Genomic DNA, 143,285 nt, shown 5'->3' with positions numbered 1-143,285 from the left:
TCGGTTTGTTCGGCGTCGTTGCTTTTCCTCCTCCGATAGCGGCCCACGACGACGTGTAGTGTCAATTTCCATTGGAGTTGGAGTACTTACTGGAGGCGCATTATGTGACTCCCTTTGAAAAGGTTTTGCTACCACTGAGGCATAGGTAGGCTCGGATCTTGCCCTCGGCATCTGAAATTGTCGTTCCGAACGTCGCTCGAAGAGGCGGTTGTCACATCTGACCGCTCGACTGATTGCTTCTGTTAATGATTTTGGCTCTTCAGGGAAAGTCAAGAGTAAATCCTTGACATCGTTGCGTAGACCATAGCGGAACTGCTCCATCAATGCTTGATCATCCCAGGGGATATCGGCGGCGAGTAGGCGGAAATCTGCAGCATATGCGGAGGCTGGACGGTCACCTTGGCGTAATCGCCGGATTTTGTTGATTGCAGTCCTTATGCTGTCAGTATCTCCAAAACATGCTTTAAACTCATTTATGAATTCTTCAAAATTATTTAGTACTGGAGATTCCTTTTCTAGTAGCGGAGCGAACCATGCTAATGCTGAGCCATTTAACAACGTGCCTACTAAACCCACTCGTGATGCATCGGTGGGATATCGGGACGGATGCATTTGAATAACTAACCGTACCTGGTTAAGAAACCCTCTAAACTGCGATCGCGTTCCATCAAACTTCGTGGGAAGGCCAATCTTGGGTTCTTTATGAATCCCTTGTGCTCCGTGCCCTTGTTGTTGCATTGCTACGATGGTTGCTTCGAGTTGTTGCACGCGTAACGCAAGTTCCCCATGCTGTTGTTGCGTTTGCTGCTTTTCTAAGGAAATTTGCTGAAGATCCCCCAACAAGCGTTGATTTTCTTGTTCCAAAGCATGAAACTTCTCTTTCAAGCATTGAAATTCCGAGAAAACGGATTGATACTCTTCAGCGCTAACGGTGGCCATGGGATGAAGGAAAAGGAAAATAAGAGACTAATAGGAAAGGAGGGAGACAGAAGGAAGAGGGAGAGAAAAGACCAGACAGGCACCGAGAAATCGGTTCAAACTGTCAGGAACTCTATTAAGGCAGAGAAGGAATTAGTACTAAAAGAAGGATTAGTACTATTGTCGGGGAATAGTACTAAGACAGAGAAGGATTAGTACTATGAGAGGTGTCGAACTTTGAGAGAAGGAATGGGTGAGTGAGAGAGAGAGAGAGAGAGAGAGAGAGAGAGAGAATGATGATGCGAAAGGTATATGTATTATATGAAGGAAGATATACAACAGTAGTTAGAAGGCTTAAGACTGGCGTTGAACCGATTTGGTTCGAACTAATGCCTTGCGCCTCCTTTTATAGTGTCTTCAGGAATACTCCTGAAGTTTCTAGAATGTTCCAGAGAAATCTGGAATATACATCAATTTCCCAATAAAACCTAAATGAAAATAATATCCTTCAAATTACAATTTATAACCTAATGGTAAAGTCTCGACCCGTGTAACAAAAGGTTATGGGTTCGAGTCTAGTTATGACACGCTTCGGTTGGTACCCGGTTCGGACAGTAACTAGTTCTCTCTTGTACTCCCCCTCAAGCTTGGCAAGTCAAGGATAGTCAATCCAAGGTCTAACATGAATTGCCAAAGCTTGTCGGCTCCTAAGGCTTTGGTGAAGATGTCGGTTGCCTGAAGATGCATGCTGATGTGTTGAAGATCGATATGTCTTGCCTAAACGCGCTCTCAAATGAAGTGATAGTGCACTTTGATATGCTTCGTGCATGCGTGGAACATTGGGTTCTGAGCCAGATAAATACTACTCATGTTGTCGCAGTAGAGGGGAGTCAGATCCTTGATGGGAACACCCAGATCCTTCAAAATCCTCTTGAGCCATACGACTTCACATGCAGCCATGATTGCACCCTTGTATTTGGCCTCTGGGCTTGAAAGTGCAATAGTCGGTTGCTTCTTGCTACTCCACGAAATCACTCAGCTACCGAGGGAGAAAACAAATACGGAGGTCGATGGTCTATCGGCTCTGTAGCTGGCCCAGTTGAAATGGTGTGGATAATTTGTAGAGAAGACCACAATCCATTGTGTCGCTCATGTATCGTAATACTCGCTTAGCGCAATCCAAGCGAATGTCTCGTTGGTTTTTGTATGAATTGTCTGAGGAGATCAATCGGGTAGCTAAGGTCGGGTCAAGTGATCGTGAGATGGATTAGGCTCCCGATCAGTTGTCGATATTGAGTTGGCTCGCACTCTTGTGTGCCAGAATCGGCATCAAGTTTGAGATTTCAATTGAGAGGGGTTGCAACCAATTTACACGCAATTATCCCGAACTTGTATAACAAGTTAAGGATGTAGTGTCGTTGGGAGATCATAATGCTGGTTGGGGTCCGAATTACCTCGATGCCAAGGAAGTAATGGAGCTCCTTCATGTTTGCCATCTCGAATTTGTCGGAGAGGAGGGACTTGACCTTGTTGATGTCGACTAGATTTTCACCTCCAATGAACAAATCATCCACATATAGAATGGTGACAATCAGACTTCCCGAATCACTTCTTATGTAGAGGGAGTTGTCAGATTTCGACATTCGGAAGCCGATTCGTTGAAGATATTGTGTTATCATCGAATGCCAAGCACGTGGTGCTTGCTTAAGGCCATAGAGAGGCTTCTTGAGTCGTCAGACGACTTTCGAATGAATGTTGGATTCAAAGTCGGGTGACTATACCATATACACCTCCCTCTTCTAATTCTCCTTGAAGAAAGGCGTTCTTGATGTCCATCTGAAGGAGGTGCCACCCTTTCCCCACAACAAGTGCAATCATGGTCTACATAGTTGTCACCTTTGCCATCAGGGCAAAGGTCTCTTCATAATTGACTCCATGTGTTTCTGCGTATCCTTTTGCTAAAAGTCGAGCTTTGTAGCGGTTTACAGAGTTTTCGGCATTATACTTAACTTTGTAAATCCATTTGCAGCTGATTGCCTTCTTGTGCGGTGAGTGGGGGATGAGATCCCATGCCTCATTCTTGCATAGTGATTGCATCTCTTCGTTCATTGCTTCGACCCAACATGGATCCTTGGCTGCTTCGGAAAAACTTTCCGGTTCTCGAACTGTTGCCACCTTCATCATAAAGGCATAGGGGTATGCCATATAATCGTTGTAGCCGGATCGACTAATAGGATTCTTCTTACGGGTGGAGCGAGGGAGTTTTTCGTTTGCCGTGGCAATGGTTTTCTTTACACTAGGTGTCCTCATGATAGGTACATCGAAACCATCAAACTCATTGTCACGAGAGTGAGTCGATTCGTTGTCGTCGAATTGATCGTCTTCATATTCCGTCATTTTCGCCTTGCCTTTGTCCATCATCGGACTAGGCCGAGATGTGCTTTGGTCGCACGGGGCCTCTTGTGGACCACTAAGCCTTGTCGTAATTGGGGCTTTCTTCGAACATGTGTTCGATTCGATCTCCATCTTCTGTCTCTTGTTCGGTCTGATTCTGGGTCGACTGGGTCGGAGTCGGAATCATCTCTGGTTTGTACTAGGATGCCAATTCGTCGAAAATGATGTCCCGACTCACTCGAACCCTTCGAGTAGAGGAGTTGAAGCATTTGTACCCCTTTTGCTCCAATGAGTATCCTACGAGGATACATTTCCTCGACTTGGGATCTAGCTTTTGCCACTTCTTTCGGGGATGTACACGTATGCAAGTGAGCTGAATATCCTAAAATGGGACAGATCTGGCTTCTTTCCATAGTACTTTTCGTGCGGGGTAACCTCGTGCACACTAGATGTTGTGCATCGGTTCATGAGGTAGATGACAGTATTTGTTGCTTTGACCCAATATGACTTTGTCATATTCTTTTCGTTCATCATGGCCCGTGATACTTCGAGGATGTGTTGATTTTGCGTTCAACTACTCTGTTTTGTTGCAGTGTATGTCAACATGAAAACTCTCACCGAATTCCTTCTTTCCAGAGAAATGCCGAAAATTCGTCGGAGAAGTACTCTTTTCCTCTGTCCGACCAAAGACATCGTACATGTCGACCTGTTTCCTTTTCAACTCCACTCTTGAATTTTTGGAAGTGTGAGAACACTTCACTCTTCTGTCGCATGGGGAAGATCTGTGTATGCCTGGAGAAGTCATCGATAAAGGTGACATAGTATCGCCATCATTCGAATGTTTCCATCTGAGCTAGTCCCCATACAACGGAATGAATTACGTCGAGTATACCTTTGCTCACGTTCCTCTCTTTCGGGAACGGGTGTAGGTGTTGCTTGCCAAATTGGCAGGCTGCACATACGCCTTCAATCTCCTTCTCTTTGAAGGTCGGGAGCTCGATGACGACTCCTTTCGATTGCATTGCCTTGATTTTATTGAGATTGATGTGGCCAATCCTCTTGTACCACAACTCTATGTTTGTGTCGGCTTTGGTGCCTTTTGCAAACATAACCAATTTCATCTCATGCGAATCGAGAATGAACATTCGACCTTCCCTTCGACCGCATGCGATGAGTTGATCATCTTTTTCGATGAAGCAACTAGTTGGTTAAATCGAACTTGCATGCCTTGCTCCACAATTTGGCTGACTGAGACCAAATTCTTCGTGATGGTCGGTACATGCAATAAATTCTTCATGTAAGTTTGGTTACCTTCTGTTAAGAGTCTATTACTAATCAATAGACCAAATCAAGTAAAAAGGAAGAAAATAGATTGGATAGAAGAACCCGTTCCACCCGACCACCCCCAAGCTATGATCTAGACATAGCCAACCTACCACCGACGTCCCATACCGCCGGATATTAGGATGACTAATACCTTGGAAGAGATAAACACGATCGTCGAGACGAAAGCCTAGCCCGCACCACCGGTGTCTACGACAGCAGCCTTCCGACGTGATGATCCTTATGAGGGTAGCTAAGCCTCATATTTATACCTTTTCCTAGGCCCCTTGAATAGATGTGCCTTTCTAAAAGGCTCTCTATTCATTGGTTGTCTAAATCATGATAGTGCTTGCACATATCATTCATTCTATCCAATCATTAGTCCCCTTTTTAATAATAGTGAACATACCCTTCACTAATGTAAATATTAGTGACCTACCCTCACCAACGTTATGTGTACATAACATACTCCCCTACTTCAAAAGATTGCACTCTTGCAATATAAAGTGAGGAAATTGTGCCTTAAGCGAATGCTCGCGTTCCCATGTGGCATCATCAATAGGTTTATCCATCCATTTGATCTTGAATAGCCGAATCTCTTTAGAACGTAAACGTTTAGTACGAGAATCAAGAATTCGTTCAGGAACATGAGGTTTGTAAGAAAAATCCTCTAATGTTACAAGATCTTGGATTGTGATGGTGTTATCACCAGAGCCTAAAAATGGTTTTAGACGACTGACGTGAAAAACAGGATGAATACCAACGTTACGAGGTAAGGCAAGGTGATAAGCAGATGACCCAACTCGCTTAAGGATTTCAAATGGGCCACAATATCGTGGGGCTAACTTAGCGCACTTGCCCGTAGATAATGACGTAGAATCAGTCGGGACACGCAAAAAAACTTTTTGACCAATAGTAAATGCACGAGGACGTCTATCCTGATCAGCATAAAATCGAGCACGATCTTGAGCTGTCTTGACATTTTCTTTGGCAATATGCAACATTTGGTTCATGTCTTGCAAAAAATTGCGTGTACTGTCTAATGTATCACGATGAATCGTGACATCAACTGGGGCACGTGGCTGAAAACCATACATCAACATAAAAGGACTATATCCAGTGGATGTATGTTTAGAGCTATTATAGGCAAATTCTAAGATAGGAAGGTATTGCTCCCACTTAGAAGGGGTTTTTGCTACATAAGCTCGAAGCATGTCCTCAATAATTTGATTAACTCGTTCAGTTTGTCCATCAGACTGAGGATGATCTGCGGAACTCATGTTCAACGTAGTTTCTAGTTTCTTAAAGACCTGAGTCCAAAAGTCACTAGTAAACTTGGAATCTCGATCACTAACAATATCCCTCGGTAATCCATAAAAACGAAATAACTCATCAACAAATTGATAAGCCAACTGTTGAGCGGTTACCGTGGTTTTTGTAGGAATAAATCTAGCTAATTTTGTTAGCCTGTCAACGACAACCCATATGGCATCATGACCCCTCTGTGTACGAGGTAAACTAACAATAAAATCCATCGAGATACGTTCCCATTTATTGTTGGGAATATCTAAGGGATGTAAAAGACCAGCAGCTTTAAGTCGTTCCGACTTATTAATCTGACATTGTAAGCATTGAGTTACGTATTTATGCACGTCAGAGCACATCTTAGGCCAGAAAAAAGTACACGAGATGAGAACGAGTGTGCGTTGTATTCCAGGATGACCAGCAGATGGTGCATCATGACATTCATGAAAAATTTTCTGTTTAACATTTGGTAAATCTGGAACACAGACCTTTCCACTACGGTAGAGCAAACCGTTTGTAATGTGAAAGGTCGCCTTCGAGGGTAGGGTGCTAGTATCGGCATCTAAACCAGATTCGGCTTTCGTCCAGTATTTTGAGAAATAACTGTCATCAAGGTATTTCCCTCGAAGGTGATCTAAAAGATCAGATTTTATTTCCGTGAAGCTAAGCATGTTAACTTCTTTAATGCGACTAAGAGCATCAACAACGGTGTTCATAGAACCCTTGCGATATCGTATGGAAAAATCAAAATCTTGCATAAGGTCAGCCCAACGGCCTTTACGACCCACAAGATCGGGCTGGTCACAAAAATACTTTAATGATTGATGGTCTGTTGTAACCACAAATTTATTTCCATAGAGATAGTGCCTCCATGTTTTAAGTGCGTGTATCACCGCAAACAACTCTTTCTCTTGAACCGAATACCGAGATTGAGCAGCATCAAGCTTCTTACTTTCAAAAGCAATCGGGTGACCACCTTGATAAAGAACGGCACCAATAGCATAATCACTAGCATCGGTTTCAATTGAGAAAGGCTTAGAAGGGTCTGGTAATAGAAGAGTGGGAGCCTGACACACATGCTCCTTGAGTGTCTCAAATGATTTGTCAAGTTGTTCATTCCATGAAATTGGTTTGACAGACTTACGTGGATGACCTTTTAAAAGGTCAGGTAATGGCGTAGTCAATTTGGAATAGTTACGAATTGATTTTCGTAAAAATCCAACAAACCCTAAGAATGATCTAAGTTCACGAATATTACGAGGAATGGGCCAAAGTTTAACCTTTTCAATACGAGAAGGTTCAATTTCAACGCCATTTTCTGTAATTAAATGACCTAGGTACACAATAGATTTTTGGAAGAAGTCACATTTTGAATGTTTTGCATAGAAAGAGTTGTCACGCAACTTTCGCAAAACAAATCGAACATGTTGAACATGATCTTGCAAGGTACGGCTATATATCAAAATATCATCCAAGAAGACGACAACAAAATCACCGAGTTGATCTCGGAAAACATCATTCATCGCTTGTTGGAATGTGGCTGGAGCATTAGTCAACCCAAACGGCATGACTAAAAACTCATAATGGCCATAGCGCGTACGAAAAGCGGTTTTAGGAATATCATCCTCGGCGATGCGAATCTGATGATAACCAGTTCGTAAGTCAATTTTCGTAAAATATCGAGCCCCGTGCAAATGATCAATCAAATCATCGGCACGAGGTAATGGATATGCATTCTTAATTGTCATTTTATTCAAACGGCGATAATTGATACACATTCGCCACAAACCTTCCTTCTTCTTGACTAATAGAACTGGCGCACCCCAAGGTGATTTACTATACCTAATGTGGCCCATACTCAAGTATTCCTTAAGTTGTTTAGCGATCTCATCCTCTTCTAATCGACTAAGTCGGTAAGGTGGAATGCTCACAGGAGCAGCCCCAGGGATGAGTTCAATTTGATGGTCCACATTACGTTTAGGTGGTAAAGTAAGCGGTAATTCAGTAGGAAACACATCTTGAAAATCCTCTAAAATAGAGTCGAGTAATCGTTGCTCAAAATGTGGTAATTGTGTGGCGTCAATATTAAAATAATAAAATTGAACCGCAGGATCAATTACACACGAATAAATTAATGAACTAGAATACTCACTTAAAGATTTAGAAGACACAAGTGAATGAGAAGGAAGTTTGGAACATTGAATAAAATGTTTACAATTATTAAGTTCAAATGTGATTGAGTGATTAACCCAATCAATGGACAAAGAAGGGTTTTTATTAAAAAACCAAGGATATCCTAAAATGACATCTGCGGATTGTAATTTCATAACATGAAAGTCAAGCTTCTCCAAATAAGTATCTATTTGAATTGGCAGTTGACAAACAATGCCACTGATGTATTGAACGTTTCCATTTGCCATGTGAGCTTGATAGATATGATCACTTGCGTTTATGTGGAGCTCCATTTGCTGCACAAAGTGATCATTAAGAAAATTGTGAGAACTACCGGAATCAAACAAGAAATGTGCTTGTGTTCCATTGATATATCCGACTGCTCGGAGTAAATCATTAGGTCCAAGTAAATGTGAAGGAAAAGTGCATTCACATAAACTTAAGTGATTGGTATGAACTTCAACAATATCAAAAGACTCACCTGTGTGACTCGTAGATTTGTCTTGAGGAGGGGTGTTCATTGACTTCCTCTCAAGACGACGACAGGTATCCTTTGTGTGGCCCCACTTCTTGCAATATGCACAGAAGAGGTTCGGTTTCTTTGAGTTGCGGTCAAGAGTGTCACTGGATTGCTTACGTTTCCCAATGAACTTGACATTCGGAGTTTTGGCGAACTTAGGTTTATTGTGGTCTTTCTTGGAAGTCTTATGGTATCGCAGCACAATGTTGACGGCTTCCTCGAAAGTTGTGGGGTCCTTGTCATGGACAATCCAATGATAATCCCCATTGGGAATACCATTCAAAAAACAAGCGACAAACCATTTCTCACCCGTAAGTCCCGATTTTTGGATCTGGGTCCGAGCGTGATGCACATAATCCTCGAGAGAGGTAAATGGCTTACTAGACAATGTGAGCAAGTGTTGCGCTTGTTCGGTTTGAGAAGGTGGCTGCAAGAATTGTTTCTTAAAAACATCAACGAAACCTTCCCAAGTTGTGGGTAAGTTTTTTGCGGTCCTTAGGCCACGCCACCAAGCAGCAGCTCGGCCACCTAACTCACGACCAACATAACCAATTTTTACTGCATCGGGCTTGGGATGAAGCTCAAAGTGAGACTCCCCACGACCAAGCCAAGTGCTAATGGCCTCCTCGGTTCTTTCTTTCTTATCTCCCTTGAAAGGCGTGACTACGAAGGAAGGTTCACCTTCTTTCTTGGACTCAATAGTTAATTCTTGGAATTTCTTTTCCAATGCCATATTGGCCTGTCTCATTTCGGCCAATTGATTCAAGGTAGTAGTGAGCAATTGCTCAATAGTGATCTCAGCTTGTGTGCGAGATGCGGATTGGGGTTGAGAGGTCTCATTTGGAGAGATCGTTCCAACTGCGTTCAAAACTTGTTACATGATGCACGCTGTGGGTATGCAATAAAATAAGGAGGTTCAGAAAATACACAAGCAAAATGAATGCTTGAAATTTTGATTGAAAGAACTTTATCCAAGAAAGTATCTCATGTCTTTACCCCTCTAGACATATGAGATGTGATTTGAGATCCGATAACTATGGTAACACTATGGTGTTTTAAAAACCATGGGGGAAAACATAGCTAAGATGTATTTCTCGGATCTCTATCTTGAGTAATCATGGCGGCTCCCCGAGGCTCAACCATGGTTCTTACATCAATGAAATTTCCTAGATAGCCTTATATTAATGCCAACCCATCATGTATTATATGGTCGAGAAAGTGTATTACGTGAAAAAACAAGTGCACTCACAAGTAATATTCTAGTCTTGCGAGCAATAAGCAAACGTGATGATAAAATGATAAAATAAGGCACTACTCATAAGAGTTAAGTAGTGACGAAAACAAGGGTAAAAAAAAAAAGAACCCATGTGTTACCTACGAAAAAAAACAATGTCACAAATAAATGGGAAGTGCAAGGTATGCACATATACATCCCAATATGATTGTTATAACTTGCACAATTGTGACATAAGCCACAAATTGATACAAGTGATGACGGTGTTGTGCGCAAAGATGTAATACTCAAATCCATGAGTAAAACATCAATAAGGGAACTCATATGGTTTTACTCGTTTTCTAAGGCTTGATGATAAGAGTTAAACCTAGATGACCCGTTGAAAAAAAATCGTTCAACAAGCCACTCCATACGAAAAAATAGTCTACACGTAAAGGTTACATTAAAAATAAACGATGTAAATACTTTATACATGAAAAGGAAGTGGAAAAAGGAGAGTTAATTGTGGGCGGGTAAATAATAATTACTAGAAAATCATATAAGTGAAACAATACTTATGAAATTAAAATTTAATTAGAATAACCAACAATTAGGTGTATGGAATCAAACATGCCCTAAGATACGAAACCCTAGGGTAGTTGACATGCACCTCCTCAAGACCACCACATATCCCTAGAATCGGCCAAGTAATGGCTAATTAAAGAGGAAAGTGGCATAGGTAAGTGACATATACCTCGTCAAGGCCACATCATCCCTTAGAATCGGCCAATTGATGGCTAATTAAAAAGGAAAGTGGCATATGTAAGCTACATATACGTTGTCAAGGCCACAACATCCCATAGAATCGGCCAATTGATGGCTTAATAGAGAGTAGAGTGGCATAGGTAGGCAACATACACCTCGTCAAGGCCACATCATCCCTTAGAATCGGCCAAGTGATGGCTCAATAGAGGGGAAGAGTGGTATACTCAACATCATATGCAAAACGGCCATGAGATAAGCGTGTGCGATTAGAGCAAACACGCTCGACCCAATGCACAAGAATAATTATTATCGTAAGAGTTCAAGAGAGGAGAGAGTGGGATATATATCGCAATATGCAAAAGGCCATGAGTTGAGCGTGTGCGATTAGTGCAAACACGCTCGGCCCGATGCATAATAATAAGTAAAATCGTAGCGTAGTAGGAGGTAGAAAGAAAGAGAATAAAACGTAATACCAATTTGATTCGACCATAAAGAACGCATAATAGAAAAAGAGAAGAGATCAAAAAAGAAGAATACCGGGTTTAGAGTGTTGTTTTGATCCTGAGAAGAGCATGACGAGCCTTGTTAGATCCCCCTCGCTCACACGCAAAAAACATCAAAACAACAAAAAAATTGTTAGTAAAAGCTCTGATACCACTGTTAAGAGTCTATTACTAATCAATAGACCAAATCAAGTAAAAAGGAAGAAAATAGATTGGATAGAAGAACCCGTTCCACCCGACCACCCCCGAGCTATGATCTAGACATAGCCAACCTACCACCGACGTCCCATACCGCCGGATATTAGGATGACTAATACCTTGGAAGAGATAAACACGATCGTCGAGACGAAAGCCTAGCCCGCACCACCGGTGTCTACGACAGCAACCTTCCGACGTGATGATCCTTATGAGGGTAGCTAAGCCTCATATTTATACCTTTTCCTAGGCCCCTTGAATAGATGTGCCTTTCTAAAAGGCTCTCTATTCATTGGTTGTCTAAATCATGATAGTGCTTGCACATATCATTCATTCTATCCAATCATTAGTCCCCTTTTTAATAATAGTGAACATACCCTTCACTAATGTAAATATTAGTGACCTACCCTCACCAACGTTATGTGTACATAACACCTTCTTTGCTGAATGAAACATTACCGATGTGCCAAATCAGATGAGTAGTGTCGTCTCCGGTTTCGACATAGCCGGGTCGATCTAGCTCTTAAAGTTCTCGGAACCATTCTTGATGTGATGTCATATGGTTCGAGGCATCGGAGTCGACGAACCATACAACTTCTGGACCGGAGGCACTAGTTGAAGTAGAAGCTAACATAGAATTTGCTCTATGTCTCATCACAAACATTCCTTCATGGTCGACATAGTCGGAATTGGTGGCGTAATCGGTTAGTTGTCAGCTAGTTGAAGCCGACTCGCGCATCTTCTTTCGGCACTCTTCTTAGTGGTGCCCAAGTTTGCCTCAGTATCCGCATTCGATCGAGTTTTGTTGGTTTGGACTGGCATGGTGGATCCCCCTTCTTTCGAAGGTTCCTCGATGGCTTCCGTCTTGTTGCCGAAATTGGGAGTTGTTTTCGTGAGTCGGACCTCGTCGGCCTCGTCCTTGGCCGAATCGGCCTCTTCTAGCTTGGTCACATCCTCTTCCTCCGTCCGAATGTGCGTAGAGCATTTGACCTTCCGAGATGTTCCTCTTGGTTCGAACATGGTTTTCTTCAACCAATAACATTGATTGAAGATCTAAGAAAGAGGGAGGATTCTCCCTAGCTAGGATGACAAATCTCATTGCGTCGAACTGTGGTGCGAGGCCGCCGAGGCATATTTGCACCATCTCATCATCCTCCACATTGACGCTTATTGAGTTGAGCGAGTCACAAATTTTCTTGATCTTCAAGGTGTAGCTCGTGATGGACATGTCCCGTTGTTGGATGTTGTTCAACTCTTGGTGGAGTTGAAGCTTTCGTGTTGTTGTATTGGCGACGAATATCTTCTTGAGATTCTCCCAAGCTTCCTTTGGCGTCGTGGCTTCTCGAATGTAGCCAAGCATGTGGTGATGAACACATGTTGCCAAACAATACATCACTCGGCTTGCGGCTTACTCCCATGTTGAGTATTCAAGAGTCGTTGGGTCAGGTCGATTTTCTTGTGCTCGTTTGATGTAGCTCCAATAGCCTTGGCTGACAAGGTATTGGTGCATCTTGTACTCCCAAGATGCAAAGTTGTTTCTGTTTAACTTTTCGCTCCCCATTTGAGTATTCATTATGTCCATGAATATTTCTTCCTTCTTTTCCTTCTCTCTTGAACATGAGCTATGTAGTTGCACTGCGATAGCGATGAGCCGGTTCTTCTTGAATGTCGGCGTAGAACACGACACACACGAATGGGCTAGATCAAGCTACCAAATCACTCTGATACCATGTAAAGAATCGGATATGATTATGTGCAGCGGAAGAGATGTGTGTGTTGTGTGTGTGTGTATGTGTGTGTGTGTGTGTGTGTGTGTGTGTGTGTGTGTGTGTGTGTGTGTGTGTGTGTGTGTGTGTAAGAGAGAGGAGAGGAGAGAAACACAAGTTAGATTAGATAGAATGGAAAAAATAAAATACTCAAGAAGAAGATGTATATTAATAGGGAATATGAGATACAAAAATGTAGCATTACAAGGAAGGACAACCGACACTCTATGAAGTAAGAGGAGGGTGCTTTATATAAGGTCACCCTCTCTCTTCATTAACTCACTACAAGAGGATGATGATAAAAAGTTATTTACCTTGTATACGTTGTAGTTTTTGCACAAGTTAATATATAGCTTAATGTACATAATTTTGTGTAACTATCAATTGATCAAGGAGCATTAGTCAATGAGTGAGTGAGAGAAGAAAACTTGTCATTAATTGAGTGAGAGAAGGAAATGGGTTGCGGGTTGATGGTGGAATGGGAGAGTGAGAGAGTGAGAGAGTTTGAGCACAAGAGATCAAAATGAGCACCTTAACCCAACCTTTGGCCAATTGTCAAATGTGAACTTGTTTCATCCAATAATCTACTTTGTGTTATTTCTCTCAAGTGGTGATTGGGGGATGTTCATAATGCACATGCCAAATTGAGATTGGTGTTTGATCCCTTGCCTTCATAGTGGAACAATAGTGATGAAGACAAAATGATGGTTGTTCCTTTCCTTACAACAATTGAAGTAGTACAAGAGAAGGGAACAAGTTTGAGCTTTTTTTGTGTTTCCTACAAGATCCAACAATAACCATATGAATAATCATTGGTAACATATTTCATCGAACTAGGGAATATGCATCACTACATAGGAACATAGTATTTTCCATAACATTTTGATAATTACATGAACTCAACATTGAAATGCATTGTTTGAAACTGATTGGCTTTGTATTGATGAAAACCAAGTTAATTAATCTTTGAAGTTACAATTAGTGAGTATGTTTATGAACCATTATGTATACAAATTCCCAACAAGGGTTGCTTATTGAGTACATGTATAGCACTTGGAAGATGATATTGCAAATTTCCTTCTTAAGACAACTTAAGCACAAAATGGTCTTCAAGGAATGTACGATAATCAAACTTTGTTAGCTTGCACACAAATTATGACTAGTTGCTTTGTTGTTGTAGAAAATGTTTCTCGCTAAGTATGTTTGCTTTCATCCATGAAAACATACGGAATAAAGTTTAATTCATTCTCGAGGGCCAATTCCTTCTTGTAAAGAGTTCAATAAGAGCATGATGGAATCAAGAATATATTGTCACATAATGAAGGGCAAAGTTAGTCGTTGTGAAGAGTAGCGTAGTCTTGTGACGTTGATGTTTGATCTTTCATTGCCATGTTTTCAAGCCCTTGCTCATGATCATGACTACACCCACAAACATCTTTCTCCCTACTCGGTTGCCCACTTAGCATTCTCTTGATGGCCATTCGGATTCTGGGGGATCGAATAGGGGACCGAATGGGGTGGGGTGAGGCTCCTTGCTCCGAGCGAGGAGATTGGCAACTTGAAACGGAGATTGATTGGGGACTTGACGGGACATCGATCCTAATGTGAGATAAAGATCTCCTAGCTATGGGTGGAGGCCGAGAAGATTGGAATGATCGTGATGTTGCAACACCATATGATAACCCCGATGGGATTACACCATGTGAAAACGACGATGACCATGCCGTGGTAGTACTCGGTGATAACGAAGATGGGCATGATGTGGTGACCCTAGGCGATAACTGTGATGGCCATGGTGTGGTGGTACTCAAAGGGGATACAAGAGATGGAAGTGTCCGAGGTGGGGCAAGGCGATCGGGAACAAGGGGAGGGGCCCAGAAGGCGAAATTCGTGGGCATATCGATACCATGTGATTCTTCCTCTGGATGGACTCCGTGTTCATGGACAACCAAGACTTGTGCCGGAGGAGTGGGCGAGACCACAGTTACCAACGTGCGGCAGAGCGGACATGTGGAGTGAGAGTAAAGCCACATATCGATACACTCGGTGTGAAAGCTATGGCCACAAGGAGGCAACATCCTTCCTTGCTCATTCTCCTGGAACTCAGAGATACAAACTGCACATTCATTAACCACATCTAAGCCCTCACTTTCTTCATCATTTCCTTTCTCTTCTTGTTGGCCTAACCAAACCTTGTTCTTATGTTTGGTGTATGTAAAAGTAGGAAGGTTTTCTATAGTCTCCTTCTCAAGCCCACCTGTGTTGTCACATGGTGACCCACCATGGTTCAAATCCTCATCCAAGCTCCTCCTCCCATAGTAATACTGCCTATGCGAAACAGGGATCCTCCACCATAGCCACCTCACATAGAGATGGAGCAGTAAAATGAAGCAGATCACACTGAACAGTGTGATTATGGCCGCGATCATGATCTTATTGCCCAGAATTACAGAAGTAGGGGCATCCTCAGAGATTGCTGGAGGAGAAAATGGAAACGAAGAAGCCATTTGTGGTATATCTCTTAATTGGATAATAAAGGGGGGTTCCCTTTCTTCTAAAACAGTATCCTGAATCGGAAATTAGGGCTTCTTGTAAGGTTTTTACTGAATATTTATCGCAGTTTTGACGTGATGGCTTGCCTGAGAAATGGAAGGATTTGAAATTTAGGGTTTCGATGGAAGGTCGCTCCGGAAATCGGAAACCAGGGTTCTAATTGAAACTGAATGAAGAATTTGGAAGGAAGCAAAATTAGGGTTGATTTCTTCTACGGAAGCTGACTCCGTGGAATTTGGGGAAAGAATTTGAGGGTGTGTTATAGAAGATTGTGAAATCTTGGAGCTTCCATGGAGCCTGTGTTTAGAACAGGGGAATTCTCTCCTCTGTTTTCCTCTGTTTTTACTCTGTTCTCCCCTGTTTTCTTTGTTAGAAAGTGAGTGAGTGATTTAAAAGGTCAAAAAGAGAAGAAGAAGAAGAAGAAGAAGAAGAAGATGATGATGATGAAGAAGAGAAGACTTGTCTCTTTGACTCATTAATCTCTTTGCTTTGCTTTTTGTTGGTGTGAGAAATTCTTTTTCTTCTTGTCCAACTAGAGAGCCCTTCAATTCCAAAGGAAACCACAGAACTGCACTTCACAAAGATGCACGCGGAACACCTTTATCTATATATGTATTTTTTTCGATTCGCCTTTTATCATCATCGCATAAAACCGATACTTTTAGTTGTGCGAAACAAATCGTACAAGGCACTTACGCAGGTCGGGTCGGGTAGGGTGAATCACAGACTACAATTGTATTGCTTTTGGCATCTTCGAATCTATTAGATTACAAAACCTATCCGTGCGATGTGTTTCTTTTTTCTCTATTGTCACTTGTGGCACCTCGGTCCTCCCATTCTACCAAATTACTAGATGAAGTTTCGGTAGAACAAATTCTACGGAGGTGCTTGCGATGAAGTTTCCACTAAATCTTTGTAGTCCCTCCGTAGAATTTGGGAACTACAAAGATTTGTTTGTTCCTTTTGTCCATGGTTCGCTTCCTTATGTCTTAGCTCACACCCTCTTCGATACGAGATGGAGTGTTTGACACAAAGAAGGCGACTGATTGACAATGCATGTTTTATCTTGCAGAAGTTTGTTAAATATAACTATCGCGCTCTATTGTCAATCCCCACCTTTGATCACTTTTGATTAAGCTTTACCCACTTTTTCAATTTTAACCTTATTTTTACATACACTTCTCTCTTCTTTTTCCAACTCTTGAGTTCCAATTCCAACATTTATTAATAAAATTCTAGAGCATCAAGAGTCACTTCTTTTTCTTCTTTTTTCACAAAACAACCCTACTTCACATTAGTTAGCGAACAAAATACAACAAAGTTCAACACGAAGTTCCACAAAGACTAACCTTAGTGGGATCAATATATACAACACGGAGGAACAACTCAAAAACCAACAAAAAAATCAGCAAAACTCATGTTGCCTTCCGCAATCAATGAGTCATGAGTCATCAATCAATGCTCTATCAGAAATATGTGGCATCTTGATGTCATTATCTTCTTTGTTGGAGGATTTAGCATGAGGTGCATGGTAATATATCGCTACTGCAGTTAGTATACAAAAATATAAATCGTCTCTTGTGGGAGGAAAGGTTCATTGTAAGTGTGCTTATAATGGCACGTGACAAGACCATGAGCATTCCTAGAATATTTGTCAACCCTATAATAATGAACCATTCATACATTAGTATGCCAATTATAATGTTATAAAGGATTGCCAATGCTATTGTCTAATTTTTCCTCCAATTTCAGACCATAAGAATATTGTGGTTTTAAGTTCCAACACCATGCCTTGTAATACCAATATGATTGATTACTAGAAGTCAACAATGACTGCAATTTCTATGGACCCTTTCCAAATGAATGATAACGATGGGCAATAAAAGAAAGGCACACAATAGGCTTTCCCAATGCCCATTGGACTTTCTTCATTATGCTAGAACGGCATATGTCAAAAATATCAAATAAGAAAAATGCCACACCTTAAATGTGTTTGTAATGGACTGACCATTGTAGTCTATCGAGCACTCAAATTTATGATGATGAAATAGAGCATTGTGTTAAATGCCTACTATATGCACAATTACATGTAGTGGAAATATCAATATTATTCCTCATACATACCAAGGGTAATATTGGTTCTATCCTAGTGTGGATTGATCGTTTTTCCAAACTCACATAATTCTCTTATAACATCCAAAGGTTTAGGTTCTAAACCTCAACATAAATATAATTAGTTTCTTTGTTGCCTTGAGATAGATAACATAAGTCATCACATGATTAACTTTGATATTTATCTTGTATGAGTTTGTATTGCATGTGTTTATGATTGCATCATGCTTTCATATGTCATGACAAACAACCAATGTCTTTATTAAAGCAACTTTAATATTCAGTTATTGATGTACTTTTATGAAATTACATTCCGTTTGAAATGTTCAAGCTTAGAAAACGAGTGGATTCATCAACGCTTTAAGAAATGATGGTAAAAGGAAAAGAGGATGATATTCTTACCCAACATGAATTATTGTCATACACATACACATAAAATAAAGTCATTGGAAGTTTAGGTGGCTAGCACATGGTCAAGCGAGTTAATATTTAGATTCTCCATTAAAACAATGAGATATCTCTATCATGGAAATAAAACATGCAAGTATGTTATGGTCATCAATGGAAAGACCAACTATCATGAAATTTGGAAACTAAACCCAAAATTTAAAATATGCCCTTTTTCATATGAAACGATAAATACCGCTAGAAATGTACACGCTTGTTTTAGAATATTTCGTTTGTGATTTCTTAATGTTGCCTTGATACTTTTTATTTTCAAGGGCTTTCTATTTAAAGTGTTAAGTCTATAAGCATAATATTATCTTAAGTGATTTCACGAAGGGGTAAGATTAAGAGTCATTAAGGGAGTCCGCTAGTAGGAACTTGGTAGTTCGTTGGTACATTTAAAGGAGAATTGGTTGGCACCCTCCCGTCACCAACCTTGCCCTAAAAAGGGTACACATCTATCTAATCTTAATAAAGGTCTAGCATGAACAAAACCATTTGTTAGTCATGAGACTACATAATAAGTTCACTTCTCAAGTCTCTCTATTGTTCTCTCTCTCTCTAAAAAGAATGAAAAAGGTAAAACTGTACAACTAGAAAAGGAACTCAAAATGCATAGCAAGTGATGACCTATGGAACTGCCTCAAAATTCAAAATCATGTTTTGGAATTGTAGAGGATATCCATGGAATAAATATGAGTGATGTAGCTTATGATATGTAGATATTATTATTTTTATCAAAACTTGGGAACATGAAACCAAGTGTATACCTAATATTGATGGCTACATTCTTATATATAAGAATATTGGAAAAGTGTTGTTTGTGGGAGATTTTAATGTTAGAGTTGGAACTTAATCAAAATGTGGAATTTGTTGATAAGGTAATGGTGTTAGTTTTCTCGACCCACTTTGTCCACCTTTCACGTGGTCGGTAAGTGAGTTAGTCGAACCCTTTTCTTTGAAGCCACCAACACCTAATGACGCTCGGTAGAGAATTGGTCTCAAGGTACACTTGAGAAGAGGAGGAAGAAGAAGAGGAACTAAGAAGTTAGAACCCTAATACTCACGAAGAAGAGAGAAAATAAAACCCAAACTCTCAGTGTATGTTCAAAAGAAGAAGAAAACCTTTAAATCCAAAGTAAGTGGAGGAGCTAAAAAAAATAGGAAGAAGAAGAACATAGGCAAAACTATGAGCACATCCTTGAAACCCAAAAACTTGAGCGGCTAGAATGGTACCCTTAAAAAATGGGTGCCCCAAAGAAGCCATGTTCTCCTCTTTTTGCATTAAATTCTTTTATTCCCTTTTTGCTTCGAAAATGCAAAAGGGCAATCACTCCTTAATACGATGTCGTGAAGATTTCCAACAACAATGAGAAATTTCACCAGAGGCGGGAAAAATGGGTACATGCACATGTGCACACACATAAAAGGGATTTATGTACAAACATTAGGAAAGATAAGGTAACCCAAGTTTAAATATAAAGGTAAGTAGCAAGTGCAAGTAGGAAATTCCATAATGTTGTAATGATGTTCCCTTCCCTTGAAAACTATAAAACGGGAGGACTGAGATCGGCAAGGAGGGGACTTTAGGGTTTTGGGGGGGTTCAACAGGTTCTTTATTCTGAGGGTTTTTCACGAGCTCGTACGCTGTCGCAGATATCCGCGAGTACATGTCTGATCAGCGGGACCATGGGGGTCTTATAATAGGGAGCGGAGAGAGAGAGAGAGAGAGAGAGAGTCTGCTAAGCTTATAGTGGTTGTTCAGCTTGGTCACTAGAGGTCGGATAATGATTGCACGGGCTTAGGGAACCGTGTCCGATCCAACAATAGCAGTGGATATCGGAGGTTGAGCACACGGGCTCCGAATCACAAAAGATAACGCAGAGCGACACGCTCCTGGACACCACAATCAAGATGTGAATACTGACCCAACTCAGAGAGCATGAAACAGAGATCACAAGAGGAGTATCCGGGTACAACAACACCAAATAATCATTAAAATAGAAAAAAATACAAAGAATGGCCTAAGGGTCGTGAAACCGAGGTTCGAGCTCAACAAAACACACCGACTGGTGAGCCTCTGGTTGGGCGCACATGGGCTTCCTACGCGAACAGAGGCCTCACACCTATCTATTCGAACCAGCACAGATAAAAAAACTGACAACGTTGTTGTGAAGATTTTCAGCATCTGTGTGAAAATTGCGAGGAACATACAAAATCAAGTGTGGTTCTTCACAAACGATATGAAACAATAGTCAGAAGGTATTATTTTAGATTAGTTTTTAATATCTTGGTACGAAAAGATAGATGCCTTCAAGAGCTTCTGAGCGCATTTTACTACATATGAAACAGACAACTAAATATCAAGTTATGTGAGTGTGAAGTTTAAGAAGAAGAGGAAAAAAAAATTGTGAGATATCCCACATAGATAGGACATATCTGGATCCTATATTATATAACCAGATCCAAAACTTTTTGTTTTATATCTTTATGTATAGAGCATAGAATGGTTAAATTGATTCAAACCACATTGTTTGGATAGATAGATGTGGATGAATTGCTTGGAATGGTTGCGGTTCGCACGGCTCTCTGTTGCGCTTGGTCGCGACGGACGCACGACTCTGTCACGGTTCGGTCGCAACGTACGTTGTTGTGAAGATTTTCGGTTAAACATTTGTAAATACAAGACTAAAGCTTAGTAAAACTTTGTATAAAAAGGGGTGCAACTAAGAATTTGAGCCTTGCACCTCAAAGATAAGAGCCAATAGGCTTACCACTAAGCCAAGTCATGTATTTAAAAGTTATGTTTTCATCATTGCACTTTTACATGTAAATTCTTATACGGTTGTCATGTGTCACATGTAATGCATGAGCACCGAATGGCAAACATGCATTGTATGCATGTCTTGTACCCTCACATGCATCATATGCATGGGGGAATCTATAAAAGAGGGGAGGAAAAACAAAAGGGTATCAAGCAAGCTATATACTAATCAAGAAATTAATAAAGAGAAAATTCGTTATCCAATTGGTGATGTATCTTGTCTCTCAAATCTAAAGTCAAGGGTTCAATATCTATCTCAATCTATCTTAAATACTTTCTCGCTAAAGCTAGTACAAACTTCGATTCCTTCTGATCGAGGACCCCGGCGGTTCCACCTCACGATCCGCACATAGTGATGAAGTTTTACGACAACACTCAAGATCCTGAAATGACAACAACATCCCCTCCAAAATGATGGCTCCCCTCTGAGTCTTCTTCCCCCCTTTTTATATCATCTTAAATACTTTCTCGCTAAAGCTAGTACAAACTTCGATTCCTTCCGATCGAGGACCCCGGCGGTTCCGCCTCACGATCCGCACATAGTGATGAATTTTTACAACAATGCTCAAGATCCTGAAACGACAACACCTTCCCCTCCAAAACGATGGCTCCCCTCTGAGTCTTCTTCCCCCCTTTTTATATCACAAGGAGAGGTCGTTACATCGGTATGACAACCGTTTCTGTCAAGGATTTTCCCATGATTTCCTTCCATCATGTCCTATTATTCCCCTCATTTCATGAGATCACAAAAGTACCTAATTACTATGTTGTATTGTACTTGTTTAATACTTTCTTTATTTACATGTTTTTACACAAAGGACCTTTCATGTGCAAATGTGCACATCCTCGTTCACACGTGGTCGACAAGATTTCTCCCTATGGCCGAAATCCTCCCTGACAATGCTCTTAGGGTTTCTAGTGTCATGAGGCCAAGAGCTCCCCGATTGGAGGGTTGCTTTTGGATATTCATTGTGTATTGATTGATGTTCGCCGGCTCGATGCCACGATTGTAATAAGTTGTGTTTAGGTTCTGTCTTTACTCTAGTCAAAGCGTGTTGTGATTGAATTTGCGTCATCTGTTTTTGTCATCCTCTCTCTCTTTATTGGATTGTATCTGCATGAATGTGTTCCCCTTTTCTCCCTCTATCTAATTGCATCTGGCACGATTACAAAGTGTTGATAGGGGTTGTGGGAGGGACCGGCCTGGCCCACCACACAAGGAACCCAAGGTTAGCCTCATGTTTCCTTCCTCCCTAGTTCGTGACCCCAATGGTCCCTCCCAAGCCGAGCTGCAAACCATAAAGATGAACATCGGACGAAGTGGCATGAAGAGGATAATTGAGGAAGCGGAGGCACGACATGTCGAGGTCGTCCACTACTCGGCATTGGCCAACATACGGGTAGGTGGCAATAAAAATGTAGGAGCGAGGAACAACGTTGGATTCTAGCTAGTCGTACTAGAAGGCTTCTCTGAGAAGAAGTCCTTTGTGTGTAGCAGCAAGTCCGGGAGGTTACCGGATGGGACGATCCGGTGGAAGAGAGGACCGACTTCGTGGATGAACTATGCTAGAACTACGAGGTTCTACTCGACAAGAGACAAGTCGGAAAAGGGCAGAGGGGCAAGCCCCTCAGGAAGCTATGATACTCAGAACAGGAAGAAAATAGGCGAGGGCGATCCGGCCGACCCGGAAGGAGAAAGGGGAAAGGCAAAGCTCCCGAGCTTTTGGCTAAACTCATAGATTAATCAATCGACAGACTTGCAAAAAGTCCTGGAGGAGAGAATCCTCGACAGCTACGTGGAGTTAACCTTCAGGGAAGTTCTAGGGATAGCTAAGAAAGAATTCCACGATATGTTTATCGACCTCGTGAAGAGGAAGCGACTCTTGATAGAGGGAGAGAGCGTGAAACCCATTGATGTAAGCGCAGTGGCAATAGATGATGTAGTGGTAGAAGAGAGCACTCAGATAGCTAGTACATGAGGCCACATTGGGCAAGAGCATCGACGGAGACGCCGGTCCTGATTGGAGACGTGAAGGATTCGTTCATAGCATTGATCAACCACGGATCAAAGATTAATCTGATGTCGATGGACTTCTACAAAAAGGGAACGTGGTCGATCAATACCAAGCACGGGTAGAAGAAACGCACGATGTCGCGAAAATACGACAAGGATACGTGAACTTGAGGTAGGACCTCGAGGCCTCCGACCAGAGGATATCAAATTCGTATGTTACGTATTAAGAATTAACGAAAATCAGAAATTTTAATATTTTTCATTACCAAAGGAAAAGAAAGATTACAACCAATCCCAAGATTGGGATTATAAAAGTTAAGGAATTATGAGGCTTCGATAAGAAAGAAAAATAGGGTTAGGGTTTTCCAAGATATGGCTTAGATAAGAAATTTAGGGCTTTTGAAAGATATAGCTTCCGTATGGAAAATTAGGGTTATATGAGAGATATGGCTTTGATCCGAAAATTAGGGTCTTTGGATTCGATAGGAAATTTAGGGTTTTTGGATTCGATAGGAAATTTAGGGTTTTTGAATTCAATAGGAAATTTAGGGTTTTTGGATTCTATAGGAAATTTTGGGTTTTTGGATCATATCTTTGATTGATGGATGGTCCCCCTAAGAAAATTAGGATTCATAGTTTTGTTCCCGCAAATACACTTCCATGAAGGAACTTCAGTTTGCATCTCCAGTTCCATTGCATGCGTCCCACGTGGCGTTTACTTTAGTTGCATGGCCTCCACCTTTCTTTTGCATGCCTTCCACATGACCTTTACTTTATGCATGCCCTCTAACTTCAGTTACATGCGTCCACATCACCTTCACTTTACTTTACTTTACTTTAATTCGCTGCATGATCCTATCATCCGTCCATCTCGATCGTCGCCCATCCAATCCGCCCAGTCTCCGCCTGATTGGTTGCGTCGTTGGTCCCGTCGCCGGTTCCATCCTGTTGGGATTATGGTCCCTTTCGGATGGGATGGTCGGATGTCCGAAGATGAATGCCAACGAGCCCGTTTTCGGTTGCGGAACCGGATGATGAAGACCCCGGTTTCGGTACCGGATGACGAATGTACCCGGAGAGAGATCCGGATGCGGGAACATATCTGCGAATATGTTTGCCAAGGGCCCTCGAGGCTATAGTTGTAAATAGCCCTAAAGTCATATGTGTATAAATATGACTTAGGGCAAACAGTTTTGATGTGGCTATTCACTTTTCTGTTTTTCCACTCTAGAGGAGTGAAGAGAGAGATATAGATCGCGCGAGAGAGAGAGAGAGAGGAAGAGGTCGACGCCTCTGTGTATTTCCGCCGCCTGTGGCGAGGACAGCGAGCTCAAGGTCGTTGCCTTGCAGCTCGCCTCTGTATACTTCTCTTTGTATAGTGTTGGTTTGGAGTCTTGGACTCCCGTGGTTTTTCCCATCTAGGGTTTTCCACGTTAATCCTTGTGTTCGCGTTTTGTTTCTCCGTTTGGTTCCTATTTTCTGCTGCATTGATCCGCGATTACTCGGTTCTGGCCGAGAGGCGAAGGTGAATCGAAGGGTCGATTCCTTGCAAACTGGTATCAGAGCGAACTGCAGCAGAAAATGGAAGGCGGCGGCAGCGGGCAGCCGGGGATGATGGTGCTGAATGCACAGAATTACGCCGACTGGAAGATCAAGATGGAGGATCTTCTGATTGTTCGGGACCTGTACGAACCGATTGACAGGTCGGAAATACCGAAAGGGGTACTTGAGTCGGAGTGGAAGCTCCTGAACCGGAAAGCCGTAGCGACGATCCGACAATATGTCGATGTAAGCGTCCTACAACATGTGGCGAACGACACCAACGCATATGAGATGTGGAAGAAGCTGTCGGGCCTCTACGAGAGGAAGAATGCGTTGAACCGGACCTCCCTGATGAGGAAGATAGTGAACCTCAAGTATCGAGACGGCGAGAGTATGGTGGAACACGTAAGCACGTTCATGGGATTCGTGAATCAGCTTGCGGCGATCAAGTTCCCGTTGGAGGATGCAATGCAAGCCATCATCCTGATGTGTACATTGCCGGAAAGCTGGGAGAACTTGGTGGTGACTCTCAGCACCTCCTGCACAGAAGATAACTTGTCCTTGCAAACGGTAAAGACGAGTATTCTGAATGAAGAAGCGCGTCGGAGAGATAAAGAACCGGCCTCCGACCCGAAGGCGCTGCTTACCGAATCGGATCGGGGAAGACAATGGAACCGGAGTCCGCAAAGACGGGAGAAGTCGGGGACCCGGTCGCAGTCAAGAGGAAGGCCCACATGCTTCCACTGTGGGAAGCCGGGGCACTTCCGAAAGAATTGTCGGCATTACCGAAAAGACAACGGAGCCGACGACACCGATTCGAAGAAGTCACCGGAGAGAAACGGTGCATACCGGGGAGCCACGGACCGGAGAGGTTCGGATCGGCGAGGGCAGGACAGGAAAGGAACGACGGCACTCGCGGCAAGTGAGGAAGAAATCATGGTCATCACCGAAGAAGGTGAACTAAACATTGCCGGCGATGAGACGACCTGGGTGGTCGATTCCGGAGCATCGTTCCACCTGACCCCGGAGAGAAGATACTTCTCATCCTACACAGCCGGTGAGCATGGCTGTGTTCGGATGGGAAATGAAGGTACGTGCCGGATTGCCGGCATAGGAGACGTGTGGTTGACAACCCCGACCGGATGCAAAATGCTGCTGAAGGATGTCCGACACGTTCCGGAGGTTCGATTGAACCTGATTTCGGCCGGGAGGCTAGACGATGAAGGCTACACAGGTAGCATCCGGAACGGCGTGATGAAGTTCAGCAAGGGGAGCCTGATAGTGGCTCGGGCCCGGAAAGACAACACACTGTACCTGATGAATGCCCGGTTATGTCCGGAAGAGCTGAATGTGGCAGCCGACACTGCCGGTGAGCTGTGGCACAAAAGACTGTGTCACATGAGTGAGAAGGGGATGAAGAGGCTTGCAGAAGACAACCTTATTCCAGTGAAGCATGTGCACCTGGAGAAGTGCACCGATTGCCTGGCTGGTAAGCAGAACCGAACCTCCTTCCACTCAAGGCCACCAACGAGACGTGGAGCACCATTGGAGTTGGTGCACACCGATGTGTGTCAGGTAGAAACGAAGTCACATGGCGGAGCCCAGTACTTCGTAACATTCATAGATGATCATAGCCGAAGACTGTGGACGGCACCGATGAAGACAAAGGACCAAGTGTTGTCCGTCTTCAAAGAACTCCACGCGAGAGTGGAAAGGGAATCCGGCAAGAAGCTGAAAGCGATACGAGCGGATAACGGAGGGGAATACCGGGGACAGTTCCAGGAGTACTGTCGCTCGAAGGGAATCCGGCTCGAGTTTACTGTGCCGAAGACGCCGGAACTGAACGGGCTGGCCGAGAGGATGAACCGGACCATAATGGAGAGGGTCCGGAGTATGCTGGCGCATGCGAAATTACCCAAGGGGTTTTGGGCTGAGGCAATGTCGACAGCGACATATGTGATAAACCGATCACCCTCAGCACCTTTGGACGGAGACACGCCGCAGAGAGTGTGGACCGGTAAGGAAGTATCCTACCGGCATCTGAAGGTGTTCGGGTGTCTCGCATACGTGCATGTGGCAAAGGATCAGAGAGGAAAGCTAGATCCAAAGACCCGGCCATGCATATTCCTCGGTTACGGCGACGACGAGTTCGGCTACCGAGTATGGGACCCGGTCGACAAGAAGATATTCAGGAGTCGAGACATCATCTTCATGGAGAACGAGACACTCGCCGACTGGGAGTCGGAGAAGAAGATGAAGAGCTCCAAGTCGACCGGTGAGGATCAACTCTACGAGGAGCAGTCCCGACCGGCAAGGGACCGGTCAGCACTCGAGGATCCGGCCGAAGACGGTGAAGAAACAGAACCGGCCGAAGAAGATGAAAATGATACCGGAACCGGCCCCGATCCCGAAATGGATTCGGATGAAGAAGAAGAATCGGAAGAACCGGTTACCGAAGCTCCCGAACGGAGATATCCTCTAAGAGAGAGGAGGGCCCCCCGGAGATTTCCGGATCCAGAGCACGTGCTGCTAACCGACGAAGGGGAGCCGGAGAGCTTTGAAGAGGCAAAGCATGACACCCAGAGCCGCAGGTGGTTGAGTGCCATGCAGGACGAGATGGATTCCCTGCATGAGAACCACACATATGAACTTGTGGAGCTGCCGAAAGGAAAACGGGCACTGCGTAACAAGTGGGTGTTCAAGCTGAAACCGGGAGATGCCGGAAACCCCCCGAGATACAAAGCCAGGATCGTGGTGAAGGGGTTTCAGCAGAAGAAGGGCGTCGACTTCGACGAGATATTTGCCCCGGTAGTGAAGATGACCTCCATCCGGACGGTGCTGAGCATAGCGGCAAGCATGGACCTCGAGGTAGAACAGATGGACGTGAAGACGGCATTCCTTCACGGTGACCTCGATGAAGAGATCTACATGCAGCAACCGGAAGGATTCGAGAAGAAAGGGAAGGAGCACCTGGTATGCCGATTGAAGAAGAGCCTTTACGGACTGAAGCAGGCTCCCCGGCAATGGTACCGGAAGTTCGACTCCTTCATGACCGACGAAGGGTACCTCAAAACGCAGTCCGACCACTGCGTGTTTGTGAAGAAGTTCGAAGGAGGAGACTTCCTAATACTCCTCCTGTACGTGGACGACATGTTGATCGTCGGACGGGACCAGGTCAAGATACGGATGCTGAAGAAGGCTCTTCACCGAACCTTCTCAATGAAGGACCTGGGTTCGGCGAGACAAATACTAGGGATGCACATCATCCGGGACCGGAAGAAGAAGCTGTTGTGGCTGTCACAGGAGAAGTACGTGACGAAGGTGCTTCACCGGTTCAACATGTCGGAAGCAAGACCGGTCGGATCGACCCTCCCGGCAAACTGCAAGCTGTCCAGCAAGCAAAGTCCCAGGACAAAGGCTGAAAAGGAGGATATGATGAAAGTGTCGTATGCCTCAGCCGTCGGGAGCTTGATGTACGCCATGGTGTGTACGAGACCGGACATCGGATATGCAGTCGGAGTGGTGAGCCGGTACATGAGCAATCCCGGCAAAGAGCATTGGAACGCGGCCAAGTGGATACTCCGATACCTGAAGGGCACGGCAAACGTGTGCCTCCGATTCGGCTCCGGTAAGCCCGAACTCGACGGCTTCACCGATTCGGATATGTCGGCTGATGCAGATACCAGCCGGTCCACATCAGGGTATGTGATGACGTATGCAGGTGGAGCTGTTTCATGGCAGTCGAGGCTGCAGAAGACGGTTGCGCTGTCAACCACGGAGGCGGAGTACATGGCGGCTGTTGAAGCCGGCAAGGAAATGATATGGATGAAGGACTTCATTAGAGAGCTCGGTATCCAACAGGAGGAGTACCGACTCTACTGCGACAGTCAGAGCGCAATCCACCTTGCGAAGAACGCGGCCTATCACTCCCGGACGAAGCACATCCAGCGAAGATATCACTGGATCCGGGAAAGGATAGAAGACAAGGAGTTCGTGCTGACGAAGATCCACACGGACGAGAACGGGTCGGATATGCTGACCAAGGTGCTTACACCCGACAAGCTGGAAGCATGCCGGAAGAGGATAGGATTGGAGAGACATCCCATACCGAAGTGAAGGGGGAGTTTGTTGGGATTATGGTCCCTTTCGGATGGGATGGTCGGATGTCCGAAGATGAATGCCAACGAGCCCGTTTTCGGTTGCGGAACCGGATGATGAAGACCCCGGTTTCGGTACCGGATGACGAATGTACCCGGAGAGAGATCCGGATGCGGGGACATATCTGCGAATATGTTTGCCAAGGGCCCTCGAGGCTATAGTTGTAAATAGCCCTAAAGTCATATGTGTATAAATATGACTTAGGGCAAACAGTTTTGATGTGGCTATTCACTTTTCTGTTTTTCCACTCTAGAGGAGTGAAGAGAGAGATATAGATCGCGCGAGAGAGAGAGAGAGGAAGAGGTCGACGCCTCTGTGTATTTCCGCCGCCTGTGGCGAGGACAGCGAGCTCAAGGTCGTTGCCTTGCAGCTCGCCTCTGTATACTTCTCTTTGTATAGTGTTGGTTTGGAGTCTTGGACTCCCGTGGTTTTTCCCATCTAGGGTTTTCCACGTTAATCCTTGTGTTCGCGTTTTGTTTCTCCGTTTGGTTCCTATTTTCTGCTGCATTGATCCGCGATTACTCGGTTCTGGCCGAGAGGCGAAGGTGAATCGAAGGGTCGATTCCTTGCAAAAGAGACCAACACATTTTTGTGCAGGTAACGTCCTCACACCCAGTTATCTTTGGAGAGCCATACATTACGGCAGCTCGTATGGAGACCAAGGTGCTAAACAACGGTTCAGCGTACACGCGAGTGAAAAGCCAAGATGGGCGTCACTCCGTCCAATTCTTGACAATACGACCGAACCACGAGCGCAATCGTGAGACTCTCGGTAGTGATGGCCGAGAGGATTTTTAGAGAGGGCTATCAAGGTGTGGGGCCGCGATAGTCCGGACACCCTGGAAGAACCCCACACGTGTACCATAGGTAGGAAGTTTTGGTTCTCCGATAGCGGAGGTTGTATGATAACCGGCGTCAGCAACCGGGAAAGGAAGCGAGCAGAGAAGCGCCTCAGGGCGTGCGGAGCCCTCAGCCCCGACAAAGAGATTGGTAGCACCGTGGAGGCGGTCTCTTTCAACGACACCTTGGAAGAGATAATGAAGGTGTTCGAAGGAGGCCCAAGTGAAGACCGGGTGATTCCGGTTAGGTCCATAGAAATGTATGAGGTCATTGCCGACTTTGGGGAAAAAGTCGAGTCGAATTGAACGGCCTACGTAGGTACGAAGTACAAGACTGTGGACCGGAAGGTGAGGCCAGTCGCGGCTCCCTTGCTGGAGGGCAACAAGGAGCGGATGAAGGTGGTCGCGTCGGACCCAAGTTTACGAAATCCGACTGGCATAGGAAACCAATTCACCGACGAAACACTACGGGAGCTCAAGATCGGTGGGGGTGGCTTCCTACTACCGGCGGAGGAGGACCAGTTTCGGAGAATGCTTGGGAGGCACAAGAAGGCCTTCGTATTCTCATTGGAGGAGATCAGGTGCATGGACTCGACGATTGTGGAACCAATGGTTATATTTACGGTACTGCATGTTCCATGGAACCTCAAACCGATTCCGGTACCCATAGCTCACATCCCGAAGTTGATGGAGCTGCTAAAGCAAAAGGTAGAGATGGGCATTCTCGAGCCATCGAGTGCCCCATATTCGAATTGGTGGTTCACCATGCCAAAGAAGAATGGCGCACTACGCTTCATTCAGGACCTGCAGCTAGTCAATAAAGTGACTTTTCGGAACGCAGGAATCAGGCTGACTATTGACGAGTTTGCGGAGGCCTTCGCCTGAAGGTCAATCTATTCGGTTGGCGATCTGTATTCAGGGTACGATTAGTTCCAGCTAGCCGTAGAGAGTAGGGACATTATGACGATGCGAACTCCTCTCGATTTAGTTCGGATGTGTACCCTACCGCAAGGAGGGACCAACTCGGTGGCGCACATGGTGAACGCAATGAATAAGGTGCTAAGGGACTGCATCCTGGACATCACCATGCCGTTTTTGGACAACATTCCAATCAAAGGATGTCCGGTGAAGGATAAGGACGAGTCGGTTGTGCCGGACGGGTGCCAGAAGTTCGTGGCAGACCACATCGAAGACTGCGAGAAGGTGTTGCAGAGGCTCGAGAGCGCGCGGCTCACCTTCTCCGGAGAGAAATCAGCTTTCGGGCAATCTAAAATCATGGTGGTCGGACACTTGTGCGGGCCTTACGGCCGAAAACCGTCTCCAACGAAACTGGAAGCCATCTCCGCAATGAAGGAAGAGTGCAAGTCGGTTACGGAGGTTCAGAGGTTCTTGGACGCATGCGCGTTCTACCACATCTGGGTCCCGCACTACGCACACATCGTAGAGCCACTCTATAGATTGCTGAAGAAAGGGCATAAGTTCAGGTGGACCAAGGGGCATACGAAGTCAATCCAAAGGATGAAGGAAGCGCTAACCGCGGCACCGGCACTTCGGAAAGCGGTTTACGGCAAGGAGGTCCCGATCTACGTGACCATAGACACGAGCCCGACCAGAATGGGATGGGTGGTCAATCAGGAGGGTGAGAGCGGCACGAGGTTCCCCATCTGGTTTGAAGCGAAGGTACTAAGCAAGCAGCAGCGAGGGTATGCCCAAGTTAAGCGCGAACTCTGGGGTATCGTTTTGGTAGTCAAGGCGGACAAAGACTATCTTATCGGGACGGAGGTAATAATCGAGACAGACTGCCTACCGATTCTCGGTATGGTTTCCAGATGCGCGACACCGGACCTGGCAATGCTCAGGTGGATCAAGTACATTAAGTCCCTGAATCCGGAGATACGGCACATCTCCGGGAAGGACAACGACATGGCCGACATGCTTTCAACAGCACGGTTCGATGACGAGGACGGCATGGTTTCTGAAGACGAAGACGTCGACATGGACATCTTCGAGTTGGCTCACATAACAACAAGGCAAGGGAGCACTCCGGCACTTAATGAATTTGACAAGGACAAGTACGACGGGGAGTGGCTCCAGATCAGCAGGTACTTGATGAAGTTGACACCGGACGTGGCATGGACGAAGGACGAGGCAAACCGGATCCGGAAGAAGGCATACCAATTCTTCCTACAAGACGGGAGCTTATGGAGCATCCGAAGAAGCGAAACGGTGTCCCGCTCCACGTAGCGGCAAGAGTAGAGGAACAAACGACATTGCTATTGGCGTACCACGAGAGTCCTTGGGCCGGACATCTTGGAACGTGGGCCACATTCGAGAAGCTGAAGGACATGTATTAGTGGTCGGGAATGTATCGAGACATGCACCAATTCGTGACGACCTGTGATAGCTGCCAAATGCATTCCACAATCCAACACCGAGACGAGTTGCACCCGACCTACCCGCCAACCATCCATTTCAAGTGGATGGTGGACTTAGTGATGATGCCAATGGGGGTAGGGCAGATGTGGTACCTGGTGCTTGCTCGAGAGGACCTAACAAACCAAGTGGAGGGTTGTGCACTGCAAAACAAGACGACCGCGGTCGTGTGCCCGTTCTTGATCGAGGAGGTGATATGCCGGTATGGGTGTGTGGGGAAGATTGTGGCTGACCGGGGAGAGCTGGACACGTAGGAAGTCGAGGAGTTGTTCGGCCGGTTAGGGGTCAAGCTTTCTCTCACTACGGCGTACAATCCGGAGGCAAACGGAAAGGTGGAGCGTGGACACGGGCCAATCGTGAAGGCGTTAGTACGAGCGTGCAAAGGACAAGTCGGTAACTGGTCGCAACTCCTACCTTACGCGTTATAGGTGGACCGAACTACGCACAGTTCGGTAACCAGGTTCATGCCGACAGAGCTAATGTACGGGCAAAAGCCGATCATGTTGGTAGAGAGGACGATTTCCTCGTGGGCAGCAATGGACTGGAGAGACGAGATGAGCCGGGAAGAGTTGTTGGCGGTGCGGATTCGCTAGCTCGAGCGGAGACTGGAAGATGTGGACCAAGCGAAGGCGAAGCTACACGCAGCAAGGGTAAAGAATAAAGGCCGGTTCGACCGGACACACCGGCTACGACTGAAGAAAATCGAGGAAGGCAGTCCAGTCTCGACAATCAACACAAGGCAATGTGTAAGTTCGCGAGGAGGTGGTTCGGGTCCTATGACGTAACGAGCGCGAACAACAACGGCACCTATCATCTCGCGGAGCTTGATGGAACGCGGATAGCAATACCAGTGGCCGGGAAGAGGGTCAAGGCATTCAAGAAGCGGCACGAGGACGAGCCGGACCCGGGGAGCGCAGATGACGGTGATGACCAGGCCAAAGTCGACGATGATTCGGAGAGCGACGATTGACCATGGGTCGGCTTTCTCCCAGTACCTATCTCTTTTTGGCGCATGCCGGTGGATGCGCGGTTTGATGGGGGTGGATGGCGTGGAGAAAACCATCCATAGGAGGAAATAGGAGTCCTAGCGCGTGAACAGTTCTTACACGGATATTCACCAATTTAAGTTAGTGTACCTTACTCAAGAATAGGTCGACGTGATGTAAATATAAACATATTAATAGGATTAGCAAATCAAGGCGTATCTCTGTCCGAAGCAATAGAGAATAAAAGGTGATGTAACTAGGATGTAACGGCCCACCCTCAGCGGCCTATAAAAAGGGGAAAGAAAGACTGAGAGGGGTATCACGTTTTGGGAGAAAAGGGAGAGGTGTTGTCGGACTAGGAACCGAGCACTATTTCATCTTTGTTGTAATCTCTGCGGGCTTCTTGGTTGGTCGCCTCCGCTTGCGTGGGAAGCTCGTGTGCTTTCGGCAGGGCCCCACTGTGTATCCCTAGGTGTGTGTGTGTGTGTGTGTGTGTTTGGTTGGTCGTCGGCACGCCAGTTGTAATCTCAGCAAGGTTGTAGTCACTGACTAGTAGTAATTGGTTCTTCTTGAGTTGCATTTCCCCAGTTCCTGCCGTTCCATCTCCTTTCTTCTCTTCTCCCTCTTCTTTCGCTCACTCCTCGGTTCAGGGCCCCCGCGGTCCCGCGGTCCCGCCTTAGTTTCCTACGCGCACACGTAACAACATGACAACATGTCGAAAAGGGACGGGACCACGGGGGTCTTGGACTAGGGAGTAGGAGAAGGGAGAGAAGATTATGGAAAGCACCACACCAATTACAACCATGGCCGTGTAGGCCGAACATAAGCACCACTCGACGAAACCCTAAACCTCGATAGGGGAAAACGAGATCCTAAATCCCAAAACCCTAAAATGAAATGGGGATAATTAAAACCCTAATGGTCTACCTCGAAATGACAAAATGGTGAACCCCTCAAAAGTGACCCCTCACTCCCTTTTATTGTAGTAAGGGGTGAGGCACATTACAGAAAGATGAGTCAAATCCCCTTCCTTTAATGGGGAATATCTCCCTTGGTCTTAGATTGATATGCCTTTAACTCTCTCCCCTCACACATTCAATGCCACTACCCACTACGTACTCCCCTTTTCTACGTGCGCATGTGCACATAAGTGCACATCACATTTACACTTAACAAATTTTCATAGAGCACTTTAACACCTTACACTTTACATTTGTTTATTTACTCCTATGTTACAAATTCCCTAAGTATATGTGCAATGTTGCACATCTCGTTTTATTCATCCCACTCGGGTTTTCTCACCATGGCCGAAAATCCTCACGACAACGGGCAGGGCCACAATCCAATGCCGCCCAAGACCCAAAACACATGTAGCTTCATCAGTAAATAAAGGATTCCATAACAATGGTTGACGTATGAATTGAGAATAAGTTTTTGGTGGCAAGAAAACAAGTGCTTGATGAATACTTTCCCATGTATGACTAATTCCATTAAAGAAACGTAAAGACCCAACAGTCGACTTAAGTAATGGAAAATCCAAATTAAAGAACCATCTAAGACTATCCCTCCATTAACCACCTGCCAATGGCTTAAACTTATGTAAACAAAGAATCCATAACTTTTTTCATAATTCCTCTATAGACAATAAACTCCTAAGAACATGTTTAGCAAGTAATGCCTTACTTTGCATTAAGGGATCAATCAAACCTAAACCTCCTTTCTGTTTAGACTGTATAAGAACTAACCAAGCGACCTTTGCTACAAGAGTGTCTGAACTAGCATTCCCCCAAATAAAATTTCGTACTAGACGTTGAACTTTAAGCATTACTGACCTAGAAAACAACCATGTAGATACTATATACCAAATCGAGGACAAAAGCACCAAATTTGCAACAACTACACGTCCTGCTAAGGACAACTTTTCCTTATTCCAGTATATTAACTTATTTCTTAATCTTACCAACAAGGGCATTATCATATCTTTGCGTTTAATCCCAAACCCACTCTGCATCCTAAATACCTAATAGAATGACATGTATGTATCCATGTAAATCCTGAACTAAATACATTAATTGGCGGATCTCCCTCAACCACCCAAAAACCTGATGATTTATCTCAATTAATCAATGCATCTGATGCCTCTAAGAAGTCATCCACAACTTTTTGAACCTGCAACAAATTAACTTGTGAGGCTTGAACATAGAGAGTTGTATCATCAGCAAACTCACTATCAACGCCAACATCTGCAAATGGTAGTGCTAAACCTTTGATATTTGCATTATGAGAATTTAAATGTACAGAAAACGCTTCAGAAACTAGTAGAAACAGAAAAGGAGCAAGTGGACATCCCTGTCTTACAAATCTTGAAATAGAGAAACGCCTACCAACATCCCCTGCAAATAAAAGAGAACTATGTACATTACGATATAGTGTTGAAACTCCTCGGATCCATCTATTTGGAAAACCCATCCTGAGCAAAGTACCCTCCATAAAATCCCAATCCACTCTGTCATAAGCTTTCTAAAAATCAAGAAATAACACTGCCAAATCTTGCTTATGTAATTCAGGGAAAGCAACCATTTCCCAAAAAAGAATAATATTATCAAAAATACTACATTCTTGCATAAAATCAGTTTGGGAAACATGAATCAGCTCGGAAAGATAAGCTTGTAAACGTCTAGCTATCGTTTTTGCTAATATCTTATAGATAACATTCAACAAAGTAATTGGTCTCCAATGTTGAAGCTCCTCTAACTAACCACTTGATTTGGGAATCATATATATTAACCCCTCATTCCAATCGTGTGGCATATTTCCATAATCTAAAACCTGTTTATAAGCTTTGGTCAATCCCTCACCTATTGTAAAGAATCAAGAGATGGATTCTATGCAGAGGAATAGATATGAACTATGTGTGTGTATGAGAGAGAGAGAGTGAGTGAGTGAGTGAGTGAGTGAGTGAGTGAGAGAGAGAGAGAGATACAAGGAGTAGGACACAAAGAATGTGCAAGGTAAAGTATATTAACAAAGGAGAAAGACTCAACGTAATAGGTGGGAGGAGGGTGCTTTATATAGTCGCCCTCTCTCTTCATTAACTACAAGACTCATGGAGCATGGGGAATGTGAAAGCTCATAAGTTATGTGTCATAGAATATGATTCTATGACTCACACTAAATGCTAGAATACAAAGTGATGACATAATGGTGACTCTTGACCGTTGGAGTGTCTATTCACTCTCAAGGTGAGTTCACACACTAGACCAAGTTGAGCTTGATTCTCAACACCTATCATATCCCAATGCTTTATATACCATTGAAACCCCCAACCCATCCAATCCAGGACAAACATCCTTTGTTAGGGTCTTTGCGCTTTCAGAGTCTCTTGAGGGCTTAATGGTTTCAAAAGACATTCTGAAAGTTGTATAGATACTCTACTTTGAATGCTTGACCATACAATATCCCATTTAAACAAATCATCTCTAGAAAAGGATCTAGGCTTCAACAAATTTTCATAATAATTCGAGGCTATTTGACGCATCTGGCTAGGATCAGTGGTATAAGAGCCATCATGACATTTTAAACAAGAAATCCTAATAGTTGATTGATCATGATTATGCTTTGCAAAGAACAGTTTATTGACTTTATCTCCTGACTCTGCCCATTCAGAAAGTATATTATGGTAAGTAAAATCAGTTGAAACCTTTTGTAATTCCAATATCTGATTCCCTACTTGTATTGCTCTAGAGCTTATATAAGTCGAATATGGCCTTCTCTCTTGCAAATGTATCAAGGACCGCAATCCCCTACGAAGTCTTCCTATTTTAGTAAAAGATGCATGAAATACTTGTTTAGCCTTACAATGGAAGAATTATTGCATTTCAATAATAGCCTTTTGAACACTAGATAAAGCATAATCATAAGAATAGTAATTATACAGATTAGGAGCCCAATCTTGGTTAATAACCACATGATTCGGAATTCTAAATCTCGAAGCTTTACACTAGTCTTGCAAGAAAAGGAAAATGAAGGAAGGATACCAATGAAACCTCCTTTGTCCCATAAAAACTTATCAGCATAGAATTTATCTAGCCTAGACAAATTGGTATGTGACTCTCATCTATCTGATCTTGAATAAGATAAAGAATCTTGCATCTTTACAAAAGAAGACACTTGCCACAAGTCCATTAATCCTAAGGAAAAAATCAAACATTCCCATTCATGTAGTTCTGAACCAAATATTGTATGTCGTATGTCGCCTAACCTATCACTCACATCCTCCAACATATTAAAATCACCCGCAATCGCCCAATGGTCCACAATAGGTACCTGTGAAAGTATGCTTTTCCATATTATCGCTCGATCTCTTGCATGATTATGTGCATAAATATTCATCAGACCCCACTTTTTCAATCCTATTTGAAAAATGACATATTGACCTCGACCACATGTCAAGACTCCATAATGTAAGAAAGAACCCAACCAAGTATCATTTAATGCAATGCAAAGTCCCGCTTTCAAACAATTATCACCAGCTGCAAGTACCCAGAACTGTCTCCACTTGCTTGGCATCATATTTCCATATTTTTTAATCCTTTGCTCATTTAAATTATGCTCTTGAATAAGAAGAACATCCATCCTACCTACCAAAGACTTCCTCAATTGCCGACGGAAAACACTCCTTACTTTACTACTATTTTTGCCTCCTAAGCCCCGTACATTCCGTGAAATAATATTTAACCTATCCATCAATCATAGTTTTTCCCCCTATTCTCCTTTCAGCAAGTGCAACATCTCTACCCTTCCTTCCATCCTTTGAGGCTCGTAATTGTCTCTTATTAGCCCAAAGGTCTTTCCCAATCACCTTATGTGAACGCACTGGCATGTGTTTATCTACTATAGAAACCCTATCTGAAGACCTAGCAACGGAAGTGAAATCAACTATATTCTCACCATCCATGTCAACATTTACAAGATCTACCTTGATCCCTTCATTTTGTTTCACATCATTCACAACTAAGGACATATCAATTTGTTGTACTTGATCGAAAACAATTTGTTTACCCTTATTAGATTGCTTACTAACCGTTGTAACATGTTCTGACGATTGTACATGTAAAAGGATGTCCTGCGAATTCTGTTCCACCTGTTGTTCCTTTGTAACATCCACTTTCTTACTATTGACATCCTTTTCCACTTCCTGCAAAGAATGATAAGGGTTAGCTTCGAGTAATAACAATGGGTTAACCAATGTATTCGTCGGCTTGAAAACATGTTTTGTAGAAACTGTAGACCAGCCATCATTATTAACAGTTGATCAAGGAGGTGGATGGGATTCAACATTTGGGTGTCACTTCTGACACTCTCAACCGAAATGACCAAACTGACGACACACAAAACATTGATTAGGAAAACCTTGATAATACACATTTTGCATAACCGGAGGTTTATTGGTAAAGAAATTAGGTAAAGAAATTGTTGTTGGCAAACAAACACTTCTTGGGGTGATCAACCAAACAGCTGGAACCCCACCCACTCTATTTGACCCAGAAGCTTGTCCATCACACGTAGCAATGACTTTTCCTAACAAAGTCCCAATGCGAGGAAGAACATTCCTCCACTCTTTCCTCAAACCGGGGAATATCTCCATAAAAAACATACTAGACTCGTGATCCTGCAAATCTCATCCACCTTAACATTATGTGACCATTTATGAAAAGAAATCCACGCATGCCTCCTTAATTGCTAATAGTTTGCTAACCGAATCCCCATCTGCAAATTCCCCATTATAACATCTTCTAAACATAAATTGAATGTCGAGGATGTTAGCCATTTCCTCCGAAAAAGTGGCATATAAGATATGTCAGAGTTCCAATCTATTTGGTCGCGATCCTGGACTTGCACTACCAAGGAAACCATCTCCAGCCTATGTACTTCTCTCAGTATAGTGTATTTATCCTCCTCTAACAACAGAAGGTCGATTGTCTCATCACTCAGATGAGGCGACTTTTGGGGGGGTGCACCGGACTCCCCTGCTCGTGTGTACAGGCCAGCCACAAATGGTGTATGGAGTTGTTCTGTAGCCGACCTGTTGTTCGTGTTGTTCGCTCCCTTCGTGGTGGTAGCGTTGTTTGCTCCATCTGCAACCTGTTCGACAATCGTCACTGCGCTCTTCATTATCATCGTTTCCAAAATATTAAAATACTTAACTCACTCTTCGACAATTACTTATTATGCTAAACTCAATATACTTACAAGTGCACATGCAAACCTTTGAACACACCTAGACACAAACTTTGCACACATCCAAACAAGTGTGCACACTTTGACACTCAAGCATTGTACCCACGAAGGTTTGCTAACCCTTCCTCTCTGATTCAAGTTCCCAATGGTCGCACACTAATTCACACACACGGGTGTAACTTCACGACGGCTTATAGGTGATTAAATTTCAAATTTTTCTAAAAGCATTATTGGTGTTAAGCAGATACCTACACTAACCAACTCTATTTGATCCATGCATTGATAAATTAGAACACATGATTGCCAAGTTTATTAAGGAAAAAACCATTTTAAGAAGTTGTTATTAGGAATGTAGACATCAAGCTTTTGTTGTATCCAAATGATGTGGTACTTTTTGCAAACACTTTAGGAGATGCCACAAGGTTAGGAGGGCATTAAAAGAGTTTTGTATGCATACAAAGTTGAGTGTAAATACCTCTAAAACAAAAAGTGTTCTGGTGAAGAGTCAAAATAAGGATAAGCCATGCATTATATACCATAATGGACCACTTGAAATAGTGGAAAGCTTTAGATACTTTGGCCTTAGTCCCTTCAAATTATAGATGGAATGAATGTGCTAATAACCACTTAGAGGCGGGAAAGAGAGCATATTTTGCATTTGAGAATAAAGGCAATGATGGAGAAATTAAGTGATAGGTTCTCAAGGAATACATTTTCGACACTTTGGTGACACCAGTGCTTCTCTATGGGTGGAAGTATGGGGTGGTGGCATCGCTAAGCCCACTTGCAAAGAGTTTGAAAATATTGAAAGCATTTTCTTACAAAGTTTCTCCGAGTCAAGAAACAAACATCATACACCCTCCAACTTCTTGAGACAGGATCACTTCCCATTGGGATTGTGGCCATGGAAGGGCTTGTTGAATACATGCTCAAGGCTAAAAAAGACCCTCACATTGACTTCCTAGAATTGCATTGGAAAAAAACAAAAATATCCAAATGACACATAAAAGCAAAAAATGTGTCTTCCAGTTGTATGCAAGATGTGGACATTTGGTTTAGAAGATTGGATGCAACACACTTGCTTTGTGATGCATCAAGACATTCCTTTGTGGACGAAGCCTTTCGCAATGCCAATGTATCATGAGGTGGGAAAAATGTGGAGGCTCGCACTCCACACATTATATTGCATATGTTGCACCTAATTACAAAACCATGTTCTTCACCAGATGGGGAAACCACACACATTAATTCATGTTAGAACCCATTCTGTTTTGTTGTCTACCATTCGAACTATTGCTTCATTTGAAGTTAGCGCACACTCACTACGATGTGAGGCAAAGCATTGGGGCACAAGTGATGAGAGTAATTGAATATGCACACACTTTGCCCTAAACAAGTTGGGTAGTCTGAGTATCACACTTTGATAAAATGCTCTACCCTTCTTTGATCACATCCAACTTTCCACACATCTTTGACTAAACCTAATCATCGCACTAATTTCTCTCACATTCACAATGTGCACTCATGATTGCAACATTCATTAGCCAAGTTCTAGAACATCAAGAGTTGTTGCTCACTTTCACATGTACTACATGAAAATGTTATATTTTTTGTCTCATAGGTCATATTTGACCTTCAAAGACAATAATATAATCTCCCTCTGAATTTTGAGAGAACCCAAGGTTGATCCTCACCACAACGTAGAGCCCCATCTCTTAAATCACAATTAGTCTCTTGTGGGTGTTAAAAAAAACTATCCTTTCTTGGTGTTTGAACACCATAGCAAGAAAGTAATTTCGTAATATCAAGTTGTTTGATTATGAATGATAAGTGTATGCCACATGGCGAGGGCATTGATTTTATTTCGAAGTGAACCATCAATTTGCCATATTTATCACATTTAAAACCATGAAACTGACTTGCATGACAATGAAGAATTGGTATATTCCATAAGGAGATCGTGCTTCAAAATGAAAAGGGCTAAGTTGAAAACTAATGGTGGTGGTGGTAATATTTTGAACACGCTTGAAGAGAGAGAGGGGGGGAGAGAAATGCTAATGATGATGAAGATGAGGACAACAATGCATCGTCACCCTCACACGGCTTGTTTTTTTAGTACTAACCATTTCATGTGACTGTACCTATTTCAACGACAATGTTACTTATTGCTTCTTATTGAAATACTAGAAAAGGCTTTTCAATCATTATAGAATTGTGCATCTATTAAGAATAACTAGTGTTTTCTATCTTTGCATGGTTGTGTAATATAAACTCAAATAATTTTTTTCCCATTATGTAATATTATTGAGCTCCAATCGTGCTAATGTGAATAAATCTTTTTCCAGAAAATCTAAGTGTGTTCTTTTAATTAATTAAACAACACTAACTAGTGTGTGTTTTATTACAAGGGATCGGTGTCAAGAAACAAATGTGAAACCATTTTCATATTTAGGTGAACCACATATCATGTTCTTGTACCAATATCTCACATGCCATAAGTGGAAGTGTTCATTGTTATGCATGTAGGTATGTCGAAAGAGATTGCCAATCGTGACACTTTTTAAAGTGCTCCTATTACTAGATTAGAAGTTAAAAAAATGCAAAATATTGATTATTTGCTAAATTCGAGGTGAGTTGTGTGTGAACTTCCTTCACTAGCTTTTCAATTTCCTTGAAAATCCTTTACCAATATTACATGGATTCATATCGAATCAACAACTTAGAGACCCTGCCTGACAAGAGCCTTTCGAACACTTATCTATGATAATTTGATTTGGATTACATTATGCCAATTGTATGTACCACACATAACTATGAAGTAACCCTTAGAGACACTTAAATTGTGTAACATGAAACTATAGAATAAGCATAGATTGTGTGTAATAAAGGTTGTGATGAACATCCGACAACTTCTATATCATGCTTTAATTGGTCACAATTTTCTTGTGCATTCATAACAAAGAGGCTCTATATGAAACATGTTCGTAAATGAGGAAAGGACCAACAACATTTTGCACTTAAAAAGGTCACCAAAAATAATAAATTTTATGAACCTTTTGTTGCTTTTTACCACATTTTATATAAGTGCATGCATTCTCAACTTTGTTATAATGAAGGCAAAGGTATCAAGGATATAAAGGTATCAAGGTTTATTTTTTCGGGAGTTTTCTCACTTTGTTCTGTATCCAAATCAGTAAGTGTTTCTTGTTGGGATCTTAGATTAACTTTGGTTTACCTCAATAAGTTTTCCTGTGCTTAGATGTTAGTACTATTTTAACTTTGAGCTCTTGGTTGGAAGAGTTCCCTTGAGCAACATCTCACTATAGCTCACTTTCTTTCTTATCTTGACCCTCGTTTCCATCTCATACATATTACATAATTTATCTTCATTATTTTCTTCAACTTTCAAATGTCAAACAAAACACTAACCTCAAAAGGATTTGTTTGATTTGACCCGATTTGAATCAAAGGTCTTAACATTGTTTTATTTATATACACACTTACATGGCACGTGCACATGTTGTGAAAACATTGTTTACACCTTGCTCTTTAACTCAACAATGCACTTCATTTTTCACATACATACGTCGACAAACAATTATTTTGATTCGGTCCTAAAGTTTTGTTTATCGAGTTCATTGGTATGCTTGTACATTGAATGATTAATAATCATGCTCCCTTTGAGCCCATGCATCAAATTGAAGAGCAGAAATGCTAGTCATGGTCACCTATTTACTTCTTATATTTTACTATCCTCACATGACCAATGTAACCAATTGAGATGAGTAAAAAGTAAAGTAAGTTTCAGTGACATACATAAATGAACATCATGCGTACATCAAATACAAATCACAAGTTGCCTAAAAAATTACACACGGTATTGTCTTGTTCAACCAAATAGTATGATTGAGAATCGTATATGTTTACTATACCATGCTTTGGTAATTTCATGTCAAATGATCAATCTCTTTCTTCAAGCAACGGTAATATCAAGCCATCTATTCACTTTATGGAAATATTAATAACGTGTAGATAACAAATAGCTTCATTAAGTTCATTTGAGTCAAGCACAAAAAGGAGTGATGAAATGATATAAAGGTTGTACCTTCTCAACTACACGAGTTTGTTTTTTAATATTCATAAAGAATAAAGTTTTCGAGCGCGTCAATGAGTACCACTTCCTTCCTTGGTATAAGGGAAAGGTAAGAGTTCATCTTGACAAACTCCAAACCATGCAACTTGTTTGTCATGGAAATGATAGAAATGGTGTTGCGAAACAATCTACTCTTGAGAATAAATTGATAGAAAAGTCTAGAAATGTTATTTATAACATATTTGCCCTCATGCTTCTTGAGGATTATTTAAGGTAGCATATTTGAGTCCAAAAAAATGTTAAGGGAGAACCTTGTATATAAAAAACATGCCTATGAGTAATATTGGTGATGTTTGTACTGACGATGCAAAATTTGAAAGGATACCAAAGCATTCGAGTATATTGTGTGATTTTGAAGAGAATTGAACATTTCTTGTAAATCTAAGAATCACTGAAGATGATGATTCTTGACATAACACATTGCAATGCATGTCAATATATCTAGATTCCTTAGTTGTTGAGAATTAAAAGTAAAGACGCTCAATTATACATGCTTTCTATTATAGAAATCTTGATGCTCCACTCTTACTTGAGAAAATGTGTCAAGTATGAAGTCTAACTCACACACAAGTAGACGTTATATTTAAGCAAAAAGATACATATAATACACATGAAGTGACGCACGACAATCTCTCTTTCACACATGAAGCTATAATGGTGGGAATCCGAAAGAATGGCGTCCTTTATGATGTGGGATATACAAGTGAGAATACAACATTGGTGCCACATACTTTCATGGAGGAGAAGAACTTAAGGAGTGTAAGAGAGGATTACATTCAAAACAAGAAGAAGTTAAGGAGCATTAGAGAGGATTACTTCCATGGAGAATATTTGCAATGATCGAACGATGGTCTAAATTCAAGCGAGGTAGTTAGAGATCGAACATCTCTTCTTGACAAAATTGGAATATGCTTGAGTGGGTGTTGTAGCATAAGATCGTTAACATGGTTTGGATATCCAACATGTGGAATTCATAGACACTTGTCATTGCCAAACACACACATATATATGCAAAACGATCCTATCAGAATATTTTCTAGACCATGTCATGGTCGTCAAGGAAAGGCACATTGGTCACTGAAAGTGGCATCAGTCTGCAAGTTAACCCCCCCTTGACACGGTTCAAACGTTCGACATATGGAATTCATAAACACGAACGAACGCAGAGATGTCCATTTGTGGGCACTGTGATCCAATCGGGATAATTTTCCAGGCTCGCTCATCGTCGGCAAGCAAAGGCGCATCGGTCGCCCCCATATGTGTGGCGTCAGTCCAAGTCTGCGTGTTGACAAGCCAACCACCCACAGATGGCTCGTGGACATGTACAGAGATCCCATTACATTGGGTCTGGTGACACCTCCAACAACAACAACAACAGCGCCCCGGCAACCATTCGCTGACCGATCGATCGAATGATGCCAGTCATGCCAGTCATTGATCACATTTTGCTGTTCTAACTTCTCATTGAAAAATTGGGGCTAACTTTGTAGTTTCAGAGAATGTGGGGGCTACTTCTGGATGAATGAATGTTCAGGAAAGTGTCACTCAGCCTATGCATACACTGTTACACAGAGAGAGAGACAGAGAAAGAGACAGAGAGAAAGAGAGAGAGACAGAGAGACAGAGAGAGAGGTACATGACATAAACAGACAAGCCTTTATTAAGCAGACAGAGACAGAGACAGAGAAAGGGGAAGAGAGAGAGAGAGAGATAGATAGATAGATAGATATGTAGAGAGAGAGAGAGAGAGATTAACGTCTCTTACAGTGGGTGTGAGAGAGAGAGGGTTTGAATGAGGAGCAGAGTGTGTGCTCATGCACTCCAGCCACAATGTGTAGAACAGAGAATCCAGAGAAAGAGAGTCTTTGACTGAAGAACAGAGCCATACAGAGGACATAGAGGGATTTGAATGAAGAACAGAGAGAGACACAGAGGATCCTTAGCTACAGGGCCTAGATGGAGTTCAAGAACTCTACAATAACTCAAGGATCACATGACAGAGAATATGACCAAGGATGTGAAGCTGAAGGAAGAGAAAGGGAAAGATCTCATGATGAAGAAGGAAGAAGAGAAAGAGAAGAAACAAGAAGAAGTATAGAGGGAATAGGATTAGGAAGAGATTGTTCTACGGTGGCTCAAATGGATAAGGTCCAGGAGTGCATTTTGTCGCTAAAGGAGATATTAGGCAGTAATTTAGAAGAGCAATCTATAGGAGAAGAGCTGCATTATCATCATCGGGCGGCCAAGATCCTTGGCGAAGACGAACATGTTGCCCGTGCTGTTGTTGGTAGGCTCTCTGAAGAAATGTCAGGACATCGAGATGATGCAATTTGTCGATGGCTCTATGATACCTTCCAAACACGCGACCCCTACCTTCAAACCATTGTCCTCAGGTATGTATGTCCTCATTCCTGTTGTTCTTTTCTCTGTTTTTTCTTCTCTTTGTATGTGCCGAAAAGATCGGGGTCCTATACCAGGTAAGCATTAAATATCTTTTATATACATGCTCATTGTTTATTTGAGCTTGGTCATATTTATTTATTGCCTCTCAACTAAAGAAGACAGTTGAGGGATCTTGTTCGCATGATTAAACAACAATGAAGACCCTAAATTTCACGATGAATGATTGAATCACTACATGCGTTGCCTCAAATAATATGCCCATGCCTCAGTTTATCCTGATCCTCTGAAGAGAACTTTAATAAGGACTCTTAGAAACATTGGGGGCATTTTTTTCATCTGATTAACACTGATGAGAACTCCAATCTCAGCAGTAAAGCATCTAATCATCACATACATTGCTTCCCCTGTTATGTCCGCAACTGAGTTTACCTTCGAAGGAGGAGTGTTTACAGTCTCTTGAGGGTGTATCGTTGAGATTGCTGAAAATCCTAATGTACATGTACGAAGCACTGTTAACTTGAAATGTGTTCCAATTGGCCATTTAAAGCTTTCCTAGGCTCCTGATCAAGGCTGTTGTGAATTTGGCAGCTGCTCAGCCTTACTCCATACCACATCATTACATTGCTGATATATGAACAGTGATAACGTTGATTAGGAGTCCTCGTAAAGAACCTTTGGCCCATTTGCATGTGGAGGGCTTTGTCCAGGTAGAAACTGGATAGATAGATTGTGAACAGCAGTGACATGCCCATTTGTGTGCGAGAAGTTTTGTCCGTTTTACAAATTAATGGATATTCTAGGTCTGTAAACTACACAAATATAATTACAAGTTAATAATGTAAGCTTAGTGATAAGCCCATTTGTATGTGGATGGATTTAATATCAACTACTTTTTTAGGTTATGTGTGTGCACCAAGTACATAACACTGAATGCCAGAAAGCTTTAAATGGATCCATGATCTCTTATCATTGTTAGCCCCTCTCACTGCTGAGAGGACCCGTGGAAAAGACGACGTGAACAAAGCGTGTCTATGAACGAACAGACACCAAGAAAATTTTGTGTTTGCATGATAAGTGCATAATGTTCAGTTCACATTGGTTGTTTCATGCCAAAAAATCTAACTCTTTTTCAATTTGGCTAGGTATATCCCAGCATTGTGCAGTGTTTATCTTCCTCGAATAGCTGGTCATGTGAACGAGTCTCTTGCAGGATTTGAGGCAGTCCTACTGGCCTTATATGCATCAGAAACAAAAGCTCGCAATGGATGCCCAATCATTACCTACATTCCTGATCTTACTCAACCAAGCCTTTACCATTCTCCAAGAATACCCCCACCTTCGAATATTGAGCCCTATGCGGGACAATCATCATGCCCTTTGGGTCCACAAGATGAAGTGAAGGCCACTAAGAGGGCCTGCATTGTTGGTGTCGCCTTAGATCTTTTCAGCCGTCGGATTGCATCTATGCCACCCATGGCAAAACTAGAGGCATGTAAGTGTGCTCTTCGATGTTCTATCCTCGGATCATCAAATGAGCATAGCACAAAAGATGTCCACAGAGATTCACTCTCTTTTGTTATCAATGAAGATAGTGAGAGTGTCCCAGAGATCAATGGCTACCACATACCTTCCGATTTGACTTCCCGTCAATCCCCGGAGATTGAAATAATGGATCCCAAGGAGCTCTACCAAGGGAATAATAAATTGCTGTCTCCTCAGGGCATAAAATGCCGTGATCTTGACCAAACAGCTATCACTGACACAAGGGTTGGTGCAAATGGAGTTTTACCTTCCTTGTTGTGCAATTATTCGACTTTGGATCCTCCTGATGTGGAAATGAATGGATCTAATGGAACAAGAATTCATCTTCCTTGGGAATTGCTTCAGCCCCTTCTGAAGATACTAAGTCATTGCTTGTTGGCTCCTTTGAACCCACAAGAAGTAAAGGATGCAGCTTCTATTGCTATAAAAGCATTGCATAAGAGGGCTGTCCATGACGTAGTACCCAAAGCTATACTCGCGACACGCAGCCTTATGAGGCTTGATATTACATCAAAATCAGTCGCGAAATCACTCGCACTCTCTAACTCTGGCAGTTCTACGTCAACCCCATCAAAGCCACGGAAACCTGAGATCTTACTCGTTTCCAAATGAAATTGGTTTTGTATTATTTGATAATCTATAATATTTTTATTGGCATTCGATAGACATGTAAAGTTTTTTCATTGTAGCATCACATGTTCATCAATGATGGAGACAGGCTTACAATGGATACACAAGTGAATGCTCCAAGAATATTGTTTGTCATGAACATGTCGAAAACAATGACAAAAAAAATACTCAAATGGGATATAGATCTTCACATCTTCCATCAACAATGAGGACTTACAGTCATGACACATTTTGGAACTCAGCTTGGTCTTTGCAGCTTGAAAGGAAGTGTATTAAATTCCTGCTGTAAATCGTGTGATACTAGTGGGTGATACATCGAGGAATTCTCACCATATCATTCTCTTGTATTAGAGGACTATCCCCTTAACTTCTTTCATGGGAAAAACTTTGAAATGCATTTGAGGTATATTCTTTTTTTCTCAAAGTACCCTCAAGTTTTTCAAGTTTGCTGCCAACTTTTGCCCAAGTGCACCTAAGTTTACCACAATTCTTTCCAAGTGTTGCCAAAATTTCCCAATGTTTGCGAACATTTTCCACAACTTTTTTTTTCTAATATTTGTTTAAGTATGGAAATCTCTTTTCTTGTTACACTTGTTCTTGCAATGTTTGTGAAACCTTATATTTTACATGTATGATTGAACAAAGATCTTTATGAAATGAAAGGGCTTCTTGTAAATGTCCAAAGCTATGATGGATTAAAAGTGGAAAGAGAGGATATACCTCAAAGAAACACAAAAGCAACAAAAGCAAAGTTGGGTAGAGATTGCACATGAGTAGATATGCACACATCTAGACACACACAAAATATGTATTAATGTCGACAAGGACCTATATGAACAATGGGACCAACAATCATTATAAAGTGCTCTTTAAAGTTGTGTTTATGAGAATTTAAAATAGTAACACGCATATAAATGATATATTAAGGTCAACAAGGGTCTATATGAACTATTGGACCATCAATCATTATAAAGTGCTCTCTAATGTTGAGTAAATGAGGATTTAAAATAGTAGAACCAAAATAAAAATGTGAAGGCTAAATAGTTATGATCGAGTAGACAAGCAAAGGCACGATTATGAGCCGTTGGTGGTGGTTTTATTATGAGTTCTTCAGAGCTAGTGCAACCTTGTAGGAAATCTTAAAAATCATCATGATGTCCTCATAAGTGAGTCATTCCAAAATAACAAACATTCTATTGTCGGTACATGGCGACAACATAGATCACATAACTCGTTTTTATTCTCAATGAATCCCTAGTTTCTATTTTCAATTTCTGAATCTGTATGCATCATATCTCATCCTTTTGACGGTGAAATTGGGGATGCTAGGTTGCACATTTATTACATACCCTTAGCGATTTTCCCAATAAGGTTTTTCTATTGTAAGTATCCAAATTCTCATATGAGGCATACATCTCAATCAACCTCATATCACAAAACCTTTTTTGAGTTAACTAAGGGTATGGAAAAATGTACAATATCCTCTAAAAAAATCAAAAGCAATATAGTGATATACTTCATGAGCATGAGTTTTACTCATTTGCATGCATGAAAGAGAGATCTTGTAAAGAGTAGAGAATCTAGAAGTGAGAAAGATTAGCCAAGATAATTGTAGCTTAGTTGGTAAGATTGTCCAATAGAAATGTAAAGGTCGTGCATTCAAACCCAACATTGCATAATACATCTAGCCTCATGAGTCACTAGCAAGACATGATCAACAACCTAGAGGCACTACCTCTAGCCTCATAATCAAGACTTCAATCAACAACATAGAAAGATAGTAGAACATTGGTAAGAGATTGCATCTGAGAAGACAGAGGTTAATTTAACACAAAAATAAGCACTACATAAAACTTCACGTGCAAGGGTTTGATTTAGTGATATCCTTGCGTGCACAATTCGAAAACCTACAGGGAGATTAAGAGTCTCAAGAGTTGGCATGAGCACAATTTATCTCACTTGGGAAACCACGCCAGTGGTGGACTTCACATCATGACATCCGAAATGGTGCTTCTAGCCACATCATTGGCTCTACCCTCCCTGGCCAGCAAATCACCATATTGCTTTCAGTGATATCAATGTCTAGCTGCGTTCAGAAGCTTGTTAGGAGTGTCTTCATGCTTGTTGAAAAATAACATGCAATTGTTTCTGTTATGTGGACAATGATTGCCCCACCCTTTTTTTTTATCTAAGGTGTCACACAACGATAGCCAAGTATATATGAAAGTGACACATAAATAGGAGAGTATCTATAGATACTTAGAGTGTACATAGCCAGATTTGTATATACAATTCATTTAACTAATGGGAAGCAAATTTTTTTTGAAAAGAAAAAACTCCATGTGCAAGACTAGAGGTATCAAGCAGTAGAACATATTCTCTTCACAATATCATGAAATACTCTTTGTATTACCCACAATAATGAAATACTTTGTTCCTATGTAAATTTTTAAGAGTTTGGGATGTCTAACATCCATGTGCATCCATGGATTCTTGTAATTTGTTGATTAATCCTCCTTCTTGACCTTATGACTCGATTAATTCATTTGTGGCTCAAAACTTGTGTAGGCTTTAAAGAAAGTGTTGCATTTGAGTGTCATAATCAAACATGCATGGTATATGTGTCCTTTTTGACAACTTGACGCCCCATCTCACACAGAAGAGAGTGCGAGCTAAATCATATGCAAGTGATGGTGTTATTATAGAAAAGGGATGTTTTACAGCAACGATATAGGTGAATATGGATCACCTTTCAAAGATTATAGTTTGGCTCAACATAATATAATGTGTGAAGTATGAGCATCCACACGTTTTCGAATCCATGCGTGGTGAGTGTTTGCATCCATCATTCAAACCATTTGTTCATAATGGTTGGGGGGCAAAGAGAGAAGAATAAAGTCCACATATCAAAGCTTTTTTATCTTTCCACTTTTTTAAATTTTGAAACAAACTATAATATAGAGGGCATCTCAATGATCCAAAAGTATGACCGACAAGAGCCATCACATGGAATTAAATATAGCTCTCTCTAAATTCAACCATTATGGTAAAGGGCTTGCTTTCTTTAGTAAATTAATATTGTAGAATGAGCACCTATGCATGAAACCAGCAACGTGACCTGGAGAGATCAATTGTTTTTTGTCAAAGTGTACTTCTAAAGAGCATAATTATATTTTAATAGGGTCAATTGGACAATGGATAGGACTCTCCACCTAACGGAATGGAAATCCATAAGTTGGCATGAATTCCTTGCAATGCACATGAGAGAGAGAGAGAGAGAGAGAGAGAGAGAGAAAGAGAGGTTAGCTTCTTTTTAGCATCCATAGAGAGGCCAAAATTGATCCATGGGAAGAAATATGTATAGCGGGGGTATAACATCACATGCAACTACTTCAGGGTAATTCACTTAAACAAACGCATAGTTCTTGTAATTAACTACACTTCTTGATCTTCGCAAATCCTAGTTATACCAATGAATTGTAGGTCTACATTTAAAACATGGCACACTAAATGGTGGTCCCTGAGTTGATGGGCCTACCTTTTGTGTAGTTGACTCCATTAATAAATGATTTCACGAAATACTTGTAACAAATGAAAATATACAAAGTAGAAGTTTTTGCCCCAAAAAGATGGTAGTTACATTCATTTGAACCTAGGGGCAAACAAAATATTTCCATGTCATCGTCTTTAAGCTAGTGTATAGTCTCATCAAGGTTTGTCGACTTTTGTGGGCTATGAATCGAAGCTCCTTTCAAAACAAGTAGAAACTTGTGGAATGAAAATCATAGTTACATAGAGAGGAATGACCAATTTTTTGCCACGATTCGTGTACCATGGACAAATTGGAATCAAAGTTCCTAGAATTGAACATCAAGCAACCATTCATTGATCGAAGAAGATGCAAGCGAGCGGCGATTCACCCATTTGGTCTGTCATTTATGGTGCTAGTGATATCATTGATACATCCTTCTCGCTTCACTTGAGTGGTAGATTTTGAAAGTCAAAAAGTTAGAACACGACATTCTTGGTCGAGCTCATATAGTTCTAAACAACATGCATAGTGAATCGAATCATAAGATATGGTTAGCTAGCACATGAATCTCCCCTTACGAGCGTCTAATAAAAGAACTATCTAGAAAAGGAAGGGGAGAGGAAAAAAATTCAAAGTGAGCTGGGTTGAGTGGAGAACAAGTATTCATTTATTCATAGAAAAGCACAAAATGGTTTACTCTTTCAAACTTTAGATGGATGGATGGATGATTGACATATGAATGGATAATCTTGTTTTCCTATTCTTATTTTAATTATTGGTTAAAAAAAGGGATGGGATGCTTCATTCATATGCACCACATTATGCCAAACTATGCAATCACACAAGTTTTTTTCCTCCTTTTTTGTTCTTTTCTGGGTTATATCTTTTAATTTAATTGTAAAAAAATATTTTTCCATTGATTTCTAACTCACAAGAAATCATGAGGACAGGAAGCAACCACATCTTGTTATTTGTGAGCATTTTCAAATGGGGTTATGCATTTCCTAAAGTCTAACCTTAGTCTCAAAATACAGACCTAATTTTAATTAAATTGTTTTCATTTTCTTTCAAATGACAAGTGGTTGGTTCTGAGATTAGTTACTAATTCAAGCTATCATTGCACTAATCCTCTTCATCGGTGAGTATTCCCTCTAATCTAAAATGGTTTCTCTCTAATCACTGGATAATCGGTCAGATCAATTCCTAATCACATCTTGGTCTTTCCTGATCACTATCATTAGTGGCTAGATTTGGATCTCAATCTATCCTTCTTTTGGCAGGACTCTCATTTTAGTTCTCCCACATAAGAAGGAGCATCCAACTGAAAGTTTAGAGAATAACCCGCAAATAGAAAGCAGCTTTGTTATCGAGATACCACCAGGAAAAACAAAAAACCATGGCCGTTTCTTCCTCTTCTGCATTAAGGTCCATAGCCCATATAAGCTTCGCTGAAGATGGGTTTAACCACCGAAAAGATCATGCTGCAAGAAGAAAGAAAGAGAATGTTTTAAGCAAGAACAGAGCATCCCATATATTAAGTGTAGCTAATCATCATCAAAGTGGGGTTAATCGAAGAAAAGATTACAGTATAAGAAGAAATAAGTTATCAGTTGTATCTTGCCAATCAAAAAATATCTTGGGTTTTTCTGGATTTGAGCTCTTGATGGGGTGTGGAGAAGGTAAAGAAAATTTTAAGCTCGAGACATCGACCAAACATATGCCCCGCCAGCTCTTGCATGATGTGGTATGCCAAGCGGCTCCAGTCAGTGCTCCAATCCCACCTCTCACAAAGAAGGTTCAATTATAATATAAGCTTAGCTCTTTTAATTATAGTACTCAGCATCATTACTGACATTTCTTATTTAAATGCTGCTATAATATTTAAAACATAGTACTTGGATCGTATTTTTTTAACATGCAATTTTCTTTTGAGATGCTAGTTTGATATGTAGATGATGTATAATGGCTTAATTTTAATACTAATATATATCCAGGGATTTCATTCTTTGTATATGTATGATGATTTAAACTCTTAATTATTCTACTTCTGACTTTAAAGATGTCAGTTTTGTATGTAAGTGATTTATATCTTTATTCTATTGCTTGGATCTTTAAAGATGCCATTTTGTGTGTAGATGATGATACAAGGTTTTAATTCTAGTACATAGCATCTTAGAGATGCTGATTTTCAATGGAGATAATGATATAAGCTCTTAATTCTAGTTCTTCACCTTCTATAGATGTTTGTAGATGATGATGTAAGTTATTGTACTCGGTTGTCTGAAAATGATGATATAAGCTCTTAGTATCTCCATATTTAGAGATGGCGTCTGTTTAAAATTCTAGTCCTGTATATAGATGATGATATGATCTCCTAATTATCACACTTCTCTTTAAACACGTCATTTCTGTTCAAGTGCTTGGATCTAGAAGATGCCGTATAAGCTCGAAGGTGACCATATAAACACTTCAACTCAGTACTTAATCTTTATAAATGCAACTTGATTCAGTTCCCTCTGTAGATGAATATATAAGTTTCTATTTCCAGTACCTGGATGTTTATAGATGCCATTTCTGTGGAGTTTCATATGGTAAATGAATATTTATGCCCTTAATTCTAGTGCTTAAGCTATGTAGATGAGTGAGATTTGGTTGTAATATATTTATTTTCACAAATGAATGTGCAGAGAGTTTATGCATTTGGCAAAGGAAGGAGCCAAGGAGATAAGAGCATGAAAACCCTGGTACATTCTCTAATACATATATGTAACTTGTTAAAAACTGTAAACCTTATCTGTGTATGTATTTTTAAGTTCTTCAAATCCCTAACCATACCGTTATTTATAACCATAGTCATAAACCCTGAACTCTACGCATTGTCCTGGTGCTGCTATTCATTTACTGGTATATAACTTGTTCATTAGCTGAAACTGTATTTTCTTTGTATGTATATTAATTGTTCAGAAAGCTGGACCCTAATCCTAAAGTTCTACACCCTTAGCCTTGTATATAACCCTAAATTCTGAACTTTAAAATCCTGCATCTCATCATTTGGTGTGACTCTTTGATTCATTTACATGATCTTCAATGGCTTATCTTTGCAGTTATCCTTTGGTACTGCTATCCATTTACATGCATATTTTTTGTTCATTACCGGAAACCCCATTTTCTGCATATGTGTATAAATTGCTCAAAAACCTGCATGTATACTTTTAAAATCCTACATCTCATCACTTGGCGTTGTGACTCATTGATTTATTTACATGATCTTCAATGGCTAATCTTTGCAGTTAGGAGGGAAAGGAGCAAATCTTGCTGAGATGGCAAGCATTGGTTTATCTGTCCCACCAGGCCTCACTATCACAACAGAAGCTTGTCAAGAGTATGAAGATAATGATAAGAAGTTGCCAGCTGCTCTTTGGGAAGAAGTGAAGGAAGCTCTTAGAACTGTGGAGGAGGATATGAATGCAACACTTGGCGACCCATCAAAACCCCTTCTGGTTTCCGTGCGATCTGGAGCTGCTGTGAGTCTAATTATGTTCTTTCACTTGTGTTCGTCTTTCATTGAATCATGTTATATATACATACATACATACATATACATACATACATATATATATCCTTGCACACATCATGATAATGTTGCACATCACTTACAATATACGATATATGAGTGGTATTATCACAGTGTAACTTGAGGAACACATAATCATGGTCTCTACATTCTTTTGTTCATGTTTGTCATAAAGACTGATTCTGTTCTTCCACAGATTTCAATGCCAGGCATGATGGATACTGTGCTTAACTTGGGATTGAATGATGAAGTTGTTCTTGGGCTTGCTGCTCGAAGTGGAGAACGATTCGCATATGACTCATATAGGCGTTTCTTAGACATGTTTGGCGATGTGGTATGCAAATTATTGCATTGTCTCAACTATGCTTCTTTATGACGAACAAAATGGATCAATTATTTATCAGGTTTTTTGAAGTGTTTTGCTGGCGTTTATTGATGCTGTGTAGGTCTTGGGTGTCTCTCATGATTTGTTTGAACATGAGCTAGAGAGCTTGAAGAAAGAAAGGGGTGTAACTCAAGATACAGACCTTACTACAGAAGATTTAAAGGAGCTTGTCGAAAAATATAAGGCAGTCTATGTGAAGGCCATAGGCAAAAATTTCCCTTCGGGTATGTACCTGTCCTGGTATTCTGGTATCTTCTGTAAAGCTTAGAGTGTATAATTTCAGCTTAAGTTAGGTATATACTCTGCATGCTCATAATTTTCTTCTTCCATTGTTTAAGTTAAAGTTAGGCGTACCTTTCATTCTCATTTTAGCTTAGGTTGTATACCTTCAATGCTCATTTCCACTTTGGGTGTACGCTACATGCATATTTCAACTTCATTCATGATCATAATGATGAAGCATTTGCGTTTCATTGTTTGAGCTTAGGGTGTATCCATTCCATCCACATTACATTGTCTGATTTATTTCATGTCATTTATCTCGAAGATCCTGAGGAGCAACTACGTTTAGCCATGGTTGCCGTTTTTGAGTCTTGGAATAGCCCCCGAGCAATCAAATATCGGGCCATCAATCAAATAACGGGTTTGAAAGGGACAGCTGTGAATATCCAGACCATGGTATTTGGAAATATGGGTACTACTTCTGGCACAGGAGTTCTATTCACCCGCAATCCCAGCACTGGAGAGAGGAAACTGTATGGAGAATTTCTCATCAATGCACAGGTGGAGCCTTTGTCTAGTTGCAGCATTATCATTTGTGCGTTCGAGTTTTGTGGGAAACTTTTTCATTTCTTTTTATCCTTCTGTAGGGTGAAGATGTTGTCGCGGGCATCCGAACGCCACTGGATCTTGATGCTATGAAAGGTGCGATGCCTGAAGCTTATGATGAGCTGGTTGAGAACTGTGAAATTCTTGAGAAGCACTACCAGGACATGATGGTAAGATTTTAACTATCTTATGTGATCAAGCACAGTATGAGATCTCGACATCAGCAATTAGTGGATAACATGAGATTTTATGTGATCAAGCATTGTGCATAGTTTTTTCATAGCACATAGTAAGAATGAATTCTAATTCTTAAAACCACTAGAGTGTCTACAATGTGATTTGTTTTTCGTAGTTTGATTGTGCACCATACCTATAGTAACCGTCAAAGCCTCACAAAAATACTCTTATTCTGCTGAATATGTGATTATGGTAATGTTTAAATGTTACTTTAACTTTTTCATTGCTTGTGGTTTAAACGTTATTCTACATTATGATGGTTACCATATCATTTATGGTTCAATATTTTTCTTGTTTTGGATTGATGTGTTTGCTTAGATTTGTTCTGATGAATATGCAGGACATCGAGTTTACTGTACAGGAGGGTCGGCTTTGGATGTTGCAATGCCGCACTGGAAAGAGAACTGGTGCAGGCGCTGTGAAAATTGCAGTGGATATGGTGGGTGAAGGGCTTGTGGAACCTAAAGGTGCCATAAAAATGGTGGAACCTCAACATTTAGACCAATTGCTACATCCCCAGGTTCATTTTTCTTCTCTTTTCCTGTGCTAATATTCTGTGGGTTTGTTCGTCTATTCCATGGGATAATGATGCATTTATCCCAATGCTAAAGTTGTAATCTATATTGTAATAGTGTCATGCGAATCTTAAAAGCTATGGGATAATGGTGCCATGACGTTTAACTTTATAATATATAGAATAATGAGACCATGCTAGTGGCAGTAATAATCAAATTTGATGATGCCTGCAGTTTGAAGATCCTTCGACTTATAGGCCCAGTGTTATTGCTACTGGGTTGCCTGCATCACCTGGAGCTGCTGTAGGTCAGATTGTATTCAACCCTGAAGATGCAGAAGCTGCACATGCTCAAGGAAGACATGTTATACTCGTATGACACCTATCTTGCAACTAGTTAAATTTAGTCATAGTCTGGTTGCACTCTTTGGATTTTAAATATATTGTTTTAAGCATTACATGAAAAATAATATTGTGTTTTTTCCAGGTCAGGAATGAGACCAGTCCAGAAGATGTTGGTGGCATGCATGCTGCACAAGGTATACTTACAGCAAGGGGAGGGATGACTTCTCATGCGGCTGTTGTCGCACGGGGCTGGGGCAAGTGCTGTGTTTCAGGTTGCTCCGAAATTCGTGTAAATGATTTGAACAAGGTAAATCACGTTTTGTAATAGTGATTTATAAAGTGGCAATGAAGCGTATGAGGCTTTTCTTTTCGTAGATATATTAAATTAAGAGTGAATAATCACAATTAACATGCATCCCTAAAGCATCCTTTTTATAAATAGCAAGTTAAGAGGGTATGTGTTATGATGGATTTGGATTTTGCACTTTATTGTCATTTCTTGTTTCCCTGTTGTTTTTTGAGTCACACATTTTTTGTTCTATGGTATGTGAAGCATATGAAGCTTTTCTTTTGTTAAGATATATTAAATTAAGAGAGTGAATGATCGCAATTAACATGATCCTAAAGCATCCTTTCATAAATAGCAAGTTAAGAGGGTATGTGTCATGATGGATTTGGATTTTGCACATTATTTTGATTCCTTGTTTCCTGTTGTTATTTGAGTGAATATCACACATTTTTGGCTGCATGCTATGATGAATGTCATGTATTACTGCTGTTTTTTGAGTGGATGTCAATTTTTTTTTGCATGGTATGATCAAGTTCCATACAGTTTGAAGAGAGAACACAGAATAAGGTTTAATAAGAGAACACCCAATGCCTTGTTGGTTTTCCATGTTATTTATCCTTCTTTTTGTGTTATTCTGAGTCAATATCAATTATGACATACATGCCTGCCTTATTTGCAGACATTGACAGTTGATGATCGGGTCCTGAGAGAAGGAGACTGGATTTCATTGAATGGGAGCACTGGAGAGGTTATCTTGGGAAAGCAGCCCATGGTTCAACCTGCTATGAGTGGGGACTTGGGGGAATTCATGAAATGGGTTGACAAATTTCGAGAGCTCAAGGTCCATTATCTGCTATGCATTTATATGTAGTTAGGAAAAGATTTTGATCTGTGGAATATGCGTTACCATTTATTCATAGATACTAGATATGCTTAATGATCTATGAGATCTGCATGTGTAGTATTTAGAAACTCAAATCAGTGGAATCTATGTAATGTAGGCTCTAGATACTCAAATCTACACTGTTTTAACCTTATGGAATCTAAGTAATGTAGGCACTAGATACTCGATCTGTATATATGGAATCTACCTAATCTAGTCACTAGATATGATCTGCCTTTCGTTGGCTTAAAATATTTATTTCAACTTGTGAACCTCAGGTCATGGCGAATGCAGATACTCCTGAGGATGCCATAAATGCAAGGAAGAATGGGGCAGAGGGTATTGGGCTTTGCAGAACTGAGCACATGGTAAAATCAAATTTCATAATTATGCAGAACCATCTCTTTCTTGAACGATTCTAGCTCAGAAATGCGCAATTTCCTTCCTAGATGAATTACCTCAGAAATGCTTTGTCTTAAGTGGCTTTAGCTGATCACATGATCTTCTTTAAGCAATCTTTTATCACGTATTTATAGAAAAATTGTCATCGCCAAGTCATATTTTTTGAATATTCATAATTTTTCTTTGTTGTTTTAACTTCATACTTCTGGTTCATCAGTTCTTTGCATCGGATGAACGTATAAAAGCGGTAAGGCAGATGATCATGGCATCTGATACTACAGAAAGGAAGGTGCAACTCGCAAAGCTATTACCATATCAGCGGTCAGATTTTGAAGGCATTTTCCGGGCAATGAATGGTAATCATCGTTTTTTTATATTAATTGCAGCTGAAAAAACTAAGCTGAAATGTGGAAATTATCTTTTGATTACACATTTTATTTCAGGCCTCCCTGTGACAATTCGCCTGTTGGATCCACCTCTCCATGAGTTCTTACCAGATGGTGATATTGAAGAGATCGTCACAGAATTGGCTAAAGATACTGGGGTGAGTGAAGAGGAAGTACTTGCCCGAGTTGAGAAATTATCAGAAGTAAATCCTATGTTGGGATTCCGAGGTTGCAGGTAAATCACGAAACATTGTTTTTTGTGCTGTAAATAGCTGCATCATTTGTATAAACATGAACATTGTCGTGTAATATGAGGCTGAATGTAACATTAACATCATTAAGTAAATGAGTGCATAAAAATTGTTAGTACGTTTACAATGAATTGAGGGTAACGTGAAAATGCTCAATTATTGTAACTTCACCTTCTTTTCTTGTTGATTTGTTTGTTTCTTCTTTGTATGAAGGCTGGGAATTTCGTATCCAGAGCTTACCTATATGCAAGCGCGGGCAATTTTTGAGGCTGCAGTTAATATGCACAATCAACAGATTAAGGTTTTTCCAGAAGTCATGGTTCCTCTAGTTGGCACGCCACAGGTATATAATAACCACAGATCATATTTTTGCTGTTGCTGCTTTAACTAAGATTCTTGCCTTAGGGATAATTATGTAAAAGTACCTTAAAATGTTGTCCTTGGGTTAATGAACCATTTGTTTATTCTATTTTTAATGTTTTTTTCATGCAAAAAATATCTCGAGAACTTTGCCTTAGGGATAATTATGTAAAAGGACCTTAAAATGTTGTCCTTGAGTTAATGAACCATTTGTTTATTCTATTTTTAATGAATGTTGTCCTTGGGTTAATGAACCATTCGTTTATTCTATTTTTAATGTTTTTTTCATGCAAAAAATACCTCGAGAACCATACTTCACATTCTCCGGAACAGTGAAGGGAATTGTGGCAATAGGGCTCCACATATTCAGTATAGTATGGAATTATCTATAAGAAGCATTAGCCACTCTATTGACTTACTCCTCTCCAGAAACAGAAGTTACTGTCTTGGAATACCAATAACTGGACACCTGATTGCTGAACTAGTTGCATGCTTTTAGCGTATCAAAAATGTGTGAATAATTGTTAGTATTATTGCCAATATCCATACCAGATTCTCGATATGGGGATACAGTTCATATATCACCATTTTTCCTGGGCCATCGTAGACATTGTTTTCTTCAGATCCATTTATTTATTGGGTCATCATATTGTCTCTTCTTCAGGAGTTGGATCACCAAGTTACTGCCATTCATAAAGTAGCAGCTGAAGTTTTTGGAGAGACTGGAACGATCTTGGATTACAAAGTTGGGACTATGATAGAGATACCACGTGCGGCATTGGTAGCTGATCAGGTGCACAGTTTCTTCAACAAATAATTTTCCACTAAACCTCATCTTTCAATGATTTTCCTTAGCATTATTTGCATCTATTACTACCATCCATCATTCTACAAGGCATGATATACTTGTTAAACATCGCAGATTGCTGAGCATGCAGACTTCTTTTCATTTGGAACCAACGATCTCACACAGATGACATTTGGGTACAGCAGAGACGATGTAAGCAAGTTCTTACCAATCTATTTGGCTCAGGGAATTCTTCAAAATGATCCATTCGAGGTAAAACATTTGTTATTATTCTCAAACATGTCTTGAGTTTCATCTGCTGTGATTTAGGTGTGCTTAGTGCTTAAGGTTCAGATTTGCACTTATGCTGCAATTTTGATGAGAACATATTTTCGTCTTATTGAAATCTAGGTACTCGATCAAAAGGGTGTTGGAGAGCTTATTAAAGTGGCAACAGAAAGGGGTAGAAAAACTAAGCCTACACTTAAGGTAACACCGTTGAATTGTAATTCATTAGATTTGGTCCATTCTATCTAAAAGCTTCTGAGATATATTCGATCTGGTTATACACTTTGAAAGATTCTATTCACGAATAATAATATTTACAACTATAGGTTGGAGTTTGTGGAGAGCAAGGTGGTGAACCTTCGTCAGTCGAGTTCTTTTCTAAAGTTGGTCTTGATTACGTCTCTTGTTCACCTTTCAGGTTTGTGTTGCTAAAGATTGTGATATATAATATTTGTAACAATGCCAGTGTTCATCCTTTAGGGTTTTTATTGTGAAGTTAATTGTAGTATGCGTGTCACCATTTTGGTTTCTGTTGTGAAAACTAATTGTAATATACTGTGTTAGGTTTGGATTGCGAAAACTAATCATAGTATTTTACTTCGTGAAAGCTAATTGTAGTATTATCATTTAGGTTCTATTTAAGTTTATACTGCAAAAAGTTAATTATAGTATATTACAATTGTGAAAACTAATTGTCATATTATCATTAGGTTCTCTTTGCAAAGGTTGATATGATGTTTATTATATGTTGCTAAATCTTTGTTGTTTTTGTGCATGTGCAATTGTGTAATGTACACAATTTAGATTTGTATTGAGAGAAGCTAATTGTAGTATATTGGATATTGATGTTTATTGCCTGTTGCTAAATTCCTGTTTGTTATTTTGTAGTGAAAAGTTGATTTTAATATATTATAGCTTGTGTTCTATTTTGCTAAAGTTCTTTCTAGTGTGATGTTGGTTATCACATGTTTGATGTTTATTGCCTGTTGCTAAATTCCTGTTTGTTATTTTGTAGTGAAAAGTTTATTTTAATATATTATAGCTTGTGTTCTGTTTTGCTAAAGTTCTTTCTAATGCGATGTTGGTTACCACATGTTTCTAAATTCTTTGTTTTTTTATGCTCACGTTTATTCAGAGTACCAATTGCAAGACTAGCTGCAGCTCAAGCAGCAATAAAAAAATAAGAAGAGCTCCCATGAGATCTCTGGACTCTTTCGTATTGACTTCGCTTTTTATTACCAAACTTGATTCCAATAAAAACAATAAAAAAGAGAGATGATTCCTTTGAGAAAAGGTACTTTGATAGATCATCTTTGAAAGGGTTTTGAGAACACTTAATGAACTTGTGCATTGCTCGTGCATATTGCTATATTTTAAGAATTATTTTTGAAGAGTACAATAAATGTGGAAATTCTGTTTTCCACTAGAAAGGCTTTATTTAGCATCCTCATTTCAATGGGATTTATCTGTTATATACAAGGTTCATGTATACAAGAAAATTCTGGAACTTATTGCAAAAAGTTGTTCACTATATCATGGTTAAGAAAGTTTTGATAGATCTAGAGAAAGTTATAGCATATTGGTTCAAAGATTAGGCATAATATTGTGAGTTATTTAGACCTAATCATGCAAATTATTGACATGCTTAGTGTGGATGGTTCACCATAGCATGCTCGTAAGAATGTTTGGAATGATCTAGAGCGAGTCATCACATACTGCCTTATGTCACATTGCATATTTTAGTTTTGCTGTCCTACAATCTCATACTTATCAGAAGCACCTTGCACAAGTGAAACTTCCACACAGGCATGACACCTAAGATGTGAGAGCCCTTAAGAGATTGTGCATACTCACCAATTCATCCTCTTTAGAACTAAACACCTAAGCATGCATTGTCTAACTACTGGAGTCTTTCAAGAAATGGTGTGGAGACTTAAGGAATGATAATCAGAAATAAATTAAATGGCATATCATGTATACAATATATAGGCATGTATACTAAACACCTAAGCATGCATTTTCACAATATACAAGCATGAGTCTAGTATTTTAACATAAAATATGCTGATTATTTATTGTACAATAACCCCCCTTATTTTAACACCAAGGAATGATAATCAGAAATCAAATTAAATGGCATGATGTATACAATATATAAGCACGAGTCTAGTATTTTAACATAAATATGCTGATTATTGATTGTACAATACCCCCCCACCTTTAAGAAATCATAATCAGAAATCAAATTAAATGGCATGACGTATACAATATATAAGCATTAGTCTAGTATTTTAACATAAATATGCTGATTATTGATTGTACAATAGCCCCCCACTTTTAAGGAATGATAATCAGAAATCAAATTAAATGGCATCATGTATACAATATATAAGCATGAGTATAGTATTTTAACATAAATATGCTGATTATTGATTGTACACCCCCCCCCCCCCTCTTTATTTTAACACCTTAAGGCATGATAATCAGAAATCAAATTAAATGGCACGATGTTCACAATATACAAGCATGAGTCTAGTATTTTAACACAAATATGTCTGATTATTGATTGTACAAGACACCCCCCCTTATTCTGATTGAGTTCTCTTGGCAGAGGAGACATGAGCTCCTCCTGAGATAGGTATGGAAGGATTTTAGTACAGTGAGATGTAATTACTATATAAGTATTTATTTACCCCAATCTATCACTTTAGTGATGTAATTGTTATATAAATGTTTATTTGCTTAACCCTAATCTATTACTTCATATCTTTCGATAGAGCAATGATCAGCACACGAATTCAACCCAGTTGTCAAGATCAATAAGCCAGAGCTTTTAAGATATAGTCCAAAGAAAGGTAACTGAATCAAACTAGAGAATCGATCTACCGTAACCTTCTGTGAAATGGCTTAAAGTAGACCATATTACAAACTCTAGCAATTGCAACTTCATGATAGTTTGAAATTCATTTCATGCTTTGGGCTTTTTGATTACTGAATTTCGTCAGTCTCAGTAATTACAAGGTATGTTCAAATGCAGAGCAGAGAACAAAGACATACGTTGTATGCCATTCAATTGTCTGCACTGCTTTCATTTCCTGTAACTTTTCCCAATGTACATTCAATATTCTTCACTAGCTCCTCCCTACAGCAAAAACCACAACTACTAAATAAGTTTGCTTTATCTGCTGAAGCATATCACAATCAAAACATAAATAAATACAATGAAGCTGACCTATCTGGCTTGAAGAGCAAGTACCGATAAATGAACCACTATACATTAAAAAGATTTTAGAGTTAAATATCATTAATAAGGTTATTGGAATTAAGAAGTCCAAAAAATGAATTATGAGGCAATTAAAAAGAGTTACTTACTCCTGAGAAAATGATACCGATCAACTCAAAGAGGCTCGGGAGTAAAGGCAGCTTATCAATTGCCTGCATTTTATCAACAAGAAAATAAGTAGTTTATTGACAAGCTATAACTTATTACAAAGTCTTTATGCATCATAGTTTATTGCTGAGGCAATCAAATTTCAAACATCCAAATAAGATGGTGCAGTACTATAATCTGCAACCTAAAGGTTGCGAGGTCGAGTCTTGAGCAAAGGTTTTGGGTGATAAATTCACAGTTTTGTTTAGAGATCATGTAAATAAGAAGTTTGTCAATGGCTTTGCAACAATGACATGGGCATTTGTTCAACAATATCATTGCCCTTTAAAGGCAATGCCATTAGCCCACAACCATATAATATATATAGATTACAGAATAAGCATGTCCATAATTATGATGATACCTCATTGACTAAAGTCAACCCAAAAAACATACACAAAATTTATTGATCTATAATTTCGCAGACTTACACTGATAAGTCCTGTAGATGACCAAAGCGCAATCAATGCTGCAAAACCAAGGGCTCCAATTGCAAGTTTATCATCTGTCTTATCCCACTGAAGAAAAAGATAATGATAAAAAAGAAGCCATGATAAAAATAAAACACTGAAATAATCTCAATAAGTTGCTAACAAACTCCAGGTCATCTAAAGAATAAGATTAAACTTTCATATGCTATATAGTATATACTCACAGTTTCTTGGATAGGCTTGAGCAATTCTTGCACTGTTTCTGATGGGTCAGAGGTATCTCCAGAAGCCATGGCAACAATTCGAGAGCTTCCACCGTTCACTTTATCAGAAAAATGAATCATAGTCAGCATATAACTTTATTCTTCTCACCAAAAACAGAAATTCTTCACTGTGACATCGAAATCAAGATACTAAATTATATTTCATAGGAAGCTTTTTTTATTTACAAGAGGATAGGCACCATGCTTAGTTAGATAGAAATTCACTCGTAGAATACCATTGCTTATAGATTGCATACAAGAAAATCCGAGCATAAAGAGATCAAAGTAAAGGATAAGGATGGGAAAGTTGAATCCCCTTATATTATATGTGAATGCACTAATTCTGACTGACGCCTTCTTGCAATTCCGCCAATAGACTTTCTACATTGTGTTCATGACTATTGGCATTAAGTCAGCTAGAGTGAATATCTAAGAGCTTACTACGAATTCAATTTGTTGACACGATAATGGATATCACTCACATAATCTAATGATATGTCTCAAAGAAAAGTACATATATAAGAGCAAACTACTACATGCATTTGCAGCATGGATGGATGCAGCTTTGCATGATATCCTGATGTTTTGAAGAAATAAGAGGGAAAATTTAAAAGCTTATTATGACATCAACAGATAAGTTCACATAACACATGTGCAGTTTTCACAAACACATTCACAAGAGTATTGGTTTACCTGCATTATTTATATGGATTCACATAACATGATAGTGTTTCGCATCAAATGGAATCAATCACCTTAAAAGGTTGACACATGGACAATGTTCAATTTATGATGCACACAGAATGTATAAGCTTAAATGGTGTTATGTAGTCAGAATGTTTATGATCATGCTGATCTGCAGTAAATGAATCAGCTTAAAACGCTGGAACATAGGCGATGTTAAAAATTGATTTACACAGGATGAACGACATAAAATGTTGATATGTGAGCAATGTTGCAATATGATGCAGATAAAATGAATCTGCTAAGTATATTGATATTTGGGCAAAATGTTAGAACTATAATATACAAAACAAGCATTCAAAGATGATGAGAAAGAACATACCTGGAGAGCGAACAGAGAGGGGCGAGAACGAAAGGTTGCGAGAGAAAGAATTCCTCCTGAAGTTAAGAGAAGAGAGGCTCTCTCTGTTAGGAGGAGAAATGGCGGACGAGAACCCTGCAGAAGCCATGGTAGCAGAAGAAGTAAAGGAAGCCATTGGTGCAAGAAAGCCCTTCCTTTCTCTCCTGTTTCTATATCGCCCACAAGACTCAAGAGATTAGGACTACTTTTTTTTCTTTCTTCTTCTCAAGTCTCTGCTTTCCTTTCACGAATCACTTCCTTGCAGGTGGGCCAAAACTCTGTAACCTACAAAACCTTCTTCCTTCTTTTTCCTTCCTTTTGCTCTTCTTCTTCTTCTTCTTCCTCCTCTTCTTCAGATGATGATGGTGATGGTGATGATGATGATGATGATGATGATCTGTGGTGGACATACACTGTCTTATCTGCTTCTTCAGAATCAATGGATCCTACCATACATAGCTTTATCATCATCATAATCATCATCATTCTGATACATACATACATAGACCATGAGTTCGAATCTCGCTACGACCCTTTTTGCGCACCGTCTATCTTATTATGACAAAAAATTCTAGTCTATCTTATTATGACAAAAAATTCTAGCCGATTTTTTTCGCCCGTGAAGGCACCGATTTCTCTTATTCTCCGTTGTCTTTCCTGATATGGCATTGTGTTAGCGTGTTTTGACCCCCCCGATTTTTACTTGGGCTAATGTTTTGATGGTCAAGTTATATGGGCTATATCAATGATCCGTGATTGCATCATGTTGATCATATCCATGATCAATGGGCTTCATTCGATGATCAATTATATGGGCTATTGCCAAGCGGAGATGAACTGGAACATTATAATCGATCATCGAATCATCCCACATACTTGACCGTCAAAACATTAGCCCATATATACTAAAAAAAAACAAAAAAAAAAACATAGGGGTATTCGAGGAATTAAATCAAACACGTTCGAGATCAATGCCTTTTTCCAATATTTTTTTACAGTGGCTGGGCTGAAAAGGTTTAAACTTTTCACTCTTTCGTTGTGGCGACCACGTTTACTTTAGAGACACTATATATATGTATATATGTATGTAGTACTAAGATAATAGATATATGTATGGATCAAGCAAATATTTATGTGTTAGCCTTGGCCGTAGCTTGAGTTCAAATCTCGCCATAACATCTTTTTGTATTTATAACAATTTCAAGAAGGAAAGAAGGTAATGGATATGTATGTATTATGGGTTGTTAGTAACCATCATCTTTTTTAGTGCATTCGGGTTATAACGTTGTAGTCCTGGATTCGCATGGGTTCAAATCTTTCAATGGTTATCATTTGCTTTGAATAGCATATACATACATTCGCATGGGTTCAAATCTTTCAATGGTTATCATTTGCTTTGAATAGCATATACATACATTCGCATGGGTTCAAATCTTTCAATGGTTATCATTTGCTTTGAATAGCATATACATACATTCGCATGGGTTCAAATCTTTCAATGGTTATCATTTGCTTTGAATAGCATATACATACATACATACATACAGTATCATTTGCTTTGAATAGCATATATATACATACATACAGTATCATTTGCTTTGAATAAAATATACATACATATGTGAGATAGATACTAAGGCAACAGACCAAATTGTTGATGCCTTTTACAAGGAAGGCTTGCTGCTCGCCGATTGCACCACCATCTCCAGCTCTCTACTCTAAGGTATGTCTCTCTCTCTCTCTCTCTCTCTCTCTTTGTGCACCCATGCATGTTGTCTCATATACCTCTCTCTCAATATGTTACTACTACTCTCCACCTCATCGTTTGCAAAATATGTTAATGTAGGAACTATGGAGAGAGAGAGAGAGAGAAAGATATGTTAATGTCTTTTAAGAGGCCAAAATGGCCTATAAGTCCAAATAAGAGATTACATCTTCAGTGTTTTCTCGTCTTTGAGAACAAAATCAAAATAAAATAAATATAACACAGTAAATATAAAAGTAAATAAGATGCAAAGAGAAGAAACGAGGGATTCTGGTTTTTGGCACATGTGCGATTCTCAAGTTAGGTATATTGAAGACATGAAGGAGATATAGTGGAGATATGCTTGAAGATGTTGAAGGAGATTTAGAGACCAACCTTGAAGGAAATCCATATGGAAGGGATGTTAAGGAAGAAGATAGCATTGGTGATGATGTGGCTTCTAAGGAACTAGAGGATATGAAAGAAATGGAAGAGGAGGCAGCTGCCTTGAGAGACATGCAAGCGAAAGTAGAGAAAGTGATGGGTGTGGTATAAGACCCAGCCTCTGCCACAGGCTCAGCAACAAAAACAAGGAAGAAGCTGATGCGCGCTCAGTTTATGTTGGTAATGTTGATTACTTGTGCACGCGTCCAGTCTTGTGGTACTGTAAATCGTGTGACAATCTTGACAGATAAATTCGGACGACCTAAAGGGTATGCATATGTAGAATTTCTAGGGTTAGAAGCTGTCCAAAATTATCGTTCTGCTGAATGAGTCAGAACTTCATGGCCATCCCCTAAAGGTATCAACTAAGAGGACAAATATCCCTGGTATGAAGCAATATCGAGGGCATGCTTTAAATCCTTATGGCTATCGGCTGTGAATGCCCTTTATGCCATCCTATGCATATGGTTATGGGAGGATGCCAAGGTTCTGGAGGCCCATCCGATATAGACCCTATCTTTGATCAAGTCGTTTTTGTGCTTGTCTTTGATCATTTCGATGACAACAAAGGTTGTGCATACAAGGATATAAGGCATATGTGTCATACCAACACCAGATCATGGACGTAATTTCTCATCATGTTTCCATTTTAGTGAGGTGGATTTCTTCATTGCAAGGAGAAGGAAAAGGCTATGTCTTTCGATTTTCACAAGAGCATGACATTCTTAACAGATTGTCTCATGGTTAGCCTCTATATTTTTTATTATCATGGGCGTGATAAGGAGTAATTTTCTTGCATAGCTTTTCATTTTCTATTGAATGAAAAATAATATGTATGCTAGTTTCCTAAATTGATCCAAGTATCAATATCCACATGTGTAGCTTTTGTATATTTGTTTTTCTTTGTAGTACTATTCTTTTGTCTTGACCTTTTTCACATTTGTGAGAGCTGGCCACTAACAAAGTTCGGACTAAAATGTTACAACTCACTAAATGGGTTTAATAGTATCGATGATTGTTTTGGACTGATGGAACAATGCTTCTATTATCAAGGGGGGAGGTTTTTGTTAATTGAACTCAAATGGTCTCATGTGGAGTGTATACTTTGATATATATTATCTAGGACAATATAATAATTAGTGGACTCTCTATGTCGATATGTACATGGGGTGTCTTAAATCCCGTATGGTTGCATCATACATAAGGGTAGGGGAGGAAGTGTGCCAAAGTTCAAGGATAGCCAAAGTTGCATATCCTTAAGTGAGTCGATCCATGGTGGTGTGTTCATAGAGAAATTCCCATTTATGCTTGTAAATTTGGCCCCTAGATACAGACAAGAACCCACCACTTCAACATGCCCTCTTGGTAAGTTGAAAAGAACGTATTAGTAAGTCAATGTGGATGCATGGAACATGGCTTTAGTATTTCCAAGGTTTGCTTCATATAATGTCCTCTATTTATGTTGCTACCTCATCTTGAGCTAAAAAAAATTTGATTTCTAACCAGCTCACCTTACCAAACGAGGTAGTAGTAATCTTCCTTCCTCTTTTTACTTCTTGTTTTTTGTTTGTTTCTGCTTTTCGATCTTGTTACAAGTTCTTCTTTGACAGCTCACCTCACCAAACGAGGTAGTAGTAATCTTCCTTCCTCTTTTTACTTCTTGTTTTTTGGTTTGTTTCTGCTTTTCGATCTTGGTACAAGTTCTTCTTTGACGCCCCCCCCCCCCCCCCCCCCGACGTTGTTGGAATACTTTCTTCTTTTCCTTAGTATATTCAGATTCTGTAAGTGATTGGATTAGAAACGTTGTTGTTTTCTTCATCAAACATGGTGGAGAAGTAGGAATTAATTATTGTTTTCTGGAGAAGAGAGAAGAAAAGTTGGATGTTTGAACCGATTTCATATACCTGTCTTGTTCTTTTTTTCCCTTTCTCATGAAAATGGAGATTTTCTTTGAAATATTTCATCCGAAAGTATGATGATGCATTCGGGAACATTCGTAGCAGAAAAACAGGTGGGCTTTGGTCACATACGTATGCATATATGTGTATCTAATGTATTGTGTGCATGGGAAGGGAAATTCAGGGAATTGCTGAAAGTGAAGGGGCAATTTCGAGAATATATACATATGTAATCAACCAATTTCTGTATTAAATCAAATTGTGAAAAATCTCTCCATTGCTTGCTCACACAGACGCAGACAGACAGAAAGGTTCTTCTCAGATCAAGGTATTAATATTAGCGATAGTAGGGATTATTCCAGTTGTTTTCTTGTTTTTCCTAGTTTTGTTTTCTTTTTTATTTCATGTGGCAATTTGTTTTTTGTTCCGATTATGACTTATTTTCATTTGTGTGATCCATTCTTCTTCTTTTAGTAAATTGAAAGCTCCTATGAATGATTTCATCAGATGCTATGGTGTTCTCTTTGTAAAGTGATGGACATCAAAATGAGACTAAACACTGTTTTATGCAGAAAGAAGAAGAAAATATGAGCTTTTGAATCAGCTTCTCATACTACTATAATAGTTAGTTCTTGGTTTTAATTCTTTTCGGTTTTTTTGCTGATTTCCTATGCATCCCTGTGAAACTTTCCTGATACATTTTCTTCTTACTGTAAACTTGATGGGATAAAGGAGGTTAGATATTGTTTCATGCAGAAAGGAGGAAACATCAACTTTTGAATCCATCTTATTGCATAATAATGTAGTAATTAGTTCATGTTTTTCTCTTCAATTTTAATCCTTGATTTCCCACTAGTTTTGAAGTTTCTCTTGATCACCTCTTTGAAAACATCGCTAGATATACTTTCCCTAAATATGTGAATTCAAGCTACTCCTATACAAAAGCACTTTCCATGTCACTTGTGTTGATGGTTTTATCAGGAATTATGGTTTTCTCACATAGATTGCAAATTATGATTAAATATGGTTTTGTCACATCGAAAGCAAGTTATGATTAAATAGTATTTTATTGCTTAGAAAGAAAACTATGATTAAATTGTGTTTTCTCACATAGAAAGCAAATTGTTTTGTCACTTCTTGCCTTTAACAAAGAACTATAAATCCCTTGTCATATTTGAAAACAAAGATACATAGGCTGTGAATGTAATTCAAAATGTGCTCCAACCATTACATCCCCTTTTTTCAGTTATCTTTGATTCTAGAGCAAATTTTGAACATGCTATTTTAGTTCTACATAATTTCTAACATGTCATTCCAGCTAATCAAATTCCCAAAAATTCAACAAAATATCGATAGTTAAGTAGGCATATTATAAAAAGGACCAACCTAAGAACGAAAAAGATCATGGAAACTTTGAAATTTGAGATGCATCTTTTGCTTTACAGAGACATGGAAAACGATTTAGGACTACCGCAGAGAATGACAGCATTCAAAACAGACAAAGAATATCATGACATTACGGATTTAACAACATTTCATGCTGATATTGAAGAGATCGTGGATGCTTTTGCTGCGGTGAGAAGCTAGTAATTTCCTTGAAACTTATTATACATGCATACATACATACACACATATGTGTGTGTATGTATGTATGTATGTATGTATGTATATATATCTATCTATATATCTATATATATATATACACATAGAGAGAGAGAGAGAGATGTGAGAAAAGCTGTTAATAGCAGCAACGGAGCAATTGTTAGAACAAATTAAACACAGCCAAGCTGTTAGAAGGCTGTTAGACAGCAGTAGAAAAAATGGTTGCAAAGAGTAGAGACACAGCCAAAGAATAGAGCTTGTTTTTAAGTAGCAACAAACAAGCAACAAAAGTAAAAGTATTTACAAAAGAGGCTGGTATAGCCTATTTATACAAAATTGGGGAAAGTGAGTGAAATGGTTGTTTGGTAGTTAAGTGGCTCTTGTACTACCAAACAGGTACAATAAACTAGGAATAAGAGGGAATATCTTAGAAAAAGTGGAAGAGAGAAAAGGCATTTAAAGCGTTGCAGATTCTAGAGAGAGAAGGCATTTAAAGAGTTGTAGATTCTAGAGAGACAAGAATCTGGGAAGAGAGAGAATGTAGTACAGAGATAATAAAGATGAAAGAGAGTGCAAGTCTGGAGCTGCCACCCTCCAACACCTCCTCTCAACTCCAGAACGGCGGTCCAACATTGAGTCGACCAAGGAGCTGATCAATGGTTTACATTTCCTTGAGTAGGGCAATATGCCAAGTTGATGACTTGTGATTTCACTAATTCACGAACAAAATGGTAGTGCACTTCGATATGTTTTGTTCTACCATGAAATGTTGAGCTAGCTGCCACCTCCAACACCTCCTCTCAACTCCAGAACGGTGGTCCAACATTGAGTCGACTGAGGAGCTGATCAATGGTTTACATTTCCTTGAGTAGGGCAATATGCCAAGTTGATGACTTGTGATTTCACTAATTCACGAACAAAATGGTAGTGCACTTAGATATGTTTTGTTCTACCATGAAATGTTGAGCTAGCTGCCAATGCACGAGCACTTCGGCTGTCGGTGAAAACTACAATAGTAGAGACTTGCCAAACACCAATGTGAAAACAATTGCATTAACCATAGCAACTCACAACAAGTATCCAAGTAGGCGCAATATTCAGCTTCTGTCGATGAAGTAGAAATTGAGTTTTGCTTCTTCGATTTCCAAGAAATCAAGCATGAAGCTAACATAAAACAATAGCTAGATGTGGACCTTCTAAAATCAATATCACCTGCCTAATTAGCATTTGAGTACCCAAGCTCAATGCCGCCTCTAAAAGACAGACCATAGTCAAGTGTGTTGGCCAAATACCGAAGAACTCGAATAACTGCTTGCCAATGACTTTGTCTTGAAGCACTTGAGAATTGGCTAAGAATACTCACGCTATAGGACAAATCAGGCTTGGTATAAGTTAAGTGAAGAAGGAACCCAATTAACCTTCTATATTTCATGATATCCTCAAATATGGGAGAATTGTCTTCACGAAATAGCTTTGAGTTTGTATCCATTGGACATGAGAGTGGCCTGCAATTGAACAACAGTAGTTTTATTCCCCATCCACAAGTATCATTGTGGTTGCACTGGTTCTCCAAAAGGTAATATGATTTCCAGCTGGCTTGGAGCCTAGAATCAAAGCATGCACTTCATTTATTTGTGGCGGGTATATCAATACTAAGATATTTAAAGCTTCGAACAAATTGTATATGTTCACCTCTAGATGTGAGCATAGGGTAATGATGAGGTTGGATGGTTTGCACTACCATCATTTTTGTTTTCTCCACATTCACTGCTAGTCAACTACTATGGCAAAATTCTTCTAATGCCCCAAGTAAATGTTGCATACTAACAACATCATATGAGAAGCATGCCACATCGTGTGCATATAGAAGCAATAAGATAACATGTTGCATCAATTTGGGGGCATTCAATCCTTCTTCTCTTGCAACCTTATTCACCACTTCTTCTAATTTATCAATACATAAGCCAAAAAGTGTGTGTGTGTGTGAGAGAGAGAGAGAGAGAGAGAAAGAAAGAAAGAAAGATATATTAACGTCTTTTAAGAGGCCAAAATGGCCTATAAGACCGAATAAGAGATTACATCTTAAATGTTTTCTCGTCTTTGAGAACAAATCAAAATAAAGTAAATATTACACAGTAAATATAAAAGTAAATAAGATGAAAAGAAAAGAGACGAGAGAATCTGGTTTTTGGCACATGCAAGATTCTCAAGTTAGGTGTATTGTAGCTTTTGTCTCCGAAAGATCTCTATCATAGGTCGATCCAGAATGGAAATGTCTCCGAAGCAAGGGAAGCACCTACGATGGCGGGAGATAATGGCTTTTATTTGTCGATGACAAGGGTGTCGAGGTCGTGGTCCATGGGGCCGGGGCCTACGTGCACGGCAAATTGTCATTGCCCGATCAATCGTAACCCCTTTGTTATATCCTGGTCTGCATCCCATTTGTGTATCCTGGGGTTGACTTCTAGCATTAGGAGTCATGGAGCTAAAGAAAGTTGTGATTGTTCTTTGTGGATGAGCTTGTGTGGCTGTATTCTTCAACAACTTTTCCCGATGTCTCTTGAGCTCGAGCAAGAAAAGTCCTAGGCATCTTTGGTCCTCATATTCCATTACCTTGCGTAGTGGGCCAAAGCCTTGTTTAAAGAGGCAATGGTATCTCCCTCTGGTTTCATAAAAGACACTACAATGACATAGTGTTCTTCAGATTCCACTCCTTGATGACACAATTGGCAAATTCTCTCTTCTAGAGGTAGTCGTGTATATCTGCCCACCTCAATCTGTAGCTGATGTGATGAGGTTCGCAGCTGCCCTATCACACTATGCAGCGCATAGGATAGATGTATGTCCATATAAGGTGGCCTTATGACAAATCCATCCTCCGATGTATGTAAGAAGTGTGTCTTATAGTGGGCCATCTTTGTACCAAGTGCTATTTTGGGGCTGATCCATGTTATCTTGTTTTCTAAGTTAATAATATCAGTTCGGATCACTCTATTCTTTTCCACTTTGGTCATATTGAGATGGGGACAGTCCAAGCTATATTGGAACGGGGGTAGTGCATTTATACTCATGCCATGTGACTCGAACCATTGTTGCATTTCAGCATACCAACAGTGAGTGTCTCCATTTTCAGCCAATTGTCTTGATGACATAATTGCCAACCTTGGGTACCTTCGTTTAGGGAGCTCCCAAAGACATTGGATAAATGTCACTGATCGGAACAATGCCTCGGTTATTATAGGTGCTGCTCCCATCTCTGCCCGGATTATATCGTGGGGCACCGATGCTTTGCTCCTTATCATGCGAGCAATCATTGACACTAAAGGTCTCTCTAAATCTTTCCAATGATTTGCCTTGTTAAGACTCGGTCCCCATGTCTCTACTCCATAGAGAAGAGTTGGTGTGACAAGTGTATCAAATAACCACAGCTTAGTCCGTGGTTCTTGGAACTGCAAATGTGCACATTGTCTTTCGAGAGCACCCAGGGCTGCATATCCACGAGAAAGTCGGGCACAAGCGGCCTCCTGTAAGGAGAACCTAGGTCCTGTAAATGTTACTCCTAGGTATGTGTAGGAGCGTGTGTATTCCACCTTTTCCTCTCCCAAGAAGAATTCTGGTTCTGATCTTGTTACCCATGCTTGGGTGGTGTTAAACACCATCACTTTAGTTTTATTCATGTTGATTGACAAACCTTTGTCCGTACAAAATAGTTTTAAGGCATTTAGATGTCTTTGTAGTCCCTCCGGAGAGTCAGAGATCAGCACAATATCATCAGCATATAGTAATATCTGTATAGCTATACCTGCTAGGTGTGCTCCGGAACCACCAAATCTCTCTATGTACTGTGATACCTCATCTATATAGAGACCGAAGAGTGTGGGGGATAGTGGGCATCCTTGCTTCACGCCAATTGTGCTGGCCACCGCCTCTGACAAGCCCTTAGGAGACCGAACTTTTCCTGAAACAGATTCATAGAGTGCATAGATTCCCCATTGCATATCTATAGGAACACCAATGGCCTCTAGCCGCTGCATAAGCCGAGCACGTGGCACAGTGTCAAAGGCTTTTCGAAAATCCACAAAGCAGCAATAAATCCTCTTATTGTGGGCTCTGCCCTCCTCAATAAGGGCCCGGAGGGTGAATATGTGATCCAAAGTTGTGAAACCCTTCCGAAAGCCTGCCTGTCCAATTGAACGGCAGCCATTTTGCTCTGCCCATATACTCAATTCTGATTCCAGAATCGAGCCATATAGTTTAGCCGAGTAATGGCCAATCATGATTGTCCTATAGTTGCTTGGCATCATGGGGTCTCCACTCTTAAGGATTGGCACAATGGTATGTTGAGTTCATCTAGTAGGAAAACCTTCGCACATGGCTCGATTAAAGATGTGTGCTAGCAATGGGAGCAAGGTGTCACGGGCATAGATAAAGTGTTCACCCACCAAGCCATCATGATCTTGGGCCTTCCCGAATTGTAGCCTATCAATGGCATTTCTTACATTTTGTGGTGTAAAGAAGGTTGATTCATGTGGGCGTGAGGCATTCGGGTGGGGAAGAGGAGGTTGCCCCGGGGTATCATATAGGACCTTTGCATATTCGTGCCACACCTGAGGTGCGCTCAGTTGTGTGGTGGGTTGCCTCTCATTAAACATTTTCCATGCTCTTTTACTCTCTCGTCCTAGAAACAAGCGATACAAATGATCTTCAAATTTAGCCAAATACAATCTCTTCTTCCTCCTTACGAGGCGTTGGAAGGTTGCTCTCGCTTGGTTGTATGTATAAATGCCCCGAGTTATATCACGTTGCAAGCATCTCCTTGTATCACGACATTCATCATCATACCAACTATTTTGTATTACTCTACCGAGTTTGGGGGGGTTAGCCGTTGTGTGAGGGAAGGCTTTTGTGGCTGCTTTATGCAATGATTTGGATAAACCTTGGGTAAGTTCTTCAAGGGGTGCGAAAGGATCCAAATCTAGCATGCCATTGTATACACCACAACTATAGACATCAATTGTCTCGCGAGTGAATAGATACCTAGCCAGCCCACTCTCCTTAGCATATACATCCTTTGTGCATCCATCCTTTACCTCAAAGCGTAGATATGCATGATCAGCTGCCAAGCCAATAGGTCTTCCCGATATAATGAACACTTTTATTTCAGGTATAAGAGATGGAGATCCCATTAGATAATCGACTGTGCTTGAGCCCCCTTTTGGGTTCCAACATGTCAAAGCATCTGATCCAGGCCATTGTGACAAGCCATTATATATCACAAGTCCATGCGCGCTTCCCAAGGCTAGAAAGTGTTTTCCATATTCAGTTATAGCACTCATATCTTGAGCTTTTCTCTTTAGACCAACCTCTTCCACCATAACTTCTCCATAGACAGCCTCGTTGGTGTTAAATATAGTTGTTTGTTCATCCTTGGTTCGTGCATTAAAATCTCCTAATAGTATTATATCCCCCATAGTAGCAAATCTTATGATATCATCATATAGTGGTAGATATGGTGATTCACCTAGAGGTGCAAACCTTGAATAGTCTGGTGGAAAGTAGCAAATTGCAATATATAGCTCCCTAAGATCCCCTCTTTTTATGCATATCCACATGTAGCGTGCATCCACATCCTTATGTACAACATGCACTCTACCATGGAGCTCCTCTTTGTATAGCATAGCCACTCCTCCCGAACCTCTAGTGCTTCCTTGTGTCCGAGGTTGGGGGCGACATATTGACTCCCATTTGTATCCTTGGACCTCAGGGAGTTTGCTAGCCATACATTGGTGAGTCTCGGTATACATATCAATATCTGTGTTTTTCAATGTATCTTCAAAATATCCGACATCTGTCCGTAGAGAGCCGTTGCAATTCCATATGGTCATGCGTAGGGTCTCATAGGCCATATATCGTCATGCAGTTCTCTTCTCTGTAATAATGACCTTGCCGTCTCTATATACGGCCCATTTACCTTCCTTTCTTGCATCAAGCACTCGTGGCATGTTTTCTTTGCGGTGTGCCACTTGGGCTGGAGTGAGATCGTCATCTAAGTATATCTTTTCACCCTTGAGTGCCTTTCGTTTAGAGAGGAAAGCTTTTTTCTTGTCAATATCCATGAAGCGGATGATAAGGGCTTTAGCTCTAGACTCATCTCTTCCCACTCTCCACGCCGAAGCAAATGGAATATCCGATGCTCCAATCTTTGTTGCGAGATTCTTGGCATCTTCTTGTGGACTTCCCTTTTCGGCCCAACCAACCACTCGTACATGCAATGCACGAGCTTTCCTCTTTGCTTCTTCTTCTAGAGTAGCATTCATCATTGCCATCCTATCCATGGATGTTCCTTTTTGCTTTTTTACTACCTCTATCCAAGGAGCATTTGCTTTAATTTCGTTTTGGGCGTGCTCGGCTTGAGCTTTGGCATCTTTGGCGATGTCTGCCCATGTTTGCATTTCCTTCGTGACATTGGCTTTCACTGTAGAGATGTATCTTTCCACTGCTTCTTGTCCTTTTTCGAAATCCACTTTTATAGCTCCTAACTCAACCTTACTTGAGGATATTTCATCCTTAAGGTATTGTGTCATGTCATCCTTGAGCTCTAAGTGTGATTTCTCCACATGGCTTATAATGTCTTTCTGCATCTCTTCTAATAACTCAGCCTTGATAGAGGCGTACAATTCTGATTTCTGTTTCTCTATCTCCTTTTTCATTTCTTCCTTTAGTGCTATTTCGATATCTTCTCTAATACGGTTGATCTCTTGCGCAATCAAATGGCGTAAAAGATCATGTTTCCCATTTTCGACATCGAATGGAATGTCGGATGGGGCCTGCGTTCTAGGTTCCTTATGCGCCCTTTTGACGCTATTTAGGTCCCGTCCTTTTCGTCTATGATATCTTCTTGTGGTCTTCAATAGATCTAGACCCTCATCATGCGTGTTAAGATCCATCTTTTCAGTGTTTGTCCCTTCGGACTCCATGGTGTGTTGAGGGCAGAGATTATGTTGGCAGAGAGAGAGAGAGAGATTATGTTGGCCCTGGAAAGGAGAGATTGTGCTCTTAGTTTAATCGTTCAAGGGTCAAAGAGTTGAGAGATATAGTTGAGGCATTGTGTCAAAGAATTTTGGAGTTTGTTGAAACACAACAATTATTATGCATCCCGCCTAATTATGGGTTTGTTTTGCAACAACTACAAAATATTGCATTGATGGAAGGTTCTTTACCTTACAAATAAAAGAGAAATTGTGGATTGATTGGTCCTATATCTAAGGTACTAGGGATTGCATCATAATTAAGATATGTGTAGTGCTTTTGTATTTGATTGTAGGCATGGAGTCAAAGCATATGTACGAAAATTACAAGGAGTACTAATGTGACAATTTTTTCTTTATTGGAGCAAGTGGAAATTCTTTCGTCAGAGGAGTGTTCGTTTTGCCTATTGGCGATTCAACTTGTTCCACTACCCATGTAGTTAGTGGGTGACCATACTCCATTGTGACACCCATTGTAAATAATGTTTCTGTAAAGAATCTAGCTCTCGTAGAGTTGAGCATGCGGAAGCATAGTGTGTGTGTGAGAGTGGGTGTGCGGGCAAGAGAAGGAATCAGAGAAAATAACCAAAAAATAAGAAAATACACAGTAGGGGGATGACAATTTATGCACTAAAGAGAAAATTATATTAGTTAACTAAAGATCAACTAAGCACAATGGGCCAAGGGGCTTTTAAAGTCCTCAAGGTATTGTCACATGAAATGTGGTTGGTGGAATCTAATCAAGATATCCACTCGAGTACGATTATGTCATAAGGATATCTAATACTCTTTGCCCACATTCACACTCTCGAACTAGGGACAACTACACAGATTGCTCAGACTCTCGAACTTGTTTAGGGCAAAGTGTGCATAGTCAACCACTCTCATCGCTTGTGCCCCAACGCCCCGTCTCACATCGCAATGCATGTGAGCTAAGTTGTATAGAGAGAGATATTTTATTATCGTCTTCGGAGGTCAAGTATGATCTATGAGATTAATACATATTAAACTGAGTAATGACTTTTGGAGACTCCACATTTTTCCCATGTCATGATACATTGGCATTGCAAAAATGCCTCATTTACAACGGAATCTATTGATGCATGACTCAAAATTTTATTATTGTCTTCATAGGTCAAATATACATTGGCTTCAAAATTTTATTATTGTCTTCAAAATTTAACATCTTCATGTTATACATTGGCTTCACAAAAATGCCTCACTCACAAAGGAATCTATTCTTGCATCATGGCAAATTGTATTATTGTCTTCACAGGTCAAACATGACATGTGATAACCAAAAACCATAACATTTTCACGTAATACATTGGCATTGCAAAAGTCGTTCACAAAGGAATCTATTGATGTATCACATAAAATTCTATTATTGTCTTCAGAGGTCAAATATGACCTATGAGACCCAACAAATATAACATTTTCACGTAGTACACGTAGAAGTGAGTAGCAACTCTTGATGTTCAAGAACTTTACTAATGAATGCCGCACTTGAGAGTGCACACTAACTATGAGAATTAGAATTAAAACTAGATTTTTATTGTCCATAAAGAGCCAATTTTGACCTATGGAAAGGAATTGAACCCGTGACCTTACGCTACATGGGTTGAAGCCTTACCATTAGGTTATTGATTGTAATATTCATTTTACAAGAGATATTTGTGGAACGATTGGGTTGAGTCGAAGATATGTGGAAAGTAAAAACAAGTTTAAACTAGGTAGTTTCCCTATGTCGCTAAGCTATTATGTAGAAACAATGTTAATAGGTAATGCCTTCAACATCCAATTTGAGAGATCCTTTCTGCATCACTTTGGAGGCATTCAAATTTCAAGTTTGGTATTTTTTTAAATTGCAGATTGGTGGAGTAGAGCTGTCTCAGATGAAGAAACTTTGGCAAGACAGACTTTTCTCATTTATCCATGAAGCTAAGCCAACTAATATTGATCCAGGTTTCTTTATGCAGGCAATGTATTCCTATGCCTTAGGTAACAACATTACATCTGTTTTCAGCTTTTATGGCATGATTCTAGGCTCAAAAGCTATTCTTTTTTGTTGTCATAGGCTTTCTACAAACAGACATGTATTGGTCTAAAAAGCTTGGGGGATTGTACATGCTATATATACTCTATGAAACACAGTTTTCCAAACCTCCAATAAAAATCTACCTATCTCCAGGTATTCGGGATCTTATATGAACATCTTTAATGGATAAAACACTGAAAACATCAGGTTATTGTTTGCTTAATATTTGGTTAGAGGTTGAAGAGATATTTAATTGCAATAAACTCCCTATTGGATCTAACCTTATCATTTCTAAAACATATTTTGAGTCTGCTTGAAAGACGTGATACACAATGGATTTATCTGCTGGTAATATTTTAGAGCGTGGTTATGTGAAACCGAAACAGAACATTGGAAGCTCAGGGTAAGACCCAAAGCAAAGCTAGAGAAATTTATGTGAATGTATGTGAATAGTGAAGGAGAATTATAAAAATGGTTACCTATTAGCCTAAGATTCAAGGGTTAAGCCTTAGCCAAATGGCAATCCATGTATGAAAGGATGGAAGGACTTGCATGGAATTATCTTATTAACATGGGATCTAGGAGGGGCTTTGACAAAGTAATCATCTGATTTGAGAAGAATTTACAACTCCACCTCAAGGGTCAAAGTTTGTAATAGTTTGGGCCATTTTCGTAAATATGAAAATGATGAAAGGTATCGGGATATTTCAATAGAGTGGTCCTGGTAAAGTTTTAAAAAGTTACAGATTTTGGTGTTCCCCCCTTCTTTCTATAACACTTAAACTAGGTTTTGACTTATTAAGGTTCTCACTTATTGCTCTTCCGTCAGGGGGTTTAGAGAGTATATGTAGAACATAACTCAAAGTGCAAATGAAAAATTAATCATGCAAGTTGTACACTATTAATATTTTAACAAGACAGTAGCATGACATTGTCCCTATTTTATGTAAGATGCCTATTGCATTATTAAAATTTTATTATATTCAACTATATTGAGGCTTATGAAAAGATTCAAGTATTGCTTTTCGCTTGATTGTATTCAACCAGGTTTTCAGAGGGTAGGAAAATTCCAAAATTAGACAGGAAATTGAAGCTCACACAAGGGATACTCTGTTGATATTTCAACTGGACTATTTTTGCAGATGATTTGGAGAACATTTACTTTCTCATTAGAGAAACTAAAATTAAAGGACCTCTGACAGCTATGAGGATTGTAAATAAAATGATGGTGAGAGATTTCTTCCTTTATGGTTTCGTGTCTACCAATCTGAAGAGGAAGATGAAAGAAGCTATGAGTAAGCTTCCGAGTAAGACTAGCGAGCATATACGAGCAGAATGCGAAAGGCATAGTTTTTGGGCATTCAATCTTGTACTTTTATTGTGTAATAAATTGGAAAATTTTGACATTAAAGTATCTTGGTACTTCCAGGATATTTTCAACTCCAGCAGCTAAGAGTCATTTTCAAGGGAATCTGGTATGCATTCTTAGGATTGGTAGTAGAAGGTACTTTATGGAGATGCTTGATTGCATGTATATGATGTCAGAAGGATACAGCCATGCAATCAAAATGTTTTCTGAATAAGAACTTAATGTTGCTTCTGATATTAGGTATACATTAAATAGAAAACAATTTTTAAATTTTTTTCTGTTTATGTATATTTTTCTACTTTTTTTAAACATTATTTGTAATGCATAAGATTAACCTCGTTTGCATCTGAATCTTTCTTTAACAAGGTTAAGGATTTGGGATTAGATGAATTATCACAACTGAACAGAGAGTATGCAATTGCAAAACAACATATGTATTCAGGTTTTCTATGGTTATTTATGAAGGTTGTATGGACTCACTAACTGAATCGTTTCTGAGGGTTGGTTATATTTTTTATGAGGCAGGAGGAGACTGTGTATCAGGAAGCACCATTGGACCTACCTTAGGCGAGGAATTGAAGAAATGTGCTTATTCTTGGATTGAGAAACGAAAGCACTTCTATTCCCTTGACCACAAGTACACAGATATAGTTGAGAAAGGTCAAGAGGAAGAACTCAAACAGGGGCTGACAGAAAAAGGTGTGCTGGATGATGATGAATTTGATGCAGAATTAGAACGAGCATTAGAACTATCTTAATATCGAGCTATTGAAGGCACATTTTCAAAACGATTCTCGATAGCAAGCTGAAAACGTTTTTATGCTGGAACTTTAGAACTAGAGCTGTAGGGAAGATTGAGAAGCGTACCAGTTATATCTGCTTATCTGTACATTACAGATTAGTTATATCCTGTATTTGTTTCATATCAACCTTATGTTTTTGCTGCTGAGAGAAAAGTTCTTGATGTAACACCTAATGCCCTGCCCTGATGAATCATTTTCTTCTTTGAACATTTTGGGGATGGACTGAAGACATTGCATTTTAGTTTCGGCCTTTAATATATATTTTCAGCAAATAAATAAAAAGATTGAGTGCCTCAATAGACCAATTGAAATATTCAGCATGATCTTAACGTCATTCTGATAAGTGGGCACAAATGTGGGGATGGACAGAATTTTGCATATTAAGTTTGGCCTTAATATATTTGCTCAGAAAATAAATAAAATAATTGTAATTGGTTGCCAACATATACAGATAATTAAAATATCTAACATGATCAAAACTTCATTCTGAAAGTGGATGCAAATACCTCTTTAGTAGTGTTTTCCATTGCAGACTGTATATTTCATCAATTTGATACAATCCAATATGCATTTTTGTTGTACATCTCATGTTTTTCAGCTTTATCTGAAAGCACTTTACTATTGTGTGCCATGACAAGCAAATTCCTGAATTTGAAGGATTGATAACCATATAATTGCAATGAAATTTTTTGGAGTGTGGATATGAAACTAGTATGATGTTTAACTGACGTGAGATCATAACATGCGTTTTGAAAGTAATGCTAATGATCATATGTGGGCATGTGGCCCAGTGCCCAGTGCAGAAGATTAAACCATCTAACCACTCTGGGATAGTCTTTGTTAAAGCTTGTGCTCCAATAAAATGGCATTGTACGAAACACACATGATCACAAACAATACAGAAACTCAACCCATCCAACCATGAAGTAATTTTCTCCAAATTTCATGCAATCTACTTTTGGTTTCTGTAAATTTCATGTAATAACTTGCATAATAAGCTAGGTTTCTCTTTAGTGGCACCACCAAATCACTGCTACATTCATATAAACTCGGTTAAAACTCCCACAAACCCTGCATTTCTAATCAGGTTTGCATCCTCACTTGTGTAGGGATCTAGGTGAATGACCCTGACTAGCATTACTTGCTACAGCTTTTTAGTTGCACATTATTTTTGCATGCTCTTAATTACACCATCAATCATCACTAGTCCTCTTGTTTTACCATTAACCTTACTAGACAAAAAAGGCATCCACTGATAAAAAGGGACATGTTGAAACTATGGTAAAACACAGATTTTCCACAATACAACAAACATTACAAACTATAATCACAATTGAGGTACAAACAAAGACACAGTAGGACACCCAATTATGAGTTGTTGGTAAAGATGCAAGCAAAAAAAATAACATGAATCCCATCTTCATCTCTTTATATTTGCAATTACTTTTGGAATCTCTTCATATTCCAATGGCCTTGTTAACATTAAAGTACATTGGGGGGGGTGATAATATACAAAGACACCACCACATCAAGTAACGGTTCCATTAAGCTCTCAGTTTTTAATTAGTTTGAGAGATTTTTGAAACCCCTGGAAGTTCAGACCTTCCCTGTATGTATACCTTCTTCAATCTCAAAAATCAAGTCAATTTTTCAGTTAATTGAAAATTGTGTATCATGACACCATGAAATAAATGCAGTTGTAATGTTTCATAAACGACCTTAGTGAGATGACCTCTTAGTGAGTGCTCCTCAGCAGGATTCTCTATTATTCATCTAGAATCTGATTGACTTGTATTAGAAGATGGAGACCCTGACCGTACATCCTTGAGTGCATTGCCAGAGTTCCCATTGCTTGTTCCTACAAGCTCCTTCTGTTCTGTTCCAGATATTATTTCATTATCAAGAGGTAGTGTTTGTTTTGGTCCATTCAATGCCACACCCAAAAGGAGGTTCTCTTCTAACTGCGACTTCGGTCCTAATGACTCCCCTTTGGATGAAGATGCACTCTGTAATTGTGCCCGCCTCGAATCCATTTTCTGACCAACTGTTGTTTTCTGATCAATATTAAATTCAGTTTCATTGAGTTCTTCCTTTGCATTACTTTTCTCTTCTCTTGAGGATCCAGAATCCAAATCAATCACAGATTTGCTTATTTTCTCTGTTTTTTCCCCAGAAGATGGCCCCGTATGCTCAAACATTCTAGCATGCGACTTCTGACTAGGTTGAGAAATCAGCTCAACCATCTTGCTTGAGTTTTTTTCTACTCTCACTGATCCTGTATCTGAAGTAGGTTTGGTTGGGGCCTCCCCATCTGTTTGTGGGTCCACTGAATCTTCTGCAATGTTTGCAGGTGGTTTCTCAAAAGCTGCTCCCAACAATGTTATATCTTTGGAATTAAGGCCCATGGAATCTAGGCCTTCAAGCTGAGACTTATGTTTACTTACAGCTTTGGACTCTACTGCCTCAGAATGGTTACCACTCTTAGAAATTCCATCATTAGACAATATCTCATCTTTAGCTTGATATACTTCTTTCTTAGGGCTCATTGTCTGCCCAGAATTGCTCTCGTTCCCATCAGCATTAACTATTTCATCTCTTACCAGTGCTGAGCCATTTTTAGAATTTGCAGACTGGTCAGCATCACGATATGCATTCGCAACAGCGGTTGCCTCAATCAACAGATACGGTCTTCCTTGAGTTTCAGTCGGGCGATTCATGTCTCGATATGGTGCACCACGAGGTTCTACATCATCAAGTACACGTTGCACTGATCGAATGGGGGTAGCTAAGCGAGCATGATGATGGCTTATGACTTTCATCAAGTCCAATAGAATTACTTCCTGAAATTCAGCAAGATATTACTCATTTAATTTCAGAGTAACCTAAAATTTACTAATGGGTAACGCACCTTCACACGCAGGTATTCTTCAAAATGTGGAGTTTTCACAAAACAAGAAACTAAGACCTGCATGAATTATACATGATTCAAAAGCATAGAAAATTAGAATCTAGTTGAGACATTCTAAATTTAATACAATACACAGCTTGAGACATCACCATAAGAGCCTGGTTTTCAGGACTGATGCTTTCAAAAAAGACTCTTCGGTGCAATCTTCTTTGCTCTACTTGAGGATGCTTCGCTAAAACTTTCCTCATATCAGCTACAATATTCTGGATAATAAAATCTCTCAGGAAGCACAAACAGCAAAAGCAAAGCAAAACCAGCAGAAAAAAGGGAGGGATGCTCTTACAGAAAGTTTGGTAACATCTAAGTGGCTTATCCCAAAATATGTCTTGATGCGCCAGTGTGACTTTTGACTTAGATTTCGAACAACACTAACAGTAAACTTATGATTTGGTATATGAACTGCTTCTCTATCATCTCCCCGGACTATTGTTGGAGACCACCACCCAACATGCTGAAAATACAACAAAGGACTTGTTCACAGAACAATGGCTGAATATCATTAGTGATAAAGAGTACCATGAATTCAAGGAACTTATCAAACATCTGAGCTTTGCATATTTTTTTCACAGAGATAGTTCGACAAGCGATTACACCAATCCATTAACTGCCAATTAAAGAGTGGTGAGAATTGAAGGAACCTACCTCAACTGTACCAGACACTTCATATCCATCAATTTTTGTTTGAATCCACTCATTGAGAACAAACGGCCGTGTTGCATGGATCATTATACTTGAGAGAAAGTTTGTGAAGATCTATAAATAGAAGTACAGATGCATTTAATGTTAAACAACTCATCCCCAAAGTTATGTGGGGATTACGTACGGATTCCTTGCTAAAGACTTCTTGCTTCAAACTTAAGGTTACTGAAAGTTTCTTACCTCTCTACCTGCCAGAGTAAGTAGCACTGTACCAAGGCCACCGGCTGTCAGCCATTTTTGTGTAGAGAAACCCAGAAGTTCCATGAACAGACAGACGGCTGCTATCCATACTGCTGTATAAACTGCATTTCCAACAAATTGAGCACCAAGCTGCAAAGATACGACTTTCATTAAAACATTGCTTCCTAACATTAAGTCAGATAACAAAATGGTCACGTGACTCACACTCCGAGAATCCTGTGTATCTTGCCGATCCAACATAACTTTGTGCATCTGCTGAATCACACTGAGATTCAAAGCATAATAATTTATAAGCTATGGTTGTGACCACATGGAATTTGAAAAAGAAAACATATATCACCATATTCTACTTACCTGTTGGTGCAATATGCAAATGCTATGACTGTGGATAAAGACCGCACAAAATTTACAAAACGTTGTTTGATTGCTTGACTTCTCTCAGAAGAGAGCACAACAGGATCAAACGCCCTGAATAAAACATTAATCAGCATTCCAACCAAGAAGAAAGTAACAAATGACTGTCTGGAATCATTGAACTCCATATTGAATCAATGCTTCTTCCTTACCTGCAGACCAATATAACTCCAATCCATAGGAGCACAGGTCGCACATACATTCTCATGATATGGTTCAACTGACTATCTTTCCAACTCCAGTCTTCCTTCTGTAAAAGATAGCATTGCATTGCAATTATGTAGAATACCTTAGAATATAAATAGCAGAGAATTTCAGAGCATAAACATACATGTAATATGGTTCGGTGTATGAACTGTAGTAAGGGTCCTAAACCCCACATTGCAAATGTCATAAGTCCAATGGCTGGAGCACACTGTTGGAATAATTGACTCTCATGCATGACCTTGAACACACTGGATTATCAATTAATGTAGATTGTAAATAGAAGTCCATCATCCCATTTTAAGTCAATTTCAGAGGAAAATGATGTCAATAAAGGATTAGGATGTTCATAACAGCCAGGCTTACCACAATGAAAAAGCCTAACATTCACTGTATAATATAAAAAATTATCTTTTGCACTAGAACTCTACTATATACCAAACTATCTGAGAATCTGACATCTGGGAAGCCCTACTTCTGAAATTATTAATATATGATTATCTACAAATGAATGCTTAACAGGCAAGAGTTTACATACTATGATTGAAGGCCTCAAAACAAATCATTTAATACTATCAGCTACCCAATAAATGTTCTCAGAGTTCTCACCCTGTGGATAGTTTAAAAATACTTTCATACCATGAGTAACGAGAGCCAGTTTTTACCTTGCAACAGAACTCGTTGAGAATGTTCTCACTGCATTTACAATTTCCTTAGATGGGACTGGAATAGATGAAGCGTATGCATAACAAAAACCACCCATACTACGGGCTTTTTGTTTGAAATTCATTGCCGGAATATACCACCCAATATGTACCATAGCCTGAAAATAATGCGTCACTGTAAGTCTATGAAATGAAATGTATGGTCTTTGCAAATAACAACTGGAAACTTATAACACTTGAGTCAAAAAAATCAGTTATTATTGCAATTCAAACAATGACATAATCTCATATATACCATGAACTGAGGTGTTTGGGCATAACTTGCAGAAAGGTGAGTCTGATAGCTCAGTCGAGAACATTGTGACTGAAAAAGGACCTGTTGAAATAAGGGAATCATTGAACAGCTAACAATTTGCAATTATGCGGGTATGATCCAAGAGAATACAGAGTCAGCCGTCATAACCATGAAATTTGCATTACAACACCATCTCAAATTGGTAGAAAAAAGAATGTTTGAAAAGAAATGGTGACATCACAACATCGCCATCCAACAGCATTTAATTTTGAAGACAACTATGTCTAAAAAATATTTCGATATTCCCAAACATTGCATAATAACACCATTTCAGATTATATTGCAAAAGAAAAAGAGCTTCACAATAGAAATTTGAATCGCAACACCATCTCAAATTGAAAACAAAGAAATTTTCCAAAAGCAGCAGCATAGGAGACTTTCACAAAGAGCACTAAGGTAAGGTCTAGAACCACATACCTTTTTTGTGGATTCAGTGCGAACAAGATGATGTAATTGTAAAGAACACATTTTGAATCTTTTCACAACCTGTGCACCCTTCTTTCAAAATATAAACGAAGAATCTGTAGCTTTTGGTTGGAATGCTCGTGGTGATGCCAATTTCTGCAACTTGTATGTTGGTAAACACTGTCTAATCTTTTTCCACCACTTTCACAAATTCAGGAAACTGGTTTCCGATGAATGATTAATATAACCTGAGTTGCTGAGAAAAAAAGGGATTGAATCTCACATCTCATGAAATTGATTTCTATAACTCCTATGTGAGGAAACATTTTCTAATCTCTCTTTCTACAAAGCTCAAATAGCCAGCACAATATTTTTGATAAAATCTTTCAGAACGGAAAGAAAAAACTGCTGTGAAATTAGAACAAAGACTGAAAGCAAATAAAATTAAGAATGATCATCTTGTTATGAGAAGCTGATTCAAAAATCTACCCTTCTAGTTCTTTGTCGAAATGGATCTATGGCCTTTGGTTTGAATATGCAAACAAAGACAACAATCTTACAACTTTGTGTGTGACCAAAACCTATTTATGTTTTCTGCTACAAATGTTCCCAGATGTTTTCTGATGAAATTGTATCCAAAAGAAACCCATTTTCATGTTCAATCTAATACGGAAAGAAATTTAAAAACAAGAACCCTTAGCTCCTGTATGAAACTGGTTCAAAAATCCAACTTTTATTTTGTTTTCTGCAAAAAATAAGAATTAACTCCTACTTCTCCACCATGTTCACAGAAGAAAACAACATAGTTTCTGATGCAATCATTTACCGAAGCTGAATATACGAAGGAGAAGCGTAGATTGCAAAAAAGTCGATGTTGAAGAGAAGCTTGTACATGATAGAAAAAACAAAGAGACGGAAAGAAAGAAACAAGAAATAAAAAAAGGGGAAGGAGGATTACTGCTACCTGGTTTGGTGAGGTAATTAATTGGTTGGAAAGCAGATTGTTCTGTCTTCTTCGTTCCTTCTTTTTTCTCTTGAGAGTCCCTCTGTATCTGAGCGCGATCCTGATACGGGGCCTGAGCCTGAGGCTGAGGCTGTAGCGATGGCGGATCGTGAAGCAGAGGATCGACAGCGAAAAAAGAAACCCTAAATCGCTCGCTCTGTATATTTCTTCGACTTCCTTCGTTCTGCTCAGAAGAATAAGAATGAAAAGGGTATTATTATTATTATTATTATTATTATTATTAAAACAGTAAATAGGAAATAAATAATAATATGGAGATAAATTACACGTCGGCATGTTGATATTGTAACATGTGACGAAAATAAGAAGAAGAAGAAGAAGAAAATGAGAGAGAGAGAGAGAGAGAGAGAGAGAGATTGATTCTATTATGTACATATATTCTTTGGAGCTCAAATATGACCTACGAGACCAAAAATATTACATTTCACGTGATACATGTGAAAGAGAGAGAGAGAGAGAGAGAGAGAGATTGATTCTATTATGTATATATATTCTTCGGAGTTCAAATATGACCTACAAGACCAAAAATATTACATTTCACGTGATACATGTGAAAGAGAGAGAGCGAGAGAATGAATGTGTGTGTGTGTTGAGAGGTGGTCTTTTGATCATCGGAGCACGGGGGGGACTACATGTGCCCGAATTTTGAGACCTGCTATCTCTCTCGCGTGTGCCAACTGTATGTATTGTTTTTCTCCGTCAATCTTCGACACAACCAACAATCATCATCAACGAAGATGATTTGCTATAGAGTGCCCGGAAGAGAAGGAATGCCGCGATTCGAAAATGTTCGATCAATCGTTCATGCTAGAATGATTGTGAAAAGAAATACATTAACACCACCGCTCTTATCAGTTATTGAACTTCGAAGCGTGAAATATTAAATGAAGTTTTGAGATTCTTTTGTCCTTAAGGCTTTCAAAACACAAAGTGGCATTATTGGCAGGAGATGTTACAAAGGGATGCAATTGGTTTGCCATTTATCACCATCTTAGATGTCAATTGTAATTGAGATCATGTATGCAATGAAATCATCTTCACAAACTAAGGAGTTCAAATGTTGGGCATGTTGGTAGAACGTTGACATTTTTTAATGGTAATGCCACCGATTGTTTCATTGCCAATTTGTTTTTATGAAACTTTACTTGATCACTTGCTTCTCTACAAAGACTATCATCGAGTGAAGCTTCCGTCCTCTTTCCCATGAGCTCCACCTTATGCTACTTTTCTTCGATGTTTTCCAATCACTTGGTTCTTAGCAAAAACTATTATTGGGTAAAGGTTCCATTGTCTTCACTCGATCTACATGTAATCCATTGCAATTCCTTCTCGTTTGCTTATGTTTATTGCTCTATATGCATCTTCTTACTATGTCCTTTTAGAGGGGAATGTTACCATATCAATATATGGGTTCTGGGAAAAAAACACCAATAGTAATTACCATTTTTTAGGATCAATTTGTTTGTGTGCACGATCTCAAACAAAGATCGTAAAAATGCTTAATAAGGAACATAACATCAAACGACACATTGCTTAGGACTTCGATCACAAGTTCAATGGTGCAAAGCACAAGCTTTGTCATTACACCAAACAATTTAGCTTCGTAAAATTATTATTATTTATTATCATAAGATCCATAAGAAAATATAGGAAGGTGTGTATATGACACGTGCCATGTCTTGGTTGTACCACTAAATAATAATTGAATGAAATTTTCCACATAGACAAAATGACATAAAGCTTGTGATATCACGTCATATGTTACGATAACAATAGCGCTCTACTAAAATACAAGGAAATATCACCTAAATATGATTGTTTTAAATGTTAAAAAGTATATTACTTAATTTTAAGTCACCTATTTGTGCATTCTTGATATGAGAGTCGTCGAAGTTGTTATGTACAAAACATAAGCTCGCTATCATCTTTAAACAAAGAAGTGTTTGTTTCTTCGTAATCATTTTGGCATGTAAAATCAAATTGTTCTCCTAGACTAAATTTGTTATAGCTTCAAGTTCTTCGTCTTCCTCTAAATTTTGAGTGATTGAAAGACTCTTTTTTAGCACACAGCTATCATCTTTAAACAAAGAAGTGTTTGTTTCTTCGTAATCATTTTGGCATGTAAAATCAAAATTGTTCTCCTAGACTAAATTTGTTATAGCTTCAAGTTCTTCGTCTTCCTCTAAATTTTGAGTGATTGAAAGACTCTTTTTTAGCACACAGCTATCATCTTTAAACAAAGAAGTGTTTGTTTCTTCGTAATCATTTTGGCATGTAAAATCAAAATTGTTCTCCTAGACTAAATTTGTTATAGCTTCAAGTTCTTCGTCTTCCTCTAAATTTTGAGTGATTGAAAGACTCTTTTTTAGCACACAGCTATCATCTTTAAACAAAGAAGTGTTTGTTTCTTCGTAATCATTTTGGCATGTAAAATCAAAATTGTTCTCCTAGACTAAATTTGTTATAACTTCAAGTTCTTCGTCTTCCTCTAAATTTTGAGTGATTGAAAGACTCTTTTTTAGCACACAGCTATCATCTTTAAACAAAGAAGTGTTTGTTTCTTCGTAATCATTTTGGCATGTAAAATCAAAATTGTTCTCCTAGACTAAATTTGTTATAGCTTCAAGTTCTTCGTCTTCCTCTAAATTTTGAGTGATTGAAAGACTCTTTTTTAGCACACAGCTATCATCTTTAAACAAAGAAGTGTTTGTTTCTTCGTAATCATTTTGGCATGTAAAATCAAAATTGTTCTCCTAGACTAAATTTGTTATAGCTTCAAGTTCTTCATCTTCCTCTAAATTTTGAGTGATTGAAAGACTCTTTTTTAGCACACAGCTATCATCTTTAAACAAAGAAGTGTTTGTTTCTTCGTAATCATTTTGGCATGTAAAATCAAAATTGTTCTCCTAGACTAAATTTGTTATAGCTTCAAGTTCTTCATCTTCCTCTAAATTTTGAGTGATTGAAAGACTCTTTTTTAGCACACAGCTATCATCTTTAAACAAAGAAGTGTTTGTTTCTTCGTAATCATTTTGGCATGTAAAATCAAAATTGTTCTCCTAGACTAAATTTGTTATAGCTTCAAGTTCTTCGTCTTCCTCTAAATTTTGAGTGATTGAAAGACTCTTTTTTAGCACACAGCTATCATCTTTAAACAAAGAAGTGTTTGTTTCTTCGTAATCATTTTGGCATGTAAAATCAAAATTGTTCTCCTAGACTAAATTTGTTATAGCTTCAAGTTCTTCGTCTTCCTCTAAATTTTGAGTGATTGAAAGACTCTTTTTTAGCACACAGCTATCATCTTTAAACAAAGAAGTGTTTGTTTCTTCGTAATCATTTTGGCATGTAAAATCAAAATTGTTCTCCTAGACTAAATTTGTTATAACTTCAAGTTCTTCGTCTTCCTCTAAATTTTGAGTGATTGAAAGACTCTTTTTTAGCACACATCTAGCAATAGGCCCAATTTGGTTTTAGTTTAGTTTAGTTCGGTTTCTTGGCCTTGAAATCAAACCAAACCATTTATTCATAATAAAAACCAAACCAAATTGTTTAAATTTTATGAAGCCATTTAATCCAAATTGTTTAAAAAATAGGAGAGGCCAAACCGTTTACGAAAAATTTAGAACCAAACCAAATCAGTTTATCATAAATCAAAATCAAACCACATCAAACTATTTTTATTGATATTGATCATCATACTTATTATAAATTTATGTGAGAAAATCATCATAAATTTGGTCATCATACTTATAATATTTGATCATCATAAATGAAAAAGGAGACTCTACATATAATGCATATAAAATTTAATAAGTTAAAATTAGGGTTTAAAATTAAAAGTTGAAAGTTAGAGCTTATAAGGAAAATTTAGGAGTATTTTTTAACTTATAAACCATTAAACCTTTAAACTGAAACCAATTGTCAAGACAGATTGAGAGAGAGAGAATTGAAAGGAAAATATTATATTGCACTATACGATGGATTACAAAAAGTAGGCAACATGGAGCTCTAGAATGGTGTTGAACCAATTTAGTTTTTGGATGGTTAATAGATCCCTATTTATAAGTCCCTATAAAGTATTCTAAAAGGTTCTAGAGTATAGAACACTCTAGAATATTCTAGGACATTCTAGAATGTAGAGTAATCTGAAATATTCTTATGATATTAGATTATATATTCTAAAAACTATATATATAAACATATCATTACAATGGTTAAGGATTTGACACATGTATAACAAGGTTGTAGGTTGAAATCCTTTCGAGGCATCACGTATCAAGGGTCGTATGGTTTGTATTAGGACCTGGTTTACGAGGATATTGGTGATGAAATGCAGTGACCATGTCCGCGACATTGGCAAGATTTGTTGCAGGTTCCCAAGTTCGATCATTGGGTGTATAGCCAAACCAATCAACCAAGTAATACAAATTGTTGCACACAATTTTAGAATCGAGAATGGCAGCAACCTCAAATTCAGGTCCTTCCAAGAACTCAATAGGAGGTGGGGGAGTTGTGAGACGACCCGGAATTGAACTTGTGGTGTAAGGTTCCAAAAGGGATACATGAAACACCGAATGAAGATGTATGTGCCGAGGGAGGTCAAAACGAAATGCAACTCAGTTATCTTAGTAGTGATCAAGTACAAGCCAAAACGTTGGTAATCCAATTTCCCGCAAGGCCTAGTGGTCTTGATGTTGTGTTGGAGAAGCCATACACAATCCCCAACATGAAACATTTTGGAGGAATCTAGGCGATGACGATTCGCAAGCCGCTTGTGTGTAACTTGAGCATTATGCAAATTGTGGAGACTGATAGTGTGAATTTCTTGGAGGCGACTAAGATGATCCTCAGCAATAAGGTTGGTAGGAACTTCTGGATGCGTATTCATTGTCCTCTGAGGATGACAACCCGTATTTGCGAAAAATGGGGAATATCCTGTAGAAGAATGGACTAAGTTGTTGTAAGAAAATTCAACCAAGTGCAAAAAATCAACCCAATCATCTTGTTGGTAGTTGATGAAACAACGAAGATATTGCTCCAAAGTCTGGTTGGTACGCTCAGTTTGGTCATTAGTCTTGGGATGATAGCCTGAAGAAAGCTTAGCCGAAATTCAAAGAAGTTTGAACATGTGCTTCCAGAACTTTAAGATGAATTGTGGACTACGATCACTAATAATAACATCCGGAAGACCGCGAGCTTGAATACCTCCTGCATAACTAGATCGACCGCCACATGACTAGTAATAGACTTCGTACATGGCAAGAAATGTGCCATTTTGGTAGGTCGATCAAGCACCGTGAGAATTGCATCAAAACCTTTTGAAACTAGGAGATCGGTAATGAAATCCAAGGATTTTCAAGAATGGGAAGTGGTTGTAGTAAGCCATAGGATCAGTGTCGAGGTTTCTTTGACCAACAACATGTATCACAACTGCGAACATACTCCTCAACAAAGTGACGAAGGTGAGGCCACCAATATTGCCGAGAAACTAATTCTAGAGTTTTGTGAAGTCCAAAATGTCCAGTCATTGGTGTGTCATGGCAACCTTGTAAGATTTGTAGTCGCGAGGGACCATCAGGAACATACAATAGGTTTTGTTGAAACAGAAAACCACCATGCCAATAGAACTCACGATAATCATTACGAGGGTTTTTCGACTGCGAGCAAGAAGCACAATCCAGGACGATATGATCCAAAACGTCATTGGCGAATTCGTCAGTGGCCATATGATCTTGAATGGAATCAAGAAAACTGGAATCTTCAAGTGTTCTTATGGCATTAGCTACCACCCTGTATCACAAGGGAGCCGACGGAGTGTGGAGACGAGCGGTCCAGAGCTATGAAAAGAAGGCAATCCTCCGCAAACTGCACCGTGGAGTAGCTGGAGGACACTACGCCAGAGACTCGGCGACATGGAGAATGGCGGAAATGGAAATTGAGCGGCTCAAGGAAGAAATCTGGCAGCATAAAGGGCGGGGACGATCGATTGAGATCACAAGTCAACGAGTGTCTTAAGCAAAAATCGGAGGATTTCGACAAGCTGTACCGGGATCACAAGAAGCTAGAAACGGATTATGACTGGTAGCAAGACAAGTTAAAGGAGGCCCGTGCCGAACTCAAGGAGAAGACGTAGGCTCTAACGGCTTAGGAGAAGTTGTTGGAAGAGAGAACGACGTAACTGCTAACTGGCGCGGCGAAAGATTGGGTGGAAATGCTTGACACTCAAAATCAAATAATAGAATGATCCCGGAGTGTATTGGAAAAGGTGCAAACAACATACCAAACTCGTATCTAGAATTATGAAGTTCAAGAAACGGCAACAACAACACTAATCAAATAGTTGAAGAAGGAGAAGGAGGCCACAGAGGATAACGTCAAAATGGGCATCAACTGCATCTGGATGATCATTGGCGCTTGGAAGGATCGGATGAAAGTAAAAATAGACGATTGTTCTGTGGTGGTATGGAACTAGTGGTCTAAATAGGCGGCCGAACTCCAGATCCTTCAAGTCAATGCGGAAAACCGGAAGAAAGCCGACGACAATTTCTATAAGATGGATGAAGAAAGCATAATTACCATACAAGAGGAATTGTCAAATGATTTTTATGCCCTTACCGAAACACAACTGGAGGTTGTTCAGAAGCTCATCGACGGATTTGGAGATGACTAACTACAAGTGCAATTACAGTTGGAAGGTTATGAGTGGGAGCGACGGCGGAAGGAAGAGAAAAAAGCAGAACATATAAACCTCAATGATGAGGAGCAACAACTGGAACCGGGGACTACCTCACAACAGTAGTCAGAGACACAAGAGCAGCAGACGGAGGCTGAGAGAACGAAACCAGAGATGCAACCGAAGCCACAGGAAAAGCAACGGGAGCCAAAAACGAAGCAAACAGAAACGGAAAAGGAACCAAACGAACCCTTGGACCAGAGCATATTGGATATACTCGATGAAGATTGAAGGAGCTAACTCATGGGTTCGACGTGCAATGCACTATCCCATGGGTGTGCCATGTGTTGGCTTATGAGTATGATCCTGACGAGGAAGTGTGAACAAGGAAGAGTTAAGGCCAGTTAAGTATTAGTAATATAGTAATTAATATAGAAAGGAAATGGTGGATCCGAATAGTTGTATCGATCTGGATCCACACCGATTAGTAGTTGGTAGCATAGTACGCAAAATTCGTGTTCGTCTAGCATAACATTCGTTTTCCTATGTTGGAAAACAAATGTGAATGTTATTCAAACATTCTTGTGTTGTTTTTTTTGCTTTTTTTCCATTTTTTAGGCTTATTTACCTCATAATAAATAGTTAATCCAAAAGTATGATATTTATCATTCTTTGAGGGTGTTTTTCTTACACGAATGATTGAAACATTCACTAATGCGAATGCACGTATGATACACATGGTTCATACTATGGCTGGTAGTTGGTCGACACTGTTTTGTAACTCTTATGGGATGCCTATAAAAGGATCTGGATTGATTGATGTATATTTTACGGAAGTAATACAAGTGTTAAGTGTTGTTGTTGTTAATCTTTTTGTCTCTCTTGTGTACTTGCCATCTGTGCCATCATTCATAATTGTTGAGCGAGCAAGCTCAACCAGATCCGGATCGGTATCCAGAACGAAGAACCAGATGATATCCGGAACCAGGAGCCGGATCGGAGAGACAGATCCGGGAGCCAAATTCAAATGTGAACCGAAAGGCTAGTAGTAGCCTATACGCGTCTAGACTAGGTAGTCAGAGTCCTCGTCGTTAGTGTCAGTCGCTCGTATGAGCATTGAAGTACATGGTGCTTCCGTCAATCCTCCAAGGGCTTGTATAAATAGTGTTGTCAAGCATATTGTATATACACAGATCGGAGAGATGGATTCGGGAGCCAAATTCAAATGTGAACCAGAAGGCTAGTAGTAGCCTATACGCGTCTAGACTACTAGGTAGTCAAAGTCCTCATCGTTAGTGTCAGTCACTCGTATGAGCATTGAAGTACATGGTGCTTCCGTCAATCCTCCAAGGGCTTGTATAAATAGTGTTGTCAAGCATATTGTATGTACATAGAGTTACAAAGTGTTACTTTTTGGAATAGAGTTTACGTTCTGCTCTCTCTCTCTCTCTCTGTCTCTCCCACGCATATTCTCTGTGTTAAGCTTCCATTGAACCTTTCTCTCTACTGTTGCTATCTGGTAGAGCCGGTTTGTAATACGCTTCCGCACGTTCACATTCACAATAATCTTACGCGTGTAATTAAGATCCAGATAATTGTGTGATTCCGGATGACATTCCAGAAAGTAACCGGATAATGTTAAGTGAATAAGTGTCGAATTATCATCTATATCTCTGACCACCCCTTTGGATACATATTCCGAAAGGGAACACCCTATGTTTATGGCTAGTCCGGCCCATGCTTAATAGACGGACAGTACCTGGTCCTTCATCTTCAACGTGGAGACCCACAACTTCCAGTTGTGGTCATCTATGAAGGTCACGAAGTACTGCAATCCGGCATGTGACTTTGTGTCCACGAAGCATACATCGGTATGCATGAGTTCAAGCGGTGCCTTCCATCTCGTCGATGGTCTCAATCGGAAAGAGGTTTTGTTTTGCTTGCCGACCAAGCAGTCAGTGCACTTCTCAAGTTGCACATTCTTTACCTCTGGAATGAGGTTGTCATCGGCAAGTCTTCACATCCCCTTCTTACTCATGTGCCACAACCTCCTGTGCCACAACTCACCTACATTGTTGGCTGCCACATTCGCTCCTGACTGACATACCCAAGTGTGCATTAAGTACAGTGTGCTCGTCTTCCGGTGTTGGGCCACAATCAGGCTCCCTTTGCTAAACTTCATGACTCCATTCTGGATGCTACATGTGTAACCTTCGTCATCCAGTCGATCAGCTAATATCAGGTTCAATCGAACCTCCGGAATGTGTATGACATCTTTTAGTATTAGTCGACACCCAATCGACGTTACTAGGCACACATCTTCGATGCCAAGAATTCTGCATGCACCTTCATTTCCCGTCCTTACAAGGTCGTGGTCTCACGCTTTGTAGGATGAGAAGCACTTCTTGCCGGGGATTACGTGAAACGATGCACCCGAATTGACTACCCATGTCGATTCATTGTCGACAAGATTTAGTTTGTTCTGCTCACTTATGAGCAACAATTCTTCCTCGCTTATCTTGATTGCAGACGCTCCTTTCTGATCCGAACTCTTCTTCGAGTTGGCACTATCGGCTCCCTCTTTCTCCTTTCGGAAGTGTCAGCAATTCTTCTGGAAGTGCCCCGACTTCCCACAATAGAAGCACATGGACCTCCCCCTTGACTTCGACCTTGTCCCCGACTTCTCTCGTTCTAGGGACTCCCGTTTTGGCCTCTCCCTCTATGTGTATCACTTTCTGTGACTAGGGCCTTCGGGTCGGAAATTGCCTCCTTGTCCTTTCGACGAGCTTCCTCATCCAAAAAGCTCAATTTTACTCTAGCCATGGATAAGAACTTCCCCTCCGGTCCGACGTTGCCCAGTGTGACAATTAGTGTCTCCCAGCTATTTGGAAGGGATCCGAGCAACAACCACCCCATTACCTTGTTGGCTAGAGGTACTTCAAGCAAGGTATTCTTGTTTATTAGCCCATGGAAGGCATTCATATGCTCCTCCATACTAGAGCCATCCTGATACCTGAGCCTCACAATTTTTCAAAATACTGAGACTAGATTCACGACATTTTTGTTCTCCAACATAATGTCAATCTTCTCCCAAAGTTCATGAGCCTTGTTCTCTTCATTGAAGTTGTTGTACATCCTCATGTCGATGAAGCATCGAATGTATGTCATCGTCTTCAAGTGCATTACCTCCCAGGTCGCGATATCAATCTTGTCCGATCTTTTATCTCCAAACTGTACCAACAGCTAGAGATATTTGACCACTAGCATGTCCCTCATCTTCGACTTCCATATGAGTAGTTGGAGTTGGTGAGCTTGAACATGCCTCCGAATGAATATTCCATTTCACTTTGTTTTGTTTGAAGTTTAGAACTTCGCTCTGATACCAATTTGAAAGGAAAAACAGGAACTCGGCCACAACCGAGTCAAATGCGGAATTGGAGCAACAAGCAAAAACAGAGAGAAACAAGAAAAATATACATATGTGCACAAGATATATCGTGGAAAACCCCAAATCAGGTAAAAACCATGGGTGCCCACAAACACCAAAACAAATCACTATAAGAGAAATATACAACGAGACGAACACAAACGCACCGAATTGAGTTCGTTCACTTCGCCGATTGGTGGTTACAATAGAGGCACTCTCCGTGTCTCTCTCACTCTCACACACTTCGTTTGTTCTGGCTATGGAGGCAACGACCTCGCACACGCTACACTCTATTACACAGATACACACACAACTAGGCTATGAACAAGACGATACACACTACCTCATAAAGTTTGCCCTAGTTATCTTTATACTTAGATAACTTTCGGGCTATTTACAAAATTGGCCTAAATAGGCTTGACCCAAAACCTATTTACATTTTCCTTTATCCTGAATTCGGCCCATCCGAAAGGGACCTAATTCTCAACAATTTCATGTTAAGTAAAAGTTACGGAATTATGACAAATCTGCATATCACAATATATAGACAAAATTATAATATCTCTTACAACTTGACCCATTTTACATGGCCAAAAACAAACACCATATTTACCATACACTTGATATTTCCATTAAAAATATCTTTGATGAAAATATTCATTCCTCATTGTTGCAGCTTTAAAACTATCAAGATCCTCTCTATAGTTACATTTAATCAAGATACATATAGAGATAATAAGACCATTGCCTGTAGTGAAGGGAGGGAAGGAGGGGGAAGTAACTAAACGATAGTAAAGTCTGTGAGTGCACAATGATTGGGTTGTCCTTTCTGCTTTTTGCTTTCAGTTTTGAGCTCAAGAGCTGTCTGGTTTGGCATACCCAAAAACCTCACAAAACTTCTCCACCACGAGCAAGCCTGAATCGATTGATTCCAAAGGATCTTTCCTCAATCGGTGCCGAAGGCAATTAGCGATAACAGTATAAACATCCTCAGCTGTCACCTCTTCCCTACCGCGAAGAGCAGCCAATGCTTTTGCCGCCCTATTCGACACAATGTCACCTCTCAACCCATCTACATTCAAATCAGAACAAACTTGAGACACTTTTACTCTGATATCACGTGGAACGGTCACTTTTGGAAGAAGGGCACGAGCCTTTGTGATCTGATCTTGAAGTTTTTCTTGTTCCTCTTTATATGCTTCCCGGAAGCCTTTTGGGTCCTGATCAAACTTACTTCTTTCTTCGACAATCTTTACCCTCAATTCGGCATCCCTAACAGTCCCAACTTGGGCATGCATACCAAATCGGTCAAGTAGTTGAGGTCTTAATTCTCCTTCCTCTGGATTTCCAGACCCTATAAGGATGAATCGAGCAGGGTGAGAGATTGAAATTCCTTCTCTCTCTACAGTATTCCATCCCGAGGCAGCGGAATCTAAGAGGACATCTACTAAGTGATCATCCAGCAAATTCACCTCATCGACATACAAAATTCCACGATTTGCTTTAGCAAGAAGACCTGGTTCAAATGCCTTTACTCCTTCAGTAAGAGCCTTTTCTATGTCAATGGTGCCACATACCCTATCCTCTGTAGCTCCCAAAGGAAGGTCTACCATAGTAATCTTTGTACAGGATACACTGAACTCTTCTCCTGATTGCACTTTCAGGCGAACTTCTTCACTCATAAGCTCAGGATCATTAGGATCAGAGTTGAAAGGATCACCTGACACCACCTTAATCTCTGGTAGTAGATCAATAAGTGACCTTACAGTAGTTGATTTTCCTGTGCCTCGATCTCCCATGATCATAACACCACCTATCTTTGGATCAATAACATTGAGAAGTAAGCACAACTTCATTTCTTCTTGCCCCACAATGGCAGTGAAGGGAAATACCGGTCTTTGATTCTCTTTGGAAGCTTTATTCAAGCTAGAAGTCTATAAATGACAATCCAAGATATCTCAATTAGATGAATGAAGCACAAATAGACAAAATTGATATCAGACAGGAACAACTCAAGAGAAGGGGGAAAAGATCAAAATATCCTTAACTTGTTTTCCTGGTTATACCCCCTAACTGTCCAAAAATTACACGAATAACCCTTCTGCATTGTATAATATACTACTACTACATAGGAGTATTCCAGTAATTTTTGGGAACTTAGGGTTGGTATATTGGTGAATATTCGGAAGGCTATGGGTAGGGAAATTTTAGAGTTTTTCTGTAAAGAATACCTGTTGCTCTGGTGAAAGTACGGTACTGGCAGCATTTTTCACCACTGAAAATCCGCGTCTGCTTGATGTCCTGAAAAGAGAATGTTTCTCTACCTTCAATTTTGTGCCTTGTAGAGAACTAGCACAAGGCAATGAACCTGGTCCAGTAATTCAAGAATCGTTGCATTAGATATTTTTGCAGACTCCCAAGTTTAGTAATTGTACATGAAAACCGAACACTTACAAATTTTGATATTCACATTCATCCTTTTTTATATTCACATTCATCCTGATTACCTAGAGCAGATTAAAACATGAAGTAAACTCCTTTGGTTTTGTTTACAGAGACCATTGGAAGATGTTCTTCTAATAAACAATGAAGCATCCAAACATGTTCTAGATCAATGGGCTGTGACTGTAATCTGGCCGTTTGTTTGTCTTAGCAACTTGTTGCTATGAGATCCTTTTGGCTTCTTTTTGTGACATTAGGAGACACATCGTGTGATGAACTAGAATCTTAGTCTTATGTTTCCTTGAATGGAATCATGATTTTGCACAGCATTTCATGTCCTGAATTTAATAAATTTCTTTGAATCAAGCTACCACTCCCTGACATTAAGCTTAAGTTTTCATACTGGTTTGGAAGTTGAATGTATACTTCACTTTGATCACAAGAAAAGAAAAAAGACGCTTGTATTTATATAATCTGGTTGCTTAAGTAAAATATATCACATTTTGTATGTATGGTTTGCTTGATACGGGAATTATTAGCATCAACTCTTCATCCAGAGGGAATCTACACAATGCACGCTACATATTTGCAGTAAAGATTGCTGATTTAACTGATACGGGCAGATGTTTCGAAATGCCAGAAATGGTCATCATTCTATTCAAGGAAACATAGTTTAAGAAGAAACATTTCCAGGCATGGTCATCATTCCATTCAAAGGAAATAAATTCAGCTCAATCAGAAACAAAATTTCTCTATTCAAGGAAACATAGTTTAAGAAGAAACATTTCCAGAAATGGTCCTCATTCCATTCAAAGGAAACATATTCAGCTCAATCCGAAACCAAATTTCAGGTTGCTCCATTCAAAGGAGAAACATTAAGCTTAAGCAGATGCAAAATGCCAGAAGCATGTAAAGGTTAAGATCAGAAGCAAAATGCCAGGAATGGTGATCCGTAGAATTTCTACTCAAGGCCAAGATCTAGAGTGTAAGTGACGTAAAAAAAAAAAGGAACCACAAAAGAGGAAAGACGAGGATTACCATGGGAAGTGCGGATTTCTCTGCCAGAGGAGCTTCTGAGGGCGACAGCGGGGAGAGAAATGGAGGCCGAAGCAGAAGCCATGGAGAAAGAGAGCGAGACAGCAGGACGAATCAGTCGAGGGAGATGAGAGGAATCAGAGCTCCTTTGTGGTAGTCAGAAGCTTTATCCCCTTCTTGGAACAGAGAAGAGAAGACAGTGCTCTGTGGTACTTTCCCAAAATTACGTTTCTGCCCCCCTTACGAATCGGCTTAACCGGTTTGGCTCGGTTCGAGCCATGCCAAACCGAATTCAAACCGGTTATGGAAAATCAAACCTGAACCGAACTGACTGACTGAACCATTGCCGACTCCTATTAGACTGCCCCTTGCCCCAAGTTTCCACATGAGAATGAAGGCTAGTTTTTGAAAGCCCCCCCAAAAGTGTTTTTAGGTTTCCGAAAAGCTCCTTGGGGGTGGGAGTTATTCGCGTAAATTACTTAAAGAGTGTTAGGGCGGCCATGGTCTGATAGTGTAAATTTCCCGAATAGCTCCTTGAGGGAGGAGTGGTTCGCATAAACACTACCTACTCATTGGTGTTAGGGACCCATATAGGCCCAGAGCTATCGAGTTTTGTTTCATGGGAAACTTCACTGGCATGGTTACATAGACACCTCAAGTTTCCAGTATCTCCAAGATGCCCTTGATCCTCATCATCACAAATGATTACAAGTGTTAGTTGATTAGTTATATATGGTGCATTTGTCATATTGTGTAGATTACACGTGCTATTTTATTTCAAAACAATTATATGGTCAACTCATCCTCCCCTTCGCAAGGGTTGATAGGAATGGGGTGTTTGGGAAATAAGATAAAGATTGCATGGATTTCAGAGTTCATATTTCTCAAAATTCCGAGTCATATGGTAACAAATCCTTATATGCTAAAAAGCACCACAATGTGAAAACATTCCCTTGTGTAATAAGGTCACATAAAACACTTTAGACATCCTAAAACATTCTAACATACGTCTCTTAAATTGAATTAAGGTAAATTTATTATAAAAGTAAATATTGTTTGATGCAACTTGAGTTCAAGTCCTTAACAATTGGTCAATTTAGGTTGGTTATTAGATATCTTCACATATTTGCTTTAGATCATGCACACTAAGAGTTTGTTATATTGCATAGAAAGGAAGACTGTTCTCACGTATGAAGTCTTCTTTGTATGTCCATGACAAAGCTATCAAGACTTTACTTGCATAATGTGCCTATATCTAGATTTTAACGACGCATCGGTCTTACTTATAACTTGAAAGAAATGAAGGTATGAAACCATCACTTCTTTAGACCTATTAACACAGTGGAATATGGACTATTAATCGTAAATCACATATAGACATGTCAACAACAATTGCTAATTATTTCTTCTGGTGTTTTCATTAAAGTGACCTCGTCATTAAAAAAACTACCACTTATAATAGGAGTCCATCTCATATTTGGACATATTGACATCAAGAAATATGGAATATGCATAATCATTTGCATATTGACATACCAACATGGATGTGTCAAGGTTCAAACTGGAGCAAGAGAATTTGCAATTGCAACATACAATGTGCTTGCATCATTACTTAATATAATTAGATAATGTATTGCTAGGAAACATTGTCATATTGATTGAAGTTGAACTCATAAACACATTTCAGCTCCATGATTACATCATAAGTTTGCCATCTATTGAGCTCCTGAAAAGTGAATATCAATATCAGATACGAAACCTTTGATTGTGTTGCAAATGCATCCCACTAGAAACTAAGTGAGACTCCAAAGAAGACATGGTCGAGAATAAGGGTTGGAAAAAGGAACATTTTCACATTGATCAATGTGTGTTGATGCTAAATGTGGCATTTTGTTGAATTATGTGTACCAATGCTAAATGTCTCACTAGAAGATTCTAATGTGAAATGTTGTATCTTGGATATGAACGCAACCTTGCATCAATTACATATATATATACATATACATTTACATATATATATACATATACATATACATATATATATACATATACATATACATATACATATACATATACATATACATATACATATACATATACATATACATATACATATACATATACATATACATATACATATACATATACATATATATATACATATATGTATATGTATGTATATATATGTCGTAGCACTCCAAGTCATACCATGTACATTGTTGGCGTCACCTTAGACCATTTACATTGTGAAGGCACTCTTTTGTATATGTGATGATAAGTAAAGATATGGAAATACTAAGATATTTGAGCCTAACGTCATCAAGAAAAAGAAATTGCCACTACTAGCATCAAATGTGTCTTGTGTCAAATTCAAGTTATAATGAATCATAGTAAGCATGGGTAAAGGTATTCCTTTGTATAAATGCAATATACTTTTTGCTTGTGTAAGGTAGATTCATCTCTAGAGTTGGTCATACTATGATTACATGGGCAATGGATCTAGGTAAAGATTAAACTCATTTTGAAAATATAGTTGTTTCAAAATTCAAACATGGACCACTAACAAATTAAGTTTTTCATGTTCAATAATGCAAGTATAACTAGAAGAGCTTTGGAATAATAGAGGAAAGTTACATTAACCATGTGGGATCTCGATGAGACGAAATTGCATATATGTTAGGAAGGTCCGGTGATAGAAATACAATACAAAAATTAATAGATTACTAAGATTTATGTCAAATATACAATAATGGTTTGTTTTTTCAAATGGCTACATATACAAATTGGCATCACTGAAAAGATTGGAGAGAGGGACACTAAGAAGAAATTCAAGATCTACCACTACCCTCATAAGCATCATCGCTATGGGCACCTACGCACATGACATGCTGGGAGAAAACAATTACATTGGTTTTTGGTGTGGCAATTGTGCCCCCCCCCCCCCCCCAAAAAAAAAAGAAGAAGAAGAAGTTGTCATACTATGTGATGAGAAAAAAGGGAAGTAAAGGCAATTGACTAGGCTAGGTGGGTTTTCTCTGGTTAAAATGAGGGAGTGTGATTTTATGAGAGTGTGTGTGGGTGAGAGAGAGAGAGAGATCATTCCTCATACGTGAGTTGGGTGTAGAATGTCGTGAGACAGTTCGGTTCCTATCTACCGTTGGTTTACCGAGAATTGCGAGAAGCTTACCCAAAGGCCAACAATATATTGGCCAACGGGACTAAGATGCAGGGCACCAATGGGACCCAAGTAAGTTAAGTGTATGTATGTATGTATGATTTGGTCTATATGGGACCAAGACTTGGGATGATTATTCGGGTTTTGGCCGCAGGCAGGGGGGTTAGGGGGCGATTCCATAGAGAGAAAATGTGGTTACATTGCAAGCTTAGTTTGTTGGCAATGTGTGGTAGTACCCACGATAGGGGATGCGACAACGGCCATCGCCGGGGGGCGCATTGGGCACATGGAGGTGTCCGGGGGTGGTAGGGAAGTTAAAGAGCGAGGACACGGACACGGGCACGTTGGTTGTGTTGTCGAGGACGAGGCTACGAGGGTTCGTGCTGCCGGCCAAGGTGCGCATGAATGGCGGCTCCTCAGGACGGCTCACGGAGCCGATGTCGGCCGGCGGAGGTGTGGCCAGGAGGTGGTCGGAGCCGGCGGAGCCGTCGGAGCCACCGCCGGGCGGGAGCTGGTCGTAGGAGGCATTGAGGAAGGAGGCGGCCGTAAGGAGCACGGGCCCTCCCGACGCGAGAAGCGGCCCGGCCACGAGGCCGCCTACCACCTGACCCTGCGCAGGCCCCGACAGGTAAACCGTGAGGCCGGTGACCGGAGCCGGCAAGAACACCCCCGACAGCGACAGTATGTCGAAGCGCCCCGGAAACGTGATGGCGGCGGAGCCGGTGGAGCCGGAGCCGGAACCGGCCGGGAAGTGGCGGCGGATTGTGACGTTGGCGACGGAGCCGGTGGCGGAGAGGATGGCGAGGCCGCAGTGGCGGGTGGAGGCGAAGGCGGAGAGGCAGCCGGCCACGTCGTGCCCGGGGGCCACCTCGATCAGATGGGCACGCATGGCGGCTCCGCCCAGATCTCTAGCCACAATGATGTCCGGCGGCTTGGGCCGGTTCTTGGAGCCGGGCGGCCGCCCCCGCGGCCGTCTGAACACGTCCATTCTATTCTATGTATGTATGTAAATTTATTACAATAGAACTTAAGAATGAGCCGTTATATGTGTGTGCGGTTTGTGTGTGTATAAACATACATACATATGTATATAAGGTGGACATATCATGGGCTAGCTATCTAACAAGAATTGCCACTTTGGTAGGATCTCTCCTTCCTCTTGTTGCCCCCCACCCCGACCATCATCACCTCTTGAACCCACGATCTCGTATCTCCTCCTCGAAATCGGATCGATAAGGAACCAAGAAACTGCTTGCCCCCCTCCCTACCATGTCCCCTTCACATTGCTGTCGGACCACCTCTCCTCGCTCGTGTCATGCACCAGTCTTCCTCTACATGTTTGAATCGATCGAATTTGGTGTCGGTTCACTGCTCCGCTCGCCCGCTCACTGTGGCTTTCATCTCGAGATGGAAGGGTCGTCTTGATGGACTAAGTTTATGGTATCTTTCATTTGGAATGACTTGTATATAGACAATAGAAACAAGTCACTTGTTTACTTCATATTATTAGGGCGTGGTTATGAGACACAATGCATGCATATTACAAACGCTCTCTAGGCAAATTGAGCTTGTTAGTGCATATTATAAGACATGGTTATGACACATAATGCATCCATATTATAAAGGCTCTCTAGCCAAATTCAATATAGCATCATATCATGGCAACAATCCAAGCGAGCATCCCTCTTTTCTTGTCACACCACAACCCTCTAAATATCAACGTGGACTAGGTGCACTTTTATCAAGCTACATGTAGATGGCTAGAGGCTATTTTTGATACAGAAACTTGTAACAAAGATCTTGCAAAAATTAGGCTTTAATATCTTACATCAAGTATGACATGTATGTGGACAATATTCCTAAAATCACTCATTAGTGGGGTTAACACATAGGGCCAATGGTTATGAGGATTATACATGCTACAAAGTTAGTTCACGCAAACTAAGGAACCCCTCCATTACCATTATCACATGGTGAATAAAATGGAGAACTACTTTCACATCGTATCTCAATCACATTCATATCAAGATGTTGGTCACTTATTACCAAGCTACCTCTAGACAATTAGTTGATAACTTTGATACATGTACTCGTAAGATAAACTTTTAGATTTCAACGTTGTGAATCTAGTATGACGTCTATAAGAACAATATTCATGAACCATTTGTTAGTGGGATCAGCATATAGGGCAAGTGGTTAGGAGGATTATAAACATTAGTTGGTCTTGACGAAATAACGAGCTCTTCAATCATTATCACAAGGATACAATTATATGCGAGTTAAGACCCGCGAAAATGCAGGTCATATCCCATGCGTGATGACATCATAAAGCATGACGACAAGTAACATATATGCATATAGTGCGGTCATGTTGATTGGAACATTGTTTGCCCCATGTTTTCAATAGTTCCACATAGTGCCTCTCATTGAAAAACTGAAACTTCTTTTCAAAAGGATTTGATATTATTGGCACACATTGTATTGCGCATGTGAAAGGTTGTCGTAAAAACAACCTTTCTTTCTTGAACGATTACAAGTTCAAATGGCCGTATAGGATGGTGGGGTGGGATATCCTCATTTAAATATTGATTTTTTCATGGTAGCCATCCTATATTTTCCAAAGTTTTAAGCATTTTTTGCTCTATTATTTAGAATGCATCATTGTCGAAGCAAGACTCATGTAGCATAGTTGTTTATATATCGATTGCATACTCTTTTAGTCGTCATATATGTGCACGATGGTTTTCAAAGCTCTCTCATTGACCATTAGGATGAGTTTGGTCTCTCATGGTCATTAGAGTTCACTCATGTGAGGGGCACATAGTTGCCATGTTAGACTATCATCAAGAAATTCATTAGGAACTCTTTAAATTGGAGTTAGAATACCATTACATCATTCGTAAATTGCCCATAAGACAAGAGCCATTAAGTAGGAACAACTTCAAGCAGATAAATGTAATTATTTAAGCAATATGATAAGCCTTGTTTTTTTAGTTAATCTCAGTTTCCTTATTTCAATAAAAAATAATAAGCCACTTTTGTGTGTATTGGTATGAATGACAAATACACACATGGAAACACTGTGTATGCTATCTAAAGTGTACGTTCAAATTTTATAATGGCATGTTAGTTAAGGCCAATATATTAAGCCAATCAAGTTGAGAAACTAGATTCTAGATGGCTTGATGAGCACATACATGGAAACATCGTGAAAATGCTATCAAAAGTGTATATTTAAGTTTTATAATGGCATGTTAGTTAAGGCCAATATAATTTTGATTCTAGATGTCTTGACGTATTCCAATCATGACATGAATTATTTTTTTGTTTCAATAAACTGTGTATTTATAATCGCTTGAATTCCTTATTACAAGAGGTTCATGCTATAACACATGCTTACACTATTTTGAAAGTTCTAAACTATTTATATTAATTTCTTGTTGCATGTGTTAAACTATATGATAAAAATATCATAAAACTGGTGTGGGCCTTTACAGGACAACAATTACATTTCCAATGAAATTGGTAACATGAACACGAATGGTTTTATAAGAAGCATTGTTTGTTTAATTCTATTGCCTTCATATTTTTTCAAAATCTTGAAATGCATGCTCTACCAAATCCTTGAAAGTTGGTGCTATTTAGCTTCATGCACGAATGACATAAAGCCCATTATTATCAAGTATAATTCCTATATGGAGTGTCTACTTAGGTATTGTAAGAACATAGTAGGCATCAAATTGTAAATATTTTTAAATCACATAAAGATTCCTTGGACACATGCGAATTCTATAGCCATCTAAAATGTATTTGGATATGTAGCCTATGATCAACACACAAATCCCTCTATAAACTAGATTGTGACTAATATACCCCCCCTTCTACTACAACATGTTAATGCATTATTTGTTTTGAGAAAGTGCCCCCTCGATTCATGTATGAGTATTTGGGCTTGTGTTCTTTCTTGATGACACCTCTCATTGTACACTATGCTTCATCAAAACACATAAAAATTTCCTTGAACAACTGGAACAAACTTCGTGTCACACTTCATTGAACACACATGTTTCAACTTGGAATCTTATTTGCTAAGAGAATTTGGGGCCTGGTTGGTGAAAGCTTTAGTCATACAAAATAAAATAAAATAAAACTACATGCTTAAAGAAAGGCACAAGCAATGTTTGGGAACATATGCTCTCCTCTTTCACCATGGTCCATAACAATGCAAATATTTGCTACATTCAAGTGATTTGTAAAGGAAATAAAGTTGGCATGAAACCATAAACGGAAGGAGTTATGATTTTTGTTCGAGATGCATTGTATATGATTTGAAAGGATTGTTTCCTACTCACCTTTGCCTTTGACGTAAAAGGTTAGCATTTGGATTATTTTTATCTACAGAACACAATCTAGAGCCTTTAGGAAACCAAAAAGTGAATAAGGATGTACCGGAAGTGAAATGATGTCTACTAAACATAAGATCACAAGTAAAATCTCTACTTTCAATATTTAAGAAAAGCAAAGTCGGATTCAATGAATGCATGAAATGATTTACTCTAACTACGCATTCTTTTATGTCAAAGTTGTTACACCATTTGACCCGAGATTGTGAAAACAAATTATGAACAAATACACCCCAATATAAAAGCTGGTTCCTTTCTAATTGAACCATAATGGACATTTTACTTGACCCTAGAGATATCTATCAGTGTATTGTATGACATTCATAATTCAAATGATCTAGAGTTGTGAAATGAGTTTGGCATACCAATGGGTATAAGATGATAACTTTTAATCATTTGCAATTCCTTCTATGTAAGGCTTCTTTCTTCTACTATTTATCGCACCAAAATTTCCAGAATCATGTAGTTATCGTTTGATTCTAGAGGTGTGGTGGTGCACAATGTAAGTCTTGGAAAATATTGGAGCAAAATGGCAAGTGGATTAGCTCAAAAAAGCTAAATACATTTAAATTTCTCCTAACTTTACATCTTCACAAGATTATCAACCTCTTTTTATACCAAATGAAATCGAAAGAAAAGTGTTGACCCATTAAACATAGTTCTAGTGTAAGATGGATGACGACCATAGATGTTTCATTTCAATTACCAGGATGATAAAACGTGTGCTAAGGAATGTTGTGCAACTGTTCATTCCAATAACATGTGAGTTGTGTAGGGGCCTATTATTATGTCCATATAACATATGTGTGAGCAAACACCACACACATTCATTCATTTATTCTCTATTGAGATCGTGGGCATGGGCAAGGTTAGTGAGTACAAGCCAAAGGTGCAAATATGCCAAAACCCTTCACATAAACTTCATATGCTTGAATGGGAAACGAGTATAAATATTAAAATGACACATGAAAACGAAAATTCTTGAGTTTTGGATGGATGAAAGATAGGAAGACAATTGTTTGGAAGATGGGATGCATTACACTTGCTTCATGATTGTGTCAATAGATTCCTTAGTAGATTAGTTTTTTTTGGAACAATTATATATCATGGGTTGGGATAGATATGAAAGGTTAGATTTTACACATCATATTACATTTGTTGCATCAACTACCAAACCCTCTTCTTCTTCACTCATGCATGATAGAGTCCATCCTTTTGTACACCATCCAGATCATTAATTACATACAACTCAACTTACTGGATGTGAGCCGGGACATTGGGGCACACATGAGGAATCTCAGTTGATTATGCACAAATTGCCTTGAATAGTTCAGGAGTCTATGACATTCTGCAATAATGCTTTGACTTTAATCACTTCCAAGTTTGCTTTCCACACATTGTTAATTTGGTTTGATCCCACATAGAATGAGCCCACCCAATTGCAACTTTCATTAGAAAAACTCTTGAACATTAAGAGTCCATATTTAATTCCACACATATTGCATGAAGATGTTTCACTCTTGGTTTCATAGGTTACACTTGGCCTCCGCCTCTAAGTAGTAAATATCCTATAAAAAGTGGAGCATTCAGAAATGTAGTGCATGCTAGAGCTTTATTATCAGACTTTGAAAACTCAAACCATTCATCTATCTAAAACATCGTCAATTGTAATTGAGGAAAGAAATGGAAATTTAACTGAGTCAATGGAGATGGTAATAAGGAATTAAAAATAAGCCCAACAATGAAGTCGATTAATAGTCAGTGAGTTGAGATACAATATTTCCCAAGTTCCAATAAAGATTCTCAAATTTCAACTCAAAGAAATAGAGTACATCGGATGTTTAAATGGTCTATTTCTCAGCTTTTATGAGAGTCATGAGATCAATGCTATGTGTCAAAAGTATTTCCACATGAGAGATGATGTAAGTCGAACCTCATTTGTGGTATATAATATGATTATAATCCAAAGATAATCATCATCTCAATTTCTCCCAAGACAACATTATATGTTGCATACAAAATCTACTCGTGTTAGTATTAATCTTCTTTGATAATGTGTAGAGCAACCATTAGAAAACCTATGCGTGTGCCCATGGATTGTGTCTATTCTGTCAATAAGAATAATAATGTGAGACAAAAAAAGTGTAAGTATCTCTTGTTTGACTGAAGGAAAACCATTCATTTTTGTAATACGCCTAAGGACATGTTTCATGAACAATTGAACCTTATCACATACATGACAATCCTTTAGATAGCTTTAGATCTTCACTTAACATTTTAGACAACGACATTTTTTAAATACCCAACATCTCCGCATATAAAACCATTCACCTTTTTCGCTTCCTGCTAGCATAGATGCACTCTAAATGTTGTGAATGATTTCAACATGGAATAATTCACAAAGATATTATGCTACAAGTCAATGGACTTACTAAAGACTCCATACTTTAAATCCTATCCTTAAAGATATCATGGATATCATGAAATGCTTTGATTGGCATGGCATGAGTCAAGACATATTGCTCCTCTAGAAACACTTTTAGGAAACCATAGACAAACAAAAGATCTACTTCCCATAAGTTATTGGCACCACTACTTGTAGACTCGGGGAACTAGAAAATCCTACACTCGCACTAGAAATTGACTTACCAATACATATTTTCATACTTCCATTGAGATATAGTCGTTTAGCCGACCTTTTCCACCAAGAGGCAAAATAACAAGACATTAAGTTTTGTGCATTAACCTTGCTATCTATTTTGGATTGTATTATATTCACGAACAAGTTTCAACATGTACTCAAACAATCCATATTATCTAATTCCTATTGAACCGAAGTGGCATATTTAAACCCTCATATACTGAAATGTCTTATCCAAACATGATTTAAGTATCAAACACCGTGACACAATTTATCCCTTGGCAAGTTGTCCACATGCACATTTTCTCTCTATGCACTTAAAACACACGATATTCATATATTTACATAAGTTATGAATCAAATCAATTTTGTTACATTATTTACTAAATATGAGGCCTGATAAGTTAATAATCAAATCATCATTGAAGACGAAAATGTAACTGAAAAGAGCTTGCCCTAAAAGGATGCTTAACAACTCAAATAGTTTCTCCCAAACTATGTATGCATTTTTATTGTCTTTGATATCCTTTTTAATTGATTCAAACAAAACGAAGGTGCATAACAAACCCTAAAATGTCTCGCTATGTTACAATACTATGATCACCCTTCTAAAGATTCTATATTATACGTTTTACACATTTATAACAAAACAAGGGTGATTGATGGTCTATTAAAATGAAATATTTCCATGCATAAGATTAATTATCATCATATAGATTGATTGAACATTAAGTTCTAAAATATATATACAAGTTGCACCTTACTTATTACTTTCTATCGCAATGTTTTTTTGTTGTCAAAAAACTCTTGAGGGGTGTTTTTAGTGAGACATTTGAACTTCACTCCTTAGGCCCTTATCAGGATAGACAAAAGTAAAGGATAATGCATATTTGACAAATTTGCGGATTACTGTTCTAGGGAAAAAACTCAAATCAAAACTTGCCACGATGTCTATTAGATGTATCTTATCTATCTACCAAGTAGAGATAGATGGATACTTTTTCCATATCACCCATGCAATGCACATCCACATTCAATTTAAGATAAGTGAAAACGAAGATTACTCACTAATGACCTAATCTATGAAGGCAACAATACTTTTATTGACATTTTACGACATGAATAATATAGTATTTTGTGTTATAGTTTCCTCAACATACTCTAGTTGGCCTATGACCACATATACAATAACATCCTTAGACATATAAGTTAGAGACGTTCCGAAGAGAACAACTAACTCTTTCAACTAAATACTATACTTAATATGAAATGTGTGTAAACCATACTAAACAAATAAAACTTTGTAACAACTAGAATTGTTTGAAAAGTCTAAACTTGCACAAGCTCATTGGGATGCATTCCCTTTCTTAAGGTGACATAGGATTCTCAAGGACTATTGTTATTCTTGATGCTAACTAAGGTTATGAATGACCATCAAAATTATCACAATTATAGATATTGCATAGAAAACTATGCAATGCACAAACTCATGACAAACTTTGTTTTCTTATGCCATTATAAAATATCATTGTAGCATATAAAGAGGCTAAGAAAACATTGAACATTATCTAGTACATGGGGTAGTTGGAATTTACTCGTGCAAAGGTAAAGATGTGTACATATTGTTTAATCGTGAGGTAATCATGAAAAAATTGTTGGTTTCTGTCCTTTTCTTAAACGAATATTATGGATAATGCAAACATGTATAATGCCACACGATTAGCATGAATATGGAAAGGTACATGGCAATACATCGAGTGTTATACCTATCTACTATAGGGAAGCTAGATAATCAATGAGAACACAAAAATAGGCATTGTATAGGAGTTATCACTTATTATACCGTTAAAAAGCTATGACCAGATGTTAAAGAAGGATGTCGAACACTGCCAGAAAGTGTTCTCTGTGTGAACAACCGTTCTTTAAAAGGGTAAGTAGATCATCTTTGTAAATATGGGTAGGCTGAAGCATACAAACAATGGATCACTATAAGACATGTATGGAAACCAAATTAGACAAAAGTTTACAAATAGCAAGGGCAATAATGATACACATGCACACCTCCATCATGAACTAGAAGAACAAGAAGCTCATTATGATGCAATGATTGAACGCAAAAACAACTCTCTTGTGCACCTAAATCACAATCGATAACAAGTTTGTCTAGCGTTTACATGATAGGAAGACATAAGAGGAAGCGTAGAATTCCACAAATGTTGGGAAATATGAGTGTGAAAGGGACCTAGTTGTGTACATAGAAATACCTATAAAAAAGTAAAGGGCCAAAGTGCTAAAGATACAAGAAGATAATCCTAACTCTAATGAAGAAGATTGTTGATATAAGGGTGAATATTTGATGATGTGAAAGGTGTTACAAGTAGTGGTATTTACTCCAATGGGATGCATGTGATTCACAAATGTTCAGTACTTCATTGTGGAAAAACGAAAACTAGATAACCAAGTTGCCTCCCACTATAATATAAAATTATATCTCACCTCTAAACGTAACAGTCTACACATCTACTTTACTGCATCATCCATCAATCCCGAAGTATTAAGATATTGAAAGCTACTATTACATTAATAAATCCTTCCATATCATGAATAACCTCTCAACATTTCTTAATAATATGAATAGGCAAGCCATCCTTTTATTGGTTTCGATGGCAAACACAAACTATTTGGAACTCAAACCATGAAACAAATGTGCAATGATTGTAAGAGCTCTTTCTAGATTTTAATTGTTACAATCTTACAAGTTTCTCTTTTTAAACCTCACATGGCAATCGTTAGATTATGCTTACTAGGTTGGAATTAAAGAAATGGTCTTTAAGCTAAACCATCCCAAGGAGAATTATTATTATATGTAATTAGCAAGTATCATGCTATGAATAAATGGTCCTTCTTATTGTTGCTACCCATCACAATATCAATGCAACCTCAAAATTACACGCACTGCATTGAGCACACACATAGCTCTTGGTCAAAGTTCTATCTCTCTATCAAGGTTGTGTCATGGTGTTGTGATGTGGCGCGTGCAAAGGAAGAAAAGTGGTTGAATGCCAAGTTTACTATAGGTTAAGGTTCTTGATATAGTTGGAAGGAGATAAGAGTTAATCACTTGGACAATAAGGTCAAGAGTTAGAACCTTGTTATGGGCAATAGAAGGGAAATGACAATAATGCATATGTGATGGTAATGAATCTAACAATAAATGTGAGTATGTTAGCGAGCATTTTACTAGCAATTGGTGTCCGTAAAAGGATAAGATCAAGTGCATGCTAAACGAAAAAGCGGTGTCGCGCTAAAAGAGGCATTATTATTTATATCCGACAAGGAGCTTTAGAGAGTGCTTCATGGTATAAAATGAGCAAGAGAGTTCATTGTTTTTGGAATTCAAGTGCCCATATTTCCACTTCTCATGCCTTATGTAAAAGGCTTAATGATAGTAAATAACCTATTCTACCTTGTTTTGATTCCCCCTCAAATTTATTGTAAGCTCTAGGAATTATAACCGCCCGAGAAGCAAGCAAAAAGTTCCAAAAAACGCATAAAAGCAAAATTTTGTGTTTCGGTTGGTACAAGATATGGAAAAATGGTTTGCTAGATGGGATGCAACACACTTGCTTCATGATGCATCACTAGATTCCTCTATTAGTGAGGCCTTTGTGCAACACCAATGTATAATGACATGGGACAAATCTGGAGGCTCACGCTTTACAAATTATACTACACATGTTGCACCTAACTACAAAACCATATTCTTCACAGAACAAGAAACCGTACACATCAATACATGTTAGAGCTCATCCCGTTGTCTACCATTCGAACCATTGCTTCCATGCGACTTAGTTCACATGCATTGCGATGTGAGACGGGGCATTGGGGCACAAGTAATGAGAGTGATCAACTATACACACTTTGCCCTAAACAAGTTTGAAAGCATGAGTATCATACTTTGATACAATGTTCTACTTTTGATCATATTTGGCCATGCTTTCCACACATCTTCAACCAAGCCCAATCCTTGCACGAATTTATCGTAAAACCACAATGTGCACTCTTGATTGCAACAACACCACCATGACTAACTTACTACAAAAGTATAGAACCCTTCTATCTATCTAGGGATCTAAAGATTACTACGACTCCAAACTCAATGCCACCCTACACACCAATTCAAATGGCGAATATGATGATACGTAACCTTGCAGAGTTCTCTCTCTTCCTAGTTGAGATTTCGTGACTTCTCTAGCACCGTCAATTGCCACATGTTTTCTCACCCCAACTTGCAAATAAAAAATGAAGGCATTCCGCGTATTCCAATTGAACCATTGCCCCCAATACCTCAAGAACTCATTGTGGAATGTAAGGGTTAAACCCATGGCCTCTGGGAAACCATTGGGCAACCTTACCAACTGAGCTGCATCCATTTGTGCTCTCTCTCTCTCTCTTTGGTGAAAACACACAATTATATTAATAAAAGTGTGTGAAAAACACTACTTACAATGGGTGTCACAATGGAGTATGATCACCCACTAACTACACTACAATAGTAGTGTAACATATTGAATTGCCAATAAGCAAGACGAACACTCCACTGAGGAAAGAATTTCCACTTGCTCCAATAAAGAAAATGATCACATTAGAACTACCTTCAACTTTCGCAGATATGCTTTCACTCCATGCCTATCATCAAATACAAAAACATTGCCCATATCCCAATTATGACGTAATCCCCAATATCTCAGAAATAGGAAAACGATCTCCATCTCTCATTTTGAGTCAATGTGTGTAAATTGTGCAACACCCATTGTCTAGGCATCAAATAACGCCATGATAAAACTTGCCAAATTTGAGAAATGTGACTCCACAAACAAGCAATCAAACATTGTATAAAATGATGAGTACTATCTTCCATTTGAATAGTGCAAAAGATGCAATTAGTAGTTACTAGTCCACGACACTTTAGAGTTAATTCTAGAGGCAATCCCCCAATAAAAAGTCTCTAAATGAAGACCTTTGCTATAAGTGGCAATTTAGAATATCAAGTACGTTTTAAGATCCGCCACCACCCATGATTAGATTAAATTGTGTATTTTCCATTCTTATTCTGCCTTAGATGATAGTCATCCAAGAGACTTAATGAAGCAATGATACAAAAACTTAGTCGTAACTTGCAACAACGACATCTGACCCCATTAACACCAATCAATCCATGATTGCTCTCCTGTTTGTAGAGGTAAAGGACCTTGCATCAATGCAATATTATTAAGAAAAAATGAGTAATAATTAGGCGGGATGAGTAAGAATTAGGCACTTAGACAAACTCCAAAATTCTTTGAGATGGAGCCTCAACTATATCTCCCACCTCTTTGACCCCCAAATGAAACAAATAATTAAATAGAGAGCACAATCTCTCATTTCCTGGCCAACATAATTATAATCGAGAAGACACAAGTAACTCTTATTTGGTACACCGTAATGTGCTTTCACCCTCTTGTAAAGAATTACAATGTTCTCTACTAGGTGATGGTTTCCATACACATAACAAGAGGGCTTCTTGCCATGAGATAACTAAGCGTTGAACACATGAAGAGCCTGGAATCTTAAGTGAAATACATCCTTTCAGTAATTGCCACCATGAAGTCTTAATCGTTGTCCTTCCATGTGTTAAACTCTTGTTCTCAATGAAATATTGAATAATAGATATCCATGGTTGTGAGTCTGAACACGTGCCTTGTAATAATGAAAATATACGAGCCATCAAATGCATTGATAAGTCCAATATTCTAACTCCCCCCAAGCGCTTGGGGGTTGGTAGATGATTCCACACAACCCATGTGATTCCTATCTTATCCCTCTTCTTCCACAACAAATATCAAAGAGGTGGTTGCAAAGCAAAATGCAAAGCCTTCTTTGTCCATGGCAATAATGGCAAGTAATATAATTTATCATGGGTTCCATAATACATTGTACAACCTTCAAGCGTACATGAAACGACCAAGATTATGACTTCCAATACATGAACTTATCGCTTAACTTACTAGACATCCATTCAATCAATTGACCATTTGACATAACATTCATTCTCAATGGATACCCCAAGTGTCGAAAAAATAGAGCCTTGCTTCACCACGGATCCTTGCCATCCTAAACAGTCCAAATCTCTCTCTCTCAAATTGCAATGATTGTCACGACACAATGACATAATACATAGTTGGTGAGGATTGAACCGACAACCTTAAATCAACAAGATGTCATGCTCAACCATTTTGATATAAGCATGCATTTGTATATAAAGGTTTAGTATTATATAGTCTAGCAGGGTTTAGGGTTTAGGGTTTAGGGTTTAGGGTTTAGGGTTTAGGGTTTTGTGTCATTCCTAGCTTCTTAAGTTCCATGCTCATAGCCCCATCATACGTGCTCTATCCAAGTTCGCAATTGGTGTGTCTGTGACAATTACCTTACCTAGTGATAAGTTGTCAACCTAATAACTAACTCTGCATCTTGGGTTCAAGACCCAAATTTCTCGCTTCTCTATTTCTCCATGCACACTGAAACAATTTCATGAGCATGATCTTTGCTTCAATTTCTACCCTCATTTTCGAACATCTTACATTTTTATTTTTTATTTTTTTTGAGAGATTTGCTTCAATATTATTAAGAAAAAAACAGTGAAGGCTACAACTTGGATTTATCTGCCCCGAAGCTTACAACTTTTTTATGTACAATGATGTATAGTAATCCTAAGGCCAAATATAGGAAATTGTAAAGGGTGTTGAAATTTGTTGACGTGCACTGCCATGATGTACTGATATTCAAGAAAGGGTCCATGGAAGTCGATAGTTCCATGGACTCGGCCCTTGATCTGACATTGCAAAGAGGGGCAATTTTCTCCATAAGTGAAGAAGCTTCTTCCTTCTCTTATTAACATTCTCTGGAGAAGCATGCATATTGTCATACTAACCACGAACTACTGCCAACATGTTCTCCCATATCTTGAGTAGTACACATCTGAGAGACAAAGATCTGCTGCAACATTTCCATAATGCCCATATCGTTATCATAGTCATTGTTTTCAAGACCTAGACAGATCGCACCTTCTTTCGAGGTTGCCGAAAGGGACTAACTGATATCAATCTTCTATTATGTACCATCATGGCCTCGTGAACATCGTCTGCCTTACACAACATCAAGCTAGAATGTAAAACTTCCCACATCGCCGCTCCTCATGAAAAGAGACAACCGATATTGATCATTAGGAATAAATAAAGGACTTTATTCCATACTAGTTGAGCCAAGGGACAAGACTAGAGGGCATGCTTGGTAGTCTCTTGTAGTGCATAGCAAAAACCACATTGCCTAAGCTTGGATGTTACATTCCCTTTCAATGAATGACCTATTGGTAATGCCACATGCACTAATAGCCATCTGAAGAGAATCAATTTAGTTGGCCCCTTGAATGACCATATCCATCTCCAATAGGTTTTCAAATGCAAAGTTTAGACACCCTAGTTAGTCCAATGTTTCGAACATCTTACATTATAATGAAACTAGTTGATTAACTATGAATCTTGGTGGCATTGCTAATCTTATTAGGTTCTTAGCTTCTCAATTATAATACAAACTAAATCAGAGAATCAAGATTCTAAATTCAACCAATAGTACCATGCTTGAATAATTAGTAAACAAATTCATACTATAACCAATCAAATTATGTGAAGAAACCTATGAATTGATTGAATTGGAGTTCATGGTATTCATCCATCAAAGCTTCCAGAAAACCTTGCCCTAATTTTCAATTCACATAAGATACAAGGAAGTTTCTAATTGAATAACCTCTAATTGACCTTAATTGGTGCGCAAGATTAGAGCATTATCATAATCAAACCACAAATGAAATTCCAAAATAAAGCATGACTACCTTCTAATTGCTATGACATATTCTTTTAGTATCCTCCATTTGGGTAAAAACGTTCTCTTCTTACTTCTCATAGATTCTACAAAGATAGTGCTAGATATTTACAAGATTTTGATTCGATTCAAGTTCAAGGAGAGAAATCCTTGTAACCCTCTTTCATTTAGAATGGCTTGAAATGCTTGAAGCTTTGAAGGTGGTCTCTCGAGAAGCCCTTCATTGGCTTTGCATCACACGTTAGTGCTAATATAAGGTTGACGTTTGATATTAGGATGGGTGGTTGGGATATCTATAGAGATTGCTTCATCATCATTTCACTAATATAGGCATCTGCCATCATCACAATCATCTAAGGATTCAATTACTAGATTGTGAACCAATTCCTGGTCAGCCAAGTCCCAATTTTTTAACGATCATGGGTATAGAAGATTAGTTGCCCAAGGTATTCCTAAATCATGGGTATAGAAGATTAGTAGCCTGAGGTATTCCTAAACTCCAACAGACAAGTTGGTGTTAAATGAAAAAATATATTGCCATAGATTGCAGTATGCAACGAAAAACATTGCAATATACAATGATATTATAAGGGTGATGTTACGAGGCAAACGTAAATTCACTTCTTTGAAACATATGCATAGTATTGGGCCATTGGCACCACAAACGCAATAACAAGCAAGCCTCCAACGACAGTTGTGAACTGGCCTCGCTTCTCCTCGGTTTCTTCTTTTGTTTTGAAATTTGATTCCCTCTTATTCTCTTGAAACTTTGGACCACCAGCATCTTCCAATCCCTCGATAGCTGCAACAAGCCTTCTCGCACTGCTATATAAGGCCTCATTGTACTTCTCATCAGTGGCTAGGACTGCAGTAATATAAGAAGGTATGTGTGATGACCAGATCTAACTTATGCAAAGTTGAATGCAAGTTGCAACATATCAAATGTGTGGTCATGTGCATGACAAGTAGCTGTGAGGTATATTTAATAATATAGCAAACAGCTTGGCTGTTTGTACAAGGTTAATTATGGAGACTGAGAGATAATGACTTCAAACATAAGAAATGCAAGTTTAAACATAGTAAATGCATGCTCGATGCATGTCAAAATTAAGCCACATTTTATGCATGATAATATGTATTTCTGTGATATGCTTTAATAGTATATCAGGAAAATAAGTAGCTTATTGAGGTCGCGAATATCGTAATAGGGAAATTAGCTGCTTTCATGAGGTATCAGATAACATATGAGGAAAATAGATGATTTTTGAGGTATCTAATATAGCACACTGTGCAAATTATCTAGTTTATGCAGCATCTATTTTAGCATACTAAACCAAGTACTTGGTTTGATGATGTATTTTAATCACATACCGGGCAAATTTTCTGCAACAACACCTTCTAAGACCTTGTCGCCAACAGCTTTGATAAATGCAGGGCCTCCTGTGACTGCGCCTTCCTTTTGGGTTGTGACCAGGAGGACCAATCCCTTGTTATTTCCTTCCTCTAGGCTTGGGTACCACTTCTCAAGTAATTGATCAGCAAACTCAAATATATCAGCCTTCGTCTGCAAAAGAAAAGCATAATAGAGAGAATATTAATGTAAGGATTTCAGAATCTCTAGCACAATTGGTTTATCTGCTACATTATTCCAACTAGACCTAATTTAAGCACATTAAAATAATTGAAATAGTATCAATGTATAAGTCACCACTTTCTTTCAGATTTCCACTATAATGTGTAACAAATAACAACTGACCTCTGCCCTGTTTATTACTCCAAAAAATCGGAATCTTATATGATTTTCTAAGCATATGTGTAACTACATTATCAGGGGTTAACAAACACAAAGGCTATCGAATAAGTAGTGGACCTTATCTAGCCTGAATCCATCCCAAATCACATGGAATTAGGATATCCTTAGTCTTTGAATTAGGAAGCCTCTCAGCTGAAAATATTAGTACAAAACTAAGCTTGTCTTCTATCTGTTGAAGACAAACAATAAGAGCTTGAATGAGAAGAACATATATGCATTCTTTAAAACTTAGCCCAAGGCTAAACCAAATGAATGGCCTCTGAAATCTTCCAGATGGAATAGCAGATGATCCAAAATATTGCAGTCTATAAAAAGTTCTCTTGTTCATATTTCAAAAAACCGGTCTTCATTCAAAGGGCTATTCTATTTGGCAAATATCGGTGAGATCAAGAACAGAGTAGAATCATTCGGTGATTCAAATGAGCAATGTTTTCGGAAAGACTTCAACATCACATCCAAGTCCAAATTTGCCTCATCAATTATCAACAAGTTATACAAAGATAATCATTATGGACTATACCGATGGTATGAAGAAATACCAAATGAACCAAGCGGTCTGGTTGCATAATGGATATGTTGGCACATGTATACAGAAATCTGTCTTGCTCCCATTCATTCTAGAGGAGCTATAAAAATCTAGCTCCTACATGATTAATGAATTTTTCCGATCAACGATTTGCAAAGATACATGCCCTTCTCCCTCACTCTCAAAGACCCATTTCCTTCCTCCAATGTTTCTCCTTAGAACTAACAGCACTACCTGTCTGATGAAGATTCTGATGCATTTCTAAACAGGTATAAATATATACCTCATAGTCCTTCGAATGAGCAATTTGATGACAGAAACAATGGAAATCTAGCCCCTAGAAGGCATCAAGGCACCACCAAAATGAAAGAAATGAGCTCTCTCTCTCTCTTGCAGAGGAACTGAATAACTCACAGTAAGTTTCCTGAGCGTGACAAAATCGATGTGGAAACCTTTGACTTCTTCCAGTTCGGAGAGCAAGTTCCTGAGATCTGTGCGCGTGACTCTGTTCAGGACCCCAGCATCATCCACGACATAGGTACTCTTGGGGGGGCCATCGCTGAGAAGGTTGAACTCCGAGGCGCTTGCTTGCTGCTGCTGAGGAAGGAAGAGAAATGGCGAAGGAGAAGGAGAAGGAGAAGGGGCGAACTGGAGAGCAGCGGAGAGAGCGAGAGCAGCAAGGCCTTTGCTTGCGAGGGAGAGGGGCCCTGATTCCTGCTTCGAAGCAGAAGCTCGAACAGAAGGGGCAGGGGAGGATCGTTTGAGTCTGTTACTGGCGAATCCGAGCTTGAGACTGCGGTGGGTGGGGAGGAAGGAGGAAGAGAGTGTGGAAGAAGAAGGGGAAGGAGAAGGAGAAGGAGAAGAAGAAGAGGAGGATGAGGAAGTGAAGGAGAGGGGGAGCAAGGTCTCCATGGAAGCTGCTAGAGCTCTGTTTCTGTTCTTCTTCTTCTTCTTCTTCTTCTTCTTCTTCTTCTGCTTCTTCTTGGTTTCTTCATGGGATCTATCTCATCTCTGTTTCTTCTATTTCATTCATGGATGGATGGGGTTCCATGAAATCATCATCCGGATAATGTCTCAAAATAATTGACTATTTATTTATTTATTTAACATTTAAATTCTAATTAGTTAGTCAGGCAGTTAGTTAGCTAATTCGTTAATTCGTTAGTTAGTTAGTTAGTTAGTTAGTTAAATACTCTCGACACCCCCTATCCTGGCTCTGTACGAGCTTTGTCTCGCCTTCGGTGTGGATTAGTTAGTTCACCTCTTCATTGATCCAACCAATCGAGTCTAACCTATTGTGTCTCCGTTTTCCGATCAGGCTCAGCTTCTCACTTTTGTGGCTTGTATTCTTAGCCGATGCTCGTGTGTAAATAGTAATACCCTTGTACTGGCTAGCAGCCGATGGTCATGGGAAGAAGTAGAACAAATCGAGCGATGCTTTACTTCCTCAATGAAGCGCAATTGCGCAAGAGTTGAGTGCACTTGTATTTGCTCTTTTGTGATGTTAACATGCTGCGGTGGTAGAAAAGTAAAGAAAATTGAGCAATACTCGGTTGTCCATGTGAAAAGGCAATGAATGATAGGGTTCGGAAATTCTAGTAGTGGCTCAAGAAGAACTGTCGTAAGAATTGAAATAAGCTAAGTGGGGTAGTAACTTTTTTAATAGTGAACTCTGATTGCCGATTTAGAAGAAGAAGGCATGAGCGTAAACGCTAATGTGCCACAACTTTGTTGTTGACACAAACAATGAGTTGCAACCATTAATTAAGGCGAGGGTAATGATAGACTATCCAATGTCAATGTGAGGTCATCGTAAAATTTGTAATAGCATCCCATAATCACCATCCATATATGCAAATTCAAGTTATGTTTGCTTCTTATTATTGATTATTGTAGTGGGTTGAACCCCAATCTCTCTCATGAACACTAGAACAAAAAAAAGATGGCATACTCATGTACAAGTGTTATCAACTTTGCAATAATAGGTACTATTGTCTTCCCTTTGGTAACTCATTTATGTGGTTGGTTCATCTCGAGCATTGATCCGTCATCTCTCGATGACAATAACACAAATCCTTCCCTTGGATCTCCTCTCATTTTAAAACCTTTCCTCAAGCAATTATAACAGTGGATAGAAAAAAAGGGAGAAACAATTGTCATGAACAACAAAGGGGGAAGCTTTCAAAAGTTCATTGCATTTGGGTTGTAAATAACTAGATGATAACCAATCTCTTATTATGCACGGTAATCATCAATGACCTACATTTGTGAGGCCGTCAATAGTAGTAATTGAAAACGGTTCGGTTCGGAGTGTCAAATTCAAACCGTTTTAAATCAAACACTTTAAAAAATAGAAACTTAAATTGAACCAAACCAAACCACGAAACGTTACAAAAATTCAGGCTCAAACCAAACGATATTAGAGACTTTCAAAGCTTTAAACTGTTAAAATCACGGTTTTGTGGTTCAATTTTGGTTTTCAAGTTAGGTCAAAATTCAAATATTCACATTTTAAAAATTTTCAATATTTCAAATTTATTTTTTCAAAATTTAAAGATTTTTCTTAAAATATCAGAATCAGGCTTTAAATGTTCAAAAAAACATTTAAGAAAATTATGAAGTGTCAATCCTAAATTGTCAAACCGCCAAAAATTGTTAAACTAATAAAGGCTCGAACCAAACCAAACCAGTAAATCCCCAAACTGAAAAGCGAATTGTTTACAAAAACCTGAACCTGAACCGAACCGTTTAAACCGTGAAGCCATTAAGTTGTGGTTCTATTCAATTCAAACTTCAAACCAAACCATTGTCGATTGTTAGCCACTTATTTGTCATAATCGAATATAGAATGTTGTCAGGGTTGCATTTGTCGTGCCATGCACGGTATGTGCCGTCAAAGTGCTTAGAATTCAAATCATACAATGTGTTTTTTATCGGGTTTTTTCGTCGATCGATCTACTAGAACACGTGAGTGACACATTTACAAGGGGCGGGGAGGCGAGGCGAGGAGGGCGGTATCCGGTCCCGATAGGCAAACATGCCGGCCGGCAACAGTTTGTGGGCGGACATCCCGAGGTCTGATACGTCCGGGCGGACATTGTTTCCAGGGCTCGAAGCGTGCGTGACGGCTACGGCTACGGAGAAGCCAGCCCGGGGTGTTTTTATTTCTAGAGATCTAGGGGGTGTGCGTGGGAATGGCCTCTAACACGTGGCATAGCCCTCCTCTCTCGCTCTCTCTTTGCCTACGTGTCCGCCAGCCTGGCATTTAGGGTTTGGTCTCCACCAATAGGAGAAGGCCACGTAAGCCTGCAGTAGTTAGTTCTATTTTTCAGTTCAGTTCAGAACTGTCTGACTTGACTGTCTGAAGAATGAAATGAAAACGAAGAAGATCTGACACATTCGAGGAATCGATGGCGATGGCGATGGCGATGGCGATGGCTACCTTCACTGTGCTCTTCCTCCATGGCCTGCATTTCCCGCCTCTGCTACGCTCCGTCTGAAGACTGAAATGAAAACGAAGAAGATCTGACACAGTCGAGGAAGCGATGGCGATGGCGGCCATCACTGCGCTCTCCCTCCATGGCCTGCATTTCCCGCCTCTGCTACGCTCCCATCTCTTCCGTTTGATCAGACAGTCAGACAGTTCAGTCCAGTCAACGTGACGCAGGAGACGTCAGGAGAGAAAGAGTCAAGAAAAACGGGAACGGGAAAGAATCGCTGATCAGTGTGGTCAAGACCGTAGCTTTTTCTCTGCCATGGTTGCCGAGAAGGCCCTCCAGAGACGCCTGAGCTTGCGATGGCTCTGGCTCTGGATCTGGCTCCTGCTTTCTTCTATTATCTGCATTGCTCTCTACTCCGCCCTCTCTCTGTTCTCCTCCTCTTCGTCCATCAATGCTGTTTCTTCAGCGACGCTTCCCTTCGTTCGTTCTTCTGCCGCATTTGCTCATCAGCGGAGATCTCGTCTCCTTCAGGTCCCACAGATTGCATGGGGTCTCAACAACCAGAAGATCGCCATAGCTAGAGCTCTCTTAACCGCTCGCTTCCTCAATCGCTCTCTCATCCTTCCTTCCCTCTCCTCCTCTTTAACTTACAAAGATACCTCCAACGTTCAACCTCTGCCTTTTGATCGTCTCTTCTCCCTTGCACGTTTCAACTCCCGGTGCAAAGGTTTCGTTACGATAGCCAAACCTTCTGACAAATTTCTTCAAGAAACCACAGTATTTAACGTTTCTAAGGGTTCGGGAAGGAGATGGACTAAAGAAAGGGATTTAGAGCAGCTTTTTAAGCTCCAAAAAACAGATATGGACAGATATCCCGTTATTAGGATTTCAGGAAAGAATCCTTTCTTGTGGCAGGACCACTGGTCTGTGCAAGACTATGCCAGAGTTTTCCAGTGTCTTGTTCTTGTGCAAAACATATCTGCAGAGGTGAATCGTATCGTTTCCAATCTCAAACAGAAAAGCCTCCAGATCTCCGCAGTGAAACAAGGTATGCTGGTGCACTCTTTGTTGTTGTAAAGGTTTTTGGATTGTTTTAGTGAAAGACCATTGGGATGAAATCAGTTGTTTCAGAGAAGGTTTCTATAGTTTTGGTGAAAGATCAAATGTTGAAATTGGTCATTTGATGAAAGATATAGTTTTGAAAGCAGCCATTTTAGTGAATGATTAACAGGTGTTTAATTGGATGCATAATCGCCACAAGATCAATTGTTTTAGAAAAAGGACAAATATCGAAATCAGTTTTTTTAGTAAAAGAGCTAAATTTGAAAGATCAAGGTTTGCAATCAACCAATAGTTCTTTTAAAAGACCAAACAATATTTTGAAAACAGTTGATTTAGTAGAAGACAGGAATCAGTATTCTTAGTGAGAGAAGTCAGCCATTCTTGTGAAAGACAATTTTTTTATATCATTCACTTTGTGGAAGATCAATATTATGAAATAAGCTGTTTTAATTTATGATTCAGATTTGAAATCATTAGTTGTAGTGAGAGAATGTTCTGTGATAGATCCATTGAATGTGATGCAGATGATGGCCAAGATCTTGAAGGTGAGATAAGCAGATATGATGCCAAGGACCATGGTAACAGATCTCGTGGCTTGCCAACATCAGCTGGTTATGTAGCTGTGCACATGAGAATTGAGAAAGACTGGATGATACACTGCAAGAAGACTGAAGAAAGGATTAAAAAGAATCAAGGGGAGGCAGTCAACATATGCAGTAGCAAGCAAGAAATCATGGAGAATGTAGGCCACATACCGAAATTGAAAAGACCTTCTGTACTTTATCTCGCGGTTGCAGATGCGCTTCTCGAGGATAATTCTCTCTTAGAAGGATGGGAAGATGGTCTCATTCCCTTTGAAAAGAAGAGACTGGGATTTATGGAACTTTACAAGAGATATCCATACCTTATCCAGTCTGCTCTAGACTATGAAGTGTGCTTGAGAGCTGATATTTTCATAGGTAATAGCTTTTCTACGTTTTCGAGTTTGATTGTTATGGAGAGAACTCTAAGGATGCTGAGAAGGCAGCCGTCTGATCCATGCAAAGGTAGATACCCATCATATGCATACAATATACACAGCATATATGGAGGAGGCCCTCAGCTGTGGACTACAAATTTATCAGATGTGTCCTTACAAGCAATAAGTTATGGCACAAATCATGTTTTTTGTGATAAATCCTCATTGCTGATGTCTTCTTGGAGTTGAGGGTTTTCTTTTGTCCCTGGCGACATTTGTATCTTCTGTGTCAGCACGGGAGGAAATATCAGTGCAGTATCCATGATTTTCATGGGCATATGCTGTCTCATTGAAGTATAAAGAAATGTTTTGAAGCCGAGGGTCTGTCTCTCTCGCGCTGCAGTTTTGATGATAGGAGGAAAGATCAGTAGTACAGTATGCTTAGTTTCATGCTAAGAATACTGTGAACCCTAAAGTTTTCTGACACTTACAGTTACAAATTTGGTACCAAATGGCGCGCTCCAATATTCTCTTAAGATGCAAACCGTGGATTCATTCGAACTCACCAGAATTATTCTGCAGTTTGAACTGGGGTTTAGCTGAAATGGTGCATGAAGATACTGTGGTTAAGCAGAAGATGTTTAGAGGATATCTTTGCCCTTTCAGTCTCATATGAGATTCATGTTTTACTATCAACTCATTCACATTTTGTGATTAATCATCATCTTATTAGATGCATGCTTTATCTATCAACACATCATCATGTAATTCATTTCCCCGCCAAATGCATAGTAATTTTGAAAATATTTTGTAACTAGTTGCTAAAGCTTTTTGCTCCCGAGCCGAAGAGAAACGGTGTATCCATAATATATCAATTGAAATGGACCCTCTTTGCTTCTTGGCATATGTTTTCATCATATATATTGGAACTAGATGATGCTGGATGGTTGTGGGACTGGACTTGGGATATAAGTGGTGTTTCAGAGTTACTACATTTTTTTCCTTCTTTGAGAGTGAAGATTTTAATATGCACGGATTACTCTACACACAGAAAATTGCAAGGGCACTAATGTGAAGTTAATTTTTACTTCTTAAATCCTTTGTGGCTGAACTTATTCCAGAACCTCTTCAGGGTGTTTAAACTAATTTTGTTTTCCAAGTCCCCTCCCAAAATGTCATCTTGATCTGTCAATGAAGTTTTTCCACATCCTATCATCATTATATTAGTGTTACAGATGCAACTCATCAGTTGCCTCTAATATGTTGAGCATTTGTCTCTTTATGGTCTAAACATAAAGAAGGTGAAGAAGTCTATAAGAAAAACACAAGAATGGTTTACCTTCATGACAAAGATGGAAAGCCTCCATGACTTTGAACAATTTTGTCACTCAATATCATCTCTTAATCAAGAAACATTGTCAACTTGTTCAATATTTACAGATGGTCATGCCACTTGCCTTTACAAGCAATGAACATCTAGACGGATCAGAACACGATATATAAGAGCGAACTTGATGTATATCAATGGTCAATGAAGCCAGGAGAAAGAATTTGAAGAACCAAAAGAAAATTCACGAACCAAGTCAAGTCAAATAATAGAAGCTGAAATTCTAATAAGAAACACAAGCATGAAGTTGTATTTTTAACTTTGGGTAGTAAATTTGCATTATTGATTCGAACAAAGTATAGCAAATGAACTATAATTTAATCACAATATTCAAGTCAACTTGATGCATCTCGAATGAAAAGAACATATATAACTTATTGGACTAATGCATTTGCATTGTCCTTTGCTCTTTGCCAAGGTGCATTATAGAGATTATTCCAAGCATGTAGGACGATTTTAGCAAAACCTAGAGCTAGGAATGAAGTTAAGTAAAAAAACCAAAAAGCTTTCTAACGGTCGCGTCGCCTGAGAGATTCGAACTCTCGCGGGGAAACCCCATGTACTTAGCAGGCACACGCCTTAACCACTCGGCCAAAGCGACCCGATGAGATCTTTAGCTTTTTAAGTAGAATTATTCTTTCTATTCTATCTTATTCTCTCCAAATGCTCCTCCCTCTTTGTCTTCATTTCTCCAAACGCCTCGTATCATGTCTAAATTCCTTTTATATTTAGTATCGTCAAATATACACCTAAAGTTTCGCTCTCAACATCCAACTGGTTTTCAAAACTTTAGAGCTCCAAGGATTAATTTGTCTTAATGCTACTACGTCTATAGGATGCAAACTTGTATTGATTTATTCTACATTGGACTATGCAAGTTATTCGTTATTGGCTTACCGGTACCTATCTTTTCAATTTTAGGTTGGGCTTAGATGGTTTTCCTTGACTCCTCGAATGCTTAAAAGTAATGTTTTGTGGATATCTCTTTCACTTTTAGGGTAGCTCCAAATAAGCTCTAGACTTTCAACTTGCATATATATATGTCACCTTTGATGCATGTCTGCACGAGAAAATACCCTTCAAATCTGTACTATGAAATATTCATGGCAATACAAGTAAAAACATTGTAGATTAATCAATTTTAGTGTTATAGTTATGGTGTTCAATGATTAGTTACGAGATTTATTAGCGAATAAAAGGATTATTGCGTGCAATAATTAGAGACACTTAATTTTTATATTAGTAGAATTACATGAGGGTCAATATAGATACGAATGAATAATATTGACCTATCTTTTGAAAGATGGACTAAAGGTGATGTATTTACAAGGGCTTTTGGCGATGAAGCCAAGTTGTAATTGATCTAGCAAAAACTTATAAGATGCTTTCATAATGGTAAGGCACTCCCCATACTAATCATCTACACCTTTCCAAGTGATACATATGTCATAATACAAACTTATCATCTTATCAATTATTTGATTGCCATTTTAGAGAAATAGCTATTCATTGTAGGCATTGATCTCTATCTTGTTTTGACCATTTTTAGTCTTGCATTGTATCGCAATGCTATCATTTTCAACATATGGAAAGTGATTTGTTTGAAAATGTATGATCTCGAACAAATCACTAATATGCAAATGAAGAATTTCACTTTGAATCTTGGACTTTAGCACCTTGCTATTCATGGTGTTTTATGATCAAATCACCCCTAAAATAGATGATACACTCCTCCAAAGTATCTAATTCCGCTCGTCATGCATACACCCTTAGCATAGTTGTCTGAACAACACCTACTTGTATCATAATCCAAAGCCAAACGTTAAATTCACCTAGATGGCTTACAAGAGTGATTGGATGGATGTTTCAACGAGAAGGCATCTGAAGCCCTAATCTCTTGTAAAGGAACAAATTCACCCGGATGGTTTACAGGAGACAAGTGACTGGATGGCCTTTTTCAACGACAGACCGTCCCAAGCCCTTGTCTCTCATAAATATTCGTGAGTTAATTGAGGAACAAATATTTTGTCGGATCGAACGCATTCTGCTGTTTGTTCGATGATGTTCCTCGGAAAAATTGTGGCGGGTTTCCCTCGTAAAAATGTAGAACATTTTTGGTTTCGTGGTGTGGCTCTCTCCAATAATGTGAAAGCGCCCAAATATTGCAAATGTCCTTCCTCTGTTGTGAAAGGCCTCCTGCAAGAGCTTCTTATTTTGCTCAGAGATTTTGATGGATTAATCCACCCCAGGAAACTCTCAGATCTAATCGGGAGGTAATTCTTTCTCCCTAACCATTTTCAATTCTTAAACTAGTGGATTTGTGTAGAAAAGAGTTCCATTCTATCGATCAGGCCACTGCTGATTAGTTTCTTCTTGATTATTCTAATTTCCATCCCCTTTTTTTGTCATACTTGTTTTTCAGGCTGAAACCATGGCTGCTGCTGCTGAAGAAATGAGCTCTCTTTTTCCTATCTTCATTTTATCAGTTTTGGGTCTTTTTGTTATACCTTGGACTATCTATACATTAATTAAGGCCGTGGAGCAGAAGAAAAAGAGCATTCACTGCCTTTGCTCTCTTTGCGTCAGATCTGCCAAGTATAGAACGTCTTTTATCAGAAAGGTTCCTGCACGTTTGTTAATTGTTTTGATTTTAAGAGAGAAAATGTTTTTCATTCTTAGTCTCGTGATTGATGGGAGATAAGATGTTTGAAATGACATTCTGGGCCTCCTACAGGTAACAAAATTCTCAACTTGTAGCAATGTGACACTGATATGCATGTGGGTGATCATGGCCGTCTTAGTTTACTATATCAAACTGATGACCAGAGAGGTAACACTACTAACACCCACATTTGATTACATTATTAATTTAATGCAATACAACTCTGTGATACCTTTCGAAAACAATGCATGCATATATGTATGTATGGATATGTGCGAATGAATGTATGCGTATCTCATGCACTGAATGAATGACCTTATAAATTGCTCTTTTATCAGTAGGCATATATATGACATGATGCTGCTGCTTAAAAACAAGTAAATTCTGATTAGAAAGGTTGTACAGCAATCAAGAAAAGACCCGTACAATTTTTGTATTTTTGTTTTATTAAGACATGAGAGGGAGACGGAAATAAAAATATGTATACTGTAACTGATATAAGTGAGCTTACGATTGATGCATTTTAGACTGCTCAGGGTTATGGATATCTTTGGCAATATATACGAGATTTATTTCACATTTAAAATTGTACGTACTATTTTGATATTATTACTGTTATTAAAAAGATCAAGTTTATCTTAAATTCATAGCAGATTCAGCCTTTCGAGCCATTTTCAATATTAGGTGTGGAGCCAGGTGCAACTGATGGAGAGATAAAAAAGGCATATAGGAAGTTATCTATTCAGTATCATCCAGACAAAAATCCAGATCCAGGTCTGTGAGTATTTTTCTTATCCTCGTTTTGTATTTAAAGACGGTCTGTGTGTGATTGTTGAATGGAAAATTCAGAGTTTCTTAAACTTATTCTACAGAGGCAAATAGATATTTTGTCGAGTTTATCTCTAAAGCTTACCAAGCTCTTACTGATCCTGCTTCAAGGGAGAATTATGAGAAGTATGGTCATCCGGATGGCAGACAGGTTTCTTCTTGTTTTAATCCAAGATTTTTGTTGAGTTCTTTTACACATTTCACATATAGTGAAGTGAGTGAATTTTATGAACATTTATATGAAATTTGATAATATGAAAAGAGAACTGGAAAACCATATTTCTTTCTTTTTGGTAGGGATGGCAAATGGGTATTGCACTTCCTTCATTTCTACTTAACAAGAATGGAGGGACCGCTTCTGGGATTCTCCTACTTGGTTTAGTGGGTTTAGGTATTCTGCTTCCCCTACTGGTTGCGGTGGTTTACCTCTCACGATCATCAAAATATACCGGGAACTATGTAATGCATCAAACATTATATAATTACTACCATCTCCTTAAGCCTTCACTCGCTTCAAGGTATGCATTATTCTTCAGTTAGTGTTCAATTTCATTACTTGATGATAGTTTAAATGTTCATTCCTGGACATAAATTCCTCATGTAGTGTTTACTAAACTTTTGTGCCTCTTTCATCTTATATCCATCGCATTCAGTCAAGTAATTTATGCATACACACCACACATATGTACACAGAGGAAAGAAAGGAATGTTAATGTCTCCAAAATGACCAAAAATCCCTAGCAGACCGAACAAGAGGTTACAGATGGAAATGTTCCCTTCATCTATGAGAACAACGAAAGAAATCGAATGAGCAATCTTTCTGAAGCGGTCTTACCAAGTACTTAGTGCTGACAATTATTAATGTATTGATAAAGGGAGAGGGGAAGCTTGTAGGTAGAGATCAATTTCATGGGTTATTCTTGCTATAAATATAAATTTATTTTATTGGTGCCAATATCAACTATATGAAACCTATATTTGTTGGTTCTCAAATACTTCAAAAAAATCTTTGTTTTTATGATTTTTTATTCAGGATTTGTTTTGTCTTAACTAAAACTTTGCAATGTGCAGTAAAGTGATGGACGTTTTTATTAAGGCAGCAGAATATATTGAGATTCCAGTTCGGCGCAGTGATGAAGAACCCCTACAAAAGCTATTCATAGTTGTGCGCAGCGAGCTGAATCTCAATCCAAAAAGCTTAAAGCAAGATCAAGCTAAGTTTTGGAAGCAACATCCTGCACTTGTGAAGGTACTTGCCTTGGAACAATATTCTGCAAAGGCTCATTATTTGAGTTTTTTTCGCATAGTGATTTGTCCTTCAATAGAATTGGTCAATCTGTCTTCGTTTCATCCCACATATATAGAAAGCACCTACGATCTATTATCACAAGGTATTAGAGAATCAAATACGCATCTATTAATTGCATTAAATCATTCATTAGTTTTACGTAAGCTGACATTTATATTTATGAAAGGTATATAAGAAAATACCATAAACAATTGAAACCAAAACCACACTGTTCACAAACAATCAACAAATGAGTGCGAAAAAGTCTTTGTAAGAATGGCCTCTTCAAAGAGGGCTAGATCCTTGGCTTAAAAAACTTCGAAACCTACATCATATTGAAATACCATTTGTTATGTGAACCATGGGGCCGAAACTTATCAGTGAGTACATTTTTGGAAGAAATACACTTATTTTCTAAGTATGCAGAGTGCCTTTATAGTGATATAAACAAGCTTCAAGTTGGAAAGTTGTCTCTGCAAAAGACCAGCCTTCAGGCAAACTCCTTTCACTCCTAATGAAGAATGCCTATAACATTCCTATTAGAAATGGATCATATATGTACATTTACATGAATATTTGCACATATACATATATGAACTACACAAAAACACACATACATACACACACACAAATATACATTCAGGTTAAGAAAATGGATTTCCCATAAGTTGAAAACTCTGCCATTTAAAGGCGTTTGAGTTTGTCCACAGCTTAGCGGGAATGGCGGAAATTTAGAAAGGAACATTCGTACCACCTTCAATTCTAGTTAAATTTTTTTGTCTGCATATAACGTACTAACAGCCTGAGTTTTGGACATGATAAATCGAGGGAAATAACTTCCTGACTAGGACCCAACCAAATGGTTGACTTATGGGGTTCAATACAGATTATAACCTATGAAATGAAATGAAACAGTACATGAAATGATGGTTTGTCTGTTGAAGTTAGCAAAAAGTGATTAAACATCCAATTAGAGAAAGCCACAAGGATATAAGGATCTAAGCAGAGTATGGCAGGTGCACCATATCAAAAATGTAGAGAGGAATCTAATCTGGGCTTCTGCATGCGAAAATAACAAGAATCAATTTATGGATTGTCGCTTCTACAAATGCATTGTCAATAAAACACTTCTACAAGATCATCTATGAGATTATCCATACTCATGATAAAGAAAATGCTATTGTTGACGTGAGCATTTCTATTGAAACCATATGCTTACCTATGGTTTTCAGCATTATATTTTTTACTGCCATTGAACATGCTTAACTCAGTCAAATCATGCTGGAACAATTTGACTTATGCAGACAGAGCTTCTGCTGTTAGCCCAATTAAGTAGGGAGCCATCAAATGTACCCCTTGCTCTTCAGGCAGATTTTGCACACATTCTTCGGCTGGCACCCCGATTGATTGACGAACTTATGAAGGTATCATTTATCTATTTTATTCAGCTGGAATAAAAAATTTAAATTCTTTTCTTTTACATCCAAAGGCTTGGCTATCTATACATTGCTTGTATTTAAAGGTTAACAATTTAAGTGAACAGATGGCTGTTGCAGCAAGGAATGCTGAAGGATATGGATGGCTATGCCCTGCACTTGGAGTTATGGAGCTTTCCCAAAATATCATTCAGGTTGGGCATAGTAGAGAATTTTTATGAGTTTTTTCGTTCCTAACAGGCATTTTTTCTTTGGTTGATTTGATCTGTCAAAAGCTTCTGAAGGAATGAAACAATCTTGTTTACAAAAATATAACAACCAAAAAAGATATATTTTGTTATTGAAGCGACTACGCTGGCAATTGACAAAAATTATCATACTTTGTTAGACCTACCCCTAAAAAAGAGAGCTTTTAAAATTTAAATAGGTTTATATAAAAATTGAATTTACATGAATATATAAATATTCAGAAAAAAATCTCTCTATACATTTCCCTGTTTTACTCGTACAAAATCAGTTGGACAAACGAAATTCCGGTAGATTGGGAATCTAGATCTATTATGTGAGGATGGCTGTGTTTAATTTTAATATGTTCAGCCATGACTATTTGAACAATTGATAGGGGGCATGAATAATTTTAGCAGCATTTTGTGTGAGTTCTTTTGCAGGCAGTACCACAGAGTGCGAGGAAAGGTGCTGCTGGGGTTGAAGGGATTGCGGCATTTTTACAACTCCCTCACTTTTCAGAACAGGTTGTAAAAAAGATCGGACGCAAGGTACGGGATCCTCTTCTCCATTTCTTTTAACTAGTCGATATACTGTTTTTATATGATTTTGTTTCAAAAGAAGTTTTAGAGCCAGGTCCCCCCAAAAAGAATAATGAAAGACAAATATGAGATATTAGATTCTTGTCTCCAAGCTTATCCCATAATATTCTCTTAAAATCCTCTTTAAAGTTCGTAGAGATTTTGTTTAGATTCTCTTACATGATATTCATAATAATGTAAGTTAGTAGGTTTAGAGAGATCTTATTCTCGTTTACCAGTCAATAAGAGGTTCACATGTTTTTTTGGGAGGTTCAGAAACATTTCCCACTAAAGATTTTGTACCAGTATTTAAGAAAATGATGCGATGTTGCTAATTGTCCCCCACACAACTTTAAATTTAAGATACAAAAGACAAAACAGATTAAAATAGTCTTACTTTTTATTTGGAATCTTGAGAAATTAGATGCTTTTCAAATCCATAATACTCATGAGAAATCCAGGTTTTTCTGAAATGTTTTAGTTTTTAAAACCCTGAAAACAAGTGTGAGACAATATTTTGCACTAGATTTGAATTTGTTTAAAATTTAGTGGGGCATAGCTTACCTTACTCTCATTTTACTAAAGCTCCAACACCATGCGTTTGCAGAAAGTAAGAACATTGCAAGAGTTGCGAGACCTCAGTATCGAGGAGCGTAGGGAATTATTGATCTCTAAAGGAGAGTTCACAGATGCTGAAGCCGCAGATGTCGAGGCTGTATTACAGATGATGCCAGTTATGTCATTAGACGTTACATGTGAAACTGAGGGTGAGGAAGGCATACAGGAGGGTGATATTGTAACGATGAAAGCGTGGGTCTCTCTAAGTAGAGGAAATGGACTAGTAGTAGGCCACCCTCATGCGCCTTACTTCCCATATCACAAAGATGAGGCATATTGGGTCCTTCTAGCCGATACAACCAAGAACTTCGTATGGGTTTCTCATAGGGTCTCTTTCTTGGATGAATCAGCGGCCGTGCTGGCAGCATCGAAGTCAGTACAAGAGTCTATGGAAGGCACCGGTGCTAGTGATAAGGAGGTAAATGTAGCTGTGAAAGAAGCGGTAATGAGAGTAAAGGGGGGATCTCGACTTGTTGTAGTTAAGTTCCAAGCTCCTGTGGAAGGAAGCTATAACCTGACGGCTTTTTGTCTATCAGACACTTGGATAGGCTGTGATAAGAAAGTGAACTTGAAGGTAAAAGTAATGAAGAGAAGCCGTGCTGGAACAAGGTCTATGGTGACTGAGGATGGTGCTATGGTGGAAGATGATCATGAAGAGGAGATAGAATATGGTGAAGACTATGAGAGTGAATATAGTGAAGAAGAACAAGAGGAAAAGTCCGGAAAGGAAGATACAAAGAAAGGATCAAAACAAAGCTCCGAGGATGAAGAATCGGAAGATGAGTAATAGCCATGTGGGCTAAGGTAAAGAGGCATAAGAGAAAAGCTTTTCTACACATAGGGAATAGCAAAGATGCTTGGCCTATCAATTTTCATATAGTGGTGTCGAGTACAAGTTGCATATTAGATGTTTATTTTGATGTTGAAACTGATGGAGTTTGTATGCTCTTTATTTATCCAAAAAACACATGAGGTTTGTTAAGTTTGGTGCTTCGGCAAAAACTATATATATCTGAGGTTTACAAGTTCATTGCTTATGAAAAATTATTCCATTCAATGTGTATATATTCATATCTGTTTTCTATGTTTGAAGTGTTTACTTAAATGACTTTCAAGGTCTTCTAGGCTTGCTCATTAACAGATAATGGTTAGTATGTTAACAAAGTTGAGTATACCTTAGAAAAACACAGTGGAGTACATAAATTTCAGAGTTATGGGAGCAATGTTCAAGAGCTCGTTTTTATCTGTTTTAAGCGTTTACCTCATTTGCAGAGTAAATGAGATGTGATGGGAACACATTTTAAGGAAAATCTCCAATGCCCATATGCCCTTTAATTTGCACCGAACTCACTTTCCCAAATATTTGGGCAAGTCCTCACCATAACTTCCAGCCTAAATTTATGTATTATTTGGGCTATTGTATGCATAGCCTTTCCTTCCCTATTTTATCAATTATGTGTGCAGTTTGAGCAATTAAATGGTCAATTCGTCCCATTTCATCTCTTTCAAGGATTGATCAAAAGTGAATTGAGGGTAAACCCAAAGATTCCATGGGCAACCGGTGAAAGGCAATTAGGGAAATAAATTTATTTTCGGAACATTTTAATGTTGTACTGGAGTTGCCCGAACTGTGAATGGAATCATGGGCGACATAATTTGACACAAGCTTGGCTCAGATTCACTCTGACCATTAGAGGCAAAGTAGTATCATGTCCACATCTGGATCAATTTCATGTCATTCATGCTAAACTTAGAAATTGTGAAGACACATCTCATTAAAAGAAAGAAAGAAGTTCAACCACCATTAAAAAAAAAGAAGAAGTTTACACAGGAAAAACATCATGAACATATACTTTTATTTGTCATGAAAGGATTGACAAGTTTATTCTGAAAATAAACTGAGCCGGCCAGACAGCCATGTTGTCAAAAGGCCGGTATTACAACATGATATTGCAGTTCTTTAGCATAAAAAGGCTGTTATTACAATATGATTTTTGCAGTTATTTAGCATCGGCAAGGATTGCATGAGCAGTTGCTTCCACAGCTGCAACCATTCTGGCTCGAGACCTGGGCATCGGATTCACATCCGCAAGAGCTTCCACACTGGCAGTTGGATCCACACCCGCAAGATTCACCGGAGACAGTCACCTCCACCTCCATCCTGCTTCATTCATTTCGTTTACAATGTCAATAAGGGGCAGAAAGCAGCACCTCTATGTATGCTACATGTATATATACACATATGTATGTATGTATGTATGTGTGTATGGTATGGTATGATATGGTATGGTGTGTATATGTGTATGTATGCTTTCTTTGGGAAACTAAGAAGCCCACCCATAGCCATAACTGTGGGAATTTAGTTTCCATGCACAAAACAATATGTATGTATGTATGTATATATGTGTATGTGTATGGTGTGTATGCTTTCTTTGGGAGACTAAGAAGCCTACCCATAGCCATTAACTGTGGGAATTTAGTTTCCATGCACAAAACAATATCAGGGAATGATGAGAAAAAGGCCTCTGAAAATTTGCAGGAAATGAGACTAGAAATTGCCTTGCTTTCTACAAACATGAAGGCTTTTATTTTTTATGAAAGGAATCATCGAAGACTTACGGGGCATCAAAGGCGGTGTCATCAAAGCTCCTCTTGCCACACCTGTTGCCCAAGGACAAAACAATATGAGATCACAAGAAAAGAGCAGAGAATGGAAGTAAAAAAAACAGGTATTATTGTTGTTGAATTTATATATCTGTTGATAAGACAGAGATTCATTCATCATCACCTGCATCCACTGCCACAACCACAGTTAGATCCACAGGTGCAAGACATGGTGATGTTTTGGGATGATTTTTTAGCTTGATGAAGAATAAGAAGAATGGAAAGGAAGGAATGTGTTGGTCTGTATTTTGCTCTGTTTCTTTCTTCAATTGGAATGCTCTGTTTTGAGACCTCCCAAGGGCAGCTATTTATAGCAGAAAAAAAGGATCTCTAAAATTTTTACTTTTAAATTTTATTTAAATCAAATTAAAGAGAGAAGACTGGTTTTGTGTTTGCTTTTTTGCATCTATTTATTTGAAATAAAATAAATGAATACATTAAATAGAAATTTAGTTAGACTTTAAATTTATTAAAATCAAATTAAAGAGAGCATACTGTTTTTTTTTAAAAAAAAATTTCTGGCTTTTTGCATCTATTTATTTGAATAAAAACAGATGGATTTTTTTTGCTGATCACAACAAAATAGATTCTTCTTTGTGTGAACAACAATAGAAAATGCATATTCATTTTGTTTATTTTAATTGGCAGAAAATATATAGAAAATATGGGTTTGAGTAAAACATCTTTTTTTGTTTTGTGTATTATTGATTGAGGATGAAGACATTGTATTCATTTGATTCCCACCCAACACCCCTTTATGTCATCATATTATGCCCACCATTTTGGCCGGCATGCGCATACATACACACACAGACACCAACTAGACACCCGAAATAGTGCCACGATACCCTCTAATGGATAGGTGTCAACCCATATTGGTAAACACGCATGCACAGACACAAAACACATACACATACACATACACAAATACCGGTTTCGCACCCATTGGGTGCTCTGACTTGATTGGAGTTGCCCCCCCTGCGGGTGTGAAATGTCCCTTTCGCTCATCTGCTGTCTCTTTCTTTAGGAGGGGAGGGGGCTTGTTGGCAAATTCGATGTCACGATAGGTAAGTTGGCTCATGTCAACCCAGTTGTATATCGAAATTTGTCCCATCTATTATGAGAGAATATTGGGCTTTTATTCGCGGATCTCGTTCGAGGTCGTGAAGTGGGGGGGTTGCCACTCTTGATTGTTCCTTTATGTTAATTAGGCTTATTCAAAAGAAATCCACCGAAATAACTATGGTGTGAAGGGAAGAACAACCAACTTTCACTACATAATTTCAGAAAATGGAGAATTCCTTTGGGACAACCCATTTGGCATTGTATCCATCAAGATGCCCTTCGATTGATTGGATTGTTTAGAAATGATGGGGATTAAAACCTTTGCCTTTTGAGTTTGCCTTCCCTACCTTAAAAGAAATTTCTATCAATGTTAACCGTGGGCAAAAATTGTAGGCCTCTGAGGTGAAAAAAACGAAGAAAAAAATGTTCTTTTCTTCTTCGTTGTATTTCTTCATTAATATATTCGGTCTCACATATTGTTTCCTTCTTCATCCCATGAGAGTTCTTTGTATTCCTTCCTTATCCAAAAGAACAATCTAGATGAACGTATGCACTTTTTTGTCAACTTAATCTATCGTGTTAATGTGAAGTTTATGATTTTCTCGAAATTGATGGCACTTGAATATAGGTAGAGAATGTGTTGCTTTGTAAAATGGGCGAACGATCATGATACCGACCCCTACTTGGGCCATTGGAATTAGTACAAAAAACTTCGTGAACATCAACCTTTGAGGAGTCGGCTCATTACTTTAATGTGGTTATAAGAGAGCAATGGGCACAGTTTGCGTGTTGAAATGTGCGTGGTGTATGAACATAGACATGAAAACCTCCTAATATTTCTAGTTGTATTTGATTAAAGATGTTGACATTATGTGGGATGTGTGTGGACCATCTCACAATTCGTAAGCCTTGGTTTTATTCTTTGCCTTTTATGTCGTC

The 143,285-nt window shown here is 39.2% G+C and overlaps 11 protein-coding genes, 3 long non-coding RNA genes, 1 other non-coding gene and 2 pseudogenes across 18 annotated transcripts; 6 read left to right on the top strand and 11 right to left on the bottom strand.

The window, feature by feature from the left end:
- Positions 1-14,008: 14,008 nt before the first annotated feature.
- On the bottom strand, positions 14,009-16,173 carry LOC147860719 (uncharacterized). The gene has a single exon (XM_087323938.1). The coding sequence runs from the start codon at positions 15,579-15,581 to the stop codon at positions 14,406-14,408; it is 1,176 nt and encodes a 391-aa protein (XP_087180064.1). The 5' UTR covers positions 15,582-16,173; the 3' UTR covers positions 14,009-14,405.
- Positions 16,174-44,975: 28,802 nt separating this feature from the next.
- LOC147860718 (uncharacterized) lies at positions 44,976-47,982 on the top strand. Its single transcript, XM_087323763.1, has 2 exons — positions 44,976-45,768; positions 46,921-47,982. The coding sequence occupies exons 1-2, from the start codon at positions 45,332-45,334 to the stop codon at positions 47,930-47,932; spliced, it is 1,449 nt and encodes a 482-aa protein (XP_087179889.1). The 5' UTR covers positions 44,976-45,331; the 3' UTR covers positions 47,933-47,982.
- Positions 47,983-52,510: 4,528 nt separating this feature from the next.
- PPDK (pyruvate orthophosphate dikinase) lies at positions 52,511-62,542 on the top strand. Of its 3 annotated transcripts, none has more exons than XM_087323756.1 (21): positions 52,511-52,620; positions 52,763-53,277; positions 54,170-54,226; positions 54,773-55,006; positions 55,253-55,390; positions 55,503-55,665; positions 55,989-56,224; positions 56,311-56,439; positions 56,847-57,026; positions 57,256-57,393; positions 57,508-57,672; positions 58,334-58,495; positions 58,816-58,905; positions 59,157-59,295; positions 59,383-59,560; positions 59,790-59,919; positions 60,601-60,729; positions 60,859-60,996; positions 61,135-61,212; positions 61,338-61,429; positions 62,147-62,542. In XM_087323756.1, the coding sequence occupies exons 2-21, from the start codon at positions 52,879-52,881 to the stop codon at positions 62,193-62,195; spliced, it is 3,024 nt and encodes a 1,007-aa protein (XP_087179882.1). In that variant the 5' UTR covers positions 52,511-52,620; positions 52,763-52,878; the 3' UTR covers positions 62,196-62,542. The 3 variants fall into 3 exon arrangements, with proteins under 3 accessions (XP_087179882.1, XP_087179881.1, XP_087179880.1); XM_087323755.1 differs by having other exon boundaries at positions 52,524-52,620; positions 52,724-53,277; XM_087323754.1 differs by lacking the exon at positions 52,511-52,620 and having other exon boundaries at positions 52,639-53,277.
- LOC147860717 (uncharacterized) lies at positions 59,852-60,302 on the bottom strand. The gene is made up of 2 exons (XR_015530135.1): positions 60,237-60,302; positions 59,852-60,075 (listed from the first exon to the last, which is right to left on the bottom strand). It is a non-coding gene; the product is annotated as an uncharacterized LOC147860717 (long non-coding RNA).
- A 1,310-nt stretch (positions 62,543-63,852) lies between the features above and the next one.
- Positions 63,853-66,424, bottom strand: LOC147860715 (protein CURVATURE THYLAKOID 1C, chloroplastic-like). The gene is made up of 6 exons (XM_087323949.1): positions 66,202-66,424; positions 65,097-65,194; positions 64,873-64,959; positions 64,384-64,446; positions 64,244-64,281; positions 63,853-64,153 (listed from the first exon to the last, which is right to left on the bottom strand). Exons 1-6 carry the CDS (start codon positions 66,353-66,355, stop codon positions 64,081-64,083), a joined length of 513 nt encoding a protein of 170 aa, XP_087180075.1. The 5' UTR covers positions 66,356-66,424; the 3' UTR covers positions 63,853-64,080.
- A 1,897-nt stretch (positions 66,425-68,321) lies between these two features.
- Positions 68,322-68,994, top strand: LOC147860714 (polyadenylate-binding protein 2 pseudogene; annotated as a pseudogene).
- An 897-nt stretch (positions 68,995-69,891) lies between these two features.
- Positions 69,892-83,637, top strand: LOC147860712 (Small nuclear RNA activating complex (SNAPc), subunit SNAP43 protein). Its single transcript, XM_087323169.1, has 8 exons — positions 69,892-69,931; positions 71,751-71,880; positions 80,807-80,936; positions 81,013-81,126; positions 82,116-82,317; positions 82,403-82,448; positions 82,709-82,784; positions 82,868-83,637. The coding sequence occupies exons 2-8, from the start codon at positions 71,755-71,757 to the stop codon at positions 83,098-83,100; spliced, it is 927 nt and encodes a 308-aa protein (XP_087179295.1). The 5' UTR covers positions 69,892-69,931; positions 71,751-71,754; the 3' UTR covers positions 83,101-83,637.
- LOC147860713 (uncharacterized) lies at positions 73,917-77,437 on the bottom strand (annotated as a pseudogene).
- Positions 83,638-84,553: 916 nt separating the features above from the next.
- LOC147860711 (mechanosensitive ion channel protein 2, chloroplastic-like) lies at positions 84,554-89,315 on the bottom strand. 2 transcript variants are annotated; one of them, XM_087323461.1, is made up of 13 exons: positions 89,069-89,315; positions 88,592-88,672; positions 88,297-88,454; positions 87,759-87,882; positions 87,580-87,677; positions 87,368-87,481; positions 87,218-87,278; positions 86,993-87,142; positions 86,756-86,866; positions 86,397-86,564; positions 86,203-86,316; positions 86,054-86,110; positions 84,554-85,985 (listed from the first exon to the last, which is right to left on the bottom strand). In XM_087323461.1, exons 1-13 carry the CDS (start codon positions 89,117-89,119, stop codon positions 84,915-84,917), a joined length of 2,358 nt encoding a protein of 785 aa, XP_087179587.1. In that variant the 5' UTR covers positions 89,120-89,315; the 3' UTR covers positions 84,554-84,914. The 2 variants fall into 2 exon arrangements, with proteins under 2 accessions (XP_087179587.1, XP_087179588.1); XM_087323462.1 differs by lacking the exons at positions 87,759-87,882; positions 88,592-88,672; positions 89,069-89,315 and having other exon boundaries at positions 88,297-88,436.
- Positions 89,316-101,010: 11,695 nt separating this feature from the next.
- LOC147860710 (magnesium-chelatase subunit ChlI-like) lies at positions 101,011-103,845 on the bottom strand. The gene is made up of 3 exons (XM_087323704.1): positions 103,661-103,845; positions 102,412-102,548; positions 101,011-102,114 (listed from the first exon to the last, which is right to left on the bottom strand). Exons 1-3 carry the CDS (start codon positions 103,740-103,742, stop codon positions 101,035-101,037), a joined length of 1,299 nt encoding a protein of 432 aa, XP_087179830.1. The 5' UTR covers positions 103,743-103,845; the 3' UTR covers positions 101,011-101,034.
- Positions 103,846-106,611: 2,766 nt separating this feature from the next.
- LOC147860709 (AT-hook motif nuclear-localized protein 19-like) lies at positions 106,612-109,067 on the bottom strand. Its single transcript, XM_087323601.1, has one exon. It carries the CDS (start codon positions 107,818-107,820, stop codon positions 107,041-107,043), a length of 780 nt encoding a protein of 259 aa, XP_087179727.1. The 5' UTR covers positions 107,821-109,067; the 3' UTR covers positions 106,612-107,040.
- A 13,237-nt stretch (positions 109,068-122,304) lies between these two features.
- Positions 122,305-125,141, bottom strand: TLP18.3 (thylakoid lumen 18.3 kDa protein). Its single transcript, XM_087323745.1, has 3 exons — positions 124,547-125,141; positions 123,165-123,357; positions 122,305-122,658 (listed from the first exon to the last, which is right to left on the bottom strand). The coding sequence occupies exons 1-3, from the start codon at positions 125,042-125,044 to the stop codon at positions 122,411-122,413; spliced, it is 939 nt and encodes a 312-aa protein (XP_087179871.1). The 5' UTR covers positions 125,045-125,141; the 3' UTR covers positions 122,305-122,410.
- A 2,591-nt stretch (positions 125,142-127,732) lies between these two features.
- Positions 127,733-130,489, top strand: LOC147860707 (O-fucosyltransferase family protein). Its single transcript, XM_087323749.1, has 2 exons — positions 127,733-128,620; positions 129,159-130,489. Exons 1-2 carry the CDS (start codon positions 127,888-127,890, stop codon positions 129,839-129,841), a joined length of 1,416 nt encoding a protein of 471 aa, XP_087179875.1. The 5' UTR covers positions 127,733-127,887; the 3' UTR covers positions 129,842-130,489.
- A 1,009-nt stretch (positions 130,490-131,498) lies between these two features.
- On the bottom strand, positions 131,499-131,580 carry TRNAS-GCU (transfer RNA serine (anticodon GCU)). The gene has a single exon. It is a non-coding gene; the product is annotated as a tRNA-Ser (tRNA).
- Positions 131,581-133,154: 1,574 nt separating this feature from the next.
- Positions 133,155-139,678, top strand: LOC147860704 (dnaJ protein ERDJ2-like). The gene is made up of 11 exons (XM_087323419.1): positions 133,155-133,252; positions 133,402-133,599; positions 133,714-133,809; positions 134,295-134,415; positions 134,514-134,620; positions 134,767-134,987; positions 135,541-135,718; positions 137,062-137,181; positions 137,301-137,387; positions 137,862-137,969; positions 138,607-139,678. Exons 2-11 carry the CDS (start codon positions 133,411-133,413, stop codon positions 139,402-139,404), a joined length of 2,025 nt encoding a protein of 674 aa, XP_087179545.1. The 5' UTR covers positions 133,155-133,252; positions 133,402-133,410; the 3' UTR covers positions 139,405-139,678.
- LOC147860705 (uncharacterized) lies at positions 135,074-136,104 on the bottom strand. Its single transcript, XR_015530104.1, has 2 exons — positions 135,961-136,104; positions 135,074-135,847 (listed from the first exon to the last, which is right to left on the bottom strand). It is a non-coding gene; the product is annotated as an uncharacterized LOC147860705 (long non-coding RNA).
- A 773-nt stretch (positions 139,679-140,451) lies between the features above and the next one.
- Positions 140,452-141,568, bottom strand: LOC147860703 (uncharacterized). Its single transcript, XR_015530166.1, has 3 exons — positions 141,406-141,568; positions 141,237-141,278; positions 140,452-140,778 (listed from the first exon to the last, which is right to left on the bottom strand). It is a non-coding gene; the product is annotated as an uncharacterized LOC147860703 (long non-coding RNA).
- Between the last annotated feature and the right edge of the window lie 1,717 nt (positions 141,569-143,285).

This window comes from Azolla caroliniana, unplaced genomic scaffold, assembly GCF_043228905.1.
Source record: "Azolla caroliniana isolate FFs.n. ecotype wild unplaced genomic scaffold, voAzoCaro1.0.p SCAF_8, whole genome shotgun sequence".
Classification (NCBI taxonomy): domain Eukaryota; kingdom Viridiplantae; phylum Streptophyta; class Polypodiopsida; order Salviniales; family Salviniaceae; genus Azolla; species Azolla caroliniana.
This window is presented reverse-complemented; position numbering and strand designations above follow the sequence as displayed.

Coding starts and splice junctions, on each gene's coding strand:
- LOC147860719 (XM_087323938.1), bottom strand. CDS start 15,581: ATGGCTTCTTCGTTTCCATTTTCTCCTCCAGCAATCTCTGAGGATGCC.
- LOC147860718 (XM_087323763.1), top strand. CDS start 45,332: ATGGAGTTCAAGAACTCTACAATAACTCAAGGATCACATGACAGAGAA. Junction 45,769..46,920: donor CTTCAAACCATTGTCCTCAG/GTATGTATGTCC, acceptor CAATTTGGCTAG/GTATATCCCAGCATTGTGCA.
- PPDK (XM_087323756.1), top strand. CDS start 52,879: ATGGCCGTTTCTTCCTCTTCTGCATTAAGGTCCATAGCCCATATAAGC. Junction 55,007..55,252: donor CCGTGCGATCTGGAGCTGCT/GTGAGTCTAATT, acceptor GTTCTTCCACAG/ATTTCAATGCCAGGCATGAT. Junction 57,394..57,507: donor AAGGAAGACATGTTATACTC/GTATGACACCTA, acceptor TGTTTTTTCCAG/GTCAGGAATGAGACCAGTCC.
- LOC147860715 (XM_087323949.1), bottom strand. CDS start 66,355: ATGGCTTCCTTTACTTCTTCTGCTACCATGGCTTCTGCAGGGTTCTCG. Junction 65,195..66,201: donor CCTCTCTGTTCGCTCTCCAG/GTATGTTCTTTC, acceptor TTTCTGATAAAG/TGAACGGTGGAAGCTCTCGA. Junction 64,154..64,243: donor TTGCTCTTCAAGCCAGATAG/GTCAGCTTCATT, acceptor TTTTTGCTGTAG/GGAGGAGCTAGTGAAGAATA.
- LOC147860712 (XM_087323169.1), top strand. CDS start 71,755: ATGGAAAACGATTTAGGACTACCGCAGAGAATGACAGCATTCAAAACA. Junction 81,127..82,115: donor AAAAATCTACCTATCTCCAG/GTATTCGGGATC, acceptor CTATTTTTGCAG/ATGATTTGGAGAACATTTAC. Junction 82,318..82,402: donor ATACGAGCAGAATGCGAAAG/GCATAGTTTTTG, acceptor TGGTACTTCCAG/GATATTTTCAACTCCAGCAG.
- LOC147860711 (XM_087323461.1), bottom strand. CDS start 89,119: ATGTGTTCTTTACAATTACATCATCTTGTTCGCACTGAATCCACAAAA. Junction 87,883..88,296: donor TCAACGAGTTCTGTTGCAAG/GTAAAAACTGGC, acceptor TTGATAATCCAG/TGTGTTCAAGGTCATGCATG. Junction 86,867..86,992: donor TTACTCTGGCAGGTAGAGAG/GTAAGAAACTTT, acceptor TTCTATTTATAG/ATCTTCACAAACTTTCTCTC.
- LOC147860710 (XM_087323704.1), bottom strand. CDS start 103,742: ATGGCTTCTGCTTCGGCCTCCATTTCTCTCCCCGCTGTCGCCCTCAGA. Junction 102,549..103,660: donor AGAAATCCGCACTTCCCATG/GTAATCCTCGTC, acceptor TTACTGGACCAG/GTTCATTGCCTTGTGCTAGT. Junction 102,115..102,411: donor TACTTTCACCAGAGCAACAG/GTATTCTTTACA, acceptor TGTCATTTATAG/ACTTCTAGCTTGAATAAAGC.
- LOC147860709 (XM_087323601.1), bottom strand. CDS start 107,820: ATGGACGTGTTCAGACGGCCGCGGGGGCGGCCGCCCGGCTCCAAGAAC.
- TLP18.3 (XM_087323745.1), bottom strand. CDS start 125,044: ATGGAGACCTTGCTCCCCCTCTCCTTCACTTCCTCATCCTCCTCTTCT. Junction 123,358..124,546: donor TCACGCTCAGGAAACTTACT/GTGAGTTATTCA, acceptor TTTCTTTTGCAG/ACGAAGGCTGATATATTTGA. Junction 122,659..123,164: donor TGTTGCAGAAAATTTGCCCG/GTATGTGATTAA, acceptor ATATTACTGCAG/TCCTAGCCACTGATGAGAAG.
- LOC147860707 (XM_087323749.1), top strand. CDS start 127,888: ATGGTTGCCGAGAAGGCCCTCCAGAGACGCCTGAGCTTGCGATGGCTC. Junction 128,621..129,158: donor GATCTCCGCAGTGAAACAAG/GTATGCTGGTGC, acceptor AATGTGATGCAG/ATGATGGCCAAGATCTTGAA.
- LOC147860704 (XM_087323419.1), top strand. CDS start 133,411: ATGGCTGCTGCTGCTGAAGAAATGAGCTCTCTTTTTCCTATCTTCATT. Junction 133,600..133,713: donor GAACGTCTTTTATCAGAAAG/GTTCCTGCACGT, acceptor GGCCTCCTACAG/GTAACAAAATTCTCAACTTG. Junction 137,970..138,606: donor TAAAAAAGATCGGACGCAAG/GTACGGGATCCT, acceptor ATGCGTTTGCAG/AAAGTAAGAACATTGCAAGA.